At 35.5% G+C, this 144,179-nt stretch overlaps 2 protein-coding genes and 1 long non-coding RNA gene across 25 annotated transcripts in view; 2 read left to right on the plus strand and 1 right to left on the minus strand.

Moving 5' to 3' along the window:
* Window positions 1–19,653: 19,653 nt before the first annotated feature.
* LOC148783566 (uncharacterized) lies at window positions 19,654–28,983 on the minus strand. Its single transcript, XR_016051854.1, has 2 exons — window positions 28,244–28,983; window positions 19,654–20,074 (listed from the first exon to the last, which is right to left on the minus strand). It is a non-coding gene; the product is annotated as an uncharacterized LOC148783566 (long non-coding RNA).
* A 33,772-nt stretch (window positions 28,984–62,755) lies between these two features.
* LOC18444535 (PH, RCC1 and FYVE domains-containing protein 1) lies at window positions 62,756–110,582 on the plus strand. 3 transcript variants are annotated; one of them, XM_006854706.3, is made up of 11 exons: window positions 62,756–63,081; window positions 63,552–63,745; window positions 63,843–63,890; window positions 64,863–64,949; window positions 65,803–65,892; window positions 70,854–70,934; window positions 71,129–71,323; window positions 71,653–73,791; window positions 96,088–96,234; window positions 109,324–109,679; window positions 110,095–110,582. In XM_006854706.3, exons 3-11 carry the CDS (start codon window positions 63,843–63,845, stop codon window positions 110,234–110,236), a joined length of 3,285 nt encoding a protein of 1,094 aa, XP_006854768.2. In that variant the 5' UTR covers window positions 62,756–63,081; window positions 63,552–63,745; the 3' UTR covers window positions 110,237–110,582. The 3 variants fall into 3 exon arrangements, with proteins under 3 accessions (XP_006854768.2, XP_088717709.1, XP_011627200.1); XM_088861583.1 differs by having other exon boundaries at window positions 62,881–63,081; window positions 65,803–65,887; XM_011628898.2 differs by having other exon boundaries at window positions 62,881–63,081; window positions 63,552–63,890.
* Window positions 110,583–142,655: 32,073 nt separating this feature from the next.
* LOC18444534 (uncharacterized) overlaps window positions 142,656–144,179 on the plus strand; it is a 15,112-nt gene continuing 13,588 nt past the window's right edge. For all 21 annotated transcript variants that reach the window (XR_016051878.1, XR_967012.3, XR_016051890.1 and 18 more), the window contains exon 1: window positions 142,656–142,772. Coding sequence is in view for 16 of the 21 variants with exons in the window: in XM_088861588.1 (XP_088717714.1) it covers window positions 142,734–142,772 (39 nt within the window). In the remaining 5 variants the exon portion in view is untranslated. The remainder of the gene's footprint in view (window positions 142,773–144,179) is intronic.

Genomic DNA, 144,179 nt, shown 5'->3' on the forward strand with positions numbered 1-144,179 from the left:
TTTTTCATTGGGTTACTCTTCTTCTAATTCTGCCTATTATTTTGAGATATACGATTGTTTTGATTACTTGTTTTTAGGGGAATATATTGCTTGTATTTCTTTCTACAATTTTTTTTAATTAAACTCATTTATGAAATTTTTTATGGAATTTTTTGTTAAATCAAGTTTCTTAATTTACTTCCACCGTTAATGTGTATATCTTTAAACTAAAATTCAATAATATTAAGTTAATGAAAAAATAAAGTTACATGGATGAAGTTTTTTTGAAACAGATAAAATACGATTTTATATTGATTCCATTAAAAAAAGGTAATTTTTTGAAGACCTTTTGAAAGCTCAGAATTATTTAAGGATTTCAAAAAATCAGATTTTTTTTGAAAAAATCACCGACTTGCACTATACTCATGATTGGCCTATTAAAACTAGCCATCACATACATGAACCACATGATAGTAATGGATCATAAGCTCATAATCCAAGTTTTATAAAATTTGGATTGTTTTGATTCATCCTTAAAATGTTTGGCTGCTGGGCTTTTCTTTATGGCTAGAAGGAAGCACTTAGGGGTCTATGCCTTCATAAGTAGTTGAAAGGATGTTTTTTAATGTTCATCCGTTAAGATTCATCAAGCTTGGCAATGTGGATGTGTACAATCAGTTGGAATGATGTTTTTTAAAGTTCATGCGCTAAGATTCATCAAGCATGGCAATGGGGATGTGTCCAATCTTTATCCTCGTGGGTCAGAAACGCCCTCAAAGGTCTGATGATCCGCCATCCGAAAATAGTCTAGGACCTTGACGGTAGTATCGATAAATCCCTATAATGAGATCTCTCACTTTATTCTTACCAAAAGAGGGGCTCAAATCCCCACTTACTTATTACTTTTACTTACCAAAAACAACCGTACATCACATATCTTCATCATAAGGCATCATGAGCACGTTATCCAAATTTCGTAAGGTTTTTGGTATGCGACTTCCAATCCACTATCGGCTATAAATGTTTGTTTGCAAAAAATCACATTGTCTCGGACGTACATCACATTTCTTCATCGTAAGGCATCATGAGCATGTTATCCAAATTTCTTAAGGTTTTGGTGTCATTTGATGCGACATACAATCCACTATCGGCTATAAATGTTTATTTGGCTTGGCCAACAGTAAAAATCACATTGTCTAGGATTGAAATGGCGCTTAATGGGTTTAAAATCTAAGTTATTATAAGCAATGTTGTCAAATTCACTTTGCTTCAGCCAAAGAGGACGAACCTTTCGGATATTAGGTCTAAACTGAAAGAAGTGAAGCTTAGTGCTGCCGCTTCGATCAGATTCGGGTATGCTTCAGGCAGATTCAGCTGAAGCGTCGGCCTCTTCAACCCAAGCACCGAAATATCTATAAAAATAATAATTTTTTTTATTTTTATTTTTAAAATTTTTATATTTAATTTAATTAATTAATTATATATATATATATATATATATATATATATATATATATATATATATATATATATATGTTGGTGTGAAGCTTCGGCCTCTTAAGCTCAGGCAAGGAAATATCTATATAAAACTATATTTTTATTTTTTTTTGAAATTTTTATTTTTAGTTTTTTCATTGATATATATATATATATATATCTAATTTATTTATATTAAATTAAAAATAATAACCTGAAGTCTTCTCTCGAATCGGCCGAAGCACCGGAGTGTTTCATTTTTCTCATCAAACCGAAAAAGGCCCTGAAGCAAATATGACAAATTTGATTATTAGCGTATTTCCAAATTTTCTGATCATTTGGAGTTAGTTTGACCTGCTTTTTATCCATGGTGGAGGTCAATACCTATTTAGATCAGTTGTAAAGCTCTGTTCATCAGATAAGCCAACATTTACGTCTTTTGATTAACATTTCTCCCAAACTATGAGGATTTTTATCATGAAATTTAGCGGAAGTATTCCTCACTCAATTCTTATCAACCATAAGAGGTTCATTCCTCATTGATTCGGATACAGGAAGTGATTTGAGCCGTAATGGATGTCATATTAACAGACAACGGTATGGTTGTCGATCTATACTTCAAACTGAGATATCTCCCAATTCTTGAGAAGTTTGCTCATGAAATTTTATGGACATATTACTATGAATTGCTCTAACAATCCTAGAAAAGTTCCCCGGCTGATATATGTGAAAGAAAGTGACGTAAGAAATAGGGAAAATTACAAAAAACCTCAAGACTCTTTCTATGCAACTTACCCCCAACTTAACTTTTTCTCTCACTTTTTTAAAAAGTGACCTAAAAATAAGAAAAATTACAAAAACACTCAAAAACTCTTTCTATGCAACTTACGCCAACTTAATTTGTTCTCTCACGTTTTTCTCCAAATTACACTTTCTATCTTTCTATGCAAATACCCTCGAACCAAATAAAAAATAAAAAAAATGCCTAAACTACTCTCCCTTACTTTACCCACGCCTCTCTCTCCTCTATCCCACCAAAATAAGGGTTCCGGTACTATGTAAGTGAGGTCTAGAAATAGGGCTCCAAAACTGTGTAGGGTGCGATCCGGCAATAGGACTCCAGCACTATGTAAAGTGTAGTCTGGAAGTTGCAAAAGGCGGTCCGAGAGTTGCAAAGGGCAGTCTGGCAGTAGATATTACTGGAGTCTAGGACTTCGGCACTTTGTAAAAGACGGTCCCGCAGTACTTAGTTTCGGTTCGGTAGTTGTCTTAGGGTGGTCCGACACTTCGGCAATGTGGTGTCTAGGACTTCTTCACTATGTAAAAGGCGGTCCCGCAGTACTCAGTTTCGGTTTGGTAGTTGTCTTAGGGTGGTCCAGCACTCTGGCAATGTGGTGGTGCACTCCGACAATGTGCTATTGGGTCCAAAAGTCAACGTCACATCTGGTCAAAATAATTTTTGTGTACGGGAAAGACATTTCCGTCTAAAAATGAACTTTTTTTTTTGGGGGTATTTGCATAGAAAGTTTGTTATGGGGAAAAAAATGAGAGAAAAAGTTAAATTGAGGGTAAGTTGCATAGAAAGTGTGGTCTTGAGTTTTTTTTTTGTAATTTTCCCTAAAAAATAAGGAGATGATGGGGTAACTTCAATGACCTATATCTCCTTTAAATATAATTCACTCATCTTTGAGCATTCTATATGTAAAATATTAGAGTATAAGACTTCATAATGTGGGAGAGATTTGAAGAAAGGCAAATGATGCTCATCTGTTATTTGCATGGTAGCTAGTTTGAGGTGGATATGAGCTTGAGATTTTTGGGGATATTCCTATGTTTTAGGTGTTGATAAGCTTGAGATCATTTAATTTACATCTTGTCACGTTTTTATGAGAGAAAGAAGTTCCAACATGGGTGTTTATCACATCTAAAATCATCATTATCTCTTAGTTGTTCTACATAACCAAGGGAGGCAATCATCATTATCTCGTAGTTGTTCTACATAACCAAGGGAGGCAATTGGGTCAACTAATACAGAAAAAATATATATATATACATATTATTAGTTTTTTTGAGTTTATCTTTTAACTCAAAAATAGGAGGTGCGCAGGGCATATTTTTTGCGTGAATTAATATTGATCAATTGGTTGGTTAGTTAGGAATATAAATAAGATAAATTAAATTTAGGGGGTTTATCTTTTGGCAATGTGGCTATCTATCGAAGATGGTAGGTATGGGTAAAACATGGCTATCTATTGAAAAGGGGAAGGCTCGGGATAAAACATGGCTGGGTTAAGAGAGAGAAAAATAGGGGGAGAGATAAAATAGGAAAGTCCATTGTTTATCTTCTTTCTTAATTTTTTTTGGGTCTATTTAAAGGGATATCTCCCTTCATTGTGAAGGGGGTGTGAATGAGTTAATAAAATTAGGTCTCATGAAGAGATTATTTTGGGATGGATTCTACTGCAAACCTTGAGAGATGATTTTTTCTCTCAACCTTTCTTTTTTATTGTTATATTTTTTATTGTTTTATTTTCTCCCTGCATCAATTGGTATCAGAGCCAGGTCAGATCAGAGCAAGTTAGATCTACAGAGAAGTAACGGCCAGAGATCCGGTTTGTTTTACAATGCCACCAAAAGTTAATCAAGCTAATCATGCTCTTTTGGATGATCGTAAAATTTTGACTAAAGCCCTAAAGGATTTTCGAACTGAAGTACCTGAAATGAATCAGGAGATGAATCAGAGATTGCAGCAATTGGAGAATAACCTTCTTTGTGAAGAAGGTCAGGAATTCCGCGAGAAATCCAGGGTATTGATTCCGATCGTAATGAAGATTACAGGTCAGATCCGCGTCTTATAGAGCAATCACGTCCTATAGAGCAACCACGAGATTTTGGTATTAAAGTCGACCTCTCAGAATTTCACGGTAAGCTCTACATCGAAGGCTGTATTAATTGGTTAAGTGCAATTGAGAATTATTTTGAATGGACTGAATTGCCAGAGAAATGTAAGGGTAAACTTGTTGCTACCAAGCTCCGTAGGTAAGTTACAGCCTAGTGGGAGCAAGTTCAATAATCCCAACTTCGTATTAGGAAAGGAAAAATTATTGACTGGCAAAATATGAAAAAGAAGTTGAAAGAAAATTTTCTTCATACAGATCATGAGCAAATTTTTTTTCAAAAACTCCAAAATCTTCGACATAATGAAAAAAAAAAAAAAAAAGATTATACTAGGGAGTTTTATCGATTAGTTACTCAAAATAACCTCAAAGAGACGGAAGGACAAAAGATTGCTCGATATGTAAATTACCTTCAACCTACCATTAGGGATGAAGTTTTTCTACATTGACCATGGACTTTAAATACCAAGGGTGCACCGATAAACGATTTTACACCAGAATGAGGTTTTAAACCAACCGAACTTTAATGAAGAAAAAAAAGATACTGCAAAGTTTGTGTATTATCGATGCAACGAACCAAAACATCATTCATTTGAATGCTCAAAAAAGAAGATGAAAGTACACTTGACTAAGGAACAGGAATGAGTTCTAGAAGATCAAATTCAAGAAATAGTTCTCCATGGTTATGAAGAAGGAGATCCACTTTGAATCAAGCTCAAGGTCGAGCTTCCCCCAACCCCGGGAGAATGATGTAGAAAAAAACATTTATTATTAGTTTTTTTGAGTTTATCTTTTAACTCAAGAATAGGAGGTGTGATCAATGGGTTGGTTAGTTAGGAATATAAATAGGATAAGTTAAATTTAGGGGGTTTATCTTTTGGCAACGTGGCTATCTATTGAAGAGGGTAGGCTATGGGTAAAACGTGGCTATCTATTGAAGGGGAAGGCTTGAGATGAAATGTGACTAGGTTAAGAGAGAGAAAACTAGCGGGAGAGATAAAATAAGAAAGTCCATTGTTTATCTTCTTTCTTAATTTTTTAAATTTCTCTATGTAAAGGGATATCTCCCTTCATTGTAAAAAAGGTGTGAATGAGTTAATATTTTTTTTTTTTTGTCTATTTTAAGGGATATCTCCCTTCATTGTAATAGAGGTGTGAATGAGTTAATAAAATTTGGTCTTGTGAAGAGATTATTTTGGGGTGGATTCCCTTACAAACCTTGAGAAAGTGTGTATTCTCTCAACCTTTCTTTCTTTATTGTTATTTTTTTTTGTTTTATTTTACACCTTACATCATCGACCCACCAACCCGACGAGTCGATTAGAATCAGGTTTGGGTCTGGGTCCGGTCCAAGTTTTGGACCCAGCATGTTGGGTCAGGATCCAAATGACTTGGACCCAGGGTTGGGGTCCAAATGACTCGGTCCCAACCCATTGACACCGCTATATATAAGCAAATTATAACTGTTGGAGCTAAGGGAAATATATATTTCCATATCTTACAATCTTTTTGGAAACGAAATGCTTCTTATACGCACCCTCTGCAATTCCAAGGACTTCAAAGGCTTCATCAAGATAAAAGATAACTTAAGATTGAAACTCAACCCAGAGCAAAAGGTTGAAGAGAACAAAACCAGCTGAGCAACCTTGCATCAATAGAGGCATTTATACAGCTCTGAGGTCAATGATTGTAACTTTTTGATTTGTAGGCTTTCGTGCAGCAATTGCTTCTTGCTTTTGAGCCGGTTCGTTCACTCAAAGAACTGTTGCTGGTTTTGTAATAGCTACAATACCGGAATCAAGAATATTTGATGTTGTTCATACAAGATTGATGTAAATGAAACATGAAACCTAAAGTTCCTAAAACTCTGCCCTACCCATCTCTATATACCAAAATATCTTGGTCCTATGTAGCCTTGAGAGAATTTGTTACTATATGTGTTTGTTCCTTCTCTATTGAATAGTATTCAAAAGGAGTCATATCATATCAATTCAAGTACGTTTGGTGCAAAAAGTGATACACCCAAGGACCAAGTGTATATCCAGCCCAGGGTTTGGGTTCTACATGATCGAGCCAAGGCCTGGGTTGCATGCCATAGTGAGAGTGACAAAGATTAAGTCCCTCACTGCATCTGCTCTTATAATCCCTTGGAATCTATGTCCTACTCCAAGCACGCACCTGCTACTGTGGGGGCTTAGAGATCTATACCTATTGGGTGAGTGGGGCTATAAAAGGCCATATGAGTGGTTGTAATTAAACATTTTGATATAATAGAACATGAACTCAATGGGAGTGTGGTCCTATAACTATAACATTTGCTGATACCGAACTGAGCTTTATGAACTAGGCCAGGTTGAGAAAAACATATGTTACCTGGGCATAGAAAACTATACTATCCGATAAGAGTTTTAATGGAAACTATCTGATAAGGGTTTTAATAGGTCATCCCTTGATGATGTCCGAGTATGCTCGGATGAATGTGTCGCCCTTGTGTGTGATGGTGGCCTTCAAAGACGGGGCCAAAGCTTCACCTATATATCATCACACGATATGCACATATGATAGTCGTTTTGAGAAAGCGTACCACCTTTCAGGGTGAAGCTTATACATGTGCGAGACATACCACTAATGAGCACCTGCATGGACAATAGGTCATGGCAACACTGGGTCGGTTAACATTGGGTCTGTTTGGAAAAGCAAGTGTGGACCCATTGGTAATACTGGGTCGGTTTGAGAAAGTAAGTTTGGACCGCAGTCAACATTTAAAGGTGGAGTGCCCCAATGTTTTATTTATTTAATTCCTAGACCATATGGATCATTTTCTCATCTAATGAATTTAATTATATTTGTTTTAATGATATATAATTTTTAGAATTTTTATTTGAATTTTTCTAATATCTTTGGATATTTTATTGATCAAATTTGAATTTATAAAAACATAGATATTGATTTTAGATTGATTAATTATTTAAATTGAGTTTTATGAATTTCTAAATATCATATAATATTTTAATTTGATTATTGCATGGGAGACCCAATAAGCTATATGGGACCACCATTGCAATGTGGGTGGGGCCCATGAGTGCCACCTTGTCACGCCCCACTCTAAGGAGCTTTCTATTTTGTTTGATCAAGCTTTGGCTTGAAGAAAAAGCTTTGTGATGTTTTAGAAAGTATTTGCCTTGAGGAAGTTTTGAATGATCTTGTGCACAATATTATGATTGAATTAATTTATTTAATTTCTATTGATGGGAAAATAGTTTGGGAAATGGAGGATAAAGGTTATAGCACCTTCCATATGATGTTGATAGCCCACAAGTCACCCAAGATCAATGGTGAATATCCTCTTTTGAGTTTGATATCGAACACATTAAAGGAAATACTAATTATTTGCCTGCTTTTTTAACCCGTGAGAATGACACCAATAACACCCAAAGGGACGGGAAAAATGGATATAGTCCCAGTACAGGGACAGGGAAACCCCATAATAACCTCTCCAACAACTCCAAACCAATTAGTTAAATAGCAGGCTCAAGAAATAGTCTTCTCCCCTGAAGCAATACCAATACCTAATAATTCAAAAGGAGAAAAGACAAGGTTTATCGAAACCTCCTTTATATCTACAATAATAATAGAAAATATTCATAAGGATAAAGATCCAAATGAAATAGCCAATATTTATTTGAATAATCATTTTGACCAATCTTATATTGATAAACCTCGAAAATGGTTTGAAGCCATCCTATTAGAAACGGGATCAATTACATTGGTCCATTTCTATAGGAAAAATACAAATACAATAGCATACTCCAAACTTCAGATACGAAAAATAATATCATATGAAGAATGGGGTATGCATCCAACAAAAACCAGAAGGCTACAGGCAGAAGGATTTAATAATAGATATTTTAGATATGCTGATTATATAACAGCCTGGAATAAAGTTTTTCTCTTCCAGAATAATAATAATTCCCACACGTGGTTCATCCAAATAAAGATACCGATAATTGGAGAATTTCCCAATTGGTTCAAACGCTGGTTCCAATTTTGGGGATCAGGCACAGAAACATTACCACAAAAAATACAAGCTTCACAAAAGAAGTTTATAGAATTCAATAATAATAATACAAATATAGATCTACATATGTATTTCATGGCTATGTATCAGATACCACAGATTATGAAGTGGTCTTATCAGATATCAGAAGATTATATACAAACATGGGAATATATTCCTGAACTAGGAAGACAAATATATATAAAATGGTGGGATGTCTATGAGAACAAAGCTTTAGACCCAAATAATATCAAAAAAAAAAACGTCCCCATCAGCTCTTCAGATACAGGGATCAATATGTCAGAATATATAAATAAAATACGACAGCAAAATCCCTCAGCAAGCAAGAAAGAACTTAAAAGAAAACTGCTCCAACTATTTGAAGAAGAGGAAGAAATCCTATCAACATCAACACAGAATGACGAAGATTACGCCCAAGACAAAGAAGACTGTGAACTCCAGCAACCTCGGCCCGATTTTCTATAAACCCAAATAATGCCGCTAATAATAGACAATGATTTACACTATTGCTGGATGTTGCCGACAATGCTTTACACTATTGCTAGATGTTGCTGACAATGCTTTATGCTATTGCCAAACAGCTTCCAGAAACTGCAAAATATATCCACTGTTGCCAGACGCTACTGACACTAATATCTCTACTGTTACCAGATACTGCCAAAAGCCACCGACAACTTTCACTGTGCCACCAATAATACCACCAACAGCTTTTCACTGTTGATCCGCCTTTTGTCACCTCAAGCCACTGTGCCACCGACGAATCTTTTGAGCTGGCGTCTGTAATCATAAAGCCAAGTTAATAAACCTTTGAGGTCCGTGGTTTATAAAAGGGGAAAGAAGACATGAATCCGGAGCATCTGAGGAATACAAGTGCTCTCTCGTCTGAAGCTCTCTTCTCTCTCTTCTGAAGCTTTCTCAGACCTTCTCTGCTCCACTCTCGTCTGCTGATAGTTACCTCAGCTCTCAGTCCTCTTGGGTACCTGTCCTCTCTGAGCTTCTGCTTATAGTCCATAACTCTGCAAACTTCCTCTGCTCTGCAATAATACTCTCTCTTATACTACTCCACTACCAGCCACTTCGGTTATCAGCTCTCTCTGGTATGAGTTCTTTTTTGTGTTTTTTCCTCTCTACTATAAGTTTGTAATTTCTTTCTGTAACCTTTCTGTTACAGCTGTCTCCATCTACATGTTTTCTCCAGCCTCTCTCTATTATTTCTCCTCTGACTTCTCAACACCATTCTCTCAGCTTTTCCCTACTCTCTCTTAGTTCAATTCTACTCTCTTCCTGACTTAGACCTCTCTCTGTGCTCCCAGACATCCTTCTAAATCTTCAACCGTCTCTCCCTATCATTATTACTCTCTCTCCTCTACTGCTACTGTACTGTTTCTTTCTTTCTTTATCTTTTCTTTTACTACTATATATCGGGTGGTGTATCTAGCCACAGCGAATCTTTAAATTGTGAGAAAATATATGTGTGATTGTAATATAAACTCTCTACTGAGTTATTGCCCTGAAGAGTGGAAATTGTTCTCTAGTTATTGCAAGTATTCAATGTAAGTGTTCTTTTTCTATCATGCAAATTAGATTGCTAGTTTGCCTAAAATTTAGATATACAACTTACATTAATTGGTTTGTAATAGATGTATCTCCAGTTTTATTTGCTATTTGTCTGCTAGCATATTTTATCATAAAAATCTGTGTACTGGCCTTTCTCTGCAGTACGGGTCACGACGAATTTTAGTTTCAATTCTCAGAGTTATCTTGAATGATAAATTTTATTATGTTTTTAGCCTTTAGAACAGTTCCTAGAGCTACAGTTCACCACTATAAAACTAAACCTATGGCTCTGATACCAAACTAACCAGGATCTATTAACCAGGATCTATTTAGTATTTATTTTAACAGGCACAATCTAACTAATTCTATTCAATTTAGTCTAACAATCTATTCAATTCTTTTCAATTTATTCTAACAATACATTAATTTTCATGATAAAATATGCTAGCAGACAAATAGCAAATGAAATTCGAGATACATCTATTACAAACCAATTAATGTAAGTTGTATTTCTAAATTTTAGGCAAAGTATCAATCTCATTTGCATAATAGAAAAAGAACACTTACATTGAACACTTGCAATAACTAGAGAACAATTTCCACTCTTCAGGGCAATAACTTGGTAGAGATTCTATATTACAATCACACATATATTTTCTCACAATTTAATGATTCGGTGTGGCTAGATACACCACTCGATATACAGTAGTAAAAGAAAAGATGAAGAAAGAAAGAAACAGTACAATAGTAGTAGAGGAGAGAGAGTAATAGTGATAGCTGAGAAGGGAGAGACGGTTGAAGATTTAGAAGGATGTCTGGGATCAGAGAGACAGGTCTAAGTCAGGAAGAGAGTAGAATTGAACTAAGAGAGAGTAGGGAAAAGCTGAGAGAATGGTGTTGGGAAGCTAGAGGAGAGAAATAATAGAGAGACGCTGGACAAAACATGTAGATGCAGACAGCTATAGCAGAAAGGTTACAGAAAGAAATTATAGACTTATAGCAGATAGAAAAGAACTCATACCAGAGAGAGCTGATAACCGAAGTGGCTGGTGGAGTAGTACAAGAGAGAGTATTATTGCAGAGCAGAGGAAGTTTGTAGAGTTATGGACTATAAGCAGAAGCTCAGAGAGGACTTGTACCCGAGAGGACTGAAAGCTGAGGTAACTATCAGCAGAGGAGAGTGGAGCAGAGAAAGCTTGAGAAAGCTTCAGAAGAGAGAGAAGAGAGCTTCAGAAGAGAGAGAAGAGAAGAGAACTTGGCACTGGGGGAGAGCACTTGGACTCCTCAGATGCCCCGGATTCATGTCTTCTTTATAAGCCCTTCTATACCTATTTTAAATTTTTCTTCCTTTTGAAGGGTAAGAATATTAAAATCTGAATCCGAAGGGGTAGGTTCATTAGTTGATGAACTTGGTTCACAAGCCTTATAAATCGGTCGTTGTATATTACTATTTGTTCTACTCAATCCATCTAATATAGGTCTTTGTGGGATAGACGAGGTTGAATGCCTAGAAGGTATAGAGAGTCTAGATGGTGTACATATAGATTCTTCAGATAAGTTAATTCTGGTACGTCTATTCAAATTAAATTGTATTTCGATATCACCGTCTGGATATTTAATGATTTGATCTGGTTCTCTATTGATTGGAATTTTAGCATGTTGGTTCTCACAGTGTAAGGACCAATTTTCTGGTAAAGTTATTTCGGACCAACTAATAGATTTTGGTATGACTGTTTTAGATTTTCCCATATTAGTATGGAAAACACAGTTTGTCCTTTGGTGTCCATTTGGAGGGTATTAGGACATAAGGTGTTCATAACCTTATAGCATATTCTGTATACTAGGGCAATATTTTGTGATCCAGGGTTCATGTCAAACCCTTGGGTCTTTATATTGAATGTAAGGACCTTTAAAAGATTAGGGTCCGTTAAGGAGATGAAATAATTTGAGAAACAATTAAAGTATTTAGGTCCATTGCAAAGACCGGATTCTATTATCCCTAATAGGGAATCTGAGAACTTATTATGTCTATCATCTCGTAAACATTGTAAGACAGAATTGTTTAGACCTAGTTGTGTTAAAGGTTTTATGGCAATCTGTATAAGTCCTATATGTAGATACTTATATTCTTTAGCCTTATGATTTTGTATCAACCTATCAAATAGTAATTGGAAGCTTTCTTGCTCATTATTTATGGATATACTTTGTTCTACTGTCTTTATGGCATAACTAGACTTGAATTCAAAAGATCCTTTTTTATATATATCTGTTATAGGTACCTTAGGGATATTCCAATTCTGTATTTTTCGTTCTATATTATCTATAGTTAATTCTTCTTTATTTTTTACTCGTAGTGTACTGTTAGATATAGATGTTGTTCTATTAGATAGAGTCCTAATAAAATTTACCATTTAAGGATAACGGTAGAAAAGTTGAGTCAGTCGGAAACAGTCCATGTGCCTTTTCAGCGGCTCTCCCTGGCCTTTCTCGGCAGTACGGGTCACGACGACTTTTAGTTTCAATTCTCGGACTTATCTTGAATGATAAATTTTATTAAGTTTTTAGCTTTTAGAACAGTTCCTAGAGCTACAGTTCACCACTGTAAAACTAAATCTATGGCTCTGATACCAAACTAACCAGAATCTATTAACCACGATCTATTTAGTAGTTATTTTAACAGGCACAATCTAACTAATTCTATTCAATTTATTCTAACAAACTATTCAATTTATTCTAACAATACACAAATTTTTATGATAAAATATGCTAGCAGACAAATAGCAAATAAAACTGGAGATACATCTATTACAAACCAATTAATGTACGTTGTATTTCTAAATTTTAGGCAAAATATCAATCTAATTTGCATAATAGAAAAAGAACACTTACATTGAACACTTGCAATAACTAGAGAACAATTTCTACTCTTCAGGGCAATAACTCGGTAGAGAGTCTATATTACAATCACACATATATTTTCCCACAATTTAAAGATTCGGTGTGGCTAGATACACCACCCGATATACAGCAGTAAAAGAAAAGATAAAGAAAGAAAGAAACAGTACATTAATAGTAGAGGAGAGAGAGTAATAGTGATAGCTGAGAAGGGAGAGACGGTTGAAGATTTAGAAGGATGTCTGGGAGCACAGAGAGAGGTCTAAGTCAGGAAGAGAGTAGAATTGAACTAAGAGAGAGTAGGAAAAAGCTGAGAGAATGGTGTTGAGAAGCCAGAGGAGAGAAATAATAGAGAGAGGCTGGAGAAAACATGTAGATGCAGACAGCTGTAACAGAAAGGTTACAAAAAGAAATTACAGACTTATAGCAAAGAGAAAAAAACACAGAAAAGAACTCATACCAGAGAGAACTGATAACCGAAGTGGTTGGTGGAGTAGTACAAGAGAGAGTATTATTGCAGAGCAGAGGAAGTTTGCAAAGTTATGGACTATGAGCAGAAGCTCAGAGAGGACTGGTACCCGAGAGGACTGAGAGCTGAGGTAACTATCAGCCGAGGAGAGTGGAGCAGAGAAGGTCTGAGAAAGCTTCAGAAGAGAGAGACGAGAGCTTCAGAAGAGAGAGAAGAGAGCTTCATAAGACAGAGAAGAGAAGAGAACTTGGCTTTGGGGGAGAGCACTCGGATTCCTCGGATGCCCCGGTTTCATGTCTTTTTTCCCCTTTTATAAGCCACAGACCTCAAAGGTATTAACTTGGCTTTATAATTACGGACGCTAGCTCAGAAGATTCATCGGTGGCACAGTGACTTGAGGTGACAAAAGGTGGATGAACAGTGAAAAGCTGTCGGTGGTATTATTGGTGGCACAGTGAAAGTTGTCGGTGGCTTTTGGCAGTATCTGGTAACAGTAGAGATATTAGTGTCGGCAGCATCTGACAACAGTGGATATATTTGGCAGCTTTTTGGCAATAGCATAAAGCATTGTCGGTAGAATCTAGCAATAGTGTAAAGCATTGTCGGAAGCATCCAGTAATAGTGTAAAGCATTGTCTTTTATTGGTGGCATTATTTGGGTTTATAGAATATCGGGCCAAGGTTGCTGGAGTTCACAGTCTTCACTGTCTTGGGCGTAATCTTCCTCATTTTGTGTTGATGTTGACATGGCTTTTTCTTCTTCTTGAAATAGTTGGAGTACTTTTCTTTTAAGTTCTTCCTTGCTTGCTGAGGAGTTTTGCTGTTGCATTTTATTTATATATTCTGATATATTGATCCCTGTATCTGAAGAGCTGATGGGGACCTTTTTCATTTGGATATTATCTGGGTCTAGAGCTTTGTTCTCATAGATGTCCCACCATTTTATATATATTTGTCTTCCTAGTTCAGGAATATATTCCCATGTATGTATATAATCTTCTAATATCTGATAAGACCACTTCATAATCCATGGTATCTGATACATAGCCATGAAATATATATGTAGATTTATATTTGTATGATTATTATTATTGAATTCCATAAACTTCTTTTGTGAAGCTTGTATTTTTTGTGGTAATATTTATGTGCCCGATCCCCAAAACTGGAACCAGCGTTTAAACCAATTGGGAAATTCTCCAATTATGGGTATCTTTATTTGGATGAACCGCGTGCGGGAATTATTATTATTTTGGAAGAGAAAAACTTTATTCCAGGCTGTTATATAATCAGCATATCTAAAATATCTATTATTAAATCCTTTTGCATGTAGCCTTCTGGTTTTTGTTGGATCCATACCCCATTTTTCATATGATATTATTTTCGTATCTGAAGTTTCGAGTATGCTATTGTATTTGTATTTTTCCTATAGAAATGGACCAATGTAATTGATCTCGTTTCTAATAGGATGGCTTCAAACCATTCTCAGGGTTTATCACTATAAGATGGGTCAAAATGATTATTCAAATAAATATTGGCTATTTCATTCGGATCTTTATCCTTATGAATATTTTCTATTATTTTTGTAGATATAAAGGAGGTTTCGAAAAACCTCGTCTTTTCTCCTCCTGAATTATTAGGTATTGGTATTGCTTCAGGGGAGAAGATATTTCTTGAGCCTGCTTTTTAACTAATTGGTTTGGAGTTGCTGGAGAGGTTATTATGGGTTTTCCTTGTCCCTGTACTGGGACTATATCCTATTTTCCCTTCCCTTTGGGTGTTATTGGTGTCATTCTTCTGTCTCTTTCCCCCTGCAAAAACTCACGGGTTAAAAAATCAGGCAAATAATTAGTATTTCCTTTAATGTGTTCGATATCGAACTCAAAAGAGGATAAGATACCTTGCCATCTTGCAAATATTTGTTTTGAGACAAGGTTCTTGAAATCTTTATGAAGAATATCTTTGGCAGCTTTGCAGTCAGTTTGTATAAAAAAAATTTGATTTAAAAGATCACTTTGGAATTTGGTAACACAGTGAACAGTGGCTAAAATTTCTTTTTTAACCGTGGAGTAATTTTGTTGCGTTTGGTTCCAAGCTCATGAAGTAAAACGAACTAACTGTTCTATATTTGAAATTTTTTGTTTCAAAATTCCTCCTAATCCTATTTCTGATGCATCACATTCAATTATTTTAAATGTAATAGGATTTGAAAGTGTAAGACAAGGGAGTTCCTTTGCTTTTATTTTATTTTTCTTACAGCCATTGTATGCTCATATGTCCACTTTGGTAGATTCTTCTTTAACCTTTTGAAATAAAGGTTTAGCATCAATAGCTAATTCTTTATAGAAATCGGCAATATAATTGAGGCATCCTAAAAATCTTTGGAGTTCAGTTTTATTTAATATAATATCTAGGAATTTATCTGCAAACTCAATTGCCCTATCTGTCGGAACAATACTTCCTTGGAAGACGTTGTGTCCAAGAAATCGTATTTTGGATTGAAAATGATTGATTTTTCTAGCTGAGACTAGTAGGCCTGCAGCTTTTATTGCTTTGATAAAAACATTCAAATGTTTAAAATGTTGTCCAATACTTTCTGAGAAAATTAAGACATCATCTATATAAATTATCATAAATTTCATATATGGGTTGAAAATATCATTCATAATATATTGAAAGTCTGAAGAAGCATTTTTTAGGCCAAAGGGCATAACATTCCATTCATATTGTCCGAATGGAACATTAAAGGCAGTTCTGAATATGTCAATATCCAGATTTTAAGTCAAATTTTGAAAAGATACAAGCATTGACTAATCTATCAAGTAAATCTTTCTTAGTAGGTATGGGATATCTGATCCATTTGAGGACTTTGTTGAGAGGTTTATAGTTTATTACCAAGCGAGGCGCCCCTCTTTCTTTCTCAGAAGCTTTTTCTTCATAACATGCAGAGCAACTCCATAGAGAAGAACTTTTTCTGATCAGCTGTTTCTGCAATAAATCATCGATTTCTTTCTTGCATATTTCTAGAAGCCGAGAGTTCATTTGAATAAGTCTTGCCAGGTATTTTTTCTTCATGGAAATCTTCTATATAAGGTAGAGTCACTATATGTTTTTTCCCATTCCGAAAAGCATTAGGCAACTCATCACATATCTCTTTTTCAATTTCATTTTTAATATTTTCAATTAGTTTTTTATTTTCTGGATTCGTGAGTTTATCCTCAACTATTTTATATTTTATCTCTTCTTTAAGATGGTAAAGAAATTTTCCTTTATTAAAAATAGTTTCTTTGATATTATTTACCTCTCGTATTTTAGGCTTATCAACAAATTTGAATTTTACTCTATGTCCTTCTATTGTAGATTCAATTCCGGAGCTATCAATTTTTAATGGATATAACATATTTAGGAATGGTGTTCCAAGTATAGCAGATTGGCTTAACCTTTTTACCGTTATAAAAGGCGTTTAAAACAATTTCCATTATTGCATACTGCAGTATTAGAAAGTTTATAATTTATGATTAATCTACTACCACCTGCTGTATTTAATATTTGAGTTGTTTTGCTAAAATATTTTGTAGGTACAAGTCCCTCATTTATACAGTTCAAGTCAGCTCCCGAATCTATTAAAGCTAAGGTTTGGAAGTTGTATTCTTTATGGACTATTATCTTTACAAGAGTAAACCATTTTTAAGTTATTACTTTATCAAGTAAATTTACATAATTATCGGGTTGTATTAGATTAGAAGACTCTGGTTTTTCCTTTTTAACAGTTAAAGGTGTCTTATACTTATTTACAATATTATCAAATTCTATTTCTTCATCAGTATTATCGTCGAGGCTATTATCTGAAGAGTAGAGGCTAGCTCTAATATCTGTATCCTATTTTTTAAGCTTATTAATTCATTCATTACTTCATTAATCTCTTGTCTTAAATCAGTTATAGATGGTTCTTTTGTAACATTATTCTTGTCTTCGACTCTTTTTAGAATTTTAGCAAATTGTAATATATATATATATATGTGTGTGTGTGTGTGTGTGTGTGTGTGCGCGTGTATGTGTGTGTGTGTGTGCTGAGATTAGCCCACTAGCTCATATGAACATATGAGCCCAACGGCCCAAATAGAGTTTAGGCCGATCTGACAGTTACAATCTCATTTCATGTTTGAATTTTAATTTTTTTTTTCTATGAATTCAATAACTTGGAATCATAGGCATCCATTCTTCTCATCAAGGCACACCTAATAAAAATATTTTAAAAATAATTTGTAAAACTAATTGATCAAAATACCCCCAAAACATTTCAAGGGTATTTTGGTCAATTTATTTATTACAAATTATATTTTTGATATTTTTATTAGATTCTCTTATTTTTGAAGAATACACGCCTAAAATTTTAACTTATTTGGATTTGTAGAAAAAACATTAAAATTCAAATACGAAATGAGGTCGTGATCGTCATATCGGCTCAGATTCAATCTAAACCGTTGGACTTATCACATAAACTTAACTAATATTCCAGAATTAACAACAAGCATTATCAAAATATTTATCATTCATTGTAGTATATATGAATGCATCAGATAATTTATTAAGCATAAGAAAATAAAAATATCTAATTCATTGTGGTATATATGAATGCATCAGATAATTTATTAAGCATAAGAAAATAAAAATATCTAATTGTATAGCTCAAAACATGTGCGGAGTACGTGCCGGTCGCTATTGTGGCTCAAAGCCCATTCAACTCTTTAAAGGATTCTCACGAAGATTGTGTGGATCAATTTGCTCTCTCTAAGATTGTATTGGTTTTATTTGATGAGTGACAATTGATGGTGATGGGGGCAGTCTTTGGGGGGAAAATACTGCCTCTATCTTTGGTGGGCCTCCACATATGAAATGTGGGCCTTTATGTATTTGTTGGAAAACTAATAAATGCATCAAATAAGCACATTTACAAATGAAGGATCGGACTCCTCTACCCTGTTTAATAAAAAAATTTAAAAAATCCAAAAGTTGGGAAAGTATTTGTTGAAATGTGGTTCATTGTAGGAATTTGTTCTGATTATTTTTATAAAGAAAAAGTTGGCAAAAATCCATCGTAAAAGGTCTTTTTAATGTTGGAAAACCCTGTAACCAGTTATCTTCACAAATGTATGAATTTTTTTTTTAAAAAAAAGATTTTATGTCCCAAAAATAGTACATCTTACAACACATTATTTAGGCCATCCATTTTTAATATTTTCATATGTTTTTAGATCTACTTCATTTAAATTATTTTTGGAGTTTTAAATGTATAATTAGATATAAAAATAGATTCTCAAGCCATCCTAATAAATTTTCACTCTAAAAATACATCTTATGACAAAAGTTGGAGCTGCATCTTACTTTGATTGTTTAAGGTTGCAATATTATACAAACCACACCCTTTTTCTAAATGACAAAGGCTTCTAGTTGTCGGCCGTCTCACCTATTCATATGAGTCTTCCTTTCAAAATCTATCATAGAGATGGATTTTGGATTAAAAAATTTAGGGGTTGACAATCTATACCATAGTGAACATGATTAAAAAATAATAGTTTTTAAAAGGAAAAATTTTATATAAATTTACAACTTTAACTATAGAATTAAGATTGCACCTAAGAAATCCAATGGAGAAGGCTATTTTAATGTTGGAAAATCCCCTAGTTCATAATATCAACATTGAGATGTATAGATGTGGAAAAAAAGGATTTCGAGTCCCAAAAATAGTGCATCTTGCAACATACTATATGGACAATCAATTTTTAAGATTTTCATGTATTTATGGATCTACTTGATTTGAACCATTTTTAGAGTTTAAAAATTTATACATCCTAAGAATTTTTGACACTATGTATCTTATGATAAGATTTGGAGGTGTGCCTTGCTTTGGTTGCTCAAGTTTGCAACATCATGCAAACTACACTATTTTTTAAATAAAAATAATAATTATTGACATATTTTTTGTGTGACCACCTCCTTTTAATATCCATCTTTAACATGGATGGTAGTTACATTAGGGGATGCACATGTAGAAGTGTGTCCCCAGACATACTCTACACTTTTCTATAATTTAAAGGAAAATATTTATTATAAGGTTGCAACGTTTTGAACTATTTTTAAAATTTTAAATTTTACAATTAGATAAAAATGGAAGTTGTGATTGTTAGAATTTTTTGTTTGAAAAATGCTTAAGTATATTTCAAAACAACACTTTGGTTTAATTGTATTTTCCTAAAATGCCTTTGTAGATAGAGAAAGATGTGGGTTTGAGTCCCACATTGAAGATGAGAGAGTTTATTGAGTTGCATTTAAGAGCACGAATTTCCATACAATATACTCTAAGCATAAAGGAGAGAGAAGGAGTATGTGCGGAGCACTCGATGTGTGCAATGTGCACATGCGTGTGTGAGGGCGAAGGAGTGGGCACAAGGGCACTTGATGGCGTACCTGCACACTCGCATCATCTCATGAGGCACCCATTGCTCGAGCACGTGTGCAGGTCTAGCTCGTGGCTCGTTATTTTTTTGTGAGCCCAGCTCGTAAAGGGATCAAACGGTCATCTAGCTGTTAACACGTGTAGGATATCTAACGGTCATCTAGCCGTTGATGAGATGGAGGCGAAGGCATCCAACTGTCATCTAGCTCTTGACACATGTGGGATATCTAATGGTCATCTAGCCGTTGATGAGATGAAGTCGAAAGGAGGCTGTAACAGCAGCCATCAAGAGAGTTAGAGTGCATATAACTTGTAGTTGTTGATGGTATATGTAATCATCACTACAAGTGAGTTAAGGGTCTGCATGTAATTGGTGGTGCATGTAACCACCACTACAGTTAATGAGCAGCCACCTTATAGTTCTATATAATGGGGCCTCTATCCCATATGAGATACACACTTAGAACAACTTTTTAGCCTCTCTCAATAATTTTATGTAATTCTAGCAAGCAAACCAGTGTGCTAAACTCTCTTTCTTCTCAATTTTCTCTCTTTCTCTCTCTAATACATCAAGACTCTGATGTCTATTGTGTGGAGTCTAAACTCGGGTATATAAAGCTTAGGAACATTGTAAAATACCTCTGTTTTCTTGTATCCTGATGACAAATTTCCCTTCTTATACATATCAAGTACTTTATTGAATGAAGAAAATATCATTTTGAGATAGTGCTCATGCGTGCCCAAAACAAGAAGAGTTCGAGAATCTAATTTTCGAAATCATACCATTTTTTCCTCCCATATCACCTAACCAAACTCCAACAATTCAAAACGATAATTTATGAGTGAAAGAAAGGAGAGTGTCATGACTTTTTTAAAGGTCAGGAATCACGACTTTACCCAACTCAAACGCTTCAACGGTTTGAATTTCAAGAGATAGCAGCAAAATGTTCTCTTTTTGCTTACCACTCTCAAAGTGGCTTACAAGCATGTTCTCTCTCAAGTATATGAGTTGCAGCTTGTAGCCAATAACCTTAAAGATTGTGGTATTTCTTTAGATGAATATTTTTTAGTAATATCTATAGTTCATAAGTTAACCCCATCTTAGAGAGAGTACCAAAAAAAGATGAAACACAAGACAGTTGATATTGATTTGATTCAACTTCAAAGATCTTTTTGAATTGAAGAAAAGAATAGACTTAGGGAAAAGAAAGATGAATCAATTAATTTTCACTCTAAGGCAAACCTTGTTGAGCAAAAATCAAGTGCACCTTTTAATATGAAACATTTCTTTTCTAAGGTCCATAATGTAAATTATAAAAAATAAAAATCTATTGCCAACAAAAATAAAAAGAAAGTCACTTGTTATGTATGTGGAAAACCGGGATACCCTTTAAGAAAGTGTCGAACCAAAAAGGGCTAAAAAGACCTAGAGACCAAGTGAACTTGTCAAATGATGAAAAATTTGTAGCAATGGTCACTGAAGTAAACATGATCGATAAAGACAGTGGGTCGTGGGTCAATACCGGTATTACCATTCATGTGTCTAACAATCGAGATATGTTTAAGACTTTTGAACCAGTGGGTGATAGTAATTCAGTTCAACTTGGAACCCAAGATATGATAAATAGGCTTGGAAAGGGGATCATGGAACTAAAATTTCGTTCGGGTAAGGTACTCACCTTAGAAAATATGTACTAAGTACTGGACATGAGAAAAAACCTTGTTTCAGTATGTATCTTGAACAAGAAGGGCTTTAAAATAGTCATTGGGTCTGACAAACTCATCTTGACAAAAAATTGTGCATTTGTTGGCAAGGGGTACTTATATGATGGGATGTTCAAGTTTGATCTTGTTAATGAAATGAATAAGTCTTATGCGTATATTATTAAGGCTTGTAATGTATGACATGGTAGATTAGGATATGTTAATTATGTTTTTATTAAATCTTTGATTAAATTATGATTGATTTCAAATTGTAATAAATTAACTAAAGAAAAATGTGAAATATGTGTACAAGTTAAAATAACTAGAAAATCATTTCCTTCAATTGAAAGAAATAGTGAATTGCTAGGACTTATACATAGTGATGTATTACACATAGTGATGTATGCGATTTAATTAATGTTCTTACTAGATGTGGTAAAAGATATTTTATTACCTTTATTGATGATTTTTCTAGATTTTGTTATGTTTATTTGCTTAAACATAAAGATGAGGCTTTTGAAAAATTTAAAGTTTTTAAAGCAGAAATTAAAAATCAACTTAGTAAGAAACTCAAAATTATTTGAAGTAATAGAGGAGGATAATATTTATCAAATGACTTTAATGAATTTTATGAAAATAATGACATTATTCATCAAGTAACTGCTCCTTATACCCCTCAACAAAATGGACTAATAGCAAGGAAAAATAAAACTTTAGTTGAAATGGTAAATGCAATGTTTATTTCTTCTTCTTTGCCATTAAATTGTGGGGTGAAGCTTTATTATCTGCATGCTTTATTTCGAATAGAATTCCATATAAAAAGAGTGATAGGGCCTCTTATGAGCATTGGTTTGATAAAAAACCTTCTTTGAATTTTATTTCTTGCATATGTTAGAATTCCATATCCTAAAATAAATAAATTGGGTCCTAGAACATCTAAATGTATTTTTGTGAGATATTTTCAAAATAGCAAAGCTTATAGATTTGTAGATCTAAATTCCAACACAATAATTGAATCTAAAGCTGCTGAATTTTCACTTGTAAAAGTGAATTGAAAGAATCATGTAGCCTGCAAAATGAAAATAATCATGAAATGATGAATATGTTGATGTAGAACATGTAAAAAATAATGATGATAAAATAATAGAACCAAGAAGAAGTAAGAGAATTAGATGTGATCCATCTTACAACTTTGGCCATGAATTTTAGATTTATCTTGTTGAGGATAATAAAAATAAAATTTTGAATTCATTAGCTATAGTATCAAATATGGAGGAAGATCCTACATCTCTAAATGAAGCTATGGCATCTCAAGATGCAATTTTTTGGAAAGAAGCTATTAATAATGAAATGGATTGCATAATAGCTAATAAAACTTGGAAATTAGTAGATCTTCTATCTAGTTCTAAACCCATTGGTTGTAAATGGATTTTCAAAAGAAAAATGAATTTTGATGGTTCTATTAATAAATATAAAGCAATATTAGTTGCTAAAGGTTTTAAACAAAAAAAAGTATTGATTATTTTGAGACATGCACCTATAGCAAGAATTGCTACCATTAGATTGCTCTTAGCAATAGCCTCTATCAATCATTTAGTCATTCATCAAATGGATGTGCAAATTACTTTTTTAAATGGTGACTTAGATGAAAAAATATAAATGAAACAATCCGAAGGGTTTGTAATGTCAGATCATGATAATAAAGGTTGTAAATTTGTTAAATTACTTTATGGACTAAAACAATACCTAAATAATATCATAAAACATTTGATAATGTGTTGATGTCAAATGGATTTAAGAGAAATGAGGTCGATAAATGTGTGTAAAGTAAAAAAATAAACTCTTTATGTGCCATAATTTGTTTATATGTAGATGTCATGCTTATTTTTTGCTCTAATCTATAAATTGTGGAGGAAACTAAAAAGTTCCTCGCATTTAACTTTGATATGAAGGACTTAGGAGAGGCTGATATGATACTTGGCATTAAAATAGTGAGAAATGAAAAAATATTAATCTTGATTCAATCTCACTACATTGAGAAAATGCTTAATAAATTTGAACATAGTGATAGTAAGCCAGTCTCTACCCCTATAGATCATCATATTAAGTTAAAGAAAAATAACGAATGGTGTATATCTCAACTTGAATATGCTAGGATAATTGGTAGTTTAATGTATGCAATGATTAGTACAAGGGCTGACATTGCATATGCAGTTGACAAACTTAGTTGATATACAAGTTGTCTAAATAAAAAGCCTTAGGATGTTATATCTCGAGTATTAAGATATTTGAAATGAACTATCAATTATGATATAAAATATACAGGTTATCCCGGAGTGTTGGAAGGGCATAGTGATGATAACTGGAATAATGAAATCTCATATTCACTATCAAAATCGAATGGATATTTATATTAGCAGGTGGTGCAATATCATAAGGGTCAAATAAACAAACGTGTATTTCATATTCTACTATGGAGTATGAAATTATTGCTCTAGACTCTATCGGTAAAGAGGCCGAATGACTAAAGAATTTGTTAAATGACATTCCCATATGGTCAAAACCAATATACAATAACAATATATTGTGATAATCAAGCTACTACACATGTTGCGAGAATACATAACTCCATTAAAATATTAATTGAGGATGGCATGATTAGTGTATAATATGTAAGATCAAAGAAAATTTTGGCAGATCCTTTGACTAAAAAGCCTTGCAAGGGATGACATTAGTAAGATGTCAAAACGAATGGGGCAAGAGTCCATTGAGTAACCATCTGCAGTGGGAACCCAACTTAGATTTTTATAACCTCAAAATTCTAGGTTCAATGTAGTAAAAACGAACTGTACATACTGTTAGTTTGGTTAGTAGACGACAAAATATAAAAAGCACACATTCATAGAAAATCCATAAGGTGGATAAGTCTAGTGATGACCTGTATATCAAGTTGGTTTTATTATACTTTCCTAAAATGCCTTTGTAAATAGACGAATATGTGGGTTTGAGTCTAACATTGAAGAGGAGAGAGTTCGTTGAGCTGTATTTAAGAGCATGCATCCTCATGCAATATACTCTAAGTACAAAGGAGATAGAAGGTGCATGTGTGGAGAAGGGGCATGTGAGGAGGATCCAACAGTCATCTAGCTATTGATGCAAGTGAGACATCCAACGGTCATCTAGTCGTTAATGAGATGGAGGCAAAATGAGATTGTAACAGCAGCCATCAAAGAGAGTTAAAATGCATGTAACTTGTTGTTGTTGATGGTACATATAACCATCACTACAAATGAGTTAAGGGGCTGCATGGTGCATGTAACTACCACTATAGTTCATGAGCGGCCATCTTATAGCTCTATATAATGGGGCCTCTATCACATACGAGATCCACACTTAGATCAATTTTTTAGCTTCTCTCAATAAACCATTCTCTGCAATTTCAGCAAGCAAACCAGTGGGCTAAACTCTCTCTCTCTACTCGATTTTCTCTTTTTCTCTTTCTAATACATCATGATTCTGGTGTCTATTGTGTGGATTCTAAGCTCGGATGCATAGAGCTTAGGAACATTGTAAAAGACCTCTCTGTTTTCATGTATCCCGATGACAAATTGGCCTTCTTATACACATCAAATACTCTATCGAAGAGGAGCAAATATCATCTTGAGATAACTCTCTTGAGTGCCCAAGAACAAGAAGATTTCAAGCTTCCAATTTTTGAAATCATATCATTTTTTGCCCCCATATTAGCCAACCAAACTCCAACAATGCCTTAACTATTTAATGTTGCAACCTTATGCAAGCCGCAATCTAATTTAAACCTCATCTCTTAAATATATTGGTGGGATCACGCGCATTGCGAGTAGAAATGAAATAAGAAATCACATAAATAATTACGTAAATATGTAATCAAGAGTATGTAGATATGTTTCAAGGATTTTTGTAAATAATTTTGTAAATATGCGATGGAATAGTATATTGATAGGTGTCAAGAGATCACCTAAATAATTACATGATTTACTAACGAGAAAGTGCATTACATGTAAAACATATTCATAATATATATTTATAATTCTAACTATATTTACATAATTTTTTTAATATTCATTATAATATTACCATCACATTCCAGTGTTGATTCTGATATTACTATAAAAACAGTTAACGATAATAATTTAAATAATTACCTTAGCTTTAAATTAATTATAATAAATCCATATAATTTATTACTTTAATATATTAATAATATTTAATTCTAATTTTAATAATTCTATGTAAATTTCATAATTATAATTAATGAAACTATACTTATTATTGTCACAATACATGAATTACTACATTAATATTAATAAAATTGTAATAAAAATTAATAAATATTTGAAATATTTATAATTAAAAATATATAATTTTGATATTCACGAAAAAATCATAATTAATTTGTTATTACTTTATTAGTAATATGTTATAACTATTAAAGACATCCTCGTGCTAAATTGGTTTATTAATTTTTTTTTTAATTATAAATTTTAATATATAACTATATTTAAAATCACCTTTAATTTTAAAGAATTTTTGTTGTAAAAGTATGGTCATAAACTTTGTATATTTTAAAATAAACATTAAAAAATAACATGTATTTGGCATTTTATTTTGTAAAAGATGCCCTTTTTATTACATACTTTATCCATTTGTGAATGGACCGATGCTTTGGATATAAATGCCATGTATAAATGCTTTAATTCTAAATATCATTTTATCTACAATTTTCAAACTTTAGAGTTCAAGATTATCCTAAAAAAAAAAATGTAGAGTTCAAGATCTATTTCAACTCGGAAGGGAGTTAATTATAATATTTTCCTTTCAAATTAGAAACTTGGAAGGGAGTTAAAGGATTTAGAACTTTCTATTAATGTTAACTTTAACTTGGAACATTGTAGGAGACTAATGGTAAGTACACTTGAATTCACCTTAAAAAATAATAATAATAATTAAAAAAAAAAAGTGATATCGAACTATTTTTTCCACATTGAATATTTTCAACTTTCCTCTCTTTCAAGCTTCACAAATATATTTACTTCACCACTTGAAGGAGACTAATGGTAAGTACACTTGAATTCACATTTAAAAAAAAAGGTATCCAACTATTTTTGCCACATTGAATATTTTCAACTTTCCACTTTTCAAGTTTCACAAATATATTTACTTCACCACTTGAAAATTAATAGCTCAGGTTTGAAAATGGTTATCAATGAATTACTGCATTAATATTAATAAAAATGTAATAAAAATAAATACATATTAGAATATTTATAATTATAAACATATAATTATGATGTTCATGAAAAAATCATAATTACTTTGTTATTACTTTATTAGTAATATGTTATAACTATAAAAAATTTCTCAAGTTAAATTGATTTATTAATTCTTTTTATTTTTAAGTGTAAATTTTAATATATAATTATATTTAATATCACCTATAATTTCAAATAATTTAAGTATTTAAAAATAGGAGAAAATTACGTAAATATCCGTTATATTTTTTGTTACTATGAAAATACCTGAAACTTTATGTTATTATAGAGATGTCTATTTTTTAACTTCATAACATTTTGTCTAAAAAAAAAAGAAATTGTCAATTTTCGGTTTTTGAAAGACATAAATTTTTTTCATTTAGGTTAAATTATATATATTTATTTTTAAAACTCTCGATTACAAACCATATTTTTGCAAATGGGCTCTCGCTCTCTTTTGATGAAGAGCCTCCCTTGTGTTTGGACTTATGAGAATGATTTGGGTACAATGATATTTGATTGGGGAATTCGATTTAGAGCAGGTGTTAGCGGCAGCTTCCGAGGTCTTTCAGTTTTTGAGTTAATGAAAACATTCTTCCACATGGATATACTTATGTTACAAACAAATGATATATGGCACATATACGAGCATCGGAAACGCTTACTCCAGCGTTATATATGGCACACATAAGTATCGATATACTTATGTTACAAACACATGATATACAGCACAAATACGAGCATCGGAAACGCTAACTCCAGCTCATATATGGCACATATACGAGTATCCGAAATGCCAACTCCAGCATCAGCCTTAATGAGCATGTCCATATATCATTAAAAGGAGTGTTTTAAAAAACGGAAGGGGAAGTGGACATGAAAAAGGGCAAGTGGGCATAGGAAATGACTCCGCGTCAGCCATCATTAAAAGAAAGGGAAAGTGGGCATGAACATGCTTATAGATCATTAAAAAATATATATATATATATATATGACGGAAAAGTGGGATTTTGAGTGAGATTAAGGAATTTGATGGTAAAATTTTGACAAGTCTAATTTCCAAAGGGTTAGACATGGTAGCATGGGCATTGTGTAGAAACTTGCTAAAAACTCAAAACTCGGCGAAGTCCCTCACACTCCCTCGTTGACGAGTAAGTTCATAACTCATACTCCCTCGTTGACGAGTAAGAAGTTCATAACTGAAAGAGCAAGGAGTTCATAACCAAAACAAGAAGGCACCAAAATCAAGAAATTCATAACCAAAAGAGCAAGAAGTTCATAACCAAAACAGGAAGACACCAAAATTCAAGGAGAAAGCAACAATAAACGAAGAAGTTTACACAACAAAACCCAAAGATCATAAGAGCCAACATCCAACATGGTGAAACAAAAAAAATTACAAAAAGAGCACTAAGATGGAGCAATGAAGGAGAAAGAATCCCACCTTTGAGGTAAATCTATTGTATCTCTCCACAGAACTGCTGCTCTTCCCTGTTCCTTTTGTCCGGTGCCGATTCTTCTGTCCAGGGCTCCGCCATGATTTCGAAAGTCAAAATCCCATCTGAGAAACTCACATTGTTGAAAGCAAGCGAAAAATCAGAGGATTGAGTATCAGCAGGAACAACCAACTCCGCCATCGCTAGCTGTTCTGCTCTTAAACAAAGAGAAAGAAGAAGAGAATGACATTGCAGCCGCCTATAAAATTATTCCACAATCAATATCTATGATTCTATTGTCGATAAGCCCATTCCAATCCTCTTTGTGGAAATCCGATATGTATTGGATGAAGCTTTCTGATTCTATTGTCGATAAGCCCATTCCAATCCTCTTTGTGGAAGTCCGATATGTATTGGAGGAAGCATTCTGATAAATATTGGGACATGGCAGCTAGAGTCGTAACAATTTGCTCTTTCTATTTTTTTTGGTTCTTTTAATATTTTGGGAATAAAGCTACACTCTCTCCTTCCTTAATAGTAAAAACACCCTATAATGGCTGATTTTGTTCCCAATTGAGATCACTGTATGTAGTCTGAACCAATTTCTCCAGAAATGCTGGATTCTTTATTGTGATCGCCCCACGCTTTTTGAAAAATCGAACGTTTTAACTTAAATGCTTTTGTTGCTCAAAACACAGATTGGGCTCAACAACAAGAAGAAAATGAGATAGAGAGTAAAGGGTGGGTGAGAAGTAGAGAGATTCAAAAATAATATATATATGTAAATTCGGTTTTTGCAAAAACCGAAAATCGGTAGTTTTGTTTTTTTTTAAAAAAAAATAGTAAGAACTTGAAAAAACAGACACCTATGTAATAAGAGAAAGTTTAAGATATTTTTATAATAACAAAAATATAACTAATATTTATGTAATTTTTCTTTTATATATATATATATATATATGGGGAAAAGTTTATATAGAGCCTCGGCTCTAAACAATCAAAATTTTTTTGATGCCCAAATATCTTCAAATTTATCATCTTGACATCAAGAAGCATGGACATGAGAAAAAAAATAGATTCAAGTTTTGGAAATAGTGTATTTTGTAACGCATTTTTGAACTGTCAATTTTCAAGATTTTCTTAAATCTGTCGCTCTACACTATTTTTGAAGTTTTAAACTTTATAAATGAATATAAAAAAATATTTTAAGGCTATCACAAAGATTTCCAATATTAAAACGAAATTTCTCGATACCATTTGAAGGTAGGCTCTAATTTGGTTGTTTAGAGCCTAGGCTCTATACAAACCGCACCCATGTATAATTGTATATGACGGTCACAAGTACTTACAACCATCCAATGTGAAATCTGATAGTTGGGTGCGTCACAAAGTTCGAAAAAATTTGAACTTTGAGCTTAGTCGATGAAATAAATGCAACCACCCAATTTCACATCCAATGGTCAACATTAATTGTGACCACCTTGTACCAAACGTAAATGGCATCATTATATATTTTCTCTATATATATATTTTTCCCTTTTTTCCTCACTCTTTTGAAATAATAATTCCTTTTTGAAAGGTAAATGGCTTCACTCATATTTTCCCTATATATACTTTCTCGTTTCTTCCTCTCTCTCTTTCAAAATAATAATTCCTTTTTGAAATAATAATTCCTAAAACCAGGTGTGAAAGCGTAAGCAGGATGCATGCAATTTATCGGTACCAGGCTAATCTTGTATGCAGTTTGGTGGATTCCTGAGGTATCGGTACCAGGCTAATCAGTTTTAGTGGGTTCCTGAGGTATCGGTACCAGACTAATCTTGTATGCAGTTCTAGTGGGTTACTGAGGTACTATGCAGGTGAGTTCTTGATTCGTTTTTTATTTCTATAATTTATGGTATTGAGCAATTGATCGATAAAAGAACCATGATGGTATTGAGCAATTGATTGATAAAAAGAAATGAGTTGATTGATAAAAGAAATGAGTTATATCAAAATAATAAACGGTTCTCTTATCTTTTATTAATAATAAATATATGCAGGTCTGTTCTTGATTGTATAATTCTTGGTGTCTAAGTTGATCAAAGAACTTAGGTATGTCAGAATAATAAAGAGTTAAATATAAGGGTGCAGTTTGCATACGGATGCCTCCGTAGGGGTAGACGTACGGTGCCTTTCAAATTTTATCATGGTATATAATTTTGATGTAAAATGTTATTAGGATTATCTTAAAATCTATTTTTACATCTAATTATAACATTTTAAATTTAAAAAATGGTTAAAATCAAGTAGATCTATAAACATATGAAAATCTTGAAAATGGACGGTGTAGATAATATGTTGTAAAATGCACGATTTTTTAGACTTAAAATCCTTTTATTATTCACAGTCATACATCTCGATCTCGGGATGATCAATCAAGGGTTTTTCAACATTAAAACTACCTTTTCTGTTGGATTTTTGAAGGACATCTGTAGTCCTACATTGTAAGGTAGCATCCTTATATAAATGTTTTCCTAAATATAAAGATTGTTAATGAAAGATAAGAAAATTGTATCTGCCTCTCTGGGAATTATCAATTATCATAATAAATGTTTCTCTTTTTGGGACTGCTTGTAAACATGTTGATTTGAAAGAAAATGACTTTATTTTATTTTTATTTTTGTTATGGTTATGGTTGATCTCGTGATTTTTTTTTTTTTTATGTTCTTTTCTAAAACACCCTATCACCTAACCGATAGCGCACTTTAGATTTTTGAATCTACAAAACTAAATTGTGAAGCACCTCTGTGAGACCCTTTCTTCTTCTTTTTTTTCCTAAAACACCCTATCATCTGACAGATAGGGTACTTTAGAATTTTGAATCTATTGAATCTACAAAATTAAACTGTACAGCACCTTTGTGAGACCCTTTTTGAAACTTGTGGGGCAAGAGAGCTAGGGTCACAATTCGGGGTTTCACGAAGAAAATTTGGGGTTTCACGAAGAACCCATTTTTTCACTCTTGGCATATGATAAGATAACACCTTATCTCGAAACAAAATCAAGGCTAGGGTGTGCCCCCTCTTTTACCTCTCCGTTGTTAGGTGCGTGCCACCCCAATACTTCTGGGGAGTCGCATGCCACCTTTATGAGAGAAAAGAAAGAGGAGTAAGAGAGAGAAATGCTAGAAGAGAGAGGAGTGGAGATGAAAGAGAGATGAGAGAGATCTATGTAATGGAATGATGGTGTTTTCTAGAGAAAATAAATCTGAGCCACCTTTAGCTCTAAGATTAGCCTTCCTCATCTAGAGAGAACATTCGGAACCTTATCCTCTAAGATTTGACCCTTATCCACTTCAAATCAGTATCTATATCTATGACTAGTTGAACTTATCTTCTAGTAGTCTCTAGAAAATATAGGATAAACTAGAAATTATAGTCTATTGTCTCACAAAGAGATATTAGGAGTCCAAATAATTTAAAATTGGTAAAGATAATCTAGAAACAATTATCTATATATAATTTTGTTAGAAAATATATTTATTTCAAAACCATAATATAAAATCATCATCATCATTGTTATAGCCTCTTCCCAACTAATTAGGGTCGGCTACACAAATCTTGGTCCACCATTCTGCTCTATTAAAGTTTATACCCTCAGTGAGACCATAATTCCTTATACCATAACTCTCTATATCATTTCAGACTTTTTCCAACTACGTCCTTTTGGGCCTACCTCTTACCATTTTCAATCATTCCACTTAAACTAACTTGCACCTCCTAACACGTATACAGGGTCGATGCATGGCCAGTCTACTTAAGTTGTCAACACATGGCCAACCCACCTAAGTTTACTCTATCTCATCTTATCACCTATTGGTACCACACCTAAATTTTTTCGAATGGATTCATTTCAAATTCTATTTCTTCTTGTCTTGTCACTCATCCATCTCAACATCCTCATCTCCATTACACTCATTCTATGGTTATATTATTTTTTATCCACCCAACATTTCGCTCCACAAAGAAGAGCTAGTCTCAGAGTTGTACTATAGAACTTGCCCTTCAGCTTCATTGGTATGTGGCAATCGTATCCAGTTACACATCTCCACTGCGCCCACCCAACTCTAATTTTGTGTGCGATATCTTCCTCAATCTCTCTATTTTCCTAGATTATCGACCCAAGATGTCGAATGTGCGGTCGTTTTGTACTTCCTGACCATCAATATTAACAACTTCCTTGTTTTCACTCCTATTAGTACTAAACTTGCATTCCATGTGCTTTGTCTTAGTTCGATTAATTTTAAAACCTTTGGATTCAAGAGCATCCCTCCAAAATTCTAACTTCGTATTGATGCCGCTTCGGGTCTCATATATCAAAACTATATCATCTGTGAACAACATCACCATAAGACCTCATCCTATAGGTACCTAGTTAAGTCATCCATAACTAAGACAAGGAAGTATTGACTCAAGATCAATGACTCTCTTGATAGATTTTTTACCATTAGCAAATCTCCTTATCTAACAGAGATTTCTCTTAAGAAGAAAGTGAAGAAGAACAAAAGTGTGCATAAGAATCCCATTCTGACTATCGTTCCAAGGCTATTTGAAATCAGTAACAATGTCTTCTTTGATGCTTCCAACTGCAAGCTAGAAGGCTTCAATCAGTTTTACTTTGCTTGAGACCTAATATTGGTCTAAATGAGTTCATGCCATATTTCAAGATAGGTAAAACCAATGGTTTAAAAACCGGATTGGTGCCCCCGATCAAGTACCCCAAAAACCCATCCAGATAAGTGAATCGGCGATTTCAGATCTGGAATCGGCCGAATTGGTCGGATTTAGCCTTAACAAATCCAAAAAAATTATTAAAAATCATTATAAATGTTGTTTTTTAAGAATCTAATAAGAAATAGGGGTACTCCATGAAGAACTTTCATTTTTTACATCAATATACGAATATTGAAATCTTCTTTCCCTGTATGAACTATTGTTAACCATTAAATTTGCAACACACAAAAGGAGAAGCATAAAATTATCATAGATGAAGTATATCATCATACATGGACTACAATAAAGCATACAATTGGATCATATATTATAATTAGAAGAAATAGAAAAAATATATATATTATTAAACTAAGAGAAACAAGAGCATACAATCATTTGATGTATCAATCAAAATTTAATTACGTGTCTAGATTCAAGAAGATACATGTTAGTGCATAAAAAAAAATGATGATAAAATTAAAAAATACAATCTTTATTGCATTATAAAAATATATTTGATACATAATAAAAATACATTCATGACATAGAATTGGACCATTTGATTATAATTACCAGAAAATAGAAAAAAAACCCTACTCTTATGCTGAGAGAAATAAGAACATAGATACATTTGATGTATTAAGGAAATTTAAGATGATTATAATTACAAGAAAAAATAAAAAAATCTATTCTTATACTGAGAGAAATAAGAACATACATGAATTTTATGTATCAAGGAAATTTAATTATGTACCTAGATTCAAGAAAATTCATACATAGAGCATTTTCAACAAGGAAATTCATATAAAAAAATAACAAACAATAAATCATGATACTAATACATATAGGCATTGAAATAATGAGGATCATAATAATATCTCAATTCGATCTGAATCGATTTATATTGATCAAAATTTTCGACGTTTTCATCGGTTTCTTCGTCATAGCGTGTCGAATATGTTGCCACGATCGTTTTGCAAAACAAACGGCTCGATTTGGTGCCCGGACGACCGTTTTTCAAATTGGGAAACTTTGGCTAGCGTTTGGATTCCGGTGGCCAGAATTGCAAAAACTTCGTACTCATCATGTGTTGACCATCCATCATGTGCGATGTTCGGCTCAAATGAAGCCTCTGACCTTATGCTCGTAATGAGTCTGGTTTGAGGTCGATCCGATGTGCGAGCATCGTGATATGAGCGTTTGATCGAGATGACATGTTGCTGAAAATTTCCTGCTACATTTGGAATTTTTCGACAAAATTTTATTTTCGAGTACTCTCGGGTCGGGCCGTGTTATCATGCGTGTTATATATCAAATCAACCGGGTCATCGAGACGAACATGCTCCCAAAATTTGAACTCAATCTGACTCGGGATGAGGAAGATACAACCATTGAAGTTTGCCCCCGAAATTGAGAACCACAGTTTCCATTAATGGAAACTAGATCACCGAGGATGCACCATAATAGTGTACGACCTACCCATTCTGAGTAATGTGGCCATAACTTACTCGAGAAGCGTCCTAATGTGCTGAAAATTTGTACCTAGGGGTTTTCAAATGTTTTGAATCCAATGGCTTTGGTCTGGAGACCATTTGAACCTCTGATAATGGTATTGTAGCTCAGAGTCCATTTTCAGCATGATAGAGGCAGAATTTCTTGAAACGGTTTTATCGTCTGCACTACCTAAAACTCATCAGATTTCGACGAAACTTGGAAAGTGCTCTTAGGAGACCCTTAGGCACAATCTTGAACCTTCTTGGGCCATTCTGAGACTATAAAAAATTTCACTTCTGGATCAGGGCTTATTGATCTGCGGCTTCCGTAGTCCACAGGCATTTTGGTACCTGCAGACCTAGGTCACAAACTATTTTCTCCTTATTCGTACCAAGGATACAAGTGATGGAAAATGAACTCAAACGAGAATGTCATTAGGTTGTTTCATTACTTGCAGAATAGAGATGTGTTCGAAAGGTACCATTGCCAACATCTGGCCACGAGACTGTTGATAGGAAGTTATATTCCAGATGAGTTGGAGGGAAGCTTGGTGAGTAAAATGAAAATTTAATGTGGACCTTTTTTTACCTCTAAAGTTGAAGGTATGCTGAATGGTGTGGATAACTCTAGAGCCATCATGCAGGATTTTTATGCTAAGTTATCATCTGAAGCCAGTGATGGTACAACCCTGGCTGTTCAGGTTCTCACGACTAGATTCTGCCCTACTTGGCACATTGCTTCATGTAGTCTTCCAGTTGAAATTGCAGGGTGTGGGAAAAGTTTCAAACTTATTATCTTAGCATACATAAAAATCGCAAATTATTGTTACAACCAAACATGGGCACAACAGTTCTTAAGGCAACCTTTGGCCAGTGTCGAGAGCATCACATTAATGTCTTGACTTATCAAATGTGTGTTCGAACGCTGTTCAATTCATCTGATCGATTAAGCTATAAGGACATCGAATTAGCAACTAAGATAACGTCATCAAATCTGAAGAGGTCTTAGGAATCCTTAACTTCATATGGGGTAAATATATTGTGTAAAAAGATCATCAGCAACAACCTTATAGAAGACATATTTTTTGTTAACAAGAAGTTTACTAACCCATTCTACAAGATCGAAGTTGGCACTGTTACTTTGGAAAAGGAGTCGGAATCTGAGTTTGAAGAAACTGTCCAGAGGGTGGAGGAGCCACATAAGCATACGATCGATGCTGCCATCGTGAGGATGATGAAATGGGAACGTATCATGGAGCATGATAAGCTCTTGGTTGAGGTTACAAAGCAGTTGCAATCATGGCTCATGCCGAACCTTTTATCATAAATAATAGAATCAAATCTCTAATCACAAGTGAGTATCTCGAGAGGGATGCAATTAATGACAGTTTTTATTGTTATGTTCCATGACAACTCCTCACATGCCCTCGGCAGTTTTTGGTGAGTAAGGTAGGATACGGATTTGATTATTTAAAACCAGGATCCAAAGTCCATTCAGGCACTGAATTATGACATTTTCGAAAGAAAATATGATACCATAGCAATTGTTCTGTAATATCTTATGAACTTGATTGCACCATCATGCAGATCTGCTGTGGAGATGCCAACTTAGCTTCAATGTGGATGAAGTTGCTGATACAAGCCCAACCATAGTCAAAGATGTAAATGATAACCAGCCATTTTATAACAACTCTTAACTAATGTTTTGACATCAAATGTGGGAAATTTTGAAGTGAGTTTCCTACTGGAATTTTGGAGGGGAATTTGGACTTAATGGTTGTCATGAAATGGATTGATACTAGTACAATGAGGCGATTATAGTGTTACATTTTGATGAAGACTTGATAAATCACATGCTGCCAAATGTTGGTAATTTTGAGGACACACTAAGAAGTATCTCAAATTTGCTATACTTGAAGGTTTGTGTCCCATGTAATGGATGTAAATTGATGCTTTTAGTAGGCAAATGAATGGGCCTATTTGGGTATTTGCATGTTTATTTTGATTATTGAATGCATGTAAATAATATTCAAGTTTTTTTTTTCTTTTTTTCTTTTGTTTTTGGGTTTCATGTTTTTGAAGTTTGCATGATCAACTATTTGTGAGATTACATTTTGAAATTGTTTGCATATATTTGTAAGGATGTTAGAGTCCATATGGAGGATGCACAAATAATCCATGATGTTCGTCTTTCAAGATGGTTGGGTTGTTGTAGGGAAAATATCCAATGGTCAGTATGAGTATGGTGCAGGGTACTTAGATCCAACACCCACTATCAATACTTATCTATTGATGTTGGATATGACTTGTGGCTCTTAAGGTTACCCTTGTTAATATGAGGGAACAAATACTACCCCCTCTAGTGATGAGTATGAGTAACCAATATGGCGAGTATCGGTTCCCAATACTTAATTGTATATAGTAGAGGGTCACATTATTGGAAAGAGTTTTGTGAATGTATGTGCACTTGTGCACTTTCACACTTCACACATACACAGAGATGTGCATATATCCTCTTTTTAAGCTATTAAGACATTCATACATGTACATTTATTGTATTTATCAATGGGAGCACGCGTGTATATGTAGGTATACGTGCATGTATGTACGTAGGTACTGGCATGGATGGACAGATTTATTAATTTGCAGGCTTGATGCAAGATGAATGTATGCGTTTTGTTGAAATTGCATTTGAGGAGAGTTTCTCGGGATTTTACCCAGAACAGATCTGCAATTAGCTTTTTGAGATAATGGTTGCTTTAGTAATCATGAGAGTTATGAAATGTGTAATTGTGATTAATTAAAGAAAATATCTTATCATTACAAAGATTATCGTGTGACAAGATACATGTTGGGCCTGCAAGTGCCATTTTAAGAAGGGCTTTCTAGTATGAGTAAGACAAAGGTCAAAATCCACCCTTTGGATGGAGGATGGGATGTTGCCTTGGCGGACCAAATGGATGATGATGATAAAAAGGTGGAAGGCCACTTTGAGTAAAGGCTGCACCCTTTTATCACATCCCACCATGTGAAGCTAAAGATGTTGATGGTACCCAAACCCACTACTTGACATTGATCTCTCTTTTTTTGACAATAGACATTGATCTCTCTCTCTCTCTCTCACTCACGCACACACAGTCATTTGTATTGATCTACTGTCTGAAATGATAAGATTTATTTTTGGGGGGTAAATCAATGGAGAGAAATAGTCAGACTTGATGGGAGGAACTGTTCATCACAATCGTTCATTGTTGAAAATGGCCGGTCGAGGAAGGGCATGTGCTATGTATTACATGTATCACGATATCACAACCATTCATCGCATTTTAGATGAACTAATCCTATGCTCAATTCTATCCATGTCTATTTAAGAGAATAATTGTTCTTCTTAACAATGGATGATTGAGGCACGTGAAACATGCTGCAAGTATTACATTATGCAAGCAGTTTCATTTTTCAATTAGTATAAATACGAAAAACTTAAGGAATTTATGTGTAGCTTCAATAAGCGATAAGTCGAAGAAAAGTAGATTCAAATGGGCATGCCATGTACAATGTAGACCTTATATAACATTAGTTAGGAGTTGTGATTTAGTTCAACTAGAAGGCTCTAAAAGGATACAAGAAAGACCTAAAAGGACATGGATGGAAGTAGCAAAAAAATATGTAAAGATTTATGGTCTTCTTGAGGGTATAGTCATCGATAGACTAGAATGACTGAACATGATTCGTGTAGCTGATTCCAAATAATTGAGATAAGACTTTGACGGTGATGATAAATAAGAAAAGCAACTTGCCTATATTGAATAAGATTTGTAACTCACTCAATAAAATCAGCCATTTGAAAGTGTATGAAAAGCTTAGTTGGAGAATTGAGGACCACTAGAAAGAGAAAGAGAGACCTCTTCTTCCCTACTATAGAAAAGCGAGAGAATAAAGAACATGTTTGGTCTTTGCTATATTGGCGTTATTCACTTATTTATACATGTGGAATTCCTCTCATTGCCCATCTTTCTTGTCCTTGATCACCTTTATTGTGGATTTCTTTCCCCCAAAAAAAAGTACTATATGCATTTTCTTGGGGGAGAGATATTATTAACTTTAATGGGTTTTAATTACTCAGGCATGCATAAGAACTAAAGTTTGCAAATTATAGAGATATTGACAGGTAGGAGTTGTATAAAGTAAAGTTAAGACAACTTAATATCCAATTAGAATTGCCTGAGGTTCACACTTTTCTCCCATAGGTTCACCCCTCTCTCCCTCATACTTTATGTCTTCATGAGGGTCCCCTTGGTGCTACCATCACTCACATTTGGACTAAAAGTCCCATTCAATAGATGCATCTCTCTCTCTCTCTCTCTCTCTCCCATTCAATAGATGCATCTCTCTCTCTAGATGTCCCATTCAATAGATCATCTATCTCTCTTTAATAGTTTTCTTGAGGACTATTCATCTCTCTTCCCCTCCAAGAGTGCTATCTTTTTCTTTTTCTTTTCTTTTCCTTTTTTTTTTTTTTTTTTCTTTGGAGCTGGATCAAAAGCCACGTGAACCTCAAATCTTTTTCAGTTGCTTTAGCACATAGTTCACTAGACATATTGGTCATAGGGTTTAAGAAGAAAAAAAAATAGGCAAAAGATTTAATAGACTAGGCATGAATAAAGAAATTAATGGGACGGGAGGTGTGCACGCAAATCAGCATTCACATCAACAAGAAAGAATGAACCAAACATTGTCAAGGAATAGGTACATTTTGAGAGAGTGAGAGAGAGCGAGAAAAGGTCTAAAACACAAACTCTAAGGAAATAAAAGGGTCTAAATGGATTTGAGAAAGGGAGAGAGAAATGGTTTCAATCCATTTACCGAGAGAAAATAATCAATCTAAGACCCACTTGGGGTGGCACGTTCAGCCATTATCAAAAAAAAAAAAATGAGCTCTATAATGGGACATTTGTTTTATGAAAAAAGCACTTTCCCAAGTCTATCAAAAGATTTGCTGACCTAAAAAATTTCCCTATGAACCTGAAAAAGCACTTTCACGAACAAATAAATATAGCAGCAGCACACGATAAGAATGTCCTTTTCCAGTTAGTATAATAACTGCTACTTTCTCAAAAAACAAACGGAAATAGATTAGTCAATTGAGCTAAATAACAAATAGATAAATAGATAGATAGAGAGAAAGAGAGAGAAGGAGAGGGAGTAGGCAACCAACGACTAATTACAACCTAACGCGATTCCAAAAAGCTGAATCTCCAACCATGTAAATTAGAGATTTTGTTGACATATATTGCTATTCAATGCATAAGTACTACCTAACTAGGTTGCCCTATTCACTATGACTTCAAACAATAGGAAATAAATTCGCTATGACTTCAAACAATAGGAAATAAACTCATTCCTTCCAAAGCATAACTTATTTCCTACACATTTGTTTATGTTATCCTTGTCTTTCTCCTATGTTTCATGCCTAAGACTAAATATGTATTTTTAATTTAATTAATAATGTCATTAGTACCCCTAAAATTGCAATTTCCTAATGTCATAATTCCACGTGTGAGCCCAACAAGTGAATAGGTTGGCCCACCCCTATAAACATATGAAAATATTGAAAATGGATGGTGTAGATAATATGTTATAAAATGCACTATTTCTGAGATATAAAATCTTTTTATTTTTTATGATCATACATCTCAATGTCGAGATGATCAATCAAAGGGTTTTTCAACATTAAAACTACCTTTTCCAAGGGATTTTTGAGGTGCATCCGTAGTTCTACATCATAAGGTTGCATCCTTAAATAAACTTTTTCCATCCTTGACAATCTCATGATATATCCAAATTTACCCTCCTCCTTGCCGTGAGAGAAAGTGAAGCATATCATAAGGGTGAGAATGGGGTTGGCGTCGTGGTAGTAGCACCACTTGTGCCCCAGCTAAGTTCTATGTTTCAATTCTCACCTAACACATTCAAGAATCACTAACGATTTAAAAAATAGGTAGGAGCTTGTCATCCCCACTGAATTACCTATATATATATATATATATATATATATATATATATATATATATATATATATATATATATATATATATATATATATATATATATATATATATATATATATATATATATATTTATATATATCATAAGGGCTGTTTATCTTGGGGTATAGGGTCAATATTAGTTGTTAGAATTAGGGAAAAATTAGTGATTTAGACAAGAACTTGCCGTTTCAGATTGAGAATCCATTGAGTCGATCTAGATCCCCTAAAATATTGCCGGTTCTCCTATGAACCAGCCAATCCGTACCAATTCTCTGATACAGCCAATGAATTGGATCCACATTTTGTTTTATATTTATTTTTTAATTGTTGAATCAGCCGATTTTGACCTGTTTGGGCTGGTTCTTTAATAACAGCGACCGGTTCTATCAGAAAACTAGCCAGAATTGACACCACTTAATTTTTTAAATTTTCTATATCATCAATCTAGAGAACCATATCGAAAATCCAAAGGGGTGATCCTTTGTTCAAATTGAAATATAACATTTTGAGATATGCCATTAACTAAACCTGAAGTTTAAAAAAGGATATCTTGAATTTTGTGGCAATCCCTAGCCGTGTAGGGGTAACCACAACCTTCGTATACTAATGATAAACAATCTTGCATTATAAAATCCAAAACTAGGGAATTCCTCCTTGAAATTTTGGGGGATTTGAATTAATGGTTGGTTTTCTAGATTTAACTAGTGTTATCAAAATTGGATTCGCTAGTAAATCGGTGAGGGGTCAGTCAATTCAAAACTGGTTTGTAGATGATTGAACCTGTTCGAACTAGGGTTCTAGTTCAGCCTTGCCAACTATGGATTGAACTAGTTAGATTTTGATAGACTGATAGATGGCTTAGATGTCTTTCTTTTTTGAATGCTGGACGGCCTAGATGTCTTGGCCTCTTTTATCCAAGGTCGACTAAACTTGGGTTGGCACTTCGGTTGACCTCGGTAGGAATCCTAATCTAGCTATTGGATCTAGCAGGTTCCCATAAGTATGGACTAGATAGTGGGGTTGAGTTCGGTTCAATTTCATCTTGGACCTAACCTAGGTCTAACTTGACCTGAAGCAAACCGATATACTCTATATAATTTTTGTATCATAAAAATATAGAATATATTTAGAATATATTTTATATACCTACCCCACTGGCAAGTCAGGTCCAGGTCCAACTAACCTAGACTTAACCAGGTCCAAGTCTACATGTGTGTTTGTCAGGATGTTGTTAAAAGCAATATAAGGGTTTGTTGGATTGCGATGTTTGCGACATACTCTTCCAAATACCGGTATAAAGGATTAGAGCAGCAAGGATGGGAACTGATTTATAGTAATATATGCCGATCTATAGGGGTCTCACTGAGAGTATGCCCTTGATAGAGTAAAATGGCAGAATATAATTCGTATAGCCAATTCTAAATAGTTGGGATCAGACTCAAATGATGATCATGATGCCAATCATAAGGGTTTAAAATGGAAAATAAGACCATAATTGTATCTTAAATTGCTAAGACTTATAACGGGTATAGCAATTTTGCTTACACGTTTGAAAGAGCAAAACACTTTACCAATATATAGCGGCCGCAATAAATCTGTTAATAGTTGATATTTGATCAATGAAATTGGCGGTTTTATGCAATTTGCCAATCATGGTCTTTTGTTAAAGAATTCAACATCCCTTGTGAAAAGATGACATCATTTTTTAATCTTAGTGATAATTATCATTATCAATATATTATGGAAAAGTATAGAATAAGACAATTTACCTTTGGTATAAGGTGATCACAATTAATCTTGATCATTGGTTGTGAAATTGAGTGGCCGTATATATTCCATTGACCAAATGCAAACTTTAAAAGAATTTTCTTGAACTTTGTGACACATCCAAGCTATCAAATTTCACATCGGATGGTTGTAAGGAATTGTGACTATATTGAATCAAAGATAAATGGTCTCATTGTATAGAATCTAATATATTCTTGGAGGACGGTTTTATCGGGACATTGGAGGTTTATTTTCTTAATCGATAATTTGTCGAATAATTACTGCAACTCCAATTTGTGAAATGAACAATAAAAAGATAAATAGTTTAAACAATATACAAATGACAAAGTTCAAAATAATTTTAATTTGTATGAAGATTAACATATCAAAACTAATTATCTGACTGAATAGTTTACCTACGTAATTGTTATTGATTCTAAGGAATCGGGCTTGGACGTGATTAGTTAGCAGCCGACTTGTAACAATGCTATATTTCAAGTTTGGTTCTTACCACTAAACTACCTAAAAAAAAAGTTATTGATTCTATACAAATTGTTCCACACTAGTCTTATTAATATTTTTAGGGTTACTTTTAGGTGAGCGATATATTCAAATTGCAAAGTTTGATTTTAGGATTGATACATGTCATTCGTGTTTGAAAAGCTGGCGAGCGGGCTCAGAACTACATGAGTTTTGCTCATAACCAGTGGATGACTAGTCTGTTGGTAAGCCGGCTAAGAACTAACTACATGAGTATTGCTCATAACCAGTGGATGACTGGTTTGGGTCTAAGACTCCTCGTTTTTGCCCGATTCTCACCTAGTTTTGTTTGTTTACCCTTTGAGATTCTTCAATTAAAAAATCCAAAGAATTAGAGAGCCGACTTGGGTGGCTCTAAGCTGGCATGAAAATGGTTAGTGACCGATTCGAACTTCCAGTTCGATTTTTAAAATGCACATGTTTTTATAGGGATGATCTTTTAACTTGATAACAATAACATTCTTAGAAATATTTTGAAATATACATGTAAAAATAGGGAAAATCTTTTAACTTGATAACAATGAGATTCTTAGAAATATTGTGGTAAACTTGTTCTATTGTGTCATCATCATTAACGGCAGTATAATTTATCTTTATAAAATAAAGATAAGGACCCAGTTTTTATGCGGCTAAGCCTGCATATGTAGACATGTGGATCTTTTAATAAAAAATCTATGTTTGAGATCGATTTTTTGACTTAATTTTTAAAGACATGTAATCTCTAACATAGAGATCATGAATATGAATACATAAATAAATTTTAAAAACTAAAAATAATAATTCTAATAAGAAAACATTTGGACCGTTAATTTCTATTGTTTTAGATGGAACCCCTACTTGCATCTATCTTAGCTTTACACTTTCTGGACTACATTTCTATAAATGCGGTCCAATCCACATGAAACAATTTTCCTAAAGATATATCAAATTTGTTAAAAATAATTATCATTGAGTTTTTTACAGCAACATGACACAAAAAGCTTTTAACAATAATACGTTACATCAGTGTTTAAAAAACCGCCGAGTCGAACCGGACTCGCCCTGTTTGAGTCGGGAATCAGCCATAGACGTCTCGAATCGCTCAAAAAATAGGGAATCGCCCGGTTCTAGAGAACCTGGCGATTCTGTACAGTGACTCGCCGATTCACTGTACGGAATCGGCGAGTCCCGTGAAGAACACGGGCTGCACAGCGTTCTTCACAGGATTCTTCGAAATTTATCATTTTTTTATCATTTTTCTTGTTTGTTTTGGCATGTGATAGAATATGCAGGCTTTAAACAGCTTTATTCAGCTTTTTCTCAGATTAAATGGTTGAGAAATTTTATGTTTTTGGATCACGAACGTTGCATTTTTTGGGTTTCCGCCTTTCCTTGTGTTTCATGCCAAATAGGGCATGAATCTGTCAAAATTTGTAGGCATTTTGATCGTAAAGTTGTTCATCAAAACCTTATGTTACGAATTTATGATAATCGTTGAGAAAAACAGAGTTAATTGGAGATTGAAGGCTCGGGTTCACAAAACCAGGTAAGAAGTTTGGGTTTTTTTTTTTTTCCGCCATATGATTAATTTCACTACATATTTTGAAGATAATGAGTTCAATTTGTAGATTTTTTAATCTTTATTGTGTCTATTATGATTTAACATATTCAATTTTATTTAATTTGGTCAATTACAGCATGATTTTTTAGATGAACACAGTGATGTCTGTGAAAAAACATTTCTGCTGTTTTTTTTTTTTTTTCCGCCTTGCGATTTTTTGTTCATGATATATTACAAATAATGTGTTAGATTTCTAGCGTTTTTAATCGTTATCATGTTGTTTATAATTAGATGTATTCAATTTGATCCGATTTATTTAATTTGAGCTTCATTTTTTAGATTCAATGACTGTTGTCTGTGAAGAACTACATTTTTTTTTTTTTTTGCTCAATTTAATCGATTTGATTTGATTTATTGATGATAATGTGTTCAAAATTTAAGATTTTGATTCCTTATATTGTTGTTTATCAGAAAATATACTCAATTGGATGTAATTTATTCGCTTAGAGGTGGATTTTTTAGTTAAAATGGCTTATGTAAGATGGCTCTGTGAAAAACAAAATTTTCTTCTTCTTTTTTTTTTCTTTTTTTTTTTTTTTTTTGTAATCCATGATCGAATTTTTTGTAATACATGATCGAATTTTTTGTAATCCATGATCGAATTGTTTTTTTTTTTTTTTTGGTAATCCATGATCGAGTTTTTTGCTTTTTTGTTTTTTGTTGTAACCCATGACAGAATTTTTTGTAATCCGTGATCAAATTTTTTGTAATCTATGATCGAAATGTTTGTTGTTTTTTTTGTAATCCATGATCGAATTTTTTGTTTTTTGTTTTTTTTGTAACCATGATAGAGTTTTTTGTAATCCATGACCGAATTTTTTGTAATCCATGATCGAATTGTTTTTTTCTATTTTTGTAATCCATGATCAAATTTTTTGTTTTTTTTTTTTTTGTAATCCATGATCGAATTTTTTGTAATCCATGATCGAATTTTTTGTAATCCATGATCGAATTTTTTGTAATCCATGATTGAATTTTTTGAAAATTTGTGATTTTTTTTTGTTAATCCATGATCAAATTTTTTTTTGTAATCCATGATCGAATTTTTTGAAAATTTGTGATTTTTTTTTTTTAATCCATGATCGAATTTTTTGAAAATTTGTGATTTTTTTTTTTTAATCCATGATCGAATTTTTTGAAAATTTGTGATTTTTTTTTTTTAATCTACGATTGAATTTTTTTTTGTAATCAATGATCGAATTTTTTGAAAATTTGTTCATTTTTTTATTTAATCCATGATCGAATTTTTTGAAAATTTACTGCACTTTTTTTTTTTTTTTTTTTTTTATGATCTAATTTTTTGAAAAATGATGATTTCCGAAAAGATGTGAAAATCGTGATAAGGTTTTGATTATCATGATGTATTAAACTCAATTTTTAATTTTTATTGTTTGAGTTTGCTGTACTTTTTTTTGTTTTTTCCATGATCGAATTTTTTGAAAAATGATGATTTTCTGAAAAGATGTGAAAATCATGACAAGGTTTTAATTATCATGAGGTATTAAACCATATTTAAAATTTTTATTGTTAACTTTTTTGTTGAAAAAATTGTATGTTGATAGATTATTTATGCAAAACAATGCATGTTATTATATTTTTAATGCAAAATTGTATTTTTTTAATATGTTGTTAATGCATTTTTTAGTTGGAATGACTGATGTTAGGTGGCTCTGTGAAGAATTGTTTTTATTATTAATTTTTTAATGCAAAAAATATATGTTCTTGATAATTGAGTTGTAGCCATGTTTGGAGCTTGCATTTTGTATTATATTATCCTAAATGTTTATAATTGATATGTACGAAAATATTATTGTCAATAGAGGTATTTTGCAATAACAAATAACAACAAATCATATTATCACTACACATGATGATTATTTTTCTTGTTGAACTGTCAAGTTAATTTTTAACTTTTTACATCTTAAAATAGTTGAATCACGTCACGATCTGCAGAAGATCCTGCATGGCAACATGGGGTCAGACTTGATCCCAACAAAAAAGACAAAATTATTTGTAATTACTATCAAAGAGTGAAAAGTAGTGGGGTACATAGGTTCAAGCAACACTTGGCAAGGGTTAAGGGAGATGTTTCTGCATACACTAGTGTCTCTAGTAATGTAAAAAAACAGAAGGCGGCAATTCTTAATGCTAATAAAGGCAAAAAAATTGCCAAACATAGGATGAATGAGGAGATAGCTAGTTTATATACGCCATCAAGCAGGAATGATACAGAAGAGCAATATAATAATGACCTAAAAGAGTAACATAATAATGACCTAGACATGGCTACAAGATTGAGTTTACATGAACTACATCAGAAGGAACTTGGGTTTAGAATGCCCGGTGGGGGGCTCAGACATGCATGGTGGGCCTAGCTGAAACATGCATGGCGGGCCCAGCTCGAGTATGTATGGCGGGCCCAACTCAAATATGTATGGAGGGGTTGGTGGCAATATATATCAAGGAGAATCAGATGTTGAAGAAATTGTTTCTAGGTTACTTAGGAGTGCCAGTATTGCAAGTCAGAGTCGTAAAGACCCATTTCTCTCAAAGCCTAAGTCACAACAGATGACCCTTAAAGGCATGGTTAAAGGTACAAGAAACATGTTGGGGAGATATGTTGGTAAATGGTTCTACGATAAAGGGATTCCCTTTGATGCAGCTAATAGCCCATATTTTCCACCTATGGTCAGTGCAATTCAGAGAGTTGGGCCAGGGGTAAAACCCCCGACGGCATATGAGCTCAGTGAGCCAATATTAGATGAAGAGATGGAGGAAGTTACAAAGTGGATTGAAGAATATAAACAGAGTTGGCCAAGGACAGGCATTACTCTCCTGAGTGATGGTTGGTTGAATAAAATTAGCAAAAAGGAGTTTTTAAACTTCTTGGCCTATTCCCCAAAAGGTACATCTTTTTTGTCTAGCAAAGATGTATCAGGGGCGAAGAAGGATGCAAACTTCTACGTACAACTATATGATCAGATAGTGGAGGAGGAAGGAGATAAGCATGTAGTCCAGTTTATTACAAACAATGCGCTTGCATGTGTTTCTGCGGGCAGCAAGTTGATGGATAAGAGGAAGCATCTAGTATGGACCCCGTGTGCTGCACACAGCATCGATCGTATGTTAGAGGAAGCAATGTTGGTGTCGAGATTTATACACAACCACTCTAAAATTTTATTTCTGTTTAGAGAACACTCTAAAAAAAAAAAGATAAACAGGCCTGCCATAACCCGCTGTGCGACCGATTACTTAGCTGTGGACTCCATTCGATAATCTGAAGGTGCATTAAAGAGATTGTTTACTTGTGAAGAGTGGTTAAATGATCGTCTCTCGAAGTCCAGTACCGGTATAAAAGTGGACAACATAGTCTTAAATAGGCGGTTCTGGTCTCGATGTTCCAGTGTTGTAGAGGCCACTGCCCCTTTGGTCACGGTGTTAAGAACGGTGGATGCTGACAAGAAAGCTACCATGGGTATCCTTTATGAAGGTATTGAGGGGGCGAAATCAATTAATGAAGAGAAGTGTAGTTTTGCTAACAAAGTGATCGAGATTATAGAAATGAGGTGGAACACTAAATTTGGGTGTCAAGTTCATTATGCTGGTAAATATATTTATATCATTACAATATTTCATTGTAAATCATTTTTTTATGAAATTATAAATGACATTTTTCTATCTATATATTTTATAGGTTACTACTTCAACCCAAAATTTTTCTATTTGACACCTGAACATCCCCACAAGATTATGGAAGGGGTCAGATACATTATTGCAAGGTTGGAGAGAAGCCATCGAAATCAAGTAGCAGCAATACAAGAGGTATTATTTAATGTTTGGGTAAGAACTTCATTGAGTTGTTATATTTGTGAGGAATAATGCACTAAAACGTAATATATTTGTTTTAACTTGTTATGTATAGGGATGTTATAGGATCCTTCGGAACTAGACTTGCCAAGAATTCTCGAACTATGATGGATCCAGGTTATTCTCTCGCTAATATTTTGTTCATTCATATATTTAATCTTATGAATTGTTATTGCCCTTACAATGCTTTTTGCATTTTAATCCAGTTGAATGGTGGGAGATATATGGTACTGATGCACCTCACCTAAAGAGGATAGCAATCAAGGTGCTCTCTCAAACATTTTCTGCTACTGGCTGTGAGCTCAAGTGGAGTACGTTCCAATGGTTGCACATTACTAGGAGGAATCGACTTGCTTTTAATAAGCTTCATAAACTAGTGTACGTTCATTATAATTTAAACCTCCGAGAGCGACAAATAAGAAGGAAGCTTGAAGACTATGGGCCGATAGACTTAGACACAATATTTGTCACAGACACAGCAGACCAATGGGTAGTAGAAGAGGAGGAGCCAGTGTTGCACAAGAGAGCGTTCCTTGAGGCTATCAGTAAGAAAAATCTTGAAGAAGGTGATGAGCAGCATGAAAGAGGAAGCAGCCAGCCAACGTATCCACAATTCGTCGGAGATGTTGGTGATATTGCACCTAATGAGGGAGAGTGGGAAGGGGGTCTAAGAGAAAATGAGAGAGACGATGATTCTGAGGCCACCTCATCCAAGCCATATTATTCACATATCGAGTCCCGACAGCAACAGTGTAGGTGAGCATGAAGGATGGACAAGCTTCGGGGATTTTGGATTAGGAATACAACAAAACACTAACACTCAGGGATTTGAGTATAGTCAGACACCTGCTAATATCGATGATTCATTTTTAGATCGAATCAATGAATTGTCAAACGAATTCAATCAATAGCACCAGTGTGATCAAGAAGAACAACAACGACTGTCATTTTATTTTTAGATCGTATGTTACTAATTGTATGTTTTATTGTAGTCCATGTATGTTTATATACTTATTCCATGATAATTCTATGTTTATCCTTTTGTGTGATGTAAATTAAATGCTGAATAGTAGTTCACGCAAGGAAAGAACATATCAATATTCGCATATTCATGCAAAAACATGAAAATTCTTAATGGAGTACCCTCATTTCTTATTGAATTCCTAAAAAAACAATATTTTTAATAATTTTTTCGGATTTTTTTGAAGCTTTATTCTGACCGATTCAGTCGATTCCCGATCCGAAATTGCCGATTCGTCAATTCGGATCGGTTTTTGAGGTGCCCGATCCGGGTCACCAATCCGCTTTTTAAACCATTGCATTACATGATAAGTACACTTTCTCAACAATGGCCAGTTGGTTGACGGTTGAACCCAACCTCAACTAGAGGATAAAACAAACTTAGGTCTAGGATGACAATTAATCTTATTAATGAAATTAATAGCAATGTACTTTATATAATGGGTACGGTTTCTATAAGGTTGCAACCTTAAACAATCCCATTAAGGTGCACCTCAAAATTTTATCATAACATGTAATTTTGTTGTAAAAAATACCTAGAATTATCATAAAATCTATTGTCATATCTAATTATAAAATTTTAAATTCCAAAAATGGTTAAAATCAAGTAGATCTATAAATATATGGAAATTTTGAAAATAGATGGTCTAAATAATGTGTTACAACATGCACTATTTTTGGGACTAAAAAACTTTTTTTTTTCATATTCATACATATCAATGTTGAGATGATCGATTAGAGGGTTTTTCAACATTAAAACAACATTTTCGATAGATTTTTGAGGTGCATATGTGATTCTACATTTTAAGGTTGCAACGTTATATAAATTTGTCCCTTATATAATATTCTTCTCTTAGTTGTTTGAATAGGGCTGCCAATGGACCGGCCCCAGTCCGAGGCCGGTAAGGCCTGGAACTATTTAGGCCCGATTTATAAATTGTTCATAAAAGCCTGCCCCGGCCTATTAAGACTCTATTGGGCTGCGTTGGGCCAAGACTGGCCTGTTAAGAAGCTTTTGTTTTTCTTCTTCTTTTTCTCTTTTCTTTTTTATCTTACTCTTCAAACTTTTCAGAGTAGTAAGCCAAAAAAAAAAAACATATGCTGAAATGGTTTTTAGAGATAGAAAGAGAGATTACGTTTCTAGAGAGAGAAACTCGGTTTTTAGAGAGAGTAGTCTTTAGAGAGAGAAAGTAAGATTGGGTGTTTTTTGAGATATTGCATTTGTAGAGAGAGCATGCATTTTTAGAAAAAGAGACTAGGTTTTTAGAGAGAAAATGAGTTTTAGAGATAGTAAGAGAGTGTTGGGTTTTTATAGAGAGAATGGGTTTCTAGAAGGAGAGAATGAGTTTTTAGAGAGAGAAAGCGAGATTGGGTTTTTAGATAGAGATTGCACTTTTAGAGAGAGAATAAGTTCTACAGAGAGATTGGGTTTTTAGAGAGAGAATAGATTTTAGAGAGAAAGAGATATAGAGTTTTTAGAGAGAGAAACTAGGCTTTAGAAAGTGATTGGATTTCTAGAGAGAGAATATATTTTTAGATAGAGAAAGAGAGATTGGGTTTCTAGAGAGAGAATGAGTTTTTAGAGAGATAAAAAGAGATTGGGTTTCTAGAGAGAGATTGGAATTTTAGAGAGCGCAATAGATTAGATTTCTAGAGAGATAATGGGCTTTTAGAGAGATTAGATTTTGAGAGAGAGAATAAGCTTTTAGAGAGAGAAAGAGATTGGGTTTCTAGAGAGAGAAGGAGAATGAGTTTTAGAGAAAGAGAGAGATTGAGTTTCTAGAGAGAACAAATTTTTAGAGAGAAAAAGATATTGGGTTTCTAGATTGAGAGAGATAATGGGTTTTAAGAGAGATAAAGAGAGATTTGATTTTTAGAGAGAGAGAATATGATTATAGAAAGAGCTAGAGAGATTGGATTTCTAGAGAGAGAATCGGTTTTTAGAGAAATTCGGTTTCTAGAGAGAAAACAAATATATTGTGTTTGTAGAGAGAGCATGAGCTTTTAGAAAGAGAGATTGTCTAGAGAGAGAATGGTTTTTAAAGAGAGAAAGAGAGATCGGGTTTGTAGAGAGAGAAAGTGAGATTAGATTTCTAGAAAGATAGTAGGTTTTTAGAGGGAAAAAGACGGATTGGGTTTCTAGAGAGAGAATAATTTTTAAATTTTCTAAAAAATATTTTAGCATCTAATTATTTTATTTTATTTAGGTTACTAGAAACAGGAAAAGTTTGAAGAGTGAAAAAAAAAAAATTAAATGGGCCGGGCTTGATGGGTTGGGTTGCAATATGTTTTGGGCTTGCCGGTCCAACTCAGCCCCTTTGGGCATATTTTCGGGCTTTTTCCAGGCCAATTTGGCCGGGCCTGATCTGTTAAATAGTTTTCTGGTTGGTGATCCCACCCAATGCCCGAAAGAGGCCCAATAGTAATCTGAAATCAGGCCTGGCCTAGACCAATAACAACCCTATGTTTAATACGTACCTTGTATTATATAATATAGGCATGTATTATATAATATATTATTTTAAAAAAAGTATACAATGCGACCTTTTATATTTAGTATATGGAGGTCATAATTAATCCTGACATTGGATATGAAAATTCGGCCATTGTACATATACCATTGGCTACGCTCAAAGTTCAAAAGAAACTTTTTCAAACTTTGAGACACACTCAAGCCGTTAGATTTCACATCGGAAGGTCATATGTAATTGTGACCTCATTGTACTAAACGTAAATAATCGTATAGGATATAGTCACATTATTTAATTATTCAACTTTTGGGGGAACTTTCAGCTCTTTTTTAGTTATTTCAAGCTAAAACGTGATTCTCAATTTAGAGTATGTATATTATGCTCCCTTCGAAGCATAATTTACTTCTACTTGCTCGATTAAATGGCCTACATGGGAGGGATTTTTTCAATTTGAAATTTGGGGAACCAACTAAGAATAACTAGATGTTTCTCAAAAGAATAAAATTGAAATTTGAGTTTTTTAACACTTAGATATCACTATCTAAAAATTGGATGATTTTTATTCAATCTTGAGATATTATTTTTTCAAGTGCTTAAGAGGGTACAAATAAGAAATTAAAGAGATTATAACCCCAAAATTTGGGGTCCTAAAACTAACTCTAGGTGAGGTTTTACCCAATGGGTATACTCCTAAGGGAGCAAATGTTGTTTGGATTTAATAAATTCCTTCGAATGAAGTGAAAACAACTATTCAAACGACGAACTTATGTGGAGGAAAAGTGTTCTATGAGTAAGCGAGCTTACAAACATCCATCCGAAAGATGGACGTTATGTATGATGTATGGTCCACAAATAACATATGGATTGTGCACAAAAACATACCAAAACTTTATATTTTTTATTTTCAGTGTTTATTTTTCTTTTCATATCCATGATCATCTTGGCTAATGATTCTAAACTTTCCTTTAATCAATCTCATGTCCGCATAAAGGGGCTGGGTTGTGTTAGATAGGCAGCCAACATAAAATTTATCAAGATTTATCATGAATCTTGAAACTATAGTATCTCAAAAAGGTGTTGAGAACAAAGAAAATGCCAAACAAATGGATGATAAGTATTGTAATACCTATTTACAAGAACAAATGAGAGACACAGAATTGCACGAACTATCGAGGGATCAAGCTTATGAGCCATACTATGAAGCTCTGGGAGAGACTGATTGAGCAATAACTAAGGCATAAAACGAGTGTATTTGAAAACCAATTTGGTTTTATGCCTGGAAGGTTAACATCTTAGGCTTATTTCCTACTTAGGCGCAGATTGATAAATTTAGGGCGAAAGGAGAAGACATCTACATGGCTTTTATTGATATAGAAAAAGCTTATGATAGAGTACCTCGAGATTTGATTTGATAGGTATTTAAAAAGAAATAAGTCTCTAGACATTCATCAACTTTGTGAGAGATATGTATGATTGAGTGCTAACTGGTTTACAAACAACTAGTAGAAAGACAAATGAGTTTTCAGTGGCAATAGGTCTACATATAGAGTTAGCATTGAGTTTGTACCTCTTTGTCTTAGTTATAGACGGCTTAATTAGGCACCTATAATATGACGTACCGTTGTGCATGTTGTTCGCAGATGACGTAGTTTTGATTCATGAGACCCAAAACGACGTCAACACAGTTAGAACTTTGGAGGGATGCTCTAGAATCCAAAGGTTTTAAAATTAGTTGGATTAAGAAAGAATATATGAAATGCAAATTTAGTAATAATATAAGTTGAGACGAGGAAGCAGTTAAGATTGGGGGCTAGGAAGTAAAAAAAGGATCGCACTTATAATATCTTTGTTGATAATTTAGGAGAATGGAGAAATTGAAGACGATGTGGTACAAAGAATAAGAGTTGGTGGGCAGAGTGGAAATGTACAACTAGAATTTTATGTTATCGCTGCATACCAATGAAGCTAAAAGGTAAGTTCTATAGTACAACTGTGAAACCATCTTTGCTCTATGGGGCGGAATGTTGGGTGGACAAAAAACAATATACTTATAGAATGAGAATAGTAGAGATGAAGATGTTAAGATGGAAGAGTGGCAAGACCAGAAATGATAGAATTCGAAATAAATCCATTTAGGAGAATTTAAGTGTAACATCAATAGGTGATAAGATGAGAGAGGATAAACTTATGTGGCCTTAAAAGGTCTTATGAGTGCTTGTAAAATGAAATAATATAGTGGAACATGAACTCAGTGGGAGTGTGGCCCCTCGTAGACCAGACTAAACAAACGATGTTTGCTAATACCGAATTGTGCTTGACGATTTAGGCCAGTTGGTTGGAAAAAAAACCCATGTTACTTGGGTACAGGGAACAAATCGAGAAGGGTTCTAATGGGTCATCCATTGATGAGGTTGGAGCATACGCCCAGATGAATGAGAGGGACTGTGTGACCATTGTGTGTGATGGTGGCCTACAAAGACGCGGGCCAAAGCCTCATTCATGTGCCATCACACAACATGTATATTGATAGATCATTCGGGAAAGGAAGTAAGCCACATTTCAGCATGTAGTGTATGCATGTACGAGAGATACCCCTATGCACCAGAGGAGCTGTGATCGCATCAGGTCTAGGTAACCTTGACTCGTCTTTAGGGGAGGACCTGAAATCCACACATTGGGATTGCGACCCCTTGGCTCATCAATCAGGCTGTGGTGACTCGCTAATAAGCCCCTGCTTAGACTGTGGGTCATGGGAAACACTAGGTCGGTCTGATAAAACAAGTGTGGTATGTAGTCCACTGTTGAAGGTGGAGTGCCTCATGATTATTGACTTAATTCCTAAACCATATGGATCTTTTTCCCATCAAATTAATTTAATTGTATTTTTTTTATGATAAAAATTATTTTAAAATTATCATTTGAATTTTTATGAACCCATGGATATTTTATTTATACTTTTTGAATTTATAAAATTAAAAATATTGGTTTTACAATGGTTTAAATATTCAAATAATATTTTAAAAACCTTTTATTAATTTTAAATATATAAAAATATCATAGGGGCCCATTGTGCACATAGGCCTACTATATTTCTAGAAGGTGGGGCCCATGAGTACCTCCCTTGGGTGGCATGCCCCACCCTTATTCTCTTTCCTATTTTTGTGGTGATATGACATATGGCCATATGGTTGGAAGATATGGACTAAATATTAACTTGATATATTTTTGAAATATTTTGTGGAAAGATTGAGTATACTTGTGCTATTTTATGGTATGTACAATATTCTGATTAGATTTAATTTCTATTGATGAGAAAATGGTTTAGGAGAAGGGGATAATAGTTAATACCCTTTTCATAGTGTCGATGACCCATTTATAGAAAGGATGACTCAAATCTCTCACCCCACAAGTGATCCAAGATCAACGGTTCATATTCAATCTTACAATGAGAGGTAAGCCAAGAAAAACTGTAATCTTGTTCAAAGTTTATAAAAAGATATTGACTCTACCAAAAAATCTCTACCATTTATCTCTTGTACCTAATTCTGTATTTCTCCCTCGTATCCCACTTAGAATTTCCCTCTCTCTCTCATAGGAAAAGTTTCTCTCTCTCATGAAAGCAAAAAAAGGGGCACGCCCCACTCTCTCATCTTTGATATCTTTCTCTCTCTCTCTCTCTCATATTTTAAAGAACCTAAGGGTTTAAGTTATGGAGTTATTCTTTCAACTATGAATTTATGGCTAAAGCTTCTAGGATTTAACAAAAAGAGAATTCATATATCTCAAACTAAGTTGCTAAGGGAATTCACCTAAGGTTTTAGTTTGTGATCAAAGAAGTTCATGTTCTATTGGTGTGGCTTGGCCTAAATTTGCTTTTCCGGTTGAGATTGAAGGTTGATCATTGATCTTGTGTCATTGGATGGTGGTGACTCGATGTGGGGTATAATAAGCTCGGTTGAGATAATTTCTGCCACTCTCTTTTAGTTTCTTGTCATATTTAATTATATTGTCTTTATATTCTCAAGCATAATTATGGATATTTTCTTTGTTTAAAAAAAATTGGTTTAATGGTTTTTTAAGATCTTGGATTGTTAATTTTATTTCTTTGAAGCAAGAATTATTATAATAAGACTACTTGTAAGTGATCTTTGCCAAAAGAAAAGAAAATAGGTGAATATATATATATATATATTCCCTGGCAAGATCATATTAGTCTATCTTTCATTGGTATCAGAGCTATTTATACTTGATGTCATTAGTTGTCTTTTCTCTTTATTGATTCTAGATCAAGCTTGGTAATGAGAGAATGATATTTGTGGTCAAGCAACCCCGATTAAATAATTATTAGAATATTTAAATACCGAAAAGGCACTCTGCATTATGGGTATTCTGAGCTATTTTAGATCAGTGATATGAAAAAGATAATGATGTATTTTTCTATTTTATATTTCAGTGATATTGTATGTATTTGAGATTAGGATCTACCTGCAAAGTTTCAGTTGGAGATCATTAGGGAATTGAGAGTTATAGAATCATCAATGAAGGGTATCAGCTCTGACCCTGTAAAATCCAAGAACTGTCAATTGAGTTCCGTGATCTTTCCCACCAATCATATGATTTTATTTCTTACTGAAATTTTACTGTGACTCACAAAATTGAGTCTACTTTCAAGAAAAAAATGTTTCAACAAGAAATTCCTTATGGATATGATTAATTTATTGAAGAGTGCACAAATTTTGTTTTCTGCAATGAAAACTATTTTCATGATTTTGAAGTCATGATTTTATTTCTATTCTTAACATAATGTTTTATGGCTCACACTAAGTTTTTAAACTTCCACTCTGAGTCTAGTTTCTAATAAAATTTATTTGAGAGAGAAATATCTATGGGAAGAGATGAATAAAAATTTTGGATTGAAGAGATGTCATCCTGAATTTTCTGCAATTGGGTATGTTTTTCATTAAGACATGAATAACTATATTTATCAAGCCTACTTAACAAAGTGATATGATGCTTGCGAAAATATATGTGCTACCATTATATGTCTACTTTTACACAAAATTTGTTTTAAATAAAAACTCCATGAGGGTAGAGAGAAAATACAATTTTATTATATAGTGTTCATCCTGGGATTCTGCAGTATGATTTATTTTTTGATGTATATGTCACTTTATTTATTTCTCCAAAGAAATGTATTATTTGGGATTTACACCATAATGTTATGATTTGGTTTTGAGTCTAGTTTCAGGGGGAAATTATCTAAGGCTTGAGATAAACAATTTTTTTTATTGAGAGACGCTCAACCTGATTTTTTTGCTAAAAATTTGCATTATGATGTAAAAGTCACTAAAAGGTAAACTCATTAATGGTGTGATTTATAGATGGAATTGAGTACTATTTCATATTTTTTTATTCTATTTCAGTACTAAAAAAGATTTGGAAAAAAACTCTTTATAAGTTGAGAGATATCATATTTTTATTGTGGGATACTCGAAACTGAGTACTATTTCATATTTTTTTATTCTATTTCAGTACTAAAAAAGATTTGGAAAAAAACTCTTTATAAGTTGAGAGATATCATATTTTTATTGTGGGATACTCATGTTTTATACTGCAGTAAATTAGAAGATGTGGTATGTTAAGACATATATTTGGATTCCTAATTATGGAGACCTTTTTAAGGCTCAATTTAAAATGTTTTATAGTGCACCATGAGTACAGTTTATTATAATATAACTTCAGAGAGAAGTAATAAATAGTAGGCAAGATAAGATACTTTCTATAAAGAATATTTGATTTGGGAATAGCAGAAAGAAGAAGAAACACAATACTTATAAAAGCATCTTAGTTCCTTCGAAATCAAGGGATATATACAGAAACTTGGTGATAGCATAGAAACACTAAAGATCAGTGGGAGAATCGAAATTGTGATATTTGAAATCATGGGTTAAAGAAGATTATTTATTCACGTTGTGAGACAGGGAGAATCCAAGTGCCAAAAAGATGGACACTTAATGACATATGAAACCGATGACCAAGATATTCTCCATCATTTGCGTGTTCTTCCAAGATCACAAAAGCTTGTCAAACAAATAAAAGTAATGAATCAAGAAAGCCCAGGTACCACACTACATGATTTTGAGGTATGAAATTTATCCCATATTATATTGTAAAGTCATATAGAGAAAGATGATTCATTAACTTTTTATTTTATATGCTTTGGTTATATTTTGGCTAATTGTTTTATGAATATGTATGGCGTGTATGAACATTAAGTAATAGGTGCTAACAAATAAGAAAAGCCAATTTTTTAATACGCTGTGTTTTAGTGCCTCATTGTGCTAGAGTATGAACTACTTAAGGTAGTAATACACATAGAGATGCGATTTAATCAAGGGCTTGAGCCCTAAGGATGAAACACAAAAGATGTGTGTGGCTCATTCAAAAATGTAAGCATGAAGGGAGTGTTCCGATGGAACTCAGTCTTAGTGACCATCCTCTCATTACTGTATATAATATGATGTGTTGTATGTGATAATGATCTCTTGATTGCCAAAAAAGAAATATTTTGTCAAACCTTTAATATACATTCTTTAATCATGCTTTATTATTATAAGATTGCATTTATGATTTGTTTTAGTGGCCATGAACTTGACTTGGTAGGAAATTAAAAGTGAATACGGTAAAATGATTTATTAAGGCTAAGCATATATTTTGAAATTAAAATTGGATGATTTGAGAAAAACCTAAGTCTATGAATATGGTTTTGAGAAAATCACATAGTTTTGCAAGGTCCATTAAGTCTTTATGAAAATCATTTTAAACTGTTATACTATTATATAACTATTGCTTGTGAATATATATATATATATACACTAAGTTAATATATTTTATTATAGAGAAAAACATTGTGTCTTGATGATATTTATAAAAATTGGAATAAAACTGTCAGGCACTAGCTTTTAAATGCCCATTTGCATTGACCCATGTTTCCAATTATATAAAATCGTTGGTTACTTAAGACTTGGAACCATATGAAATGTTGAAGGAAGGCCATCATGCTAGGCTTCCTTGACATATATTGTGTTGATAACTTAGTTTGTATGGATTTACTACCAAGATGACTAATGTGGTTGAATCTTTATGATTCATGAAGGTTTTGCATATTGTGAAACCAACGAGATTAAATTACATATTGCATAAGACTTGTTATGCTACCTTATGTTACATGCATAAGAATGTTGAGAATGTATATGTTGTATGTACAATAATTGAGTGGGAGCTGCTATATTCCCATGTTTCATTTAACTACTTAGGTATTCAGATATACAGGTACAAGCTATCTCACGGATCCAGATGATGTAAAGTCTGCATCTGGATATGTGTTCATGCTTGGAAAGGGGACAAATTCTTGGAAATCAAAGAAACAAGATGCGGTAGAATTATCCACTATAGAGACAAAGTATGTGACGTGTTGTTTAGCGGTCAAAAAGGCTGTATGGAATAAGAAATTTCTTAATCGACCTGACTTTAACCGCTTGCATTGTAAGGTAGTAAGTATTTTATGTGACAACACGACAACGATACGCATGTCAAAGGAGTCATGATTTCATAAAAACTCCAAGCATATGAAAACATATTTCTATCACCTAAGGAATGAGGTGAGATTCAGAAAGATCGAGATCTAGATAAACTAAATATTTTAGTGGGAGCACCTGCTAGTATTTGACAGGTCAGATGGAACAACATACTATAATGTTGTTCGCCTATGGAACCCAGATGTGTGGTGCTGGTTGTATGACTACAAAAGGAGCATCTTATTTGAAAAACTCTTTTGAACCCATGAACATACGACCCCATGCGATGAGGGTACGTGATGGTCTTCTGCAACAACATGTCCATAATTCGCAATGCGATATGAAAGATGGGCTACGACCATTTTTGGGATATGATCCGAGCAACAAAGAGAAAAAGGCATTGCCTCTATAAATCCTTTTATGAAAGGATTGATGAAGAAAATCATGATTAATGTATTGAGAGATAATAAGTGAAAAATGCTTGAGAGAAAGATTGTAATTGAGAGAGAGAGATGTGGATGCGAGAAAGTGGGTAAGAGAGAATATAAGGTCTTCAAAGGCCAAGTGGGAGATGTTGGGTTTATGTAGCCTTTAAAGACCTTATGGGTGCTTATAAAATGAAATAATATAGTGGAACATGAACTCAGTGGAAGTGTAGTCCCTCGTGGACCATACTAAACAAATGATGTTTGCTGATACCGAACTATGCTTGACGATCTAGGCCAATTGGTTAGAAAAAACCCATGTTACATGGGCATAGAGGACAAACCGAGAACAGTTTTAATGGGTTATCTGTTGATGAGGTCAGAGCATATGCCCAGATGAGTGAACTGAGGAATTGTGACTTTTGCGTGTGATGGTGGCCTACAGAGATGGGAGCCAAAGCCTCATCCATGTGCCATCACACAACATGCATATAGATAGATCGTTCGGGAAGGGAAGTAAGCCACCTTTCAGCGTAAAGTGTATACATGTGCGAGAGGTACCCCTATGCACCATAGGAGCTGTGGTCGTATCAGGTCTAAATGACATTGACTCGTATCTAGGGAGGACTTGAAAGCCACAGACTGAGATTGCCACCCCTTGGCTCATCGACCAGATTTTGGTGATCCGCTAATGAGTCCCTGCTTGGACTGTGGGTCATGGGAAATACTAGGTCGGTCTGATAAAGCAAGCAAGTGTGGTCTGTTGTCCACAATTGAAGGTGGAGTGCTATTGATTGTTGATTTAATTCCTAAACCATATGAATCATTTCCCATCAAATTAATTTTAATTGTATTATGATGAGAGTTATTTTGAAATTATTAATTGAATTTTTATGAACCCCTGAATATTTTATTTATAATTTTTGGATTTATAAAATTAAAGATATTGATTTTACAATGATTTAAATATTCAAATATCTCTTTATTAATTTTAAAAATATAAAATATCATGAAGGCCCATTGTGTATTGGACCCACCATATTTCTAGAAGGTGGGGCCCATGAGTGCTTCTATTGGGTGGCACGCCCCATCCTTATTCTCCTTTCCTATTTTTGTGGTGATATGGCGTATGGCCATATGATTGGAAAATATGGACTAAATATTGACTTGATATATCTTTGAAATATTTTGTGGAAAGATTGAGTAGACTTGTGTTATTTTATGGTATGTACAATATTTTGATTAGATTTAATTTATTTAATTTCTATTGATGGAAAAATAGTTTAGGAAAAAGGGATAATGATTCATACACATTCTATAATGTTGATGATCCATCTATAGAATGGACGACTCAAATCTCTCACCCCACAAGTCATCCAAGATCAATGGTTCACATTCAATCTCACATAAGTCAAGAAAAACCCTAAGAAACCTTAATTTTGTTCAAAGCATATAGAAATGGATTGTCTCTACACGAAAATCTCTATACCTTATCTCTTGTACCCAATTCCATATTTCTCTCTCATATCCCACTTAGAATTTTTTTCTCTCTCTCTTGAGAAAAGTTTTTCTCTCTCTCATGAAAACAAAAAAAGGGACACGTCCTACTCTCTCATCTTTGATCTCTCTCTTTCTCATATTGTGAAAAAACCTAAAGGTTTAGGTTATGGAGTTCTTCTCTCTCTTATCTCTCAACTATGAATTTCTGGCTAATGGTTTTAGGGTTTAGCAAAAAGAGAATTCATCTATCTCTAACTAGGTTGCTGAGGGAATTCACATAGGGTTTGAGTTTCTGATCAAAGGGGTTCATGTTTTATTAGTATGGTTTGGCCTAAACTTGCTTTCCTGATTAAGATTGAAGGTTGATCGTTAATTACATGCCATCAGATGGTGGTGACTCGATGTGGGGTGTAATAAACTCGGTTGAGGTAATATCCGGCACTCTCTTTTAGTTTCTTGTCATATTTAATTATATTGTCTTTATATTCTCAAGCATAAGAATTGTGGATATTTTCTTTTTCAAAGAAAATTGGTTTAATGACATCAAGGTTTTTAAAATCATGAATTTGTTAGTTTTTTTCTTTGAAGCAAGAATTATTGTAATAAGACTACTTGTAAGTGATCTTTCCCAAAAGAAACGAAAAGTAGTGAAAAGATATGGGGACTTATGACCTCACTGAGGGTATGATATTTAATAGAGCAGAATGATGGACCAGGATTCATGTAGTCGACCCCAATTCATTGAAAAAATGCTATGATGATGATGATTCATGATCATCTTAGCCTAAATGATGTATCTATAAATAAAAACTAGATAAAAATCCATTTCTAAAATGGATTTAAAGGGGGCTGCATATGCACATATTAGACAGCCGATTCATAGAAACCCCATCCATATGTACAACTTCCTCTAACTTTGTCAAGATTAATTTCATCGAAATATTGAATCCGAAGTCGTAATGAGCAAATCTAAGTAAGCCCAAAAAAATGGAGTGATATAGCAAAATACATAATATCTATCGTCCTTTCCTGATGATGAATGGACCCAAGAACTTCGATACACCATTGGTGTATGGTACAACACAGGATATTCCTTTGCTGGAGATGGATGTTGCCATGACATTTTCTTTCTTACTTTTGCTCCTTATTGAGCATCTGATGTTACCATACATCACCGGTGTATCGCTTACTTCCACACATGGCGATTGAGGCTTCGCACACGTTCAAAGGAGGGCCATTCAGCTCAGCTTGATTGTGAAAAAAATTAGAATATCAAATTTTAAAAGTAGCGTATATTGCAACAAATCATCCAAACTATTCATTTCGCCTTAAAAATAAGTGTTTTTGAGTTTCAAATTCTATTACCTATGTTGGAAATTAATTTTAGAACCATGTGGTGAAGCTATATTTTGTTACCATAAAGCTTAGGCTATTTAGGAACTTCAACCTTTAGTCAAATGGAGCGATAGCGCAAAAATATGAATGCGAGGACTACTAGCGTAATTTTGTAGAATCCAAGGGGCATTTCCTCTAAAATTCCAAATTTTATTATATTTTTCTAGGCCTTGGGTTTTTATTTTGGCCATGTGTTGGATCGGTCAGTCCAAAGTCCAAACACGCGCACTCCTTTCTCTCTCTACTCTTTCTCTCTCTTGGAGACTGCTCTTCTCTCTACTCTTTACTCTCTCAATGGCCATAACATTCCGGCTGTGACAGGATAATATTCCGGTGACTGCGATCCCTGTTTCGCCGGAATGTGGGAATTCCGGCACTTCTCAAATCCAGGTACTATCTCTCATTCTCTTTCCTCTTGATATTCAGGGTTTCTTCTATAGTAACCTTGGTTCCAAGCCTAAAAACTTGGGAGCTTTTCTTCTTCTCTTCCTCCTGTAGTTTTAGCAGCCTTTTTTTTGCAGCTGTTTTGTCGAGAAAGAGTCTTGGAATTCTTCATTTAGTGATGGATAAGTGAAGTAGAAAAAGCTCAGGAAACTGGATATACAGTCCATTGTTGCATAGACTTTTGCTTTTCTGCAATTATGATTTTTGGGATTTTTTGGGACTTTTGGTGATAATTCAGGCCTTTTTCTCCCAGTATTGGGGCAGTAGGAGCAGATACGCATATAGCTCTTAAACTTCATGCCTTTTCAGATTAGTGGTTTGTTTGTTTTTTTTTCATGGCTTTCCTTTTTTGCAGATTTTTAGGGAATTTTGTGTTTGTTTGTGTAATTATGTGTTTATTGCTTGATTTTTACCAGGGCACAGTGTTCATTTTGTCTGGAAGGCTTATTTAAGTGACTTCAACTTCAGAATATGAGGATGTTTCAGTGTCACTTATATGGTGATTGATGAGAGAGGGTCTGAAATTCTAGGGCGAATTTGATGGATTATTCTTTTGATTAGTCACTTGTGGTTTTCTTTAGAACAACTGCGCAAATCCAGTTAATTTGAGGTAATTAATGGATGACAAATTAGGCTTTATTTGGTGTGCACACTAAGTGGGTGATGATGAATTTGAGAGAATTTGTTGGGGTGGTGCCATGAAGCAGATGGCGGATGCTACTCGGAGTGGCCCCGTTGAAAGGGATATTGAGCAGGTAAAATTGGTTCCATATAATCTGGCTTCTTTGCTTATGTTGTAAAATTCAATTACTTGTAGTGATATCTCAGAAAGAGCTTTGCGTTAATAATATCGGCGAGAACTTATTTTCATTATGTAAATTCCCTTCTCTGGTTCTAGTATTCGAGATTATGTTGATTCTAAGGATAGTGGGAGGGCCCTGTAATTAAGCTAGTGTGTTTACATTCAACTCTTGTCTGCTGCTCAATGATGAAAATTTCACACTTGAAAACAATTTGAATTCTCTGAGTCTATCTTTCCAATACAGTACATACCTTCTGTTATTCTAGGCGATAGGGTTCTGTGATCTTATCCATATCATGGTAGCCACTTGCCATAAAGGCGCTAGTCCATCAACCTCAGGCACTGTAACTCGAAGCCACTAAAGTCTTTGGCTGACAAACCTCTTCCTATTGAATACTATTCATTTATATGGAAAAGGTCAGTTTCTGAGTTATGATGTGGACATTTTACGTGTGATGAATTACCCAATTACAGGCCTATTTGTTATGATTCTTTTTTATGTTTGTTCTTCATGTCCTCCTTAATTCTGTCCTGAGGTTGTTCTCATGCTGTGTTTTGATGAAATTTTTTTCTTTTTTTGTCTCTTTTTCTTTTGCACTTCAGAACTTAACATAAATTGTTCAAATGGTTTTGGTCTAGGAATGTCTTGTGTACATACATTTTTTTCTTTTTTTTCTTATTCTCATTTGTTCTGCTTCTTTTTAGTTCTGCTTTTCTGTCCCTCTGTATCCTATTTGGTTATTCATATCACTTTACAGTTTCAATTGATTTCCTGCTCAAGTTCATGTTGTTCCTCTGTTGATTATATTTTGTAATATCACTGCTGCTTGCAAGTCATCATTCTTTTGCCAATTTTTTTTTTTGTAATATTCTATTGCTAATTTTCCTGGTGTTCAATTGATGCCTAATTTTTTAATTTATGCAGGCCATCACCGCACTTAAGAAGGGAGCACATTTACTTAAATATGGCCGCAGAGGGAAACCCAAATTTTGCCCTTTCAGGCTAGCCAATGTATGTTCGTTTCAATGAATGCACTTGTTACAATCCACACAAATTTATTTCCATGTATTCATACGCATTAAGCCGATCATTGTCACTGGTTATTAGATATAGATACAGCAACACTTATGATAGCCTGATTGTGTAGATTTCTAGCTTCATTTCCTGCCATAGTTTATGAAAGTATTAGGCCTGAGGTATCTGATTTGTTTGTGTTGGATCCCAGGCAGCAGCAGCTGCCGCTGCTCCTTATTTGGAATGAGAATGATTATATTATATTTTCCTAAAGAGTGTATGATCACTATGGGGTATTGGTAGAATGGATAATGCACAAACTTGAGAAGTCTTAGGTTTAAACTCTGAAGGATATGCATAATCAATGTCCACAAATGTCAAAACTACTGCATGCTCTTTCAGGATGGGCATGTCAACTAGAATGAGTCAGAATTGACAACATTATGGTTCACGCTTGCATATATCGGCCACTTCATGTATTTATGGAATTACAAATTCCCTGGCTTTCATAATTTTTGTTATTGTGGAACTCGTTCAGTATGGTTTACATCTCAATATGGCAATTAGAAAACCCATACTTTAACTAAGAGTTATTTCATTGTTTGGAACAGAAGTTTGATATACATGTGGATTCTGTGAATTTTTCTTGTTTGGTGTGTTTCAACTTGTTTAACCTTCTTGCCTTTGTAAATCTTTTTCTTGTGGTAATATATTATGGAACTGTATTCCTTTAGTTCCAATTAAAGACTACCTTGTAAACTTGTCGTTACTTGCTTAGAAGCATACATTGCACTCAGGTCTCTATGTGACATGTTTTCTATTAGTAGTTGACATGAACACATTTTTGCAGGATGAATCTGTTCTAATATGGTACTCTGGCAAAGAGGAGAAAAGCCTCAAACTAAGCCATGTATCAAAAATTATACCTGGCCAACGTACTGTGAGTTTGCAGATTACTGGAATGTCTTCTTTTTGGACACTTTTCTTGTGGCATTCAGTGTGTATCTACCTGCTATAACTGCTGATACTTAACTAATCTCTGTGACAAATTTGTATAGATTACTTATTGTGATGGTTCTATTATATATTCTGTCATAAATGACTACCTGTTGTACCTTTTTTGTTGAATTCGTTCCTTATTACTTATGTCAAGTGTTTCTATCAGTTCAACTGGGTTTAGGTTTGGCGAATATGGGTAGATCATCGTGAAGTTTGTTATTCAGATTCTACTTGTTCTAAGCAGAAATCCGAAGCCACATTCCTATAAGAAATATTGAATGTAGTTTAGATTTATGATCAGTTATAGAACCTACAGTACTTCTGAGCCTTGATGGTCTGTCTCCATGTTGTGAATTTCTGGAATCTTACACTGCAGTAGTTGATCAAGTTAGCACTCTTCGTTGTTGAGTGGCTTTTCTTCTTCTAAGAGAATGTGCTCGACTGTTGGAGAACTACAGTTTTCTAGTGGATGGTGGTTATGTGCAACACTCTGATAATGCAGCTCATGTTTTTTTTTTTTTTCAATCCTATCAGTTTACATTGTGCTCCCATTTTTGTAGATAAGTGAATTTGTGCTGATCACACAGCCAAAGTAATATGACATGTGATAAAAGAAACAGGATATAGAAACAAAGCAGAAAAAACAGAAAAACAAAAATATAAGAAGAAAGATTATGACGACTGAAGAGCTCCTGGCTATCCTACTGGAGCCTGGAGGAGAGATCCTGTTGGCTTTTTGGAGCACATAAGAAGTGAGATAGACAAAATGTGGCTTGCTTCAAAATATCCCCTTTATATCAGTGAATATCCATAATAGCCCACCTCTTTGTAGAGCCATCTAGTGACTTTAAGCGGATTATACAACTGAGGGCCTGATATAATGGAAAAGAAGAAAAAACAAAGGTCCATCGAGAGGGCCCTTTTGCTAAAGAGTGACAAACACTTATTGGTGATTAAACCATGAGCTCGGAACAGTCACGGCTTTCCTTAGGTCTTACTGTTGAAATTGAACTTTCTCATTGGTTTGGTAACTTGGTCCCTGTAGGGCCCTATAGGGCCCAAGGTTTGTTTGTGAGGTTGATAATGCTTGCTTACCATCTTCAATTCTTCAATCAGGTAGTTAGATTCGAAATCAATCATGACCTTAGAGTAAGGCCCCTGATTTGTTCCCTTAGTCTAGTGCACCCAATATAAGTGCCACTCAAGTCCTTTCATTTCTTCTTTATGGATGCCTCAAAATACATTCAGAGGGCATATTTTTGAAAGAAAGTGTCCTTTCTTTGTCAACCCATGTATAACTCCAATACTGGAGATTCATGTTAGACTTGCACTAATTCAGGCATAACATAGACACCGAATGCATTTGAAACAAGTTTAGGAGCATAATGCAAATATTTCTTTCATGCCAGGGAGGTCAATGGTTTGATTTGCCCTTCGAAACATGAAACAAATATTTGGGGTCTGCAACCAACATCTTTAGGAGAGGATATGTGGTGAGACTTAACTAGGGTGACAAATCAATCAAAGAAGAGGATAGGCCTTGGATATCCTCAAACTAGCCTCTATGAGAATTTTCCCACCCTACCTCAAATAAGCTTTTAACAAGGATCTTACCATAAGATGATTCTCAGAGTCACATTTCCACCATCTCTTATTTCCACCTCTAGGTATTAATGAATTCATTTCTGTACATCCCAACAACCAACACAAACCATTTAACTTGTCAGGTTCCTTAAGTCTCTTGTCCCTTAGTTTCCTTATAAACCAGAGGCACCAAGACCCTTTCCTTTCTCTCCAACACTTTAGGGACTGAAGCTAGACTGGTCAAATGCATGGACAAATATTCAAGACTTCCATCTTGCTCCATACATCTACTGCATTCCTTTAATGAGAGGGAAAACCTTACCATTTGCCACCTAAGTTTCCAAGATCTTCTAAAATGCCACCTTTATTTTTACTTTCTCAAAATTGCCACCCAGGTTTTTCAAATAATTCAATAGTGCCAGACTTTTAACTTTTCCACCTAGTTCTTCTTAAAATATCCTTTAGGTGTTTTAAGCAAGTTCTATAGAATGTGCTTCCTTTGCTTTGTTGATCTTCTTCTCCCCCTCTCCCTGCTCTCTTTCCTTGTACCACAACTTCATGGTCTCACCTCTTCCCATTACTACTAGTATTGAGCAGCTTCTTATGCTATCTTGCTGGTTGATTATGATATTCTCCCTCCTTCCATCTCTCTCTCTCTCTCTCTCTCTCTCTGCGAACCCAAAAGACCACAACAATTATTACTTCTTTCTCCAATAAAACAAATTATAACGTTATTGCAATAAGTGCCCCATTCCCTTGCATTCCAAAATTCTATGTAGTTCTTCTCAATCCTTTTTCATTTTTTGGGTTTTGGAACACGGATACAACTATTCAAACAAACCCATTACAACACTATCTTTTTGTCATTCCAATAGGAGTGGTACTCTTAGTTGGGATCCTAACACAAAGGAAAGTGGCAATGCATATCGTAAGGAATTCTGTAAGTTTTTGAGCTGGCCACGAGAGTTTACTATTGATGTCATTGTGATATGGTGTCTCTCTCTCTCTCCCCCCCAGCAGCCTGCAACCCCAAAATTTAACTGGTTATGTAGTGTAAGAGATTGTGGAACCTGAGCTTTTAGAGAGAATACAGGATTAGTTGAGAGAACTTATGGTCTGAGGAGGTTTGGATAGAGAGAGAAACCCTTGGGAGTTGGGTTTAGAGTTAGGAGAGATGATAGCAATGGAATTTTAGGGAGGGAATCTTGGTCTAACAACTCATGGTCGCCAGATTTAGAATAGTGGAGAGCATTGCTCCAGGTGCATGACGAGAAGAGATAAAGAGAAAGTGGAGTGAGACAGAGAGAAGGCGGTGAAAGGGGATATTTCCTTAGTGATTTGGCAATTAAGAAAATAATGAGGGGTGTTCTTGAGGAGTAAAGGGTAAGAATATTGCAAAGTGGCATGATAGATTTGTAGAATTGAGGTGGTAATTTTGGGAATTCTAAAATCATCATTGTCAACATCCGAGCCTTATCCCAACTATTTGGGGTTTGCTACACAAATCTTGTCCGCCATTATGCTCTATTGAGGGCCATACCGTCAATCAGGCCATGAGTGACCATATCCCTTCTCACGACTTCCATCCACATCCTTTTGGGCCTTCCCTTGGCCCTTTTAGAGCCTTCCACTTGAACCAATTTGCCCCTCCTAAGTGGTGCTGTATTAGGTCTCACTGCACATGATCAGCCCCCACCTAAGTCTACAAAGGGGTCATGTTGGGGAGATTGGAACCCTCACCACAATGGAAAAGAGTCGGATGTGCTAACCAAAATGCTACTTGAACTTTTGCAAATTCAAACATAAATGTCGTATTTATGAAGTTTCCTGAAACTACAACAGCAAAACTGAGGTTTGCTCCAAATAGAATTGTCTTGAACAATAATCCCTTTCCATGTTAGAAAATCATGCTATATCTATTCTAATATCCAATATCCCCTTAATTTCTTTCATTCTTCATGACCACACTACCCTCCATTACTCAGTGGGCTCTTCCGGGGGAATCCCTGTGCCATTGGGCCTAAAGATATATAATAATCAATTTATATTCTCCCACCTGACTAAAATGGCATCGGCAGTTGGCACTGCATCCTGTCCAGAGAGACTCTTGAATTGGTTTTAAGTTAATTTCCACTCCTGTTGCATGTCACGGAGGAATAATGGTTTCTGTCTACAAATGTGATAGCCATATTTTTTTTGCTTCATTTGAATGATATAAATGTCAATTTAGAATCATTGACAACATATCTCTGTTACAAGGTCCGTTTTTGCCTTGGCCACGGTCTCAGTCTCACCAAAACATTGGACAGTCCCCCCCTCAAAGTGTATTTTTTTGATGGTTTGGGGACCAAGAAATCTGCAGATTCATCCTCTTGACCACCAAGATGAAGATCCTCAAAATAAAATGAACTTGGAGCCCTATGAATGCTCCATCTTGACTGCTATCTCAACATCTAATCTGGACTGGCTATTTAATTGGACATATATTAATTAGATTTCCACCATTATTGGAGCTCTAAATCTATTTTGTCAGGGAAGATATGTATTTGGAGCTGTTTAGGACGGTCGTTGGATCCTCAATCCATCAAATAAGAAGAATTTTGGGGGGACAATATGGTGTTTCTATGCCAGGGCCTATTCAATGCGTTTTCCTATCTTATATTGTTAAAATTTGATTTATTGGCATTTTCCTTTGGATTAAGTTATCAATAACTCTACATAGCTAATGATGAAGTAATCCAAGCCACATTGAGCAGTCATACCTGTCCGTTTCTCAAGAATAACTTGCCAATAAATCAATAATCAGAAAAAGTCATATTAACTTAGAGCATATGGATTACTGTTTCTACTATCATGCTTGCAGCATATCTTTTCGTTTTCCCTGCTAAGCTGCTTTGTCGCTGCATTTCTACCCCCTGGCAATGCGCAACATATGCTCTTTTCTTTTTGTTTTTTATAATTATGCTGTTCTGTTTTTGTTGAGCAACCATTTTAAGTCGCATAGACTTGTCATGAGTGCCTACATCGTAGAGATCTTAATGCGATCTGTTTTACAAATCATTAGCCTTTTTAGGCTAACCCCGTTTTGAACCAAGTTTTATGTCCAAATGCTATTATCAATATTTTCTATCTTCATGAGCAGCCCTTAAAATTGATTACGGGGTGATTGGATCTCAACTTAGAGATTCTTTTTTACCTTTACAGGGTCATGTGATCTCAACGTATAGATTCTTTTTTACCTTTGTCTTTGAATACATGCATATTTTTATCGATTGTTTGACATTTAAGCTTGATCTCTACTCCATTTCTTTCTCTCAGCCAATCTTTCAGAGATATCCACGGCCAGAGAAGGAATACCAGTCCTTTTCTCTCATATACAATGATCGATCTCTGGACCTGGTAAGTGCATCCAAATTGTACAGTGTTATTTCTTTTTTAGGACAATTCTTTTCTCTCTAGGTATCCATAGATCACATAACTTCCCTTAGAAACTTGAATTCTCTGATGTAGTTATGGGAGGAAAAAATAATTCTTTGATATGGCATATAGCATAATGCTTCTATAGATTTAGATGAATACTTTCCTATTGTCAGATATGTAAAGATAAAGACGAAGCAGAAGTTTGGTTTATTGGTCTCAAAGCATTAATTTCACGTGGTCACCATCGGAAATGGAGAACAGAATCAAGGAGTGATGGAGCTTCATCTGATACAAATAGTCCCAGGACATACACTCGGCGGAGTTCTCCTATGAGTTCTCCCTTTGGCAGTGGGGAGAGCTTGCATAAGGTGAGTTCTCGATCCATGATTTCTGAAAATATTGCATACTGCTATGTTTTTACAGGGTATATGTTCCTGTGGATTATAAAAAACCATATTACATAGGATTGTCACTAAGCAATCAAATGGGCAGTAATGGAGAGAGAGCGGCCACACTATTGTTTCATCTCATTAGGTGGGCCCCGTTCCATCACCCTCCATCATTTCATTGGAAGGTCTTGACCTCAATAGGCTACGTCTCTCTGTATAGTAACTTGGATTGTATTATATTTTCCCTTTTGCAAGTGTTCTTGGTTTTTATTGTTGGTAAGTGTGAGTGACATTCTTCTTGTATGTAGGATGGAGGAGAGACTCTACGAGTCCATAGTCCATATGAAAGTCCTCCAAAGCATGGTGTGGATAAGACATTATCTGACATGATCTTGTATGCGGTACCTCCCAAGGGTTTCTTTCAGACAGATTCTGTTGGTGGTTCTGTCCATTCTTTGTCATCTGGTGGATCTGATAGTGTAAATGGACACATGAAAAGCACAACTGTGGATGCTTTTAGAGTAAGTTTGTCTAGTGCAATAAGCTCATCTAGCCAAGGTTCTGGTCAGGATGATGAGGCATTGGGAGATGTATTCATCTGGGGTGAGGGGACAGGTGATGGGATTTTGGGTGGTGGCTCACATAAAGTTGGTAGCTCTTCTGGTGTCAAGATGGACGCATTCTCTCCAAAGGCTTTGGAATCTGCAGTGGTGCTTGATGTTCAAAATATAGCTTGCGGTAGCAGACATGCTGCACTAGTCACTAAGCAAGGGGAGGTCTTCTCATGGGGGGAGGAATCAGGAGGCAGGCTTGGGCATGGAGTAGATGCTGATGTTTCACAACCAAAGCTTATTGATGCTCTGAGCAATATGAACATTGAACTTGTAGCTTGTGGTGAATACCATACTTGTGTTGTGACACTGTCTGGTGATCTGTACACTTGGGGTGATGGTACCCATAGTTTTGGGCTTCTAGGGCATGGAAATGAAGTGAGCCATTGGGTTCCAAGAAAGGTTAATGGCCCATTAGAGGGCATACATGTTTCTTCAATTTCCTGTGGGCCTTGGCATACAGCAGTTGTAACTTCTTCTGGCCAGTTGTTTACTTTTGGTGATGGAACTTTCGGTGTCCTAGGTCATGGTGATCGTAAAAGCTCATATATACCTAGAGAAGTGGAGTCCCTTAAGGGGCTGCGTACTGTGCGAGCAGCTTGTGGTGTTTGGCACACTGCAGCTGTTGTGGAAGTCATGGTTGGAACTTCAAGTTCGAGTAATTGTTCGTCTGGAAAGCTGTTTACATGGGGAGATGGTGATAAAGGCAGGCTTGGCCATGGTGATAAGGAACCGAGACTTGTTCCAACTTGTGTGGCTGCTCTCGTGGAGCCAAATTTTTGCAAGGTAGCCTGTGGGCATAGCCTTACGGTTGCTCTCACAACTTCTGGGCATGTTTATACTATGGGTAGTACTGTTTATGGCCAGCTGGGAAATCCCCAAGCTGATGGAAAGCTTCCCACCCGTGTGGAAGGAAAGATTCAGAAGAGTTTTGTGGAGGAGATCTCTTGTGGTGCTTATCATGTCGCAGTATTAACTTCCAGAACTGAAGTTTATACTTGGGGTAAGGGGGCAAATGGACGCTTGGGCCATGGGGATATTGACGATAGAAATACCCCAACAGTGGTTGAAGCTTTGAAAGACAAGCAAGTTAAGAGTGTTGTTTGCGGCACCAATTTTACTGCAGCTATCTGCCTTCACAAGTGGCTCTCTGGTGTTGATCAATCAATGTGCTCGGGCTGCCGCCTTCCTTTTGGTTTTAAAAGAAAACGCCATAACTGCTATAATTGTGGGCTTGTTTTTTGTAATTCATGCAGCAGTAAAAAGTCTTTGAGAGCATCTATGGCTCCAAATCCCCATAAACCGTATCGGGTGTGTGATAATTGCTTTTGCAAACTTAGGAAAGCTATGGATACTGGTCCAACTTCTCAACTTGCTATGAACAGGAGAGGAGCTGTCAGTGATAACTACAGCGACACTACTGTGAAAGAAGAGAAGGTGGAGCCTAAGTTGCAGGGGCAACTCTCAAGGCTCTCCTCATTGGAATCATTTAAGCATGTCGAGGGTAGATCTTCTTCCAAACGAAACAAGAAGTTTGAATTTAACAGCAGCCGTGTATCTCCTATTCCAAATGGAAGCTCCCAATGGAGCGGTCTTAACCTTTCAAGGTCTTTAAATCCTGTATTTGGTTCCTCAAAAAAGTTCTTCTCTGCCTCTGTTCCTGGGTCAAGAATCGTTTCTAGAGCGACATCTCCCATATCAAGACGACCCAGTCCTCCACGTTCAACAACACCTACACCAACTGTGGTAGGGCTTGCATCCCCTAAAGTTGTTGTAGAAGATCCAAAGAAGGCAAATGATAACCTTAGCCAAGAGATTCTCCAATTAAGAGTTCAGGTACTTTTTACAAATGCTTTTCTAATTTTTCGTGCCCTATTCTACTGTTCCAATTAATTTCCTCTTGTTTCCAGAGTACACCTTTGTAGCTCAGTTATAACTATCCTTTACCAACATCTTTTAATGAAATGCATAGGTTAGGGTTGGTAACAATTATGGTGAATTGATCTTTCACTTTATAATAATATTAGGTATGGCTTATTTCATTGGATTTCAAATGATGTTAGTGGGGTGGGTATATAGTCGTCAAGAATGTTATCTTGAGATGTTTTCTCTTATAGTTCAGCTACTTCTGATGCAATAGAAATATCACCCCCCATCACTTATCGATCTGCTCTGGATTGCTAGTATAACGCTATAAATTTGATGTTAGATATGGATGGATGTTATCATTGGTTCAGGGAAAATGTTAAAATCTTTATTTTGCATGCAGATATTTTCAAGATTCATCATGTTTGGAATCAATGAATCTTACTATTTCATATTTGACTTATAATTGACTGTTTTCAATCGCTTGTTGGAAAACAAATTTAATTTGAGTGCACATAAAAATTATGGATAAAAAATTGCTTCAAGTGCTTCTGCTCAGCTTCCATATACTGTTGAAACATGCTCCTTTCTTGAATCCAAATCCTCTGCATGGTTATCAATGCATGTCATCAACCAACACCTGACAAAGAATTTGGATGTATTCTGATATGTGAGCAGGCAAGTGAAATGTTTATGTCGGTAGCTGTCACTTTCTTTTTGACTCCATATTGCCAATTGTTGTCACTTCATTCCATCTAAGGGCCCAGGACTTGCCTGAGTTGACTTGGCTTAGCTTTGCCCTGAATTCTGCTGGGCAGTACAAGTATTCTCTCAATTCTCATAAAGACTCATGGGTCTCTATGACAATCTAAGTCTCATGAAGAACCTGAGGTATCTTTAGAGACATTGCGAGTTGCTAAGTGTTATAATATTTATTCATTTCCCATCTATTAGAAACTGTTATGCGTTTGTTTTGGTTTCTAGCATCTCTTTTCCCTATTTTACGGGTATCAGGTGTTTTTACCATTTTGTTGGGTTCAATGACTTTTTCATTTTCTTTTGTTTCTTTTTTTTATACCTATTTTATATTATTATTATTATTTTTTTTTAAAAGATAAAATTTAGTGTCTTGTTAAGGTAGATTATGTCTGGAGTTAAGTAGATTATGTCTGGAGTCAACTCACTCCTGCACTAAGACAGTGTCTTCAAACTTTTCTTGAAATATTCTTTTTTGATGTCTGACATCACGCCTGGTAATGCTCCTAAGCCACGAATGGTTGCATTTGAGATTTTACAAGCAGCTATGTGAAATTGGCTGCCATATCCATGTTGATGCTTTGGGAACATTTGTGAAGCACTAATAGTGATGTTGTAGCTTGTCTGCACCCATATTTAGGCATCACTGCTAGTAGTATTGCTGGAGCTCGCATTTGGTTCTCAAATTGGCCGTGGCAATGTTATCTGGTTGGTTATTTCTTCTGGCCCTCTCGGCTGTATACCTAATTCATTGCCTCTAGATCGTGTTAGCAAAATGAAGGCTTGTACTGCTGTCAATTCTGCCATTTCCTGCTAATGGAAACTTTTCAGTATGGTTTATCTGTTCCGGTAATGGTTGTCTGAGATTGGTTGCACTTTTATTTTTATATTTATTGCTGTCATGGCCATGTCATAAGATCATTACTGTAATATCGTTGCATTTGATGCTTTTGTCTCATTGTGACCAAATCACAATACCTTGGTTTCACTTTAATTCATTGCTCAGCACACAAATGTATAATGGTCTTTATTATATGATACGGAGTCAATGCTCATTTCTGTGGTTGGAGCAGCTTCAAATCGGTTCATCGTTAGGCCATTAATGTAATATTGATGTCTTTAGGTTCATTTTTTTTTTTTAAAGTGTTCGCTGTTGTACTGCTGGAGAGTATAAGGTGTCCAAAAAATGGAACACCCTCTAGGCAGGTGTGTTTATATACAAAAAACCTCTATGGGGTCCAAAAAATTCTATACTTTTAAGGTTACAAAAATATAATACAATAGACGTTTAGATCTCAAAAAGGTGCTCCAAAGGCTCTGAGAAGATCTGCTGTGAGGCTCCTTCTTTAGTGATGGTGTCGGCTACTATGTTGGCCTCCCTACAGGTATGCCGATAGACCACGGATATATCCCTACAAATGTGAAAGATTTGTCAAAGATGCGAGCTAATCGCCAGGGGTAAGCTGACAATCTTGTAGCCCAGGCTATGATGTTTTTGGAGTCACCCTCTATAATGAGAGTGTTACTCTACGATGGATCAAATCTACGAAGGCCCACAAGAAGGGCCAGAGCTTCGGCCACAGAGGAGTTGTTGTGACTGACGGAGAAGTTGCTGTCTTTAGATTCATTCGTTTTTAAGTATTGCAGTTACTGTCACAGAAGCCTACAGTCTCATGTTTATAGTCATAAATCCACTGCTTATTAACAAACACACAAACAGAATATGTGCATTATAGCCTTTCTATCACATTGTATAGGAGTCAAAAGCTCCTTTCCTGGGTTGGAGCATGTTCAAGTTGGCATAACAATCACCATGTGCAACCAAAGGAATTTATGCCTTCATACAACAAAATAATCGAAAATAAGGCTCCATGTTTCATTGTTTCTCTCTTCCTAGATGAACCGGGCATCATTGTTGTCTGAATTTACTTAGAAATGCATTATCAAAAAATAAAATGTATCTGTAGACTACTTCTATATTGCCATAAACTATTAAAAATCCAACAAGTTGCTATTTTTCGAACATGCAAGGACTAGGTGAAATTATATTCAAATCATAAAATCTAACTTTATAGAGATGATGATGTTGTGAAGCTCCATCTCTATCTTCGAAAGATTACTTTGTTTTGTTTTATGATTGGTAACTACAATACATCAAGCAACATGATGTACAAGTATGTGTTGTTTCAAAAAATAGTATATGCCCTTTACAGAAAACTGAGTTTATGTAGAATTAGACTCTATATAGGACTCTAGACCCGATGCTTCAACCCACTATATTTCATAAGAATTTACAAAATTGATTTTAAGTTCAGTTTTGGAAACCCCATCACAAGCAAGCATGTCAGCCTCCAAGTTACACTCTAAACCAAAAGTTCCCAAGGTTACCCTTGTATTCATTCCCAGTGTTGCTCGTACTCATTCTCAGGGCTCTTCTATCACCATCATGTTGTTCAATGGCCTCATCATCATCATCATCATCATCATCATCATCATCATCTCCTCCTCCATCCTTCCCTTGGTCCTGAACTTTTGCACCTCCTTTAACTTGTGCTGCTTCAGTCCCACCCATCTTTCCTTCATCTTGAATGGGCCTTGACTCTTCTTCCATACCCTCTTATTGAGAACTGGCTCCTCGTCTTTCACCAATCAAAGCTGGATCCTTTACAAAGATGTGATCCGAATTGATAAGGTCATAGTCCTCAGCTTCCTTCCTCGATTTGTTGCTTCAAAGGTTTATGTTGTAATGCATGTAGACTAGCTTGAGAAGCTTGGATGCGGCCAACCTGTTTCTCCTTTGCGTGAATGCACTAGAATGCACCAGTGTCACTCACACCTTATTGTGGAACAGGTTTGGCTGAGCACCTTCATTGTCATTCTTTGAAGGTTGGGAGTTATATTGCCATGTAGTTCCCACTGCGTTGTTGAAAAACGAGGAGCTCATAAGGACGGAGTAAAATGCCAAGAAAAAGAAATTTACAACTAACCTACAACTTATAGAAACTTGTAAATTGACCTGGATTTGGGGGTGTAACTGAGCTCGGCTGGGGTGGGCTGGGCTGGTAAGCCTTGAAGGCCCTGCCCGTCATAGTAGGCTAGGTCCGGGCTAGGGTGTAATTTAAGGCTTGTTAGCTTAACAGGCCGTGCTTGACATGCCCTAATCTTACAAAGTTCTTTAGTGCAAAATGGTGTAAATGGGCTGGGCTGGCTCGACAGGCTGGGACTGAGCCCTGTATTAAGGCCCATTGAGATGGGCCGGGCCTGCCATTAACACCTGTTGGTTTAAAGGGCCGGGTCCATGTTGGCCTAGGCCTGGCACTCTTACTCCCCTACTTGGATCTAGCAGAGTGTGAGGTCTTTTTGCACGGTTTGTCACAAACATCCCTTGCACATCCATATACAAAGAAAAATGAAGAAAAAAATGGGTCTATTGGTTTATAAATGTGGCTTACATAATTTGTAAATGCCCTAAATTGAGGAAACTTCCTAAGTCTTTCTTATCTCCTTCTGAGCATCAATATGCTTTTCTCTATCTTGCTCAAATCTCTCAATCCAATATTTCACTCCCTTCATGATATCAGGGTGAATTGATTGTCTTGGGGTATAGAAATGTGCTGGACTGAAGAAGAAACCTAGATATCACACATCCTTAAGACAAGATCCCATGATTATTTACATAAACCCTCATCAATAATTAATGATAAATTTACAATCCAAGTTTTAGAATTCAAACGGCTATGACTATCAAATGTTTTAAATGTTAAACCATTTACTTGCTTCTTGCATTGGTTGGTGCAAAAACTATCCATTGGTCATTCTTTTTCTTGCATATTTTGTGATGTAATATACATGTGGCTTCGATGGCCTGCTTTACATGACCAGCCATTTCATATGAGAAACCCATAGCACACTTCTTAGGAGATCCACTGTCTTCAAAATTGCACTAAAGGAGCTATGCTACGACAATATGATCACACCCATGTCTAAAACTCCTGTTGATAATTACCTTCTCAAGTTGCCCAATGTCTTTGAGCATTAGGTCTATGCACAAAGACTTTGTACTGAATGCCTCCTCTTCATCAACCTCTTTTCTGTGTTGACATAGATCTTGGCATTGTTAGTCATTACTTGGACTATGTATTGTTCACCAAACTGTCTCCACATTGTCAAGTAGTCTGAACATTAGCTTCCACTCTTCACCTTATCAGAGTCATTTACATTGCTATGGGATATTGTCCCTCATGGGCAACATACCAAGAAATAAATCAATGTTCACCACTTGTTGTCTTTCCATTGATCTGACATGATCTTTGCATCTGATATCTCCCACATTCGCTTGTACTCATCCATGAATAAGAGAATCTCATCCACTTTCTCATATCAGCAGGGCAGACTAAGCTCATATGCAATGGAAGATTGATTTGAGGCCCTGCATTAGCTAATGTGGATATCATTGGCTTGTAGTACTCACTGTTGAATGCATAGAAAGGAAGAATAGCATCATGATGGAAAATTGCATTTGCCTACATCACATGCTTCATTATGGTCTTAGTGAAACTTGACTTAATGGTTCTTTGCTTTGTTGATGGCTTCGAAAGGGAAGCGTCAATTTGATCCCTGGTAGGTTCCGTGCATTGAGTAAGTTGAGCAGGCTCAGCTGGTCTAGCTTGTACTCCTTGCCCCCGCTCTACCTCAAGCTCACATATCTGATCAAATCCAGTGTGCAGCTCCCCATGTCATCTGCAATGTGGGTCTAAGGAGCCCTTAAGGACCTCCTTGCAACACTCATGCCAATCATTGAGAATCCCTGCATTTACTCTCCTTGGACTGCTCTATTAGCTGTACATATCCTCAAAAATTGCTTGTCGTAAGTTCGAGTTGGGCCTTGATCTCTTCACCATCATTCCTACCCTCTTGAGTTGGGTCGTAGAAAACCAACCTCCTTAGCCATCTTTTTTTTTCATTGTCTTCTTTATTACGCTCTGATAACGACTAGCATTTGTTGCCTTACATTCTCTAGCCCTTTATCACATTGGACATTGCTCTTGACTTTGAGTAGGTGATTCTTCAGGCAGCTCATACTGCCACTCGAACTCCTTTGCACAACTACACATGTGGTCGGGAAATACCCTCGCTTATACTCCCACACAGGATCCTCTTTTACTTGCGACATATATATCCACTGGCAACTGGCAACTAAGTAGTCTCGGGACCTGAAGTCACATAAAAAAAGGAACATTGAAAAGCATTTCAATGCCCAAAAAGTCACTCATTTCCAATTTTTCTAGAAAAAATGGTTATCTGAACCCAAAGTAAATGTTTTTGGTTAAGAATTGGCGTCCTAAAAAGCATCAGACATGGAAAGACATGTAAAAAGAAAATTAGAAAGCATTTAAGTGCCCAAAAAATTGCTTGTTACCAATTCTTTTCTCATAAAAATTGTTATTTAAACCCAAATTGTAAGTGTTTGGTTGGGGATTGACATCCGTAAAAGCATAAGAAACACAAAGACAAGAAAAATAGAAGATTTTAATTCTTAATAATTTGAACACGTTTTGGTGGGGAATTGGTGTCCCTAAAAGCATCAGATGCTCAAAGATAAACGGAAAAAATAGAAGGTATGTTGTGAAGAGAAAAGGAAAAAAATGGAATAGAGAGGGTGGGTAAAAATGAAAATCCAAGTAGAGCTGCTGAAAATTTAGGAAAAGCTTGTGGTAATGCATAATATGTTGGTGAAAACAAAGTCATGAAATTTTCTTGTCATTTCTATAAATAATTTCTACATATTATTTGAAGTGTAATTTCAAAGAAAAGTGTACAGCAGTTGGTCAAAAAAAAAAAAAAAAAAAAAAAAAAAAACAAGAACACTGGATCTAGGTGAAATGAAGTCTAGATTGATTTGATCGGGGTTATTTTGAAGCAACTGAACCAGATTTAGAGTTTTATTGTAAAAAAAATCACATTTAGAACGGTGAAATTTTTGGAGCACAAAACTTGTAAATCTAGCACTAGTCATGGATCAACCTGCAAAGTCCAGAAAATCGAACCCCCTATGAATTTTGGGGCTTGGGTTCGGTCCGATTAATCTTTGAAAATCATAAATTAGGATGATTTCTCACATATCTTGTTAAATGAATTGATGGAGGGCTTAAAAACAATCGTAGGTGTATGTTAAGGGCTTAATACCCCACGTTGGCTGAAAAATTCCCGCCTTTTACTTTTTATTCTGTCCTAAATCAACAGTTAAAAGGGGACTCAGCCGAGTAAGACTAAGAACCGGTTGGTCCCTGTAGGGATCCTCCTGGGTTTCAACTTGGGGTCTATGTCTCCCGGAATGGGCAAGTTCGAGCCCAAGTGGCCAAGTTTTTGTTCACTGGTTAAAAAGAAACCTGCATCTTCTTAGTGGTTGCTCTTATTTCTTTAAGTATTGTTTGTGAGGGCCAGGGGTAAGCCCTTTGCTACCACTTCTGTTTTATGGACCTCAATCCATAGAGTGGGCACCAAGCTTGTTCTTTGTTCACATCAGTTGTATGTAGTGCCCCAAATGGGTTTTTAACACCTTGCCATTGTGCTCACACACTGAACCTCTCAAACCAGCAGGCACAGGGTTGCCATGTGAACTTCCATTGAAGTTTAACTTCAAGATGCCCACTGTCGGAAGCTTCCACTTTGTAGGCATGGACTGATGAGATTATTTCTTTTATTCCATGTAATTTCAAATTACGGAGTTGTATACTCCCGAAATTCATGTCTCACTCTTTTCCATGTTGTTAACATGGTCAGCATGACCAAGTGGCACAAGGTGCAACTTTTAAAGATTTTCAGCAAAACCAGAATGAGCGTCTTTTATTAATGCCACTATATCTACTTGGCATGTGCCTGCTGTAAAAATGTTGATACATGAAACTAAACTCCAGAACACGAAAATAAAAATGTAGCTTGACCCAGGAAATCTTGCTGCCACATCCTCGGAACAAGTTTCCAATAACAGCTAAATCTGCGGTGAAAACATCATATCATATTTGCCCAGGATCTCCCCTAGGACTTCATACACCCCATATGAGACTTCATTCACCCCATGCTATCTTCCTGGATTTATGATACACCTTCTGGACGACTAGTTTCCTTCTTTCAACTCTGTTTGGGCGAGTTTTAGAACCTAGAAATTCCATTTTGCAGGGTTTCCTCCTTTCTCCTGTTGCTTAAACAAGAACGTGGAAGAACCCAAACCCGTAACCCTATCTTATAGGCACCACTCCTTTCTCTCATCCTATCTCGCACAAATCCAAATATCATTAGAAAGAAAACATATCTCCCAGTTTTGTGTTAAGAAACCTAGCTTGGAGTTTCTGGATATAGGCCCTCGTCTTCTCTATACTTGATGTCTCCCTCTAAACCAGGAGAAAAGATGACAAAAAACTCAGCCCCCCCTTTCTCGCTCTTTTTCACACTCATCTTGTGACCTTAGGAGACTGCCTACCCCTCTCTTTCTAACCTAGAACCACGTCAAGGTGAGGCTGTAGGCCCTCCACGCGATGCCCTATAGAACGATTAATAGAAAGCACACATTTCAAGTAGGTACGATATTTATAGACTTCTCCGAAGGATAGAGTGGATATAAAGGGCACTGGTTTTCTAATTCTAATAGGAGAATTTTGGTGTGAGGGCTAATCTTAGCCATCCAACCCTTGCCGAGTCATCATGAATCAAGGTTTAACAATACACTATCATCTCTAGGAGGATTCCTAGTTCCTACACTCTTCTAATTATAGATGGAATGCATTTAGATCTTTTGTAGAACTCGATCTTCTAGTTGGATTCTCATAACCAACTCCAACTAGAAAAAGATATCCGAGATCTAAATCTTAACCATCTAGATTTGAGTTTTCAAAATTTGTAACTAGCTGGATTTCCAAAATATTCAACTACCTGACCACCTAGGTTTTCTTGGAATCTAACATCACTTAGAAGTCTAATTTGGAAGTTCTTCACCTAGAAGATGGAAGGGCCCAAAAGCCCAGTAGCTTTGACTCTTTGACCAGCCACACTTCCATGACCAGTGTGGACCACTTGGGTCAAATGATAAAAAACTGTAAGCCCATATAGACAGAAAACACCTCAAATATGAGCCTCATGCACAACTCCATAAACCTCTAAATTTGTCTTCCACAAAAACAAATAAACACTTTCAGGAACACCCTTGTATAAAACAATACATTTATTCCTACAGAAACCTTGTTTTAAATACAAAAATCATTACACAAAATACAGGAGGTTAAGTACATAAAACAGAATGAATTTTATTTCCATGAAAAACCCTTTGAAAGGCCTCTTCAAAAACCTTAGAAGAGTGTGCTAACACTGCACTAGATCCTTCTACCTGGTGCTCCATGGCTATGCCTATGATCACATCTAGACCCCAAACCAACCCTGAAGGAACCTTGACCCACATGTCTCCCATGAGAGGGATTAATAATTGGCCTATCAAAGCTGGTCAAGGCATAGAAGTGCCACATTCCGTAAATAGACCCAGATTTCAAGTGCTTTCCTTAAGGACAAGTTTAGGGTCTAGTGCACAACACTCATAACATGAGTTCCCTAGTTTCCTCGTTGTATGATGCATACTAACAGTAAAACAGACCCAAAAATTTCCAGGATCACACAGATCCAAGGCAAATCGTGGCACATATGCTATTTCCGATTCTATTACCAAGGTTTTTTGGCACTTCTCCCAACAAGCCACAAAATGTTTTACAGCACAGGGACCACTTTCATCTCCTAGCCAACCAAACAACATCCACCCTAGCTGTAGCTGATATCCACAGGGTAACTGTCGATCCTCTTTGATGATGCTCAATGGGGGGCTAACCATGAACAAAATAGGGTGTGTCATCTAGCCAAAGCCTAGATACTTGCCTAGGTGAGAGTGATGGAGTCCACTATGTCTCAGGTAGAGCATAACTCTCCACTCATGCCTTGCTCTAGGTATCCATATAGAGCACACTCCCACTTAAATTGGGAGTAAGCCATAAATAGAGATGACATTTACACAGGGAACATACAACATAGCTTAAGTAAAAAACCAAGTGTAAAAGTATTTGAGGCCTTAACCAGACCCTGTACTTTAGTGACCTGCAGCTTTTATCATTATAGTGCTTGTAATTTCTTTCCAACCATACTATCCATGGGATTGCCAATAAAGTAGTTCTACGTAACTTGACATCGTACTTTGGCAGGAAGGGGTTAACTATTGTGTCAATAGAACTTCTACAGATATTGGATGCATGGTGCACCCATATGGGATTGAACAGATTCCTATAAGGGTGACAATATTATGGATGGGATGCTGTTTCCACATCCGTCCCACCCAATGGAATATATATTTGGCATTATCATAGTTTGTCACCTTAGAATGTCCACTGTTACGCTGCTACTAGCTGCTGTAGAGTGATGAGCCACACATATCTCCCATTTTACCACTGCCCTGAATGATCTTGAATTCTTCGTCTGAGTTTATGGATCTGTCTTCTGCTAATGTGCTCAGTATTTCAATTTGATTGCCTTCCTCTCTTCGTGCCAAGGAAGGCTTTGAGTGGAGCATGGAGACCCCTGCTCTTATTTTGACCATAGTGCAGGGCGCAGAGGTCTAACATCTGGATGTCTCTTGACTAGAAGTTTGAAAGTAATGGTTATGTACGATTACATGCTGTAAACTTTAAAATTTTTTATCTTTTTCCTTTATGAACAACCGGGTAATTCTACTTACAGTGCCAAAATAAACAGTGGAAGTAGAAAACAAAACCTACTACTATCTATGGATCATAACCCTTACTATCTTGAATGAATTCTAAATCAACTAGGAATCCTAATACAAATAGGGATCTTAGTTCGAATAGGAATTTTAGTTCAAACAGAAATCCTGACTTATAGGTATTCTAATACAAATAAGAATTAGGGACACAATTGAAAGTAAACGTAGAAATAAAGTTAGGAAGACTTATCTGAACTTCGCTTTGGGTCACCCCATTGGACTTAGCACACTCCACACTCAATTACCAGACTGATGGCGCATTAATCCTCGGCCGCTGCTGAAACTACCTATTGCAGTACCCTCTCAAAACTGGGGCTGAAAGCATGAAACTGAAACTATTGGGTGTCTTTTTAAACCAAAACAAGGGTATCCTTTCAACCCAAAACTAGGGCATGCCACTTTGTTGCACCACCCTCTAACCACAAGACAAAAGTGGGCTGGCCTTATACTCCTCTCAGGTTAGCTTGGGTGGCGTGCCACCCTCTATGGCCCTGTCTTACTAGGGGCATGCCTAACCCAAGAGGGAGAGAGAGGAGGCTAGAGAGAGAGAGATAGAGAGAGAAAAATGTGGAGAGAGAGAAGGGGAGAGAGAGGGAGGTCTCAACTAGAGCAGATGATGGGGATGAAGGAGCTTCCCCCCATTATATAGGCCCTCATGTCTTGGGGTATGCCATCTTTGAATAGGACCCAAATTTGACCAAAGAGTCCTACGTAATATGTAAGGTGAATAGAGGATTAAATCTGAGCCATCCATTCTTTAGATAAACTATCATGATCAAGGAGTAATCCTAGGCTTATTATCCCTCATATCCTTGACCCATGTCTACTTCTATTCAAACTAGATTAGGTATTCTGTATCTCATAAAATTTTGACTCTTATCTCACATAGAAATAACTTCTAATTATTGGGAAACGATCTAATGCAATGGTTGTATAGTAGTATAATGCAACCACACCTCTAGAAAACCATATTTTTGGCATTTGTATGACCCCAAATTTTGCATACATGTTCTCTTCAGCCTCCTAATCAATCCTACAAAAAACAAATTTCATTTTGCTCCCTAGTTATGGTCAAAATTAGTACCCATCCAACAAAGAATCTCGACCATCCATTTGATGAATTTCAAGATCTAGCCCTTAACAAATTCAAAATCACTTTTTCCTTTTTTAGCATTATCAATCTAAAGATGATAACGCTATATAAAAATTTTGGGAATAAAAAAATCCTTCTAATGCCTATATCTAACCATCTCAATAAAATGGACGGCCTATATTAATTGGGCTAGAATGAAAACTTTCTAGAGCATTTTTTCAAAATTTTCTTTTTTGTGACTGTTCTTCAAAATGAAAAGAGTGTACATTTAAAATTCGCGTCAAACAAATGTCTCCAACATGGTCTTTGAAGATGGTTGCATTATACTACTATACAACCGTTGCATGAAATCATTCCCCCTAATTATTTTAGAAGTCCAAAATGAATGATGAAGATCTATTGCCTAGTTAAAATATATATATTCTAACAAACTAAATCTTCCTATAAAGTTTTTCTTTTACTGTCTCTCATCAAAATATGAGTCTTATTGGGCATCACTCTGATGTTGGTTGTGTGGCCCTTGTGGGCTGCACATCCCACTCCTTGTGGTCCCCACACATGTTGAGCCGGGCTCCCCCCCCCCCCCTCGTCCAACCCAAAAAAAAAAAAAGAAAGACCACAAAAGAAAATAAAGAAAAGAAGAGGAAAACCCACCCACCCACTCACATGGGTCCCACTCCACGAACATGCCTTTAGAGAAGAAATTTTGAATTGCCTTTTTTAGGGTTTTTTTAATGAACAAAATAATTTTTTTCTTGAGAATATTTTAAAATATTAGGAGCACAAGTTGTCGTCATTATCATCATCATCATGATCATCCGAGTCTTATCCTAACTATTTAGGGTTGGCAACACGAATCCTATTCCTCCATTATGCTCTATCAAGGACCATACCCTCAGTAAGACTATATGTCACCATATCCTTTCTCACTACTTCCATCTATATCCTTTTGGACCTTTCCCTTGCCCTTTTAGAGCCTTCCACTTGAACCAAACGGCAATGGATTAGATCTATGTTACGCATGGCAAGCCCACCAAAGTCTACTTTTCCTCATGGCCTATTAAAGCCATGTTACCCCAAATGTATTCGTTTCGAATTCTATCCCTTCTTATCTTGCTACGCATCCATCTCAACATCCTTATCTCAGTTGCACTCATCCTACAAATATGTTGTTCCTTGGCCGCCCAACATTATTCCCCATAAAGCATGCTTGGTCTTATAGTTGTATAGAATTTCTCCTTTAGTTTCATTGATACATATGGGGATCACATAAAACTCTAGATCACATTTCCACTTCGCTCAACCCAGCTCTAATTCTATGCACATCGTCCTCAATCTCGCTATTTTCCTGAATTATCAACTCAATGTATTCAAAATGATTTCTTTTTGGTATTTTTTGGCCATCAATCTTAACTACTTCCTCATTTCTACTCCTATTAGCACTAAGCTTGCATTCCATATATTCTGTCTTAGTCCGTCTAATTTTAAAACCTTTAGATTCTAGAGCATCCTTCCAAAGTTCTAATTTTGCGTTGACACTACTTCTAGTCTCATCAATCAAAACTATATCATCTGTGAACTGCGTTCACCACCATATCTCATCTTGTAGGTGCCTATTTAACTCGTCTATAACTAAAACAAAGAGGTATGAGCTCAACGCTGACCCTTATATAGGCCTACTGTCACTAAAAACTCACTCGTCTCTGCACTAGTTGTCCTCATAGTTAGAGCTCCCTCATGCACACTTCTCACCATGTCCTTATAGTTTCTCAGGAGCATAAGTAAAGTTGGAAAATAATATTTTTTACATTCCAAAAATTCCAAATTACATTCAAATCAAAATTAGAAGTGGATTGGTACCAATAGCTTCTAGAGCATACCTCCAAAATTGTATCATTTGTGAACTACATGTACTGCGGTACCGCATCTTCTAGGTTCCTAGTTACCTCATCTTCTGGTAACCATCAAAGATTGACTCACCTTAAATCCATCAATAATGCTGAGGTTAAGAGGCACTCAGTATCCTTGCCTGGCATCAGGTATCACTGTTAGATTGATCTGAAACCTCATTGTGTGCATGCTTTCACCTGCTATGGTTTTCAAATCATCAATCTGAACTAACTTTCCACAAGCATGAGAGAGTTCACAAAAATGTCTATCCTTGCATGTAGTTGAACTCCGTTTGATTCTGATCCGGGCTCTTAATGGTTTAGTGAAAGAGCTGTGCTCCATCTGAAAAGGATATACTTGAGGCTTCCTGTGCTGAACCAGAATGAAGAGTATATCCATATTCTCCAAAAATCTTAGAGATATCAGGGGCCAAAGTCCTCCAAACCCTAGAGGCCCACATCTCCAGACCTGAGGGATTTTTGGTTCCATTTTCCAGGCAGAATCTACCTATCAAGATTGCTTGGAGGTGGTCTTTCCTTTCACGAATAATCTCCTTGCCTATTTGGATTTTGTTGGATTCACCAGCAACTATTGTTTTGCAATACGTGGGCATTTTGATTTTTGCTCTCCTAACCGGTATCTATTGTATCCACCAATGTATGGCAATGTTATTTTGCTATAAAGGAGGTCGACCAGCCAGGAGTATCCAGGAAGTAGCCTCTATGATGACTATTCTGCAGTAGGGCCTCTCTTCCTCCCTCTACTGTGTTCAGAAAATTATTGACTGTTAGACATCAAAAGCTACACTCCTTCCCTGATGCATTACTTTTATTTTGAGGGACACCTTTCGTATGCCGACTCGCTTTTCCAACTTTTTAGCTTCGAAGGGATTTGTATCAAGCGGGATACAGAAGAATAATATTCTTCTTCATAACGTTCACTCTGCTTTTTCCTTTAATATTTCTGATAATCCCTGAGTTCTGCTGTTTCCAGACAATGCTGAGACGATTAAAGTGGTCATGGTATTTTCCATAGTTTGTACCCGCAGCAATAACGATTACACTTCTGTACAACAGTTTTTTTTCTGTTTGTATAATGCAGGATGATAGTTTTGTTGTTGAACCAGAAGGATCCTTACTTTTAATCTACTATCTCTGCCATATTTACGGGGTGATTTTCCAGACTTTCTTTGTGTTGAATCTTTCTAGTGTTTACAGTATTGAACCATCTTCTCACTTTGTGTTACAGTGGTAATTAGCAGATATATGATTATTTCTTAGATCATTCACATATATGATTGTGCGCCATTTTTTTGTGCATATGTGATATTTGATTTGTGTGACCCCAAATTGAAATTCAAGAAACCTGAGCAAACACACAAAAAATAAAAAACTTCAATTTTATTAAAGTTCAAAGTACTTACATCTTGGGGGGTTCGTTGCACTCCTGGATGAGTGTAGCTGGTCTTCTTAGGCCACTGGTTTATATGTTTATCGGGGATTCCCTCACTTGTGTTGGAATGTTAGATTGGTGACTCGGAAGGAGGATTCATACATTGTTCACTCCTGTGGGGATTATAGCCCTGCCTTGCGCGTTATGGGTGAGAAGAGGGTGCGCGTCAATGCCAAATACGATGGACCTTCCAATACCAGTGTTTTAAAATGCGGCCGCATCAGGCGCCATGCACCACCCAGCGCATCGCACTGTCCCGCATATGCGGTTTGGAGAGATGCGCCCGCATCAGAGCCGCATCCCACATCGACCACTTCAGGCCGCATAATCTGTCCGCCATTTTTTTCAAAACTGTACCCCTCGAGCAGGGGCAATAAGGTCATTTTGACCTTTGAAAATAGGGGGAAGGGTTTGAGAGAGTATTAAACCACTTAAACAAAATTTTTCTGCCACATCCATGGCTTTTACTGGATCGATTGAATCAAAAAAATTTTGGGTGGAAATTTTATTTGTTGAAGTTCTTCAATTTGTAATACAAGATACTACAAACTAAATGTCCATAAAGATAAAAAGTTACGAATCAAAGAACTTTTCCCAGTACTTTTCAAATAAAATTTGTAACTTTAAAGAGTTTCATGGACTAATACAATAAAGTTACAAATTAATGAGTTTATAAAATTTATCGATCTTCATAAATGCTCTGATATCGTAAAGTTACAACATGTTTATAAATTTATAAAATTTATAAAACTTTACAAATCGAGTTGAAGAACTTCATGGACTTCATAGACTCTTTTCAAGATTAAAGAGTTTATAAAATTTGTAACTTTAAAGTTTTTGGTTGCAGATTTGTGCTAATGGTTGTTGATTGTTGAGTGTTTTATGAAGCTAATTTCAAGTTTCTAGTTTCTATCAAGGGATAGTGGATACAAAATCTCCGACAACTAATACTTTTGTAGTTAATGAATAATCTTAATACCTACTATCACATATATCACCTTCATAATTTTTTTTATGCATTGACCTTTTTTATAATTTTTTTATATTTATGAACCGCATCGCCACGATGCACCCGCATCGCCACGATGCACCCGCATCGAGCTGCATTGGCCTCGCCAACGCTTTTGGCCGTATCCCGCATTTTAAACACTGTGATCTACTACAAATGGGTTTTGAGCCTAACTTCTAACTGTTTTTGCTAAGAATTTGGGGTTGACTTGGGTGTTTGGGAATTGTGGGAATTTTTTTGAGGACTTTTTGGTCTTTGGATATAATTTTGGAATTTTTTGTATTTGGCTAGGGGTAATTTTGGAACCTTGGCTTCTTTGTTATAGTAGGGTTAGGGTTGGAGAGAGATTGGGTTCCTAAGTGGTTTTTCTCTCTAAACCATCCAACCCCTTACAAGTAAAGAGCTCATGGGTTTGTATAGAAGGATTGAGAACATGGGTGGAAAATCAATGATACAACTTGAAGGTGGATGATCTAAAAATGGCTTAGGGTAGCCCCAAAAATGACCATTTTGAGAGGTCAAAACTTCAGAAATATCATGAATATGCCCTTGGGGAGTTTCTCTCTCTTGTCTGCGTTCAATTGCCACTTGTTTGATCTATTTTTCTACCATTTTGCTCGAATTTGTGGCAAGGTCTTGTGGAGCAAATAGCTATGACCATTTTGTGATAAATTTAGATTAAAAAACTCCAAAGATTGAGGGAGTTATGACTAATTTCATGGATTTGGCATCAAAGTTAGTGAACTTTCATGGCTCTCTGTGATTTCTTTATGTTTCTTTTTAAATAGGTTATCATTTGCTGATCAGCCGCCAAAAATTTGTGAGCAATTATGTATTGGGTAAAAAACTCCAAGATCTAATGGAGTTGTGGTCCAATTATCGGGGCCCTTTTCCATTTTCAACAGTCATCATTTTACTGGCAATTTATCTCTACGATCCAGCCACGAATGTGTCTTTGAACCCACAACAATTTATATTGGTGCGAAGGGGATCGAGTAAGGATCATCCCTGCAAAATTTGCGCTCAATATACTTCACTAATTGATATGGGTCGGAGAATGGATTGAGTTCATGGGGACTGCCATACATGAACCCACATCTGGTCACTCACCTTTTCCTTCGTTCTACCCATAATCTGTGTTAAGAACCCCATCGATACGTGCACACACACACACGCGCCCAATATTCCTTGGTTCGAACAATTTAAGGCTTGGATTTAGGGAAGGCAACTAGGACAAGAAGTATAATAATGAGGAAGAGGTGGAAGCGGGAGCGGGGGGAATGTTGGAAGCCCACTAGTGCAGATTCAATTCCCATTGAATTGAGGAGCTTTAGCTACTTGACTGTGTTGGATAGGAAGCATATTGGTTTTTGTATGGTTTATCAAGTAGACCCTAGCTCCCTTCTGTCACATTTCCCAATCAATCCGGGGCTAGGGTAAAAGTACTGCAGAGTTAGGGATAGTAGCAGGGAGTATGTGTGTGTGTGTGTGTGTGTGTGTGTGCGTGCACGCGCGAGCATATTCGTGTGTGTGTGCGTGTGCGTTTGCGTGTGCGTGTGGATAAAGTTACCAAAATGTGGCACCTATAATGAATAGTAATATAGGTGGAATTCTAGCCGTCAGATCTTCATCGGGTGGTTCGAAATACATGTCACTATCTGAATTTTAATTTTTTTTTAGAGAAATTGGATTGTGATGAAATTTTGGGCGTGTACCAAACAAAAAGGGCGCACAATAAAAAATTATAAAACAAATATTTTCAAAATATAAAATGACCAAAGTATTCTTGAAAAGTTTTTATATGGTGCATGCTGGTGTCAAGTATATATGCCTGCCTAAAATTTCATTACGATCTGATTTCTAGAAAAAACATTAAAATTCAGACAGTGATATGTATTTTGAACCACACTATGAAGATTTGATGGTTGGGATATATATATATATATATATATATATATATATATATATATATAGAAAGCTTGCATGTTGCTAGAAAATTATTCCTCAATGCTAGTCCGTGGTCACATTATGCACTTTTTTGCCAAAGTTTTGTGGTCCTTTGGGTAGTCCTCTAAACAATTTTTTAAAATTAGACTTCCCAACCCCAACATTGGATTGACCCCAAATTTGAAACTTATGCTTTCAAGTGCTATGCTTTCTGTCATAAAAATTTCAGTCCGTTTAGTGAGATATTTCTTAGGGCTCTTTTATAAATTTGGGTTGTTTAGGTGGTGATGTACTTTGAAAATTTAATCCAAAAGGCTGTGTCTAAGTCATCCGACATCCGAATGAGTTCGAATTTGGGATTAAGCCTGTGTCTAAGTCATCCGACATCCGAATGAGTTCGAATTTGGGATTAAGCCTTTGAACAATATGCCTTTCTTTTGAAAATTTTTTGGACCATTCGGCCCTAGGTTTCTTGGGCATCTTTTTAAATTGAGGGCCCAATTTGGGCATCCACTTTGTACTTTCAACTTTCTAGGGTCATAACTTGGTCATGTAGTATTGGATTGGCCTAATTATTGCCGAGTAGCTTCGGGGTACTTTAGATTAAAGTTTAGAACCGTTGGATTGAAGTTTTGATCGTGTTTCACCACAGTTAGAATGTCCTATTTTTCTGGGTCGTCTGATTGCCAGTTTGAGCATGCAACGAGCTCAAATTTTATTCGTTTTAGGCTGGAGGCTTCCTTTCATTGTCTCAAAGGGGTATGCAAATTTTGGCCTGATCTGAGATTGCTTTCACCGTCTGTACCCAATTCTCGTGATTCTATGATATCTCAGTTGTTGTTGTGCTGAGTGTTTATTTAGCTGATTGACCATATGGCTTGCACATGGGAGGTCGCCATTTTGACTCATTATTTCATCTCCTCTATTTAGGACAACCGAAGGCCCTTCAAAAATGCAAAATCCAGGGTTTCACCTACCCAGGACCATAGTTTTGTACTGTGCTCCACAACCGCAGCAACTACCCTTGGGTGTTTTTATTTCACTTGAAAATAGCCCCACAAAATTCTTGTGCTTCTGGGGATGAGTTTGTTACATGCATGTTGATATCAAATCAATACAAAGACCCTGCCCAGGCTGTTGGTTGTGCCTTCATGGAATGGAATGAACAACATAAAGGGTATCACTGATTTGGGCCTTGGACTCGACCGATAATTATATCTTGTAAATCATATTAATGAAGATGCTTTTTCAAAGCAGGTTATCACCTTTTGACTCCAGACCTTCAAGTGATACCACCTTTGGATGACAATTAGGATTCTCGGCTTACAGAGATGAATGGTATTAACTCCATGAAAAACATGTTATTGCATGGGAATGCCAAAGGAAGTGTGTATATGTGTGATTGTGCCCTTGTGTTGTAGCAGTAGCAGTATTTTAAAAATCACCAATCTGGTTTGGAATCGGGTGGGCACTTGTGTTGTATCTAATGGGATTGGGAATAGGCTTGATCCACCCGGAAAACCCTTTTTTTTTTTTTTAATTTGCAATCATATGCTGTTTTTTGTTGTGTTCTTCCTCATTTTGAAGCCATTTGTAGTGTAGTTTGTCGCAAATTCTTCATGTTGAACCCTCTGCAAGATTTGCAATAGTATTTCTTTGGATCAAAACCTTTAATCAGATAAAGATTAAAATTTGGCTGGACTATAAAACCCAAAATGATAAATTTTTTATTTCTCCCTCGTTTGTTTTAACCAAATTCGAATCAAACTTGTCACAAATTCTTCCTCTTTAATATATCTATAATGGTCATAGATATTTGGACGATATAAACACATCATTCATTTGAACTTTTTGATCTCTAGAGGAAATAGGATTTGAGGCTTTGATATATTTTTATTTAAAAATCCTTTTTGATTCAAATTTCAAAAACAAATTTGGATTGATGGGAATCATGTTCAATCAATTTGTGTTTTGATTTGAAATTTTGGATCATTCAAATATGTTTACAAATCATTTTTGGCCTTTTTTTTCGTTTTTTTATTCATTTGATTAAACCAGATTTAATCATTTTCAACCAACTGTTACGTGTTTTAAATTATCATTATCATCATAGCCTTTTCTCAATTAATTGGGATCGGCTACACTAATTGTGGTCCATCATTTTCCTCTATTAAGGGCCATACCTTCAGTGAGGCCATAAGTCCCCATATCTTTTCAACCATGTCTTTTTGGGCCTCCCCTTGCTCTTTTTGAGCCTTTCACTTGAACTAACTCGTACCTCCTAACAAGTGTTGTATAGGGTCTGTGCCACACATGGCTAGCCCACCTAAGTTTACTCTCTCTCATCTTATCACCTATTGGTGCCACACCTAAATTTTCTCGAATGGATTCATTTCAAATTCTATCCCTTCTTGGCTTGATACTCATCCATCTCAATATCCTCATCTCCGCTACACTCATTCTATGGGTATGTTATTTTTTGACACCTAATATTCCACCCCATAGAGTAAAGTTGTTTTCACAGCTGTCCTATAGAACTTGTCCTTCTGCTTCATTGGTATGCGACGATCACATAAAATTCCTGTTGCATATCTTCACTTCACCCACCCAAGTCTAATTTTGTGTGCGATATCTTCTTCAATTTCTCCATTTTCCTAGATTAACGACCCAAAATATGGAAAATGTAGTCTTTTTGATATTTTTTAGTCATCAATCTTAACTACTTCCACGTCTATACTCTTATTATTACTAAACTTGCTTTTCATATACTATACCTTATTTTGGCTAATTTTAAAACCTTTAGATTCTTGAGCAACCCTCCAAAGTTCTAACTTTGTGTTGAAGCCGTTTGGGTCTCATCGATCAAAACTATATCATCTGCGAACAATATGCACCACGGTACCTCATCCTGTAGATGCCTAGTTAAGTCGTCCATAACTAAGACATAGAGGTATGGGCTCAATGCTAACCCCTGATATAGACCTATTGTCACTGAAAACTCACTCATCTCTCCACTAATTGTTTGTACAATAGTTAGTGCTATAAACTTATTGTCACTGAAAACTCACTCATCTCTCCACTAATTGTTTGTACAGTAGTTAGTGCTATAAACTTATTGTCACTGAAAACTCACTCATCTCTCCACTAATTGTTTGTACAGTAGTGAGCACTCCATCGTACGTATCTCTCACCAAGTCGATGAAATGTCTAAGTTGTAGAACAGCCTCGGTTGTTGACCTCCCTGGCATAAAACCAAATTGGTTTTTAGATACACTCGTTTCATGCCTTAGTCGTTGTTCAATCACTCTCTCCTAGAGTTTCATAGTATGGCTCATAAGCTCGATCCCTCGATAGTTCACACAATTATGTATGTCTCATTTATTCTTGTAAATAGGTACCACAATATTTTCCTCCATTCGTCTGGCATTTTCTTTTGTTCTCAATCACTCTTTCCGTGTTTTAAATCATTTAAAAAATTATTTGAAATTGTTTACACCATATTTAACGGATATAAAATCATTTAAACCATTGTTTGAAAAACCTCCCGATCTAACCGGTAATTGCCCGGTTAGATCGGAACCGGCCCCTTGCCTAGTCTGGTTTCAGGCAGTTTTGGTGATCGGCTGGTATTTTAAAAATAAAAATTCAAAACAATGTCTATAAAGTCCCAAAAATAAGGAATTTGATTTGTAATACAGTTTTTAATATTTTTTTACAGTATGGTAAGTATTAAAAAAAAATGGTTATTAATACTCACTTTTAAAATCCATTTTTTCATTAATTTTGAACTCCAATTGAATGTGTTTTGTTTTAATCATTCTTTATATGCTTTTCACATTTTAGTAGAAATTTTTTTGCATCTTTTTTATATTTTTCAACAATTGTTTGGCTGCCCGGGACCTGCCCGGTTAGAACGGTTGAATCGGCCAGTTTACCTGTTAGGCCAGTTAAACTGCTCCTGGACCAATGTCCGGTTAACCGTTCCGGTTCGATTTTGCGAACACTGTTTCAAACCAACAAGATTTCAAATTATCTTTGCTTCATTTTCTGTTTTTATGATTGTTCCTTTTTTTATTTTCCATTCTCTCTCTTTTTTTTTTAATTAATTTGCAATACAATAATCCTTTTTTAAAATCCTATGGAGTATCGTGGTATTATGATTTTTTCCTTTTTTTATTTTTTTAACTTTTCGATTCTCTCTTTTTTTTTTATTAATTTGCAATACAATAATCCTTTTTTAAAGTCCTATGGAGTATTGTGGAAAAACCTTTGATAGTATACACATGTGATCGATGATTTTTTTGGCAGGTGGAAAATCTCACTCGCAAATCCCAGCTTATGGAAGTTGAATTGGAGAGGACAAGGAAACAATTGAAGGAAGCTATGGAAATTGCTGGGGAAGAAACAGCTAGATGTAAAGCGGCAAAGGAAGTAATCAAGTCACTTACTGCACAGGTGGGTGCATTTATTTTTATTAGACATGCTTAAAAATTGAATATTGATTGATTGCTTTTTTAGGACATTAGATGTGTGGTGCATGAAAGTACTTTTGAATCATCCCCTAATTTCTGCTTGCAGAAGAGAAATTTCAGTTCTTGCTGAAATTGCGTTTCTGACGCACGACCTGTAGTTGAAAAAAAGGTTGGGGTAGTGCGCACCCTAGGTTAATGACTTAAAATTATTGCCAAGGAAGTGTTGTCTTTTAATATGCACTATAGATTAAAAGATTAGAGAGAAATAGGTTATGGAGAACAAGGATGAAGGAATGGGTTCATTACTGGAGATTAAGGAGTGAAAAATCTTAAATGGAAATCAAAGGTGGTTAGAAAAGGGATAGCATGCGAGAGAGGAGAGAAAAAATACCATAGAGAAAGGAAGATAAGTAATATCATCTGAGAAGAAATATGATGGAAAAGAAAGAAAGAGGAGATACAAAAACTGCTGCTTGTATTAATAAGTGTGAGGATCACATAAAACAATGGTTTATATACCTTTGTCTTATTATATGTAAGCTGATTTTACGTATGTACTTACTAAATCTCATCCAAATCTAACTTGGATTTATAAAATTGATAAATGAAGATTTCAAAGTGATCTAGGGGAGGAAAGGAACGAGAAGAAAACAGCAATGATGGAGGATAAAAGAGCATATGCAAGCAAGATAAAGATAGAGCAGAGAAAGATGAAAAAAGGGAGTTTATTTTATTTACCCTAATTTTGGAAGAAGTGGCTGAACCAGTTACAAGAAAGGAATGGTGCTAAGAACAAACTTATTTATAGCAATAATTGGAAGTTGTAGCTTTCTCAGAGATGGGAGGGCAGAGCTGCATGGTTCTTTATAGTCATGATCAGAAATGGTATTGGGCTTACCTTGGTCCAGTAGAGCACAAGTGAATCTGGCTGTGGACCAAAAGAAGTAGGACCACTCTTGGATTATTGGAAAGTTATTGAGTATTGACTCACAGAGGTGGGCTTTGCAGGCTTACCACAAGGATTAGGTTTCACTGCTTAACCTAATACTTCTCATTCTGATTAAAATTAAGGGAAACAGATATTTGAAACTTGAGAGAATCCTTATACGGATTCAGAAAAGAAGGTTTAACTTTTTAAGGGTAAGGTGTAGTTATAAAAGCAGAACAAGGTGTAGATTGTATTGCAGTGCACCCTAGCTGAAGTCTTGACTTATGAGTAGACGACTGTTGTATTGCTGTGTTCCCCATCCAAGTACATCATCTGGCTAGATATCCTAGGAATTGCTCATCCAGAAGCACAAAAGCAGATATAGGAGCACGAGCTACTCAAGTGGAAATTCTTGCAATTTGACAGAATAATGAGATTCAACCAAAAATCTTCAAATCAATTGCTGCAAGGTTGATTTTGTCAAGTGTAAAAGAAAGGCAGATGGCAGTTTGAAGAGCTGTAAACCACTGCATATTGCACTGTAAATGGTAATTAATGTCATAACCAGTTATAACATGACATTTCAGCCTTGGGCTGGTGTCACATGTCGACACCTTAGCATGTGTGGAAACCTCCAGAAATGGGGGGTGATGAAAACGTGTATATAGCTCAAGCCTGGATTGAACTTGGGCCCCTTGTCTAAAAGTCAACTGCTCTACCAATCCACCAACACCGCTTATTTGTGTCATGAATATGGAAATTTTATTTTATGGACTTAAATATGTTATATTATTTTGAAATATAAGTGCATGGATATATTGACTTTCTAGCTGAAGTGTTGGACACCTTTGCCATTCGTCGGACACCGGCAATTTATGTTGGTTGCATGAATCATATATTTTTTTTTGAGAGAAGTGCGCTATAATTGCATTACTTTGCAGTAAAATGTTACAAAAAGATAGTGATGGAAAAGGTCACACTATATAAGCCCGAAAGGGTCCAAAAATTCTACAAAACAAGAACTGAGTTCTGGAGGGCACGGGAGAAGAGAGAAGATTGGCACAGAAGCCTAGGTGTCCGAAGGGGTGTTGATGAAGGCCCCTTCTTTAACCAATTGATCAGCGGCTGCGTTGGCTTCCCTATGGCGTGGCGCCAAGAAATACTGTAGGCACTAGTTAAATGTAGAATCTCTTTAAAAAGGTTGTCGAGGCGCCGACGCCATGATGAGCGATTTGATGCCCAGCAGATGATGTTCTTGGCATCACCTTCCGACATGAAGTTGTGACTCCAAGTGTGATCATCTTGCGAAGGCCCTCCAAAAGGGCAAGGGCCTCAGCTAGAGTGGGGTCAGTGATTCCAATAGGCTGCGAATATGGCATAAAAAGTGCAATCTGTTGTAGCTGCTGTGAGAAATGCATTTTTTAATAGTTATCTTGATGGAGAGATGTTCATGAGGCCTCTTAAATGTCTGAGAAAGTATAAAACCACAGTAAATTGAAGAAAGGCCTTCATGGGCTAAAAACTGCTAACATAGGCTTCCTGAGCATGATGTGGGAAGATTGATGTCTCCTCTTTGTGGGTTATCAATATCTGTTGTAAACTCATCTTTTAATTTTCAAAGCAATTGAGATTTAATAGGTACTACATGTGACAAACTTGATCTTCTCAGTACTATATCTCTGTCAATTTTCAGAACAAGTTTGATGGATAGCATCTCTATATTTTTGTTCCAGCAATTTCCCGCAATGATTGGATCTAATGGAACTATTTAATTAGCATGCTATTCAAAGTTTCAGACCTCATACAAAGCACCTGGTGATAGTGAGGCATTGGTCAATACTATTTATGTCATCATCATCATCCGAGCCTTATCCCAACTATTTGGAGTTGGCTACACAAATCCTGTTCCGCCATTCTTCTCTATCAATAGTCAATATGGTCAAATACTATTGATATATTAAACTCTAGTTGCTTGTTTTAACAACTTGACAGACTTGCAGCCTGGAATCAATTTTGCAGTAGGCATTTCTGGAAAGAGAAGTTCTAGTAAGCAATGTAGAAAACCCAAGGAGACATTGGACCTGTGTAGTGAAAAATCAATATTAGGATCACTTTATGTAGAAGCCTACAAGGTCACACTTGATCTAGCTTGCCCATTGCATGTGCGGATCTCACTTACCACTCACTGCGCATGTGATGCCATGGGCTTTTTGATATAATCAAAATTTTGTCCATTCCATGCTATCTTTTTGTAAAAAAATTGGTTGCTTCACTATAGATAATTAAAACTAAAACCGACTGTGAAAAAATAAAATTTAAAATTCTTTTTTTTTGGGGGGATAAAGTCTCTCTTTCTATTACTGGTAAAGAAATCTACATCTTACATGTTGCTGGATCTGTATGTCTGGGTTGCCCACACAGTCATGAAGCAAAAATACCAAACATATATACTATGGTGAGAAACCAAAAAAAAAAGAACATACAAAAATTTAAGACTGTTTTGTGTTCACTACAGAATGGGTTTGAATCACACCTTCCTAAGCTAGGGCATTTGCAGTGGCATTTGTCTCATGCCAAGTATGCTTATATGAGATTTGAAGGTTGCTGGAAATAGGAAAATTTGGTCGAACAGCTGTTCCATATGCCAAGGCCATGGGCTCTGCCTCGTGGGCGATATGATAACGTTAATGGAAGGCCCTACTACTTCGAGGGAGGGTCCTCTATTGCTGTCATACATTTTGAGGCTCTCCAAAAGAGCTACTGCCTCTGCCTTTATAGAGTTTGACGTAACCGTGGTGTTGATTTTTCTCCTTCTATCTAATCTCCTTTCCTTGCTTTAAAAAATTATGCTCAAGCCATATCAACCAGGTGCGGCCATGATGGAAAAACTCTGTAGGAAGAGACCAGTCGAAGGGAATGGGGACAAGAAGTATGCTGAGAATGGTTGTTTGGCACTTGTTTGCCGTACTCCTAGCCATTTGAAAATTTCCCACAGAAAGGCCTGCAGCTGGATGACCAGACAATGCACGAATCAGTGGTCCATGACTTGTACGCTTTGACTGGTTCGCTATTCATGGAAATCCATTCATGTATATGGAGTACACAGTGAAGATACTGGAGGAGGTAGGGGCCCAAATGATCTTATCTCTTCCCTCTTACAACATCTCCTGATTATTGAGAAGGTCACTAGTGCAGTCAAGATTGGGATTTTTGAATCCCAAGGATTTCTTTGAAAGCATGGAACGACACTAATGGCCCCGAGAATCTCATTGGATTGCTCAATAGAGGCATTTCAATCTATATCAAGTGGAGCAAATGAGGGAATAGACTTTCAAGAGGGTCATCTCCAGCCCATAATCCTTCTATAGTCATATTTGCGCACCTGTTTATGACGACTGGTTCTATTAGAGAAGTTTTATAGACAATGGATATACCCCTCCAAGCACTGGGCACATGATTGACTATAGGGGGTCTCTAGAAAGCAGCCTGACCGAGCCATGCCATACTTATCCCAAATGACACACTGCCAATTCCCAATCTGTGTTGCATATCTCCACCACCACTTACTGAGTTGTGCCAGGTTGCACTCTTCTAAAGTCCTAATACCTTGCTGACCATCCCTCTTAGGTTTGACAGGCCAAGTTCGACTTTGCCAATTGAGATTTCTTTGACTCCTCTAATCCGAACCATAAAAATCTCTCACTAGATGCACGAACCTGTAAGGAATGGGCATGGCATCCGGAAGAGGGACATGTGGAAGATTAAGATTTTAGAGAGAGTGGCCTTGATGAACAGTAATCTGCCTCTAAGAAATTAGAATCTTGTTTGATAGTTTCCTAGGCAGACATCCTTATCCCGAGTTTTACCCCCACTCCATCCCATTTTGATTTTCTTTGTCTGCCTGAAAGGAGTGGCTACGTGGAATTCAAGGTAGTAAATTCAAATTTTTTTTTTTTCTTTTATTCAATATACTTGAATTCCACTTACATGGGCTATTAAACACTGCTGTAAATCAAAATTAGAACCTTAAACACAACCTATGATCTATAGTTTTATTACTAAAGCAAATGAAAACCATCCACGAGCAATAGCTAATCTTCCACCATAGTTGAGTACTAAATATGTTTCTAGAAATTAACAGAAAAATGTAAAACATAACTGAAAATTAATTAAATCAACTGGGAAGACTTACTAGATGTTGCCTGGAGTTACCCTCATAGGTTTTGATAGATTCCACACTTGATTTCTTGACCAATGACTTCCCTTTTGATCTTATTGGAATTTAGAGATGGGGAGTTTCCATAGGCAATATCTCCTACCCTGGGGTTTTAGATAGCATGGAAACCTAACTAGGGTTTTGATGCGAGGGAGATGGAGGGAAGAAATACTTAAAATAAAAATAATAATAAAGGGTGGGAGAATATACACTCTCTTAGGGTCTGTAAGGGAATCCACCCTAAAGACCTTTTCACAAGATCAACTTTTTACTGAATCACGAAATTCTTAGTTTATAATGAGGGACTTCCTTCCCTTAAATGCAAAATAAAAGAAATAAAAAATAAAAAACCCATAAAATTCTCTCTCTCTCTAAAACTCACGTAAATATGTTCTCTATCTCCCTCCTACGTTATCTTTATCTCCTTATTTCCTCTCTCACGTGGATCTCTATATGAGCCTCCATAAAATTTCTTTCTACCTTTTAAATCCATATAAGCAATATTAGAAAATTCGGCTGCCTAACCACCTAGGTGAAAAAAATTTCAAAACGCGTAGGCGCAGTCTGAGCTGGTGCATTAGGCGTTTTGCTTCTGGGTGTCTGGCTAGGCGGTTTGGGCGGCCCCTAGGTGCCATTGTCTGGGCACCCACCTAGGCGGCGCCCCGTGACAACTTGCAGGTGGCGGAAAAACCCTCGAGTGAGGGTAAAATACATAAATTTTCCCCCTTAAAAGAGGGAAAAAGGGTTTTAGGGGGTATTCTGAACTCCCTATAGAAAATCTGTGGCCTTTAGGGAGAAAAACCCCTCAGAAACGACTATTTTGTGATTTATCAAAAGATCGATAAATTTTTTATTTTTTCAATTTTTTCCCAAAACGAAGGCAATAGTTTTTTGGTGGATTTGGAGCTTCTAATAGTTGATTTTGGGAACTTTTGGCGAACCAATAAATGAGGTTTGCACCGACATCGATTTGATTTTGATATTTTTAATGTATTAACATATATTTGAAAGAGGGTTTTGATTTTATTTTGCTACAACATATTATGTTATGAATCATGTGTTTTTTCTTTTACGATATATTTACATGTTTGTAGTTAAAAGATTTGATTTGTTTGGTGATTTATTGATTTTTTTCTCACTTGGACGATGAAATTGAGAATATATCATATTCTTTTATGAATAATTGATTCCTTTTTTGTACAATGTGTCTTATTTTGATAGTCTATTTTTATTTTTCTTTTAGTTTATTTAATAAATAATTGATTATGTGACATTTGGGATTTCAATCATTTTAATGTCTCACAACTTACAAGTTAGTAAGTTACAATCTCTTTGAGACTTGTACGATTGTCTCATTCGTAAATATGTTATGTGATTGTACTCATTGTCATATTGTATTGTTGTACTATTATGTTTTCGTCTATTTCATGATCACGAGGAGTTTGGGGCTCTAAAATTGCCCTAAGGCCATAAACCATGCCTTAAGAACTCCCCTATTTTTTATGTTTGGGGTGTGGGGTTGGTTTGATTTTTTTGAGGGCACCCACCTAGGCGGCCAGGCACCCAAACAGCCTAGGTGCCCGAATCCGTTTTTTTAACTTTGAATTAAAGTAGGACTTCTTTAGGTAAGCCCAAGTTACCCCAAGTGTATATCCTGGAAACTCAACCATGCATAACTTATCTCTTTAAAACCAACTAAGGGTAGCTTATCCTAAAATCCAACCCCCTAACCACATAAAAAAAACTCATGCCACCCCCACCCAATTCCAAAAAACAATAACCCATTTAAAAAGAATAAAATTAATTTTTTTTTTGAATTTTTGAATTTTCATCTACACCATTCTCCCGAGGTTAGGAGAAGCTCGACCTCGAGTGTGATTCAGAGAGGGTCCCCTTCATCACCATGCAAGATTATTTTTCAAACTTGATCTTCTTCTTGAGCTTCATCCCCTTTACTTAGCCAAATGTACCTCCGCCTTCTTTTTTGGGCATTCATATGCCCGATGTCCTGTTTCATTGCACGGATAACAAGTAATCTTTGAAGTATCCATTTCTCTTTATTAAATTTGGTTGGCGCAAAATGTCCTTCTAACTGTAAAATCACTTATCGATGCTCCATTGGTATTTAGTCTCTACTCATAAAACAGTTTGAAAAGCTTCACTTAAACTGCATGGCCGTAGAAAAACGTCGTCCCTAATGGTTGGTTGAAGCCCATTTACATATCGAGCAACCTTTTGTCCTTCGGTCTCTTATAGGTTGTTTCGAGCTACTAATCGATAAATCTCCCCAGTATAATATATTAATATTCTACTTTCTTCTCATTATGTCGATGATTTGGGAGTTCTCTAAGGAAAATTTGCTCATGATCCAAAAAACTTTTCTTTCAATTTCATTGTCATGGCCAGTTAGTCATTTTTCTCTTTCTAATACGAAATCAGGATTGCTGAACTTGCTCTCACCAGGCCGCAACATACTCACAGAGCTTGGTTGCAACAAGTTTAACCTTACATTCCTTTGGCAATCCACTCAATTCAAAATAATTTTCAACTGCACTTAACCAATCAATAAAAGCTTTCTCTGTGGAGCTTACTATGAAATCTCGTGGATGCTTTATAGGACATGGATCTTGTCTACAAATTTGTTCTTGACATTTTCGCAGTAATTTAAAAAGCGGAACGCCCAGCGCCTGGGCGGCTGCCTAAGCGGTCCAGAAGGTCTAGTCACATCGCGCTGACCTAGGTGGCAAAAAAAGGCAGAAATCCCTAGGTGCCCGCCCAGGGCCTGCGCCCCGCCCAGAGGCAAAAAAGCCACTTGTTGGAGGCATTTTTTGTCCTTTTTTTTTTAATACTAAAGTGAAAAAACTGTGGGTTTTAGGTTCATTTGAAATCTAAAATCCATTAGAGCCTATTTTAGAGAGAGAAAAACCCAAAAAAATTAGTTTTTGGTGATTTCCTTAGGTGTGAGAAATTGATCAAAACATCACCCATTGATTATAGACTTAACTTTGGCTGTTTTAGATACTATAGAGACTTGGCCACTCAGGTTCTTGGTGTCCGCCTAGGCGCTGGGAGCCTGGACCCCTCAGGCCGCCTAGGACTCGCCTAACGGCTTTTTGAAACATTGCATTTTGGATCAGGTGCTCGAGTCAGTCGAGGATCTCAATTCGTCACTACAATGAGATCTGGCGCCAAATCCACATGGTTGCAAGCCCTCTTCTCGATGAATGGTGTCCTCCAACCATCGCAACCTCTAAGTAGTTTCACGTATGTCTCATCGGATACTCTCGAAATCTGTGTTCTTGCTCTCCTGAATTTGTTGACTCACATACTCTCTTATTTGCGACAACATATTCTCAGAGTGTAAGAGCAGGTTTCGACAGCATTGTTATTGATACATCGTACTTACTCTGATACCAGCTGATGCAGGGCAAATGGAGGGAATAAATAATTAAAATAAAAATAATAATAAGGGGTGAGAGAATATACCCTCTCTTAGGGTCTGCAAGGGAATCCACCCCAAAGATCTTTTCACAAGATCAACTCTTTACTGAATCACCAAATTCTCTATTTACAATGAGGACTTCCTTTTCTTAAATACAAAATAAAAGAAATAAAAAATGAAAATAAGAAAAAAAACCATAAAACTCTCTCTCTCTCTAAAACTCACGTAAATCTTTCTCTATCTCCCTCCCACGTTATCTCTATCTCCTTATTTCCTCTCTCACATGGATCTCTATATGCGCCTCCATAAAATCTCTTTTTAAATTTTAAGTCATAAAAGTGGTACTTCTTTAGGTAAGCCCATTTACCCCAAGTGTATAACTTGAAAACCCTACCATGCCTAACTTTTCTCTTTAATACCAACTAATCCTAGCTTATCCTAAAATCCAACCCCCTAACCACATAAAAAAAAGCTCACGCCACACCCACCCAATTCCTTAAAAAGATAACCTGTTTAAAAATAATTTTTTATTTTTAATTTCTGAATTTTCATCTGTGCTAGGTTTAATTAGGGTTGGGCTTGAAGGCATAGAATCCTCCTATGGCTGGGCTTACCCCTTTATCTCCAAATTGCAAAACCCTAAGTAGGGTTTCAATGTGCCACCCTTATCATATCAAATTTTGGATGGTATGACCCTTTCCAGAAGGGGGAAGAGAGAAAAATGAATTTTTTAATGAAAGAGAAATTTAGTGCATGGAGGAGTGAGAAATATGTGTGATGAGAGAAAAGGGCTCAATGGTGTTTAAATAGAAAGAATTCCTTCTCCTATTAGAATTCCTTCCTTAGGTGTCGCTTATCCAAAGACACAATTTGACCAATAGGAAGTTAAGAAATCTGTGGGGTAAGAGAGGACAAATCTGAGCCATCCATCCCACGAATCAACCATCATGATTTTTGGAGGATTAATCCCCTTATAATTTTACCCAAGTCTTACTTCTATTTAAATTTTATCCCTTAAGTTTTGGATTGATTAGAATTCTAACTTAATTTTTTAAATTAGAATTATAATCAATCCAAAACTTCCTAATATCTTTCCAAAATCTGTAGGAAGCCAAAATAATTAGAGTTTTGGTCAAACCAAACTCCTATTTACAACAATCTTTTTAAAAACATGACTCTCACTTGAATCAGAATCAAATAATTTTTTTTTCTTTTTTAATTTTAAAAGATTTCTAACTAACTGAAACTATTAACTAGAATTGGCACATAAACAAAACAATGGGGTGTTCCACCCTAGGGACTTTATGTGGGCCCTACAATGCCACACATCCCACTCATAGGGGGCACACACGCATGTGGGGACGGGATCGTAGGTCCCCACATGTCCTGCGTAGTTCTGAAAATTTTGAAACTCCCCTTTTTAATGAGTTTACAGCAGAAGTAAATTTTTAAAATTCTGAAAAAATTTGTAAAAATCACAAAAACATCTTTAATGCCAAAATAAAATATTTTTTTTTAGAAAAATACCAAGTTAAAATATTAGTAGTGGACTGGTAAATTGGGTCAAAATTAGTGACATAAGAGCGCTCCACTTGACCTAAGAACCATGATCCATTACTGCTTTCTTATCCAACCCAACGAAGACCCATGGCCCATTGTCTCAATGCAGGGGCTCATGATTGGCTTGTCATGTTGGACGACAAAATGTAGAACCATGATTCTGGAATGTGGATTACAGTTCCTCCTTTAAGAACAAGTCCAACACTTGTCATTACTGTACAAAGGGGGCTCTCTATATGCACATGTACATGTGTCCCTCAATAGAGCTGCTTCCTAATAGTGTGGTTGTCATGTGTACATGCTGTGTAGAAGTTTGTTGAGGCTTTGGCTCTTACTTTCACATGCTTACAATCGCACATAGGAGACCACATAGTTCTCCTGGCCTATAAACATCATCCCTAGGCATTTTTCTGACCTCCACAAGGGATGACCCACTGTAAACCCTTCTCGATAGTGCCACATTCCCAAAAGTAAGGGTATATCTAGGGCTATAAATCGTTTAACCCATGGTCAGTCAACACAAACACTCTCACTGATGTGAGTATTCCACTATCAATTATCATTTTTACAAGCCCTGTAGGCCTTTAAAGGCCACAAAACTCAACACTGCCGAGGCAGTAGGGCAGGGCAAGGTACTAATTGGGTAGGGGTTCTCTCCTGCAACCAATCCTACAATTCACCAATAGCCCATCAGTTTGGCTGAGACAGATTCCCATCATATTGGTCTTAGTCCATATTAATCTTGAGTCCTGTGGACAAGTCAGAGCACGTTAGAAGTAACCATTAGTGATCGACTTGTTGGTTGTCCACGTTTGCTAAAGATAGGGTATCATTTAGTAATTGTAAATCGGAAATTTGAGGGTCCCTGCTTGATGATGCGAAGCTGATGATGAGTTTTGGGTCGTATATCTTAGAGATGGTTCTACTAAATATCTCTCTTACAATGGTGAAAAGGAAGGAGGTCACCTTGGCATTTGGAGAAAAAGCCTTGCCAGCTGCCATTAGCGAGGGCCAAGAAGTATGTTGAACCTATATAACCTGAACGCCACCTTCTCCACCTACTCCCAAACCCCATAAGCCATGAACCTTGTCCACACTTTTTCAGTCTATGTGATCACATGCCTTTCAAGCTTGAATAATGGGCCTGCTAGTTTGGATCGGTTGTGAGAGTAAATACATTATGAGAGATTATAGAAGATTTAAAACTCAACACTGGTTATGGTGGGGCGATTTGGTTCAAGTGGAAGGCTTTAAAAGGGCAAGAGGAAGGGGAAGGCCCAAAAGGACATGGATGGAAGTAGTGAGAAGAGATATGGTGATTTATAGTTTGATTGAGGGTAATGGGCCTTGATAGAGCAGAATGATAAAATAAGATTCATGTAACCGACCCCAAATAGTTGGGATTCGACTCGGATGATGATGATGATGATAACCTTGGCTTGGACTTGTCAGGGTCTTGAGCCCTAGTTAGTGGTGTAACTTGGCGAAATTCTTTGTCAAAATTACACAAAAGGGACCCTCAGTGAGATTCAAGACGGTATGAGGTTCCAAAACCAAACCTAATGCGATAGTGAGAACTGAGAAAGTATGGATGTCTGAATTTTGAGCGTTTCCCAATGTACAGAAAAAGATCAAATTCAAATACAATGAACACTGGACGAGCATAAAATATGAAATTGTAAGGGACTATTTTTTTAATTTTGATAATAAAATGGGATTTTTCAGTAAAATTCCCTTTTTCTAAATCCATATTTTAAATCGGCATAAATGGTTCTTTAGACAATGAAAAATCATAATTAAAAACTTGAAAAAAAATGTAAGGGATGATGTACTAATCATGTTCCTAAGAGTTCTATAAAATTAGGACCTCGTTATGGTCCCATAAATGGAAGGAAGCCTTTTAGCTAGGACTCTATTGTAAATAGAAAAATTTGAAGGCTATGATTAAATCAAATGAAATCAAGGGATCTTCTTGCTTGATGATGATAGAGACAAAAAGACACTAGGTTCCTAGTATATCTGCATTTGTAGACTCCTTTGCTTTGTTTATGTTTTTTTTTTTTTTTTGTTTCATGCTGTACAGCATTTGAAGTCGAACAATTGTTTCTTGTGGGCTGGACCACATTTCTACAACATGCAGTAAAGAGGTATAAAGCATCCATCTTAAAGATGGATGCAAATAGGTGGTCCATCTAAAAACAATTGTAACTAACGGTCCAAATGTTCTCTTAATATAATTATTATTTCTAGTTTTCAAAAATTATTTATTTCTTCATAGTCATGATCTCCATGTTAAAAATTATATATTCTCTAAAAATTAGGATCAAATTATATTTTAAAAATATATTTATTGCCAAGCCTGCATTTGTACATATGTGGGCTCCACCGCATGCTAACCGCGTCCTTTGAAGTTTCCTTAAAAAGTAAAAAACAAGAGGTATCGACCGCCACAGCTCATTGTCCTCTTTCCCTGACTCTGTGAATGAAGTTGAACAAATATCACTTTGCTACAGAACTTGAAAATACCTCAGATAGTTATAAGAAGCAAAACAGGAAATCTGGAAGAGGGGGAGAGAGAGAGTCTGGAGGTAGTTCTGTAGTGAACTAAGTATGCTTTGGGGCAACCTATATTCTCTCACTTGAAAAAATAGTGTGCTTTGGGACAACAGATGGGGACCTATTTTTTCTAACTTGAGAAAATATAGTGCATTGTTATAATAAAGGAAAATTTTGTTTTTGTTTTTTTTTTTTTTTTTTAAATTAAAAGAAAACGTTTTTGTTAGTGAGGGAAAAGTGAAGGTACCCCTCATACTCGTATTCCTATTCATATTTTTCAGTTGATGGGGTTTGTTTTCCGCAGTTTGTCTTTTGGTCTATAATCCTACATGGAATTGACAATCCTGACCATTTATGAGATTTGCAACAGTTGAAAGATCTTGCCGAGAGACTACCTGTTGGAGCTGCAAGGAAGCTCTCTAGTGATATCTCAACTGTACATGGGGATCGACTAAATAACCAGTTAGTCGTTCATGAATCAGAAACCAATGGCACCACGAACTCATCTGTTACTAATGGCCCAACAATGACTATTAGCAACAGGAGTTTGAGTCAAGCTCGACCCATGGGTGACCACGAAGCAGCAACAAAGAATGGGAGCAAAACAATGAGCCAAGATGGTGCAGACCATGCACAGGAGAGAGTTGTACAAGATGAACCCGGTGTGTACATCACCCTCACCTCCTTACCTAGTGGCGCTGTGGATCTAAAACGGGTGCGCTTCAGGTATATTTTAATGCTCTATAGCCCCTCCCCATTGAATCTTTATATTCTTTTTTTTGTTGGAAGTCTCTCTCTCTCTCTCTCTCTCTCTCTCTCTACACAAGTGAATAATAAGAGCTCTTCGTCCTTCTCTCACTAAGTGTTAGTGAATAAGATGAGCTCCTCTACAAGCATGCTTGAGTTCCAATAGCACGTGTTCTCTCTCTATGTATAATCTGTGTGTGTGTTACAATAGCCTAATACGCATATGCTTGAATTGTTTTTTTACATGCATTCTCAATTTAGAGTTATGTAGGGATCTGGTGCAATTATACTTGCCTCTCTCTCATCTTTCTTTGTCTGGGTGTTCGTCCAATATATCTCCCTCCATTGCCTGTATATTTTGTTGTTTGATCATTTGTACAAAATCTCTATGCAGTCGTAAACGGTTCACTGAAAAGGAAGCTGAGTTGTGGTGGGCAGAGAACAGGGCAAGAGTGTACAAACAATATAATATGCAGTTGGTGGAGAAACCACCCAATGATGGTGTTGGGGATGGGAATGCTGATGCATCCTGGTGATCATAGGGAGTTCTGCTTTGTCTGTGTTTCAACTCGAAGCCTTCGGTGTGAAGTCTGATCTGATTCATTTGATGCCTCTCTTACTCCTCTTACCCTTAAGAAAAGTTGGCAATTTGAGAGAGAGAGAGAGAGAGAGAGAGAGAGGATCTCCATTTACCATATTCTTTGGGAGGGTAACCGGATCTTGGGTTTGAGGTGAATTTGGTTTTTATTTTTATTTTCTGTTTTTTTTTGTAAATTGTTCGTGGCTGGCTGGCTTTTATTCAGTATAGCTGCCTTGTAAATGATAATGAAAGATGTGCTTCTTCGGGTAAATATATATATTTTGTTGAGAAGTTCGGGTAAATATATTCTATTTTTGATATAGCACATGAAGACCCCTTTCTTCCTCTCTCCATTAGCAGGGATGTATTAATTTTATATTGTATCCCCGGTGGGAATAAAAATCCCACCCTGATTCATATTATGCATTTGATTTGTTTAGTTACTGTCAATTGGTGATGTGAACTCATGCCCCACGATTTTCTGATGGAGCTCACTTCCATAACCCATCATCCCTGCTGAATTTCTTTCCCTGTCCAGAGAGAGAGAGAGGTACCAGAGCAACGTCTATAATGGAGTGGTGATTAAGCAGCCCATTGCTCAGGTCTCGTCTCTATTGTATGCCAAATTGCCAATACAATGACTTGCTGCATTTTTTTTTGTTTCGGTAGATGAATCCCCTATGCCCTTCCTTTGTGAATTCAGTCTGATGGGATGTATGGATATAGGGAGCGGTGTGTATAGAGCCTAGTCTCCAAACAATCAAATTAGAGCAGACCTTTATTTATAAAATTTAAAACTTAAAAAATAGTGTAGATATGTATGAAAACTTGAAAATTTTGCAAATTGACGGTCTAAAAATGCGTTAGAAAATGCATTATTTTCAAAACTTGAAATCCATTTTTTTCTTACGCCCATACATCTCGATGTCGAGATGATAAATTTGAGGATATTTGGGTATCAAAACAACCTCTTTTAATGAAATTTTTGAAGTAGACTCTAATTTGGTTGCTTGAAGCCTCAGCTCCATATAAACTTTTCTCATATATAGAGCTCACCTCAAAAATTTCACTACAAGAGGTGGTTTTGATGCTCAAATGTCCTCAAATTGATTATCTCGACATTAAGATGTATAGACAAGAGAAAAAAATGGATTTCAAGTTTTGGAAATAGTATGTTTTGTAACACATTTTTGAACCGTCAATTTAGAAGATTTTCAAATTTTCATATATCTGTCGATCTATGCTATTTTTTAAGCTTTAAACTTTATAAATAAATATAAAAATACATTTTAAGGCTATCACAAAGATTATCAATATTGAAATCACATTTTTTGACAGCATTTTAGAACCTAGGCACTATACAAACCGCACCTTATACGATCTACACTATTTTTGAAGGTTTACACCTTACAAATAAAGATGAAAATATATTTTAAAGCTATCACAAAGATTTCCAGTATTGAAACCACATTTCTCAACACCATTTGAAGTTAGGCTCTAATTTAGTTGTTTAGAGCCTATGCAGTATACAAACTGCACCATGTCCCACTGTTTTCTTTATATAATTATTATTTCTAGTTTTCAATTTTTTTTCATATTCATGATCTCCATGTTAACAATTTTATATTCTCTAAAAATTAGGGTCAAATTATATTTTAAAATGTATTTCATATCAAGCCCGCATTTCTACAATATGCGGGCTCACCGCACGCTAACCTCATCCATAATATAATGAAACAATTTCCAAAACCTAGGTTAAGGTCATTTATTTAACCTTATATTCTAAATATACATTCAAATTATTCCAATAAATGACCACAAAACAATAAAATTTGAAAACACAATTTAGAAAGTGTTTTTTTAGGTCAATTAACATAGGCCATCCATTTTGAGATGCTTAGATCTAGGCATTAGAAGGATATTTTTTCCTTTCCAAAATTTTTAGATGGCTTTACTATCACTAGATTAACAAAGATAAAAATAAAAAATGATTTTGAGTTTGTAATGGCCTAGATCTTGAAATGCACTAAATGGATGGTCTAGATTATTGTTGGAAGGACTTATTTTAACCATATCTATGATGTAAATTGATTTTTTTTTTTTTTGATTGATTATTAGGATAAAGAGAGGGTGTGTGTGATTTTTGGGGCAACACAAATGCTACAAATATGATTTTCTTGAATTGTAGTTTCATTATATTAGGATGACACGGTGCCATGAAATTGCTGCCGTTATATATATATATATATATATATATATATATATATATATATATATATATATATATATATATATATATATATATGGCACAAGGCCCACTAGCCTACACTTACATATGAGCCCAATGATCAATATTCAATTTGGGCTAACGATCATAATCTCATTTCATATTTTAATTTTAATTTTAATTATTTTTCTACAATTAAAAATCACATGAAATTTGAGACATCTATTCTTTTCATCAAACTGCATCTAATAAAAATATTTAAAAAATAATTCACAAAATATAAATTTACCAAAATACTGCTAAAACTTTCAGGGGCATTTGGTCAATATATTTTTTATAAATTATTTTTTTGATATTTATATTAGATTGTCCTATTTTAAAGAACACGCGCTCAAAATTTTAAATGATTTGGCTTGTAGAAAAAATTAAAATTTAAATACGAAATGTAAATGTGATCATTGAATCGGCCCAGATTCAATCTGGGCCGTTGGGCTCATATGTAGCTGCACGCTAGTGGACATACACCAGGTTTTTCATATATAAATATATATATATATATATAAGAAAACTCTTCCCAATGCCTATAGAAAAAAATGAATAGTGATTTCACCTATCCTCATCACCATCCAAACTTCATCGCGCAGTCACAGTTGTTCGGTAATCATTTAATTTTTATTTTTTTTTACAAATCCAAATTACTTGAAATTTGGAGCGTGTGTACATCTTAGTGAATCGCACCTAATAAAAATATGGAAAAAATAATTCGTAAAATATAAATTGACCAAAATACCTCCCAAAACTTTACAGGTGTATTTTGGTCAATTTATATTTTACGAATTATTTTTTTCATATATTTATTAGGTACGCCTTACTAAGATGTATATATGTTCCAAATTTCAAATTATTTTGATTAGTAAAAGAAACAATGAAAAATAAAACACTACTGGACAACTGTGACCGTGCGATGAAGTTTGGATGGTGATGATGTTAGACGAAATCACCGTTCATTTTCACCTATAGGTGTTTTGTATATATATATATATATATATATATATATATATATATATATTAAAATGGATCCAGTCAGCTCACGGGTTAATAGCTACAGTGTTAGTCAATGGCTCAAATCGAATCTAGGCCGATCTAACGGTTACGACCACATTTTATATTTGAATTTTTATTTTTTTCTACAAATCTAAATCCCATGAAATTTTTGGCATTCATTTTTCTCATCAAGGTACACTTGATAAAAATATTAAAAAACTAATTCATAAAATATAAATTGATCAAAATACCCATGAAAAGTTTCGCAAGTGTTTTGATCAATTTATTTTTTTGCATATTAGTTTTTTAATATTTGTTTATATATATTTTGTAGACTTCCAATCAAGAAATACAGTTAGGGTTTTATTAGATCAAAGATTTAACTTCAAAATGAGACACATTGAAACAAATGATTGAAAATAGATAAAAAATTCAGCAATATTGCAATTATTACCCAAATCATCTCAATTAACTTGATCTACAGAGGCTCAATCAACAAATCATGTTAGGATCTCTGTAGATCACTCAGTGATCTACAAAAACAAATAAAAATAACTCAATTTCACATAATATTTTTTAAAAAATAAAAATTAATTTCCACATAAAGACTAAAGAGAACATGATGAAAATGACCGAAATGTAGGCAAAAGCAACAATGAAATGTTATTTACCATGTAGATCACTAAAAGATCTACACCAACAAAAAAAAAACTCAATTCCACATAATGTTAAACGAAACAAAATAAAATAAAAAAAATTCACCTCCATATTAAAACTAAGCAGAACATGATAGAAATGATCCAAAATGTAAGCAAAAAATTTGTTGTCACAATAGATCCATTGAGGGCATCTCGAAAAACTTGATCTACAAAGCCTCAATCAACAAATCATGTTAGCGCTACTATAAATCACTTAAAGATCTACCAAAACAAATAAAAATGAAAATCAATTCCACATAGAAACTAAGAACAATATGATGGAAATGATCGAAAATATAGACAAAAGCAGTGAAGAACTACAAAGAAATGCAAAAATCATAAATACATAACTAAACTAAATTGAACACCACTTATCATTAAAAAAAAAAAAATCATTCGACCATAAATACACAATCTTATAGCAAGTATGAAATCCCTTGAGAATTGATTACGTAATGCTTTATGATGTGATATGCCCTTGAGGTGAGCAAAAAACTTCATGGGATCGTTGTGAATTTTCATTGTGATTGATCACACTGTTCTTTTCATATTGATGCGTAATATATTTATGACCCTGAAATAGCACGAGCACATGCTCGATACATCAATGTGAACAATAGCATATTTAATATTTGGAAGTGAAGGCTACGATGATTGAGATAATTGACACCAGTGGTTTAAATAATGGATCGGTGCCTCGGATTGGGCACCTAAAAAATTCATATAGATTGGTGAATCGACAGTTCGAATCGAAAATTGGTCAAATTCGACAATAAATAAAAAATTAAAAATCATTATAAATATTTTTTTTAGAAATCCAATAAAAAATGAGGTTACTATATTATTAACTTTCATTTTTTTCATCAACATGTGAATGTTGGGATGTTCTTTTCCTGTATGAACTTATGTTAACCATTAAATTTACATCACATAAAAGAATAATCATATAATTATTGTCGATGAAGTATCTTATATCATCTAATTTAAGATATATTATTGACAACTGTAAGAAAAATTTGTACATTACATCAAGGTTTAAAAAAATGAATCGGTGATTTTTAAACACTGCCCGATTTCAGAAAATAAGACATTATTTAAAAATAAAAACAAATCTACAATATCTTATAATATCATCGAATTCAAAAAATATTATTTATAACCAGTGTTTCAAAAAGCGGACCACCCAGTGCATGGGTGGCTGCTTAGGCGGTTCTGGGGGCCTGGGCGCATCGCCTAGGCCTAGGCGCCCAAAAAAAAATGGATGCCCTTGGGCACCCGGGAACCCGCCTAGGCGGTTGTCCAGGGCCTGCGCCCTGCCCAAGGGTAGAAATACCCCTCGTTGAGGGTATTTTTGTAATACTAAAGGTGCAAAATTATGTATTTTAGATTCATTTGAAACCTAAAACCCACTAGAGCCTATTTTAGAGAGAAAAAAACCCCAAAAAAAACTTTGTACTGGGCCGCTCAGATTCTGCCGCCCGCCTAAGCGTTGGGCGGCCTGGACCCCCGATCGCCTAGGTGCCGCCTAACGCTTTTGAAATACTGTTTACAATAATAAGAAAAATAATACATTATAAATTTATAATACAAATAAATTAATAAATAAAATACAAGATTTGATTATCAAATGTATAATTATTAATTATAACATTATAATAAAAATAAAAATAATCTATAAATTTTAATATTATGAAATTAAAATATTTCAAAAACTTTTATCCTAAAAATTGGAAAATAAATATACCAAAATTCAAAGAAAAAAAAAAGACCTCTTGACAATATGCACAGTAGCTAAAAAAAAAAATGATAACAAAACTTTGAGTAAACCTTAAACCTCTTTCAAACATTAAATATAAATATAATTGATATATTTACAAGTGTATTTTTTTAGGAAATGATGATTAAGCTAGAGCGTACATAGACAGTGCCAGAGTACTGTGACTCCAAAGTGTTGTACTGCCGGAGTGCATCATCTGCTGCCGAAGTGCACATACACAATGCCGGAGCGCTGTGACTCCAGTTTCCACTGCCGAAGCGCACTTACACAGTGTCAGAGCGCATGATCCACTAATGGAGCGCGCATAGACAGTGCCAGAACGCTGTGACTCCAGAGTGTTGCACTGCTGGAGTGCACTTACACAGTGTCGGAGTGCATGATCCACTGTTGGAGCGCACATAGACAGTGCCAAAGTACTGTGACTCCAGAGTGTTGCACTGCTAGAGCGCACTTACACAGAGTGCAGAGAGGCATGGGTAAGGTAAAAGTAAGGGATGGTAGTTTAGGTATTTTTTTTATTTTTTATTTAGTTGGGGGGTATTTGCATAGAAAGTATATGTTTGGGAAAAAAGTGAGAAAAAGCTAAGTTGGGGGTAAGTTGCATAGAAAATATCTTTGGGGGTTTTTTGTAATTTTCCCTTAAAAATAAGTAAATGATAGAATGTTGTCACATTCCATATAACACTACTAATTTATTAAATAACATAGCAATTTAATATATAAAATTATGTGATATTTTAATATATTTATAACAATAACAATTTCAATACAGTAATAATAATTTTAACATAATTATAATAAATAATTATAGTTAGTTAACAATTTTGACATAATTATATTCATTCAATATAATAATATTAATGTCATTTTATATGTCCATATTCACATAATTATAGTGACATAAGTTTAACATAATTATATTGAGTTATTAACATAAATAACAAAAATTTCATATAATTATATTAATTCTTGTAAATTTATTATGTGTAATTTTTTATTTTGTATTTATGTGTAATTCAAACTTAGTTATATGTATTTTATTTTTGTAAATTATAAAAAAAAAAATGAATATAATTAATTAGAAAAGAAAAATAAATTTTTTATTTTATAGACCATATATTTTATAGATGATAGTTTCCATATATAACAAAGCTATTAATGAAAACATCTCATTTAATTGCAAAGTTTATTGCCAAGGCAAAAAAAATATCCCACATCGATAGATGGTGGGAAAAAATATGCTTATATAACTTAGAAATGTACAGCAATTGTCAATGTGACACGCGGGAGGTTGACCTTGCATGTTCATTGTACATGGCCAACTGGTGACGGATCCACTTTATGATGTCATTAGGGCGAACCATGTGTCCGCTTTATGACCTCATCAAGATGATTTCTTGACAAAAATGACTGGATCATGTTTTATTAGCGGATCCAGAATGATGTCATCGATAACTGATCCGAATCACGCGATTTCGGATCGGATCAACGATTCTTTAAACACTGATTGACACTAACACAAAGAGAGAATGATGTAGTGCTATTTTAAAGCAAATAATAAAAGAATAATGACATGCTTAGTTAGTATTTTTTGGTTTGAAAAATACTTATATGTATTTCAAAGCAACACTATGGTTTTATTGTTCTTTCCTAAATTGTTTTGTAGAGAGAAAGATGTGGGTTTGAGTCTTAAATTGAGCAGAAGAAAGTTTATTGAGATGAAAGATGTGGGTTTGGGTCCCACATTGAACAGGAGAAAGTTTATTGAGATGTATTTAGGAGCACGCATTCTCATAGAATATACTCTAAGTACAAAGGAGAGAGATGATGCATGTGCGAAGCACACGAAGCGTACAACATGCATGCTCACGTGTGTGTGCATGTACGAGGGCATGGCCGCAAGGGCACTTGCTGGCGCACTTTGCACTTTTCCCAAACACGTGTATGGGTCGGGCTCTTAGCTCAATTTTTCCTCGTGTGAGATAACCAACGGTCATCTAGCCATTAATGCATATGGGTCACCCAATGACCATATGCTTGTTGATGAACCCATATGGGTCACCCAACGACCATATGGTCGTTGATGAAATGGAGGTAAAAGGAGGTTGTAACAACAACTATCAAGTGAGTTAAGGGGCTGCATGTAACTTATAATTGTTAGTGGTGCATGTAACCAGTGCTATGGTAAATGTGCAGTCACCTTGTAGATCTATATTGGGGTCCTTTTGCCTCACGAGACAGCTTTTTACAGCCCTTGCATCTCTCTTAATAGCTCATTCTCAACAATTTCCAGCAATCTTTTTGTGAACTCAACTCTCTCTCTACTCAATATTGTCTCTTTCTCTCTCTAAACTATCAAAGACTCTATTGTTTATCGTGTGGGTTCTATGCTCAGGTGCATAGAACTTAGGAACATTGTAAAAGACCTATTTGTTTTCTTGTATTCTGAGGATGAATTGTCCTTCTTATGCACATCAAATACTATATGGAAAATGGACAAATATTGTCTTGAGATAACACTCATGCGTGCTCGAAAACAAGAAGAGTTTGAGCTTTCATTTTTGTAAATTGTACCATTTTCTACCCCTATTTCACCCACTAAACTTCCAACAATGCTAAAAACCAAAAAAACTTGATCCTATATCGTTCCATGAACCAATGATGATGGGAGTTAAACTTGTATGTAGTGGCTTACATGTCTAAAGTTGAATCATCCATTGGAGAGGATGAAGGATAGAGAAAGGAAAGAAGAAAACAGTGACGGAGTCTATTACTTATCTTTATGGAGTCAATGTCGTATGTATCTGCAGGCTTTTGATTTGGTCTATGCTTGATAGATTTTAAAAAAGAGAGAGATTTGATTATGGGGGAGAGCTTTAAGGAAAAAAAGATATTTGATTTTGGAAGAGAGATTTAAGAAAAGAAGAGAGGGAGAGAAAAATATGGCGGTGGGAAAGTGAGCGAGAGAGATGGGGAAGGGATATTTAAAAAACATTGATTTTTAGGAGAGAGAGAGAGAGAAAAGATAATGAGAGAGAAAAATATGGGAGGGGGAGAGATTTAAGAAAAGAAATAGAGTTTTGGTGTGTCATTGAGATAGAGAGGGAGAGAGAATGTGGATGGTTGGAGAGGGGGAGAGCAAGAGAGTTATAGGAAAGAGGGAGAGAGAGAAAAGATTTTAGGGAGAGAGATATATAGAGAGTGTTGAGGGAGAAGAGAAAAATATGGGCAGGGAGAGATTTAATGAAAAAAATAGAAATTAGGTGTGTCATTGAGAAAGAGAGGGAGAGAGAGTGTGTGCTATAGGAAAGAGAGAGAGATATATAGAGAGATTTGAGGGAGAGAAAAAAACATGGGGGGTGGGGGGTAGGGGAGGAGATTTAAGGAAAAAAATAAAGATTTGGTGTGTCAATGAGATAGAGAGGGAGAGAGTGTGTAGATTGTTGGAGAAGGAGAGAGAGAGTTATAGGAAAGAGGGAGAGAGAAAAACATTTTAGGAAAGAGAGAGAAAGATAGAGAGCACATTGGAAAGGGAGAGAGGGCATTAGAGAGGGAGAGAGATAATGGAGAGAGCGGGCAATTATGGGAAAAATGGACACGTGGCGCAAGAATAGCGAGGGTATTCATCTCGCTTAATATATAGTTAGTGATATGTGAAAGAAAGACTAATGCGATCTTGCAGGGGAATATATATTTTTTTATTTTTCTTCTTTTCACCTTTTTTCTTTTATTTTTCTTTTCTTTTGGAAAAGATCACTTACAAGTAGTCTTATTACAATAACTCTTGTTTCAAAGAAAATAAAACTAACAAATCCAAGATCTTAAAAAACTTGATGTCATTAAACCAATTTTCTTTAAGAAAAGAAAATATCCACAATTCTTATGCTTGAGAATATAAAACTAATATAATTAAATATAACAAGAAACAAAGAAAGAGTGCTGGAGATTACGTCGACAGGGTTTATTACACCCCACACCGAGTCACCACTATTCGATGACGCGAGATCAATAATCAACCTTAAATCTCAACAGGGAAAGCAAGTTTGGACCAAGCCACACCAAAAGAACATGAACCCCTTTATCAGTTAATTCCCTTAGCAACCTAGTTTGAGAGAGATAAATTCTCTTTTTGCTATACCCTGAAACCCTTAGCCACAAATCCATAGTTGAGAGATGAGAGAGGGAAGAATTCCATAGCCTAAACCCTTAGGTTATTTCACAATGCGAGAGAAAGATAAAAAGATAAGGTGTAGAGATTTTTGGGTAGAGACAATCCATTTTTATAGGCTTCAAACAATATTAGGGTTTCTTAGAGTTTTCTTTGCCTTACCTCTTTTTGTGAGATTAAATATGAACCATTAATCTTGGATAACTTGTGGGGTGAGAGATTTGAGTCATCAATTCCATAGAAGGCCATCAAAATTATGGAAGGTGCTAAAACTTTTATCCACCTTTCCTAAAACATTTTCCCATTAATAGAAATTACATAAAACAATTCCAAATATAATATCGAGCATACTAAAATAATGCACAAGCTTTCTCATGCATTCCAAAAATTCATTCAAAGCTTTTTCAAGCCAATACTTTTCCAAAACACATAGCAACTTGGCCTACAAGCCAAAATCACTTATCATAAAAATAGAAAGCTCCTAAGTGGGTGAGGCGTGCTACCCATGAGAGGATCTCATGAGCCTCACCATCTAGGCCATGGTGGGCCTATGTGCACAATGGGCATCGATGCAATTTTAAATATTTTTAAAACTCAATAAAATAATTTTAAAATTTATTTAAATATCTAAATCAATGTAAAATCAATATTTCTGATTTTATAAATCCAAATTTGATAAATAAAATATCCAGAGATCTAGAAAAATTCAAATAATAATTCTAAAATCATATATATCATACAATAAACATAATTAAATTTATTAGATGGGAAAATGATCCATATGGTCAAGGACTTAAATCAATCAAACACTTGGGCACTCCACCTTCAACTGTTGACTATAGACCACACTTACTTTATCAAACCGACCCAGTATTTCTCATAATCCACAGTCCATGCAGGGGCTTATTAGTGGGTTACCAAAATCTGACCAATGACCCAAGGGGTCGCATTCCCTGTCTGTGGATTTCAGGTTCTCCCCTAGAGACGGGCCAATGTTACCTGGACCTGATGCGACCACAGTTCCTATGGTGCATAGGGGTATCTTTCGCACATGCATGCGCTTCACCTTGAAAGGTGACTTGCTTTCCCGAAACGGTCTATCAATATGCATGTCATATGATGGTCTATGGATGATGCTTTGACCCCCATCTTTGAAGGCCACAATCACACATAAGGGTCTCACAGTCTCTTGACTTCATCATCTGGGCATACTCCGACCTTATCAAAGGATGACCCATTAGAATCCTTATCGGTTTATACTCTATACTCAGGTAACATGGGTTTTTTCCAAACTGACTGACCTAGACCGTCAAGCACAGTCTGGTATCAGCAAACATCGTTTGTTTAGTATGGTCTACGAGAGATCACACTCCCACTAAGTTCATGTTCCACTATATCATTTAATTTTACAAGCACTCATAAGACCTTTAATGGCCACTCACCCAACAATATGAGCATGCGTTGCACGTGATATTAATTGTTATTTGTATAAATAAATTTTATTTTGAAATGATATTTTAAAAGGACATTCAATTATATAGAGAGATAGAGATAATTAAAACTATTTTTAGTTATAAATACATATTATTACAAAATTAGATAATATGAAAGTACAAAAATATGTCACATGATACATATAATAAACTCTTAATAAAATATTCAGCATAGAAGAAGAGAAAGCATGTATGTACTTACTTGTTACTCTTGAGGGCTTTTGAAGTTGCAGATGAAACATAAAGTCACAGCTAACAAAAACCAATTCAAAATAAAGAGAATAAGAAATATGAGAACCAAATAAAAGACAGAAATTAGAAACAAAGAGTACCCACCAATTCTTAAACCGAAGCATAAGTCTCTTTGAGGGAAAGAGATGGGTTTTTTATGCATTGCAAGGTTGCACTCTCGACACCCTCTCTCTCTGTACGAATGGATTTCTTTAACATGGGTTTTTATGATGTAATGGCTATTGTAGAAAAGCGAAATAAAGGTGGTAAATGAATTTGGTTTCAGAATTTGAAACCCAAATAATTGAAAAAAACTATAGATAAAGCAAGATCAGAAGTATATATATATATATATATCACTGTTATAAAATATTTGCCAATAATACAATCTAAAGAAAACATAGCTACACCATTAATCCATACATGTTCCACATATACATTTGAACTTAGAATAACTAACATTAAAGAGCAAATGATAATCATACGAAACTTATCGATTCTAATGCTCCAAAGTCACCACACAGAGTGAGAGAAATTTTGCTCCAAAGTCACCCTATAAAGAGAGAAGAGAGAAATTTAAGAAGATGATATAAATAAGAGGAAGAGAGTAGGTGAGAGTTTAGAAAGGAGAGAGATATATAGAGAGAGAGTTTATTGGAGAGGAAAAGACTTCCAAATTTTGTGAGAGATTTATGGAAATAGATAGAGATTTGATTTGTGTAAATTCATATGCATAATTATTTTGTCACATATTTTTATTCCTCTAGAGAGAGAGTGAAGAGAATGGAGAATTTCTTCCTTTCTATCTCTCTCTCTTTCCTTAAACCATGCACATCTCTTTCTAAATTTCAACATGTGTGTGTGTGAGAGAGAAATGTCTAAAGGGATAGAGAGACGTGATAGAAAGAGGATGTAAGAGAGAGAAAGAGAGAGGGTCATGAGAGAGAAAGAGAGTGTGCAGAGAGGGATGTGAGAGAGAGAGATAAAAGAGTGCGCTTCTACATATCATATTTCTTAAAAAATTTTAACCAAAAAGGAAACTTCATATCTCCCTCTCTAACACACCTCTCCTCTCTCTAACTTTTTAACTTTCTATCTCTTTTTATCTTTATGAGTAGATATGGGTGCGAGAGAGATAAAGAACATACATGAATAGATGAAGATCGAATTCTCTAAAAAAAGAAAAAAGACATGTAGCACAAAAGTAACGTGGGTGTTGCTCTCGCTTAATATATATATCTATATATATATATATATAGAAAGAGAGAGAGATGGAAATGCTAGCATAGGCCAGTGGGCCTACAGCTATATATGAGCCTAACGGTCTAGATTCAATCTGGGCCGATCCAATGATCACGATTACATTTTGTATTTGAAATTTTATTTCATTTTTTCTATAAATATAAATAACTTAAAAGTTTGAGCATGTGTTCTTTAAAAATAGGAGAATGCAATAAAAATATCAAAAAATTATTTCGTAAGAAATAAATTGACCAAAATACCTTGGAAAATTCTAGGGGTATTTTGATCAATTTATATCTTGTGAATTATTATTTTTAATATAGTCTTGATGAGAAGAATAGCCGTCTAAAATTTCAAGTAATTTGAATTAAAATTCAATTACGAAATGTCAGATCGGTCTAGCTTGAATCTAGGCTATTGGGCTCATATGTAGCTGTAGGCGCACCGACCTATGCTAAAATTTCCCTTATATATTGGAAAAAGCTGGCATAGGCCCACTAGCTCACTTCTATATCTGAGCCCAATGGTCGAGATTCAATCTAGAGATCTAATGGCCATAACCCTATTTCGTATTTTAACTTTAATTTTTCTCTACAAATTCAAATCATTTGAAATTTTGGAAATGTGTTCTTTAAAAATAGGAGGATTTAATAAAAATATCAAAAAAATAATTTGTAAGAAATAAATAGATCAAAATACCCCTAAAACTTTGTAGAGGTATTTTGATTAATTTATTTATTGTAGATTATTTTTTAATATTTTTATTAGGTGCGTCTTGATGAGAAAAATAGACACCTAAAATTTCATATGATTTGGATTTATAGAAAAAATTAAAATTAAAATACGAAATGAGGTCCTGACCCTCAGATCGGCCCAGATTGAATATGAGCTATTAGGCTCATATGTAGTTGTGAGCTAATGAGCTTACGCCATATATCTATATATATATATATATATATATATATATATATATATATATATATATATATATATATATATATATATATATATATATAAAGGATTGTGTACAATGAGGCCATTTATCTTTGGTATAGGGAGGTCACAATTTCTTATAACCATTCGATATGGAATCTGATAGCTTGGGTGTGTCACAAAGTTTGAAAAAATTTATTTTCAACTTTGAGCATGGTCAATGAAATAAACGCAGCCACCCAATTTCACCTCTAATGGTCACGATTAATTGCGATCACCTTGTACCAAATGTAAATGTTCTCATTATATACTTTCCTTATATATAAAATACGTTGCCTGCATATTTACCATCTCTTCTTAACAACGATAGTGGAGATTGCACCTAACTCAACAAGTGTCCACATCAGACCAGTCTACAGTTGATTTGCATTGTTCATTGGCTGGGAGTAGGCCCAATATTTGCAATTTATCCCATGTATGTTGGTGTATGAGAGAGAGAGAGAGAGAGGAGAGAGAGAGAGAGCTGTCAAGTGGGTCATGCACAACCTACCAACATTGGAGAGACAGATGGAGAAAAAGAGGATTAATTTTGATTAATATATGCTTTTTATGTAAATCAGATGAAGAAGCAAGTGATCGCCACTTTATCCATTGCTCCTTTACAAGTGAGTTGTGTAGTTGGTTACTGCATCTATTCTGACTTCAATGGGTTATTCCGAAATCTGTTGCTCAGCCATATGCACAGTGCATATCTGCCTCATTCTCAAAATTGGGTTCCTAGTGGTTGGGCCTGGATTTATCTCGCTCGGGCTCCCTCTGGGACCCAGGCTCAATGAACCCCCTCTTGGACAACCTCTTGACCCGCGTGCATGTGTGTGTACCGCATGCCGCATGCGGATAGGTATATCCAATGGTGAGATGATTTTAAAGCGATAAAGAGGTAGACTCGAACACCTATATCACTATTGTTGAGTTCGTGGGATACGTCTGAGTCACAGTCCTCTTAGATCAATGACGAAAACCCTCCAGCTATCTAGCAGCACGGTTTGAATTTGACCCCCTTCTGAAATCAACACCTCACTCGGACTCTCACAAAAAGACTGCTAATAGATTCCACTTATAATAAACTCCTCTTAATACACTTACAGATTACTGGTTCTAGTTTTGGGGGTAGAATGATAGGAAATCTAGGTAAGACAGAGAAGAGAGAAAAGAATAAGAGTGGACTGATGAGACTCCGGTTTAGAGGTAAGAAGAAGAAGGAGATAATGATGATGATGTAAAGAAGTGAAGGGATGACTCAAGAATCGAGCAGCTTCCCAGCATAACCTCTCATAAGATATTACCGGAGACAAGGGAAAGCACTAGGCTTAAAGCTTAAGTACCCGGAGGATTTGAAAAGTGGAGTTACAAAACTTGACCCCTAACTATGTCACTAACCCAAAGAGCCTCCTAAAAGTGATCTAGGGAGAGAAGAAAATAGGGTAAAAGAGATAGAACAACTCGAACACTGTGTGACCCAATGGCTAGAGTAGTGTTAGGGTTAAAACTCTAAGAAAAGCTATCTCAAGATGACCCCAGTTCGAGTGATCGAGCGCAAGAGAATCAATGTCTCTTATGTCTCAACAACACTATGTGAACTGATAGTTCGAGTAGCAGTCCGAGATTAAGAACCCTGAGGCACTATCTCAGGAAGAAGCTGACTCAAGTGCTCAAGGGTGAGAGATGAGATGAGATGAGTAAAAGAGAGAATGAAGAAATAATAAAAATAAAAGATGAGGGAAAGAGGGAGAATGATAAAACAAAATGCAATGGAATGAAAATAGTTGAATGAGAAGTGAGGGTGTGAGTTAAAGAGAGAGAAGATGGAGTTAAAGAGATTAAGAGGTAGTGGACTCGCCTATGGTGCGGGTCCATGTACTTTGGGGGAGATGGGAGTGAGAGAGGGTAAGAGACATGGGTGGAGGAGATGGACCCAACTTAGGTGCGCGTCCGGGACCTTATAGGATGAGAGAGGGTGAGAGAAGATGAGGGCATAAAGGGGGAGAGATGGACCTGCCTATGGTGTGGGTTTGTCAATTAGTGGGAGAGAGAGGGTGAGAGATGAAGAGGGAGAGCAGGACTCGCCTAGGGCCCGGGTCCGTGCGTTTGGGCGAGAGGGGAGAGAGAGTAAAGGAAAGAGAGAGAGGGAGAGGTGGACCTACAGAGGGCATGGGTCTGTATCCTGAACGAGAGGGGAAAGATTAAGAGGGAAATAGAGAGAAGGAGAAATCGAGCCCGCCCTAGGTGCAGACCCATTGCTTTAGACATGAGAGAGAGAGGAAGGGTGAACAAAGAGAGAGAGAGAGAGAGAGAGAGAGAGAGAGAGAAAGAGAGCAAAGATAGGGAGGGAGCTCGGGCTCACCTTGGGTCCAAGTGGAGGAGAGAGAGAAGACGAAAGGAGAAGAGAGAGAAAGAGAGAAGAGAAAGAAAAAAGAGAGAAGAGAGGGAAGATAGAGGAGAGAGAATGGACCTAGAATAAGCTTGAGCCTAAGTGCGCCTTCAAAGGTCCATTTGCATGTACTTTAGAGAGAGGTCTTGGTCCTTGTGGGTTAAGGCTAGGGTCTAGGTGTCATGACCCCACCCCTGGCCCCTGTCGTACTTGCTGGAGGGCAGCAGAGCGCGGGACCGTGATCTAAGGTAGCAAATGCCACTTAGGCGGGAGTGCGCTCAACGTCTTAGACAAACGGTAATCAAAACAAACCACGAAAGAAAACAAAACTTTCACATCACACACATACACCAAAAGCTGAACAACCAAGTCCCCAAACTGTGAATTACACTGTGCATAAATTTTTCAAAGTATTACAAAGGGTCCCTGAGCATCAAAGGCCCTGATCATTACATAACATCTGTGGCTAACAGCCATAAGAAACATACAATGGAAACAAACTTCTGTAAGCAGCACGAGCTTCAACCACCAGCCACGATCCCCAAATCGTCCGCCCTTGACTTGCGGCTATTCTTCTACAAGTATGGAAATTAAAGGAATGAGCTATAAAGCCCAGTAAGTAGATCCAAATGCCATGTGTTACAATTATATCTAGCAGTGTGTCGTGAATGATTATTTTTAGGGATGAGCAATTGCATTGCAGATATCATATGATTTAATCATTTATCAAATCTTTCCATTTAGAGCATCATAACAAATCATCATAACTATAACTCAACAAAGCTAATAAGTGCAAGCAACATTGAGCAAGCATTAACCAACTCACTCCCTAATTCGCCTACTCCCGAAGTTGAAGCTCTATCCATCAGGCCAAGCCAATCCCATTGCTTAGGACTTCTATCACAACTCAAGAAGGAAAATAATAACAAGTGGAGGACCCACTTGGTAATGCCTTCACACACACACACACACAATCCCAACGCGTTTTGGGGCTTTTGATAAGCACAAGCCTTGCAAGACAATGCCCTCTCTATGTATCTCCGCTAGAGGGCGTCACACTACTAAAGGGATCCCAATGGATAATGCCTCAAACAAAAATTTGGGGGAGGGTGTGACCCAACCCAACACACACAATCATCCTAACTCCCGCCCTATCATAGGGAGCTAGGGAAAATATCTCAACTGCCAGCGCAACGTTCTTATCGGATCATATTACACTACCAACAGGTAACCTGTTGCGAAGTGTTGCTTGTTAGAGCACATTCTTATCAGAAAAAATTTGCTTGTTAGAGCACATTCTTATCAGAAAAAATTCTCATCAGACCAAATTCTTATCAGAACAGATTCTTATCAAAGCATATTCTTATCAAAACAGAGTATTGTTAGAACACATTCTTATGAGAACATAGTCTTGTTAGAACACAATCTTATCAGAATAGAGTCTTGTCAAAACACATTCTTATCAGAACAGATTCTTATCAGAGCAGATTCTTATCACTATAGAATGTGTACCATAGTCATATACACATATCATAAGATGGCATATCTTACAACATGCTTTTATATCATAACAGAGACCGTCTCATTATCAGACATTTTTACCACCACAGAGCATACCTTAATGCACACATATATGTCCAGAGAAAAAATACAAGTCATAACGCTCTTTTAAAAACATTTTCAAACTGGTTTAAGAAGTGAACACATTCCACCTTTTTTTAGCATAGTTTCCAGACCATAGAGAATTTCATTTTGATTCCATAGTAATTTTCAAAGTATACTCACCCATCTTTCATTAAAAGTGGGTTGAGCATATTCTGACATGATTTAGTCCATAAACCGTTCAATACAAAAACATGTAACAGTTCTGGAAAATTTCCTGCATTCATAACAGTGGTATCTTTATAGATAAATGGACATAATTCCTAAACTACAGAAATTTCGGCATTGTTCCAAAACCATTTTTAAAGTAGACTCACTGATATTTCATTTAAAAATTTGGACTCATTTGGACATGATTTTGTCAGTAAACGGTTCAATGCAAAAACATGTAACAGTTCTGGAATTTCCCCGCAATCACAACAGTGATACCTTCATAGAAAAAGGGATATAATTCCTAAACCACAAAGAGTTTTGGCATGATTCTAAAATAATTTTTGAATTAGACTCACTGATATTTCATTTAAAAGTAGTTTGGACTCATTTTGATATGATTTTTTCAGTAAACGGTTCAATACAAAGACATGTAACAGTTCAGGAATTTCCCTACAATCACAACAGTGACACGTTCATAAAAAAGGGACATAATGCCTAAACCACGGAGAATTTCAGCATGGTTACAAAACCATTTTTGAAATAGAGTCACTAATATTTCATTTAAAAGTAGTTTGGACTCATTTTGATAAAATTTGGCCAATGAACAGTCTTATACAAAAACATGTAAAGTTTATGGAATTTTCTATTACCAATTTGGCATGTTCTAGCAAAAGTCTCAGAACTTTCCAATCACAAGAGATATTGATATGAGGTATTTTCCCTTTGAAAACAGACTCAAAGGGGTACTTCCCCACAAAATTTCATGGTTAACAAAAGTATTATCAATTCTCAAACAATTGCTCAAAGAGAGTCATAATTCTTGAAAAACGAAGTGCATGATTAACCCAATTTCAGAAGCAGGGTTCTCTAAATATATTCATATCTCTACTCCATTTCATACGTTAACAATTAAATTGAACATGCATTCAAACAAAGTATAGAACATGGATCTTGAATGCACTTACAGTATTACAAGGATTCCCAATGCACCCCAAAGGCCAAGCTCCAAGGATGGTTTGTGTCTTCAAGTTCTTAAGGCTAAGGGGTGGGCATGAGAGAGAGAGAAAGAGAGAGAGAGAGAGCGAGAGAGAGAGAGAAAGCTTGTGGAAGGTGAGAAGAGGGGTTTTATTATCATCAAAAGGAAGAGGTAGCTGGTTAGGAGCCTCGATCTCGCCTCCCCAGATCTAAGTGATCGAGTGACAAGTGTCTCGGGTTCGGAAGACCCGAGACTTGCGATCGCACTCTTAGGAACCTCGTTCACAAAAAAGGGTAGGTGTCCAACTAGTGAGAAAGGAACTTTTGATGTGAGGTGGGGACCAATCTCACTTGGGTCAGTGACTTACTCGGGCTGATTCGTGCGGGTGCCCTTTTAGATCCCGACAGAAAGCCCCCTAGCCGCTTCAGTTGGTTCAGAATCGCCTCCCTTGACATGTAATCTCCTTGTTTTCTGCACAACACTACATTGGTTAATTTGCAAGACAAGTGGGCCGAAGGACCCACCCTTGTCTTAGGGCAATGCACCTTTATATGGATGAGAAGGTGAGAAGTTAGGGTGATGAAAAGAAGATGGTTTGAATGAGCGGAGAAAAGAAGAGGGGACCTGACAAGGAGATGGGACTAGCATGATAGCTGGACCAGTGCAATGACCGACTCAGAGTGGTAGCAAAACGGGTACGGTAACTCAGACCGACACGATGGCAGTACTACTCAAAACCAAGGTCGATCTGACAGGCATGGTACTCAGGACCAACACTACGGCAATACTGCTCGACAGCCAAACCGCTATGGCAACGCTAGACCGAGTCTACCCTCAGCCAAGTGAGAAGGGAAGAGAATGAAGAGAAGGCACGAGACGGCAAAGGGAGGAGGTCCCGGCGGAACTGGACACTGTTGCTCACGGCAAAATGGGACAATCAGTGAACTACATATGGCGTTAGGCATCGCCGTGGGCAACGCGAGAAGGCAGCACGTCCCTTTGCGGGCGGCGATAACTTCTTGTGAAGTGCACCACGATGGTCGTCGGATGCAGAGAGGAGCCTGTGAACGATGATAGGCACCCAGTGCATGGAGGAAGCCTATGGACGGCGATAGGCACCGAGCACACAAATACAGCTCACGGACGGCGATAAGCATCGATTGCACGAAGAAAGCTCACGGAGGGTGATAGACACCAAGCGCACAAAGAAGGCTCGTGGACGACGATAGGCACTGAGCGCACAAAGAAAGATCGCGGACGGTGATAGGCACCAAGCACACAAAGAAAACTCACGGACAACGTTAGGCACCGAGTGCGGGAACGGAGCTCGTAGATGATGATAGGTATTGTCATGATCCTTTACGGGCGGCGAAAGACATCACCGTTTGCGTTAGTTGCACATGGCGGTACGTATTTGTAACAATCCTAAAATTTCAAAAAAAAAAAGAAGAGAAAAGATGCTTTTAAATAGGTGATGGTCTGTTTGAGTATGATGGTCCTTGAGGACCATCACTATTTTCAAAAGTTTTTGCCTTTGCCTTTGCTTTTGCTTCTTGCTGCCTGCTGCTCGCCACGTCCTTTAGCGGATGTGGTTTTCGTATGTTAAAAGCAGACGCTTAACGCGACACCTCAGGTATGAGGTAGAGCGTAATAAAATATTGTAATAATACGTTATAAGAATTTAAATAGGGGAGGTGAGCACTCCCACTCTAGAAAATTTTAAGATCTCTCTCTCTCTCTGGTCGAAACACCGTGAACTTCTCTCTCGAACCGAATTTTTTTATCGGAAGCTCCCTCTCAAATAATTGTGGGTAAGTGACATCGTCTTTCTGAAAAATAGTCTATTTTTAATAAATAGTGATATTTCCATCCAGAATCTTTATTTTATAAGTTTTGTATGTAATTGACGTCATTGTCTCGAAAAATAATTCATTTTTTTTAAAAAATGAAATGAAATAATTATTTCTGCTTATTATCATGAATTTTAGGCGCGATAAATTTTATGCGCATGTGACCTCATTATCTTGAAAAATAATCTTTTTGATAAAAATTGTGATATTTTATCTATGTTAGAAATTTTGAATGCTGTAAATTAGAAAAATAAATTTATTTATTTTTCTTGTTCATTGTTAGAAATAAATGTGATATTTCTGCTTTTAGTAAAATTGTGATATTTCTTTCTACTGTTTTGAATATTTAGACATTGTAAAATTCATGTGTAAATGACTGCCTTATTATTTAAAAATTGACATTTTTGCAATTGATTATAGTATTGTTGTGAAATGTTTATTTGTGAATTGATATTCCATAAATTGTGATAATTCCGTATTCTTGAATTTTTATAAGAGTTTTTCTATACATATTAAAGTGGCAATTATGCTAGAATGCCTTTACAAACTGCTACCTTTCTAAATTTGAACCCAAAATATTTGATTGGTTATTTTTGAAATGTTATAGAGAGTGACTGTTATTAATGGTTTAAGTGAAATTCACATTAATGGTTTCAGTGATATGTTGAGTACATGATATTGCTGCTTTCGAATGTTTAAAGAGATTTAGAAATAATTTAAGTATGCAAGTGAACTCATCCGGTACGCCGGTGAGGTATAAGTGGACCTATCTGGGACGTCGGTAGGGATTAAGTAGACTCATCCGGTACGCCGGTGAGGTATAAGTGGACCTGCAGGGATTAAGTAGACCTATCTGGGACGCCGATAGGGATTAAGTGGACCCATCAGGACGCTGATGGGGTATATAGGTGACCTACTTGGGACGCCAGTAGGGTATTTTGTGAAATCCTTTGAATTATGTACTGCCGTTAAAAGTGTTATAAGCATTTCAATTATTCGGATTATACTTAATTATGCATTTACTGAAAGTGAAACTAATGATGCATTTCTGTTAATAGATCTCATTTTGGAAAATATTGATATCTTTCAATCATGATTATTTTTAGGATTATGATGATCACTTACTGAGTAGCCAAACTCATCAAACTATGGTAAACATTTTTTTCAGGATAACTGCGGATTCATTTTGAGTGCTAGTCAAGATCAACCTTGGAAGATACTGTTGTTGTACTAGCTTTCTTTATTTACTTTGTAAGACCTCGCCACTGTAAATTTGTCCTATCAATAGATGTATATATGTTTTGCCTGTCACATCTCAGGGATAACAGTATTGTAAATTCTTGGGGTGTGACAATTATGGTATCAGAGCAATAGGTTTAAGATCCTTAGGAAATTTAAAAAGAATGTACTTAAAAATCACATTTATTGTGTGTACAGACAGGGATAAAGTCAAGATCCAGTATAGCTGAAGCCAATATGGAAGGAATTCACAAAGCCTTGGAAAATATGGTTGCTCTAATGCAACATCAGATAGAAAACAACAATCCACCCAGGCAGTCAGTTACAGGAAATGGTGGAAGCAATATCGAACAATTTAAGAAATTAAACCCACCTTCTTTTAAGGGTGCTGTAAACCCACTGGAAGCCGAGGGATGGATTATGCAATTGGAAAAACATTCGAGGTTATGGAATGTCCTGATGATAGGAAGGTGGCCTTGGCAGTTTTTATGTTAGAAGGTGAGGCACAACACTGGTGGCGAATGGCAAAAGGAGTATTGGTCAAAGAAAATAAACCCTTGACTTGGGAAGTATTTCTAGAGGTATTAATGAAAAGTATTTCCCAGATTTTATTCGAGACCAAAAAGAAATGGAATTTCTAGAATTAATCCAAGGAAATAAGACAGTAGCACAGTACGAGACCAAGTTTACTGAATTGGCCAGGTTTGCACTACATATGATTAATAATGAGGCAAGAAAGGTGAAGAAATTTGAAAGGGGTCTTAGGCCAGCTATTAGAAGCAGAATATCAGTCTTGAAATTAAGAACTTATGCTGAAATAGTGGATCGTGCCCAAATTGTCGAAAAAGATTTTGAAGATTACCAAAAGACGAAAAATCAGAACAGTCATGTTAGACCTACATCATCTAATCGACAACAGTTTGAAAGGCCAAACAAGAAGCCAAGGCCCTCGCCATTTCAAAACCCAATAGAACCATGTAGAAAATGTGGGAAAAATCATGGATCAAGCCCTTGTTATTGGAATACCGAAGCCTGTTTTAAATGTGGAAAATTGGGACACCAGATTAAGCAATGTCCTAGCTTACAGACACAACAGCTTCCAAAGCAGGGAGAGATAGCTCTAAAGCCTCAGATGAAGGGAAGAGTATTTGCGATTACCGAGCAAGACGCTCAGGCCTCAAAATCAGTGATCCAAGGTACTCTTACTATCTTCCAAAAAGTAGCTCATGTTTTGATTGATCCTGGATCTACTCATTCATTTGTGTCACAACACTTTGCATGCCACTTAAAGGTAGAACCAGAACAATTAGAATACATTCTAGAGGTAGCCACACCGATGGGAGATTCAATTAACACCAATATAATGTACAAATCATGTGTAATAAAGATAGAAGAAAAGGAACTGTTGGTTTATTTAATACTCCTGGAAATTCAAGATTTTGATGTAATCTTAGGCATGGATTGACTTTCTGCATACCATGCAAGTATTGATTGTTATAAGAAAATTGTTACCTTTAGTATTCCGAATCAACCAGTATTTTACTTCAATAGTGTCAAAGAAGACTCCCCATCATATTTAATCTCTTGTATTCGAGCTAATCGCCTCCTTCGAAAAGGATGTCAAGGCTTTCTTGCCTATATCAAAGAAGATAGGAATGAAGAAATAAATTTGGATACCACTCCGGTTATCCGAGAATTTCCCGACGTTTTTCTTGAAGAATTGCCAAGATTACCGCCGGACAGGGAAATTGAATTCTCCATTGAATTAGTGCCAGGGGTAGCACCAATTTCTAAGGTACCTTACAGAATGGCTCCTGCAGAACTTAAAGAACTGAAACAACAAATTGGAAGAATTATTAGATAAAGGTTTTATCAGGCCCAGTGTGTCACCTTGGGGTGCTCCAGTACTGTTTGTCAAAAAGAGAGATGGGACTATGAGATTGTGTATTGATTATAGACAGTTGAACCAAGTGACAGTGAAAAATAAGTATCCATTACCTAGAATTGATGATTTATTTGATCAATTACAAGGATCACAAGTGTTTTCAAAAATTGATCTTAGATTTGGATACCATCAGCTTAAGATTAAAAGTGAAGATGTACTCAAGACAGCTTTCAGAACAAGGTATGGCCATTATGAATTTTTAATCATGCCTTTTGGATTAACCAATGCACCAGCTGCATTTATGGATTTGATGAATCGGATCTTTAAGCCCTTTTTGGATAAATTTATTGTGGTATTCATCGTTGATATTTTAATTTATTCCAAGAATCAGAAGGAACATGAGCAGCATGTAAGAATGGTATTGCAAATATTAAGATAAAAGAAATTGCATGCCAAACTTAGTAAATGTGAATTTTGGCTTGAACAAGTGACATTTTTAGGACATGTCATATCAAAGGAAGGTCTATCAGTTGATCCTTCAAAGGTTGAAGCCGTTGTTAATTGGAAACAACCAAGTAATGTGACTGAAGTTCGAAGCTTTTTGGGATTGGCAGGATATTACAGAAAATTTGTAGAAGGATTTTCTCGAATCGCAATCCCATTGACTCGATTGACACAGAAAAATGTCAAATTTGAGTGGACAAGTGAATGTGAGGAGAGTTTTCAAGAACTAAAAGTTCGATTAACTTCAGCACCTATTTTAACTATTCGTGAGGGGAGTGGGGGATTTGTGATTTATAGTGATGCTTCACATAAAAGTTTGGGCTATGTATTAATGCAATATGGGAAAGTAGTGACATATGCATCCAGACAGTTGAAAGAATATGAGAAAAAATATCCAATTCATGATTTGGAGCTAGCTGCAATAGTATTCGCTTTGAAAATATGGAGGCATTATCTATATGGTGAGCAATTCGTAATATACACGGATCATAAGAGTTTGAAATACCTTTTCTCTCAGAGGGATTTAAATATGCGGCAGATAAGATGGATGGATCTCTTAAAAGATTATGATTGTACAATCCATTATCATTCAGGAAAAGCTAACGTTATGGCCGACGCTCTAAGTAGAAAATCTACGGGAGTCTTAGCTCATCTAATGATCCAAGAAATGCGATTGTTAGAGGAAATAGTGGATTGGCATCCAACTCCGTCCATTAATGGTGTGGTAAGTATGATTGCCAATATTAAGGCAGAACCCCAATTAATCCAACAGATTCGATTGGCACAAAAGAAAGACCCTCAGCTTATAACAATTATAGAAGAGGTGAAACAAGAAAAGAGATATGAATTCTCTATATGTAGTGAGGATTTGCTAAGATTCAAAGGTCGGGTTTGTGTCCCGAATGATGAAAGTGTAAAGAAAGCTATCTTAGAAGAAGCACATCATTCTCGTTATACAATACATCCCGGAAGTATTAAAATGTATCAGGACCTGAAGAAAACCTTTTGGTGGAATAATATGAAAAAAGAGATAGCACTATTTGTGTCTAAATGCCTAACATACCAGCAAGTAAAAGCTGAACATCAAAGGCCCGCTGGGTTGTTGCAGTCTTTATCGATGCCAGAATGGAAGTGGGAGCACATCTCTATGGATTTTGTCTCTGACTTGCTTAGAACAAATTCAGGACATGATAGCATTTGGGTCATTGTGGATCGGTTGACCAAAGCTGCCCACTTTCTACCGATTCGCACGACGTACACTTTGGATCGACTGGCTCAGTTGTACATTAAGGAAATAGTACGATTGCATGGAGTTCCTGTCAGTATTGTATCGGACAGGGATACTCGGTTTACTTCTAAATTTTGGGCTAGACTACAGCCAGCCATGGGGAGGAGACTCACCTTTAGTACTGCCTTTCACCCCCAAACTGATGGACAATCGGAGAGGACCATCCAAACCTTGGAAGATATGCTGAGGGCCTGTGTTATTGACCTCACAGGAAGCTGTGATGACCATTTACCCCTGATTGAGTTTGCTTATAATAATAGCTTCCAAGCCAGTATTCAGATGGCACCATATGAAGCCCTGTATGGAAGGAAATGCAGGTCACCCATATATTGGGACGAGGTTGGTGAAAGAAAGCTTTTGGGGCCAGAAATTGTCCAGATAACCACAGATAAAATAGCATTAATTCGTGAAAGGCTCAGGACAGCTCAGTGTCGGCAAAAGAGTTATGCCGATAACCGAAAGAGAGATCTTGAATTTGAGGAAAGTGATCGAGTTTTCCTAAAAATCTCATCAATAAAGGGCATTATGAGATTCGGCAAGAAAGGAAAGTTGAGTCCACGTTACATCGGACCATTTGAAATCCTGGAAAGAATCGGAGGTGTCGCTTATAGACTTGCCTTACCACCCGAATTGGTAAATGTCCATAATGTCTTTCATGTATCTTCACTACGAAAATATCAGCCCGACCCGTCCCATATCTTAAAATATGAACCTTTACCGATCAGGAAGGACCTATCCTTCATTGAGCAGCCAATTTTGATACTGGATCGAAGGGTGCAAGTGTTGCGTAACAAGGAGATTCCTTTAGTCCGTGTATTATGTCACTACCATTCAAGAGAAGAGTCGACTTGGGAACGAGAAGACGAAATCAGAGAAAAATACCCCTATCATTTTCAGTAGTCAGGTACACAAATTTAGAGGACTAAATTTCTTTAAGGGGGGAAGAATGTAACAATCCTAAAATTTCAAAAAAAAAAAAAAAAAAAGAGAAAAGATGCTTTTAAATAGGTGATGGTCTGTTTGAGTATGATGGTCCTTGGAGACCATCACTATTTTCAAAAGTTTTTGCCTTTGCCTTTGCTTTTGCTTCTTGCTGCCTGCTGCTCGCCACGTCCTTTAGCAGACGTGGTTTTCGTATGTTAAAAGCAGACGCTTAACGCGACACCTCAGGTATGAGGTAGAGCGTAATAAAATATTATAATAATACGTTATAAGAATTTAAATAGGGGAGGTGAGCACTCCCACTCTAGAAAATTTTAAGATCTCTCTCTCTCTGGTCGAAACACCGTGAACTTCGCTCTCGAACCGAATTTTTTTATCGGAAGCTCCCTCTCAAATAATTGTGGGTAAGTGACATCGTCTTTCTGAAAAATAGTCTATTTTTAATAAATAGTGATATTTCCGTCCAGGATCTTTATTTTATAAGTTTTGTGTGTAATTGACGTCATTGTCTCGAAAAATAATTCATTCTTTTTTTAAAAATGAAATGAAATAATTATTTCTGCTTATTATCATGAATTTTAGGCGCGATAAATTTTATGTGCATGTGACCTCATTATCTTGAAAAATAAATCTTTTTGATAAAAATTGTGATATTTTATCTATGTTAGAAATTTTAAATGCTGTAAATTAGAAAAATAAATTTATTTATTTTTCTTGTTCATTGTTAGAAATAAATGTGAATTTCTGCTTTTAGTAAAATTGTGATATTTCTTTCTACTGTTTTGAATATTTAGACATTGTAAAATTCATGTGCAAATGATTGCCTTATTATTTAAAAATTGACATTTTTACAATTGATTATAGTATTATTGTGAAATATTTATTTGTGAATTGATATTCCATAAATTGTGATAATTCAGTATTCTTGAATTTTTATAAGAGTTTTTCTATACATATTAAATTGGCAATTATGCTAGAATGCCTTTACAAACTGCTACCTTTCTAAATTTGAGCCCAAAATATTTGATTGGTTATTTTTGAAATGTTATAGAGAGTGACTATTATTAATGGTTTAAGTGAAATTCATATTAATGGTTTCAGTGATATGTTGAGTATATGATATTGCTGCTTTCGAATGTTTAAAGAGATTTAGAAATAATTTAAGTATGCAAGTTGACTCATTCGGTACGCCGGTGAGGTATAAGTGGACCTATCTAGGACGCCGGTAGGGATTAAGTGGACTCATCCGGTACGCCGATGAGGTATAAGTGGACCTGCAGGGATTAAGTGGACCTATCTAGGACGCCGATAGGGATTAAGTGGACCCATCAGGACGCTGATGGGGTATATAGGTGACCTACTTGGGACGCCAGTAGGGTATTTTGTGAAATCCTTTGTATTGCCGTTAAAAGTGTTATAAGCATTTCAATTATTCAGATTATACTTAATTATGCATTTATTGAAAGTGAAACTGTTGATGCATTTCTGTTAATAGATCTCATTTTGGAAAATATTGATATCTTTCAATCATGATTATATTTAGGATTATGATGATCACTTACTGAGTAGCCAAACTCATCAAACTATGGTAAACATTTTTTTTACGATAACTGCGGATTAATTTTGAGTGCTAGTCAAGATCAACCTTGGAAGATACTGTTGTTGTACTAGCTTTCTTTATTTACTTTGTAAGACCTCGCCACTGTAAATTTGTCCTATCAATAGATGTATATATGTTTTGCCTGTCACATCTCAGGAATAACAGTATTGTAAATTCTTGGGGTGTGACAGTATTGCCGCGACCTTTCACAGGCTGCGATAGGTATCACTATCTACGATAGACGCGTAACATGATGAGATCCACGGAGAGAAAGGTAATATAGGGTTTTGAGGTCTCCTAAGGAATTCGGAAGGTGAAATTGTCTTTACTTGCTCTGGATGTTTGCACCCATCTACAACGAATGAGACTGATATATTGGAGTTAAAGAATAGGGTGCAAAAGCTACTTGCATAACATGATAAACTTCAGAGTGAATGCCATTTTTCTAATGCTATCAAATTGTGCAAAAAGCCCAACATGATGCCATGATACTGAAGATTAATTATGGAGAAATTTAGTATGTATTGATAGCCAAGGAGGCCATTTTTCTACATTTAATAGAGAAAGCAATACAACTAATGTGCTAGCTGAACAGGGGAGATCATAGTGGGGGGATTAGTTCCCAAATTGAGAGGGAAGAAAGTACGACAGATTATGATGTCTTTATTTTTTGGCAGGGTTATTGGCTTATCTTGAGCATCATCAGTTAGAAAGATGAATGGTGATGATCTCTACTCATTTTCGGCCAGGCTTTTGTTGTTTTGTTTTTCTTTGTCCTTTTTGGTAAAGGAAATTTTTTTATATAAAGTTGCAACCTTATAATAAAGAAGTAAGTGTATCTAAAAAATCCAGTAGACAGGAGTGTTTCGAAGTTGAAAAACCTTTCAATTGATTATCTCAACCTCTAGATATATAGTTATAAGAAAAAAAAAAAAAACTAATTTCAAATCTTGAAAAGAATGTATCCCTTAACAAGTTATTTGGACCTTTTATTTTCAAAATTTTCAAGTATTTAAATATCAGCTTGATCTGTGCTATTACTGAAACTCTAAATTTCATAATTAAAGCTGAACATGGATTTTCAGGCTATTATACGATTTCAAACACCAAAACTACATCTCCTAGCAAAATTTAGAGGGGCGCATCTTACTTGTATAGTAGTATAGTATAATGTAGGTACTTTATCTAAAAGGAAAAGTTTATATAGAGTCAATGATCTAAACAATCAAATTAGAACCTATCTTAAAAATTTCACTAGAAGAGGTTATTTAAATGCCCAAATATCCTCAAATTGATCATCTCGACATCAAGATACGTGGCCATGAGAAAAAAAATGGATTTCAAGTGATTGAAATAGTACATCTTATAACGCATTTTTAGACCATCAATTTTCAAGATTTTGAAGTTTTCATGGATCCGCTCGATCTACACTATTTTTGAAGCTTTAAATTTTATAATTAAAGATGAAAATATATTTTAATGCTATAACAAAGATTTTCAATATTACCATATTTTTGAAAGTGGCCTTTACTTTGATTGTTTAGAGCCTTAACTCTATGCAAACCGCACCCTTATATAAGTAAGGGTGAGGTTCGGCTCTAAACAATCAAATTAGAGCCCATCTTTAAATTGTATCGAAAAATGTGGTTTCAATATTGGAAATATTTATAATAGCCTTAAAATATAATTTCATCTTTATTTATTAAGTTTAAAGCTTAAAAAATAGTGTAGATCGACATATCTATAAAGGCTTGAAAATCTTGAAAATTGATAGTCCAAAAATACGTTATAAAATACGCTATTTTCAAAACTTGAATCTATTTTTTTCTCATGTCCATACATCTTGATGTCCAGATGATCAATTTGAAGATATTTGAACATCAAAACAACTTCTTCTAGTGAAATTTTTTGTAGTAAGTTCCAATTTGATCATTTAAAGCGTTCCCTATGTAAGCTTTTCCCTAAAAGTAAATACTTTCATTATACAAATTTATACAACAAGGTAACTTTGTTAAATCTCAAAAACAAATGGAGAGAGAGGAAGAGGATGAGAAAGAGGGAGATCGTCAAATCGGTCAACGTATCTTTTGACTTTTAGATGACAAGTCAAAGAGGCGAGAGAGAGAGGAGAGAAGCCCGGAATTTGAGACTGATGAGCTGTCCAGTTGGTCTTATCCTATTCATCGTTTTCAGGACGGCGTTACTTGCGCAACAAAAACAAGACTTAGTTGATTAAATAAAGGACTGTTTTTTAAGCCTTCACCACCACCAAACCACGAACACAAAGTACAAGTTATCATCCGTCACCAAAGAAACCCAAATTCCGGTGTAATGCAATCAAAATATGGATATCCATATGTCCTTTTCAATGTCGCTTTCTAAAGGGGGACCCAATTAAAGCTTAGACAAACCACTTTATCCTTCATTGGAAAACTAAATTAGAATCTTACCGGTCTTTATTATCAGGATGAAGTTTCCACTGACCCTTGGATTTGTAAAAAACAAATAAAGCCTCACATCAAATCTTTATTCGAAAAGCACTCTAGGCATTAGCAATTTTCACGTGGTTTGGAAATCAATTTTCAAGGCAGACAATAAAATTTGAAACTCAAAAAATGATATAAATTTTAAAGTCTAGATTATTTATTGCAATATATGTTTTTTAAGAACTTGAAATCCTAAATGGTTTTTTCACAACTATAATGCTCAAGCTGATTGATTTAAATGTTTTCAACACTTGAATTGAAAATTTTGATGAGTAAGAACTTGAAATCCTAAATGTTTTTTTCACAACTATAATGCTCAAGCTGATCGATTTAAATGTTTTCAACACTTGAATTGAAAATTTTGATGAGTAATCAGGTGAGGCTTTACTTATATTGATAGGGATGCAGGCTACCAAACTATTTTCCTTAATTTTTTTTGTTATGTAAACACTCACCACCCATAAATAATTTCTTTGAATCTCTTGTTTGGATTTTGAATCAAACCTCCAATTGTTATTAATTACATGGGTTTTGTTTAGAACCAAATAATGAAATACTCATTAATAGAAAGTATGTATATTGTAATATCCCTTGTTTTTTACCTGTTCGCTTAATAAATATAGACGTTATTTTGGGTAGGTATTTTTCACGCATACATTTTGCCCTGCAAGATAAATACAGTTACAATTCTCATTGCAATATTGGAAATTTATTGAAGATTTAAGTGGAAAAAGCTTTTAATATGACATGCAGAGCTATTTTAGGCATTTTATAAAGGAGGAGGTATGACCTCATTGAGGGTATGAGCATAATAGTTGATTAAGATTTGTGTTGAAAAACAAGTTTTGATGATGACAATGATGATAAAGGAGAAAATATGCAATAAGTTTATTTAAAATTTAACATAGAGATGTCAAAATCACTCATAGCTGTTAAGTGTAGAATAAATGATTAAAAGCGTATCATTGATTGTGCATGACATTCAATAAAAAAAATTTAAAATTTTTGGACTCATTCTTAGTGTCAAATTGATTGTGCATGACATTCAATAAAAAATTTTTAAAACTTTTTGACTCATTCTTAGTGTCAAATTTCAAGTGGCTAATAATGATCGTAATAAAAAAATGGTCCCCTAATATAAATTTCCTCTTATTACATAATTCATTCAAAATTACAATTTAAGCATTGAAAAACCTCTGCATCGATCATTTCTACTTGAACATTATGTTTATAAAAATAAATTAGGATTTAAAGCTTTAAAAATAATATATATTACAACAAATTATCTAGACCGTCAGATTTCATCCTAAAATTATGTGTTCATAGATCCACAATATTTGTACTATTTTTTAAATTTCAAATTTTATTATGAGCGTTGAAAATTGATTTTAGAACATCATAAAGATTTCCCTTGCTCTCAAAGTGCTTTCGTGACAAGAATTTAAGATGGGGCTTTATTTTGTTTTCATAGAGCCTAGGCCTTATAAAATATACTTACGCTGTGCTCGTTTCGCAGAAGCCAAATAATATATATTTGGAAGACGCCTCGCTGGGGGTAAGCTTCGCCTAGACGCACCTCTCTCTCTCTATCTCTCTCTCTCGCTCTCTCTTTCTGGTTTTCCGTATGAATGATCAGAGCCCAATTCCTATCGCCTTTCATCAGGTTGTTCTCTAATTCCTCTTTTTTTTCTGTCTTCTCATTATTTTTGTAATGGTGATTGATGCTGGCAATTCTTGTTTGATCCTTTATCTATCTGATATGCTGTAATGAAATTTTATCTGTTTTTTAGTTGGATACACTTTCTTTGTTTTTTTTTTCTTCTTTTTTGGTTGTTGTGAATATTTTTCATGGGTTTCTTAGGGTTTAATAGCTATTAATGTTTTTGTTTGTGATCATGCTTTATTCTATTCTTATCTTTTCGTTTCCAAGTTTTACAGTTCTTTCTTTTTTGTTTTTTGGGATTATGCGTGATCAATTGTGGGGTTTATTGTCTGGGGTCATCTTAAATGTTTTTATTGAATTTTTTTCACATAACTCTGTTTCTGGATAAATTTTCTCCATTCCGTGTGTGTTTTCTCCTGCTTTGTGTTTTTTTTTAATTTGATTCTTTTATTTCATGTCTGCTGTGACATGTCGATCCTTTGGATTTAGTGTTAGGACTTGATTGCATATATGCTTTATGTTTTTTGAGGTGGCACCACCGCAGTTGAACTGCTTAATTTGTGCTTTCTTCAATTATGTCTTCCTTTCTTTATCTCTCTATTCTGTTAATTCTCCATTAAAAACAAAGGAAAACGTTGACCACACCCTAACTCTTGAGACAAAAACAAAGAGACAAGGGCTATCACCATGATCAGCTAATTTTTATTTAATAATTCTGTTAAAAAAATTAAACACAATTTCATGCTCATAAAAAAAAAGGAAATTTTCTTGGTTATGGATAGTATCAGGAGCAAAAGTTATAGTAGTCTTAACATTAGTAAGCTCAGCATCACCTACTAATTATCACTGGGACAATTAGGTCAATTAGAGAGGTATTAGAGAAAGCTTTGTGTCAGCTACTTGCCCACTACATAATCCAGACCATAAAAAACCTTCCTTCTAAACCCACAACAAACATAATTAGGCATAATCACACACATTATGGAAGACTAAAATTTGAATCCTCAATACATAAACCAAAACCCAGCAATGCATAGAAAAGATTGAGAACACAAAAGCTATGACATTAGCTGAATAAATCAAATATACGCACATTAAAACACTCGAGGACCGCAAAATACAATTTCTCTGTGACATATGCAATCACATTGCGACAGTTGTAGCTGTAAATATATAATCAGATCAAAGAATCAACCTAGAAAAATTGGAAAAGGTCATATACGATTAATTTACAGTAAATGACAGTAATTTTTACTCACAATAAATTACTGTAAAATTACTGAATTTACAGTAAATAACTATAATGCTTAGTAATTTACTCTAAAACTCAGGCAAAAATATAAAAACTTTGTTTGCTGTAATTTACAGTAAACAAAATAGAATCCTAATTTGGGTAGTATGTAAATT

Source organism: Amborella trichopoda, chromosome 1, assembly GCF_054954075.1.
Source record: "Amborella trichopoda isolate Santa Cruz 75 chromosome 1, AtrichopodaSantaCruz75HAP2 v2.0, whole genome shotgun sequence".
NCBI classification, from domain to species: Eukaryota; Viridiplantae; Streptophyta; class Magnoliopsida; order Amborellales; family Amborellaceae; genus Amborella; species Amborella trichopoda.

What these genes read in the sequence shown, in the direction of transcription:
- LOC18444535 (XM_011628898.2), top strand. Translation starts at nt 63,834, where the DNA reads ATGAAGCAGATGGCGGATGCTACTCGGAGTGGCCCCGTTGAAAGGGAT. An exon ending in GCCCTTTCAGGCTAGCCAAT is followed by an intron (nt 64,950 to 65,802) that starts GTATGTTCGTTT and finishes ACATTTTTGCAG; the next exon opens with GATGAATCTGTTCTAATATG. An exon ending in ATGATCGATCTCTGGACCTG is followed by an intron (nt 70,935 to 71,128) that starts GTAAGTGCATCC and finishes TCCTATTGTCAG; the next exon opens with ATATGTAAAGATAAAGACGA.